Source organism: Drosophila biarmipes, chromosome 2L, assembly GCF_025231255.1.
Source record: "Drosophila biarmipes strain raj3 chromosome 2L, RU_DBia_V1.1, whole genome shotgun sequence".
NCBI classification, from domain to species: domain Eukaryota; kingdom Metazoa; phylum Arthropoda; class Insecta; order Diptera; family Drosophilidae; genus Drosophila; species Drosophila biarmipes.
In genome coordinates, this window is record NC_066612.1 from 11,743,287 (window position 1) to 11,846,242 (window position 102,956).

At 43.6% G+C, this 102,956-nt stretch overlaps 12 protein-coding genes across 28 annotated transcripts; 4 read left to right on the top strand and 8 right to left on the bottom strand.

The window, feature by feature from the left end:
• Positions 1-231: 231 nt before the first annotated feature.
• LOC108032772 (transcription factor glial cells missing) lies at positions 232-3,383 on the top strand. 3 transcript variants are annotated; one of them, XM_017106773.2, is made up of 4 exons: positions 232-776; positions 847-2,506; positions 2,567-2,927; positions 2,981-3,383. In XM_017106773.2, exons 1-2 carry the CDS (start codon positions 379-381, stop codon positions 1,982-1,984), a joined length of 1,536 nt encoding a protein of 511 aa, XP_016962262.2. In that variant the 5' UTR covers positions 232-378; the 3' UTR covers positions 1,985-2,506; positions 2,567-2,927; positions 2,981-3,383. The 3 variants fall into 3 exon arrangements, with proteins under 3 accessions (XP_016962262.2, XP_016962263.2, XP_016962264.2); XM_017106774.2 differs by having other exon boundaries at positions 2,984-3,383; XM_017106775.3 differs by having other exon boundaries at positions 2,570-2,927.
• A 2,539-nt stretch (positions 3,384-5,922) lies between these two features.
• On the top strand, positions 5,923-9,292 carry LOC108032632 (trifunctional enzyme subunit alpha, mitochondrial). The gene is made up of 5 exons (XM_017106573.3): positions 5,923-6,167; positions 6,461-7,194; positions 7,415-7,555; positions 7,611-8,380; positions 8,440-9,292. Exons 1-5 carry the CDS (start codon positions 6,092-6,094, stop codon positions 9,074-9,076), a joined length of 2,358 nt encoding a protein of 785 aa, XP_016962062.1. The 5' UTR covers positions 5,923-6,091; the 3' UTR covers positions 9,077-9,292.
• On the bottom strand, positions 9,281-14,705 carry LOC108032633 (uncharacterized). Of its 4 annotated transcripts, none has more exons than XM_017106574.3 (4): positions 14,359-14,705; positions 11,452-11,729; positions 10,940-10,992; positions 9,281-10,874 (listed from the first exon to the last, which is right to left on the bottom strand). In XM_017106574.3, the coding sequence occupies exons 2-4, from the start codon at positions 11,694-11,696 to the stop codon at positions 9,871-9,873; spliced, it is 1,302 nt and encodes a 433-aa protein (XP_016962063.1). In that variant the 5' UTR covers positions 11,697-11,729; positions 14,359-14,705; the 3' UTR covers positions 9,281-9,870. The 4 variants fall into 4 exon arrangements, with proteins under 4 accessions (XP_016962063.1, XP_016962065.1, XP_016962064.1 ...); XM_017106576.3 differs by lacking the exon at positions 14,359-14,705 and adding an exon at positions 12,600-12,728; XM_017106575.3 differs by lacking the exon at positions 14,359-14,705 and adding an exon at positions 11,798-12,265.
• A 2,944-nt stretch (positions 14,706-17,649) lies between these two features.
• LOC108032590 (junctophilin-1) lies at positions 17,650-39,576 on the top strand. 5 transcript variants are annotated; one of them, XM_017106500.3, is made up of 9 exons: positions 17,650-17,817; positions 29,876-30,657; positions 31,206-31,420; positions 32,420-32,688; positions 32,752-32,888; positions 32,962-33,102; positions 33,167-35,057; positions 36,661-36,861; positions 37,613-39,576. In XM_017106500.3, exons 2-9 carry the CDS (start codon positions 30,329-30,331, stop codon positions 37,697-37,699), a joined length of 3,270 nt encoding a protein of 1,089 aa, XP_016961989.1. In that variant the 5' UTR covers positions 17,650-17,817; positions 29,876-30,328; the 3' UTR covers positions 37,700-39,576. The 5 variants fall into 5 exon arrangements, with proteins under 5 accessions (XP_016961989.1, XP_016961986.1, XP_016961987.1 ...); XM_017106497.3 differs by lacking the exon at positions 17,650-17,817 and adding an exon at positions 18,762-19,222; XM_017106498.3 differs by lacking the exon at positions 17,650-17,817 and adding an exon at positions 25,288-25,343.
• A 288-nt stretch (positions 39,577-39,864) lies between these two features.
• LOC108032422 (adhesive plaque matrix protein) lies at positions 39,865-41,581 on the bottom strand. Its single transcript, XM_017106242.2, has 2 exons — positions 41,416-41,581; positions 39,865-41,348 (listed from the first exon to the last, which is right to left on the bottom strand). The coding sequence occupies exon 2, from the start codon at positions 41,346-41,348 to the stop codon at positions 39,993-39,995; it is 1,356 nt and encodes a 451-aa protein (XP_016961731.1). The 5' UTR covers positions 41,416-41,581; the 3' UTR covers positions 39,865-39,992.
• Positions 41,582-42,672: 1,091 nt separating this feature from the next.
• LOC108032359 (uncharacterized) lies at positions 42,673-43,397 on the bottom strand. Its single transcript, XM_017106171.2, has one exon. The coding sequence runs from the start codon at positions 43,377-43,379 to the stop codon at positions 42,789-42,791; it is 591 nt and encodes a 196-aa protein (XP_016961660.2). The 5' UTR covers positions 43,380-43,397; the 3' UTR covers positions 42,673-42,788.
• Positions 43,398-43,996: 599 nt separating this feature from the next.
• On the bottom strand, positions 43,997-44,622 carry LOC108032396 (cuticle protein 7). The gene is made up of 2 exons (XM_017106216.2): positions 44,571-44,622; positions 43,997-44,515 (listed from the first exon to the last, which is right to left on the bottom strand). The coding sequence occupies exons 1-2, from the start codon at positions 44,580-44,582 to the stop codon at positions 44,066-44,068; spliced, it is 462 nt and encodes a 153-aa protein (XP_016961705.1). The 5' UTR covers positions 44,583-44,622; the 3' UTR covers positions 43,997-44,065.
• Positions 44,623-45,179: 557 nt separating this feature from the next.
• Positions 45,180-47,146, bottom strand: LOC108032397 (protein Daple). Its single transcript, XM_017106217.3, has 5 exons — positions 46,999-47,146; positions 46,639-46,944; positions 46,437-46,582; positions 46,133-46,381; positions 45,180-46,078 (listed from the first exon to the last, which is right to left on the bottom strand). The coding sequence occupies exons 1-5, from the start codon at positions 47,051-47,053 to the stop codon at positions 45,965-45,967; spliced, it is 870 nt and encodes a 289-aa protein (XP_016961706.1). The 5' UTR covers positions 47,054-47,146; the 3' UTR covers positions 45,180-45,964.
• A 932-nt stretch (positions 47,147-48,078) lies between these two features.
• On the bottom strand, positions 48,079-68,615 carry LOC108032602 (solute carrier organic anion transporter family member 5A1). 3 transcript variants are annotated; one of them, XM_017106529.3, is made up of 9 exons: positions 68,391-68,615; positions 65,493-65,677; positions 54,586-54,793; positions 52,217-53,244; positions 51,035-51,883; positions 50,561-50,975; positions 50,349-50,500; positions 50,151-50,280; positions 48,079-50,090 (listed from the first exon to the last, which is right to left on the bottom strand). In XM_017106529.3, the coding sequence occupies exons 3-9, from the start codon at positions 54,738-54,740 to the stop codon at positions 49,229-49,231; spliced, it is 3,591 nt and encodes a 1,196-aa protein (XP_016962018.1). In that variant the 5' UTR covers positions 54,741-54,793; positions 65,493-65,677; positions 68,391-68,615; the 3' UTR covers positions 48,079-49,228. The 3 variants fall into 3 exon arrangements, with proteins under 3 accessions (XP_016962018.1, XP_043949910.1, XP_043949912.1); XM_044093975.2 differs by having other exon boundaries at positions 68,590-68,605; XM_044093977.2 differs by lacking the exons at positions 54,586-54,793; positions 65,493-65,677; positions 68,391-68,615 and adding an exon at positions 53,338-53,441.
• LOC127010609 (keratin, type I cytoskeletal 9) lies at positions 58,842-59,755 on the bottom strand. The gene is made up of 2 exons (XM_050884835.1): positions 59,471-59,755; positions 58,842-59,335 (listed from the first exon to the last, which is right to left on the bottom strand). The coding sequence occupies exons 1-2, from the start codon at positions 59,715-59,717 to the stop codon at positions 58,965-58,967; spliced, it is 618 nt and encodes a 205-aa protein (XP_050740792.1). The 5' UTR covers positions 59,718-59,755; the 3' UTR covers positions 58,842-58,964.
• A 1,810-nt stretch (positions 68,616-70,425) lies between the features above and the next one.
• Positions 70,426-96,775, bottom strand: LOC108032611 (phospholipid-transporting ATPase VD). Of its 6 annotated transcripts, none has more exons than XR_006368285.2 (16): positions 95,972-96,775; positions 86,724-87,967; positions 75,667-75,847; positions 75,412-75,591; positions 75,220-75,344; positions 74,083-75,147; positions 73,685-74,016; positions 73,245-73,617; positions 73,017-73,184; positions 72,617-72,956; positions 72,360-72,545; positions 72,063-72,263; positions 71,810-71,997; positions 71,609-71,749; positions 70,926-71,411; positions 70,426-70,868 (listed from the first exon to the last, which is right to left on the bottom strand). XR_006368285.2 is itself a non-coding variant. In XM_017106542.3 (16 exons), exons 3-16 carry the CDS (start codon positions 87,740-87,742, stop codon positions 71,363-71,365), a joined length of 4,548 nt encoding a protein of 1,515 aa, XP_016962031.1. In that variant the 5' UTR covers positions 87,743-87,967; positions 95,972-96,089; positions 96,530-96,775; the 3' UTR covers positions 70,426-71,362. The 6 variants fall into 6 exon arrangements, 5 of the variants coding, with proteins under 5 accessions (XP_016962031.1, XP_016962033.1, XP_016962034.1 ...); XM_017106542.3 differs by having other exon boundaries at positions 70,426-71,411; positions 95,972-96,089; positions 96,530-96,775; XM_017106544.3 differs by having other exon boundaries at positions 70,426-71,411; positions 95,972-96,089; positions 96,526-96,775.
• A 1,038-nt stretch (positions 96,776-97,813) lies between these two features.
• Positions 97,814-101,555, top strand: LOC108032725 (rab GDP dissociation inhibitor alpha). The gene is made up of 3 exons (XM_017106705.3): positions 97,814-98,382; positions 99,833-100,308; positions 100,564-101,555. Exons 1-3 carry the CDS (start codon positions 97,989-97,991, stop codon positions 101,023-101,025), a joined length of 1,332 nt encoding a protein of 443 aa, XP_016962194.1. The 5' UTR covers positions 97,814-97,988; the 3' UTR covers positions 101,026-101,555.
• The last annotated feature ends 1,401 nt before the right edge of the window (positions 101,556-102,956 follow it).

The window sequence follows — 102,956 nt, forward strand, 5'->3', positions numbered from 1 at the left end:
CGTCTCCAGCTGCCGGTACTACCAATCAAACCTGCTCGGGAGCTCTCCGCGCTGCCCAGCTCGAGTGCCTCGGATAAGGCGGATAAAACGCACACAAAGGCAGCCGCGAACTGGAAGTCGGCGAACCAATGGGCAGGCCGCTTGTGTCTCGAGCAACCCTCGTGCGCTTCGACCGCTGGCAACTTAACTGTGCTGCGCAGAGCGGGCCCAGTTAGTCAGCCTTGCGCAGTCGATGCGAACGGACGCGTCGCTCTAGAGATACAAAACAGAGTAGAGAAAAAGATACAAAGATACAAAACCCAGAGAAAGGGAAAACGTGTACTATACCAGACCGCGTGTGACAATCAGACGAAGAAAACATTTGAAAACAAATCCAACATGGTCTTGAACGGCATGCCCATCAATATGCCCGTGGCCATACCCGTGCCCATGCCCGTGCCCAGTCCTCCGGCCACCAAGTCTCGCGTGGCCCTCGACTGGGACATCAACGACTCCAAGATGCCGTCGGTGGGGGAGTTCGACGACTTCAGCGACTGGGCCAACGGCCACTGCCGGCTCATCTACTCCGTCCAGAGCGATGAGGCCAGAAAGCATGCCAGCGGCTGGGCCATGCGCAACACCAACAACCACAACGTGAACATCCTGAAGAAGAGCTGCCTGGGAGTGCTCCTCTGCAGTGCCAAGTGCAAGCTGCCCAACGGGGCCAGTGTTCACCTGAGGCCCGCCATCTGCGACAAGGCCAGGAGGAAGCAGCAGGGCAAACAGTGTCCCAATAGGTGGGTTGGCAACTTACAATTTAGGCGAGAGAATATCTCAAACTAACTCTGTATCTTATTTATCAAACAGAAACTGCAATGGGCGCCTGGAGATCCAGGCCTGCCGCGGCCACTGCGGCTATCCAGTCACACACTTCTGGCGAAGGGACGGCAATGGCATCTACTTCCAGGCCAAGGGAACCCATGATCACCCCAGACCCGAGGCCAAGGGATCAACGGAGGCCAGACGCCTCCTGGCCGGAGGAAGACGTGTGCGCAGCCTGGCCGTGATGCTGGCCAGGGAATCGGCTCTGAGCGATAAGCTGAGCAGCCTGCGACCCACCAAGCGACAGGCCAAGATGCAGCCCATGCAGGAGAGCAAGCGCAGGAGAATGGGTGACCCCGAGGTGACCCAAGCCAGCCAGGAGTTAATGGGATCAACCGGCTATCTGCCCACATCGACGCCCACACACAGCACCAGCTACAATCAGACTCAGGGATCATACGGCTCGACAGGATCGGGTTCAGGATCAGGATCGGTGCCCAGTCAGTGGAACGGCGAGATCTACTACGAACCGGAGGGAACGTCCTATGCCAATGGAATGTACGCCTACGACATGCTCCACTCGCCGCTCTCCGCGCACAGTTCCACAGGCAGCTACTACCAGGAGAACCTCCCGCAGCAGTTGCAACATCCTCATCCGCAGCAGCAGCAACTCTCCCCGCAGCAACATGTGCCGGCTGGCTACGATCAGACCATCCCCTCCAGCTTCCAGTGCGGTATGCCCCTGTACGAGAGCTGCGACGACACCTCCAGCTTGACCAGCAGTTCGGGCTACAGCTCCGAGGACTACAGCTACTTCAATGGATATCTGCCCAACTCGCTGGATGTGAGCAACGGCAGCCAGAGCCAAAATCCCAGCCAGGATGGGGGATTGTACACCACCAGCTCGGAGATCTTCAGTGTGTTCGAATCGACCCTGAACGGAGGCGGCGGTGCCAGCGCCATGGATCTCCTCTATGAGGGAGCCTCTGCCTACGGCCACAATCAGCAGCCCCAGGAACAGGCCAGCTTCCTGCCCCTCGCCAGCTACCAGCAGGATCAAGCGCAGGATCAGCTGCAGACCGCCGACTACTTCTACAGCAACTCGGGAGTGGACAACGGGTGGAACATCCAAATGGACGCGACATATCACCCGGCCACCAGCTCGGATCCCGTCTACTGCTAGGTGGGATCGGGACGAGGGGGCTGTGGCCCCCGCCCCCAAGGATCTCTCGTCGCAACCACTATTACTGAGCCACTCAAGCGTTGTTCTAGTCCCTAGTTGATTTCCACTCATGTTCCCATTGCTTGTTGGTCCTATTATTACGTATGAAATATTGTATTGAACGTTTCTAGTTTGTACTCCTGTACTTGTTTCCCAGCTATTCCAAAGTTTTAGCGCATGTAAGAACAATAATTGTAACTTTAAACTGTAAGCCCGTAGATTGTTAAGTCACATTTCCCACCTATTTATGCATTTTTGTGTAGTAATAAACATTTTTCAAAAAAAGAGGAAATCAAGTAGCCTTTGTCGATTGGTGTCAGACTTGGGAAAGGGAGACTGAAGTTTTAGCCAGTATATTTTCTGTAACGACACGAGAAACATCTAAAAATATTCGGAGCCAAAGAAAACACAGAGAAATTTGCTGGTCAACAAAACACTTTTAAAATGAACCGTAGAGGAGGCAGAAACAATATGCCTTGGATGGTAAGTGATGAATATAAGTTTATTTCCGAGCCCTTTAAAACGTGTACGTTTTTTGAGAAGCAGCGTCAGGCAGCAGCCATAATCAACAGTCGAGCCATGCGAAACTTTTTGAGCCGGCAGCGTTTTCAGATAGTTCCTCCGGGAAGATCTCGCAGCTCGAGGACACTGAGGTCCGGGGGAAGTTCGGCTAATGGTCGCCGCAGGGGGAATCCTTCTACTAATAGAAACGGGGGGAGTTCGCGTAGGAGGAGTGGTCGACGTCGACGGGCCCGTGGATCCCAGTTGGAGGCGGAACTGCCTGAACGAAACATTCGAGTTAATATTGATCCCATGCAAGTACTCTTCGCGTTCAATCAACTGCTTTCATGGTGCCGTGAGCCAACTCGCTTGGCGCTACAGGTCGCAACATCTGAGGAGAACTGTAAGATCCATTCAGTTTGCAAAGGGAAATACTTGTTAATCAATTTCATCCAGTAGTCTTTACGCTTACCCCAAATCCGGAAGCTCAGGAAGAGGAAGATGCCGAGGAAGAAGATGGCGAAGATCCAGATGACGGGGATCAAAACTCAAATGAATGTGCCGGTGGTCAGTGCACTAATGAAAGTGCCAATAACCAGAGTCCACAACAGGAGGTTCAGAGCTCCAATGAAAACACCAATGATCAAAGCACACGTCAGGATGTTCAAGGCTCCGTTGAAAATTCCACTGGTCAAGGGGAGCAGATAGCTGACCGAGTTGCCGATGATGAAAATCGGAAAAGTATCTAAGAGTACGATAACCAATGAAAAGAATCTCTATCTAGATTAACTCGGATTACAATAACCCATACATTGTACATTGTAAGCTTTTGTAAAAAATAAAGTTGTCTCCCCAAGCATTTGCCAAATTATCTCACTGAAAAGAAGCTAACAATAATACAATCTTTTTGAATTATTTTCTAATCTTGTTTAGTTTTTATTACACGGTTATCTTTTTTGGGTGAGTCGTACTAGGCCTGTGTAACCTAAAGAACTTACTATAGAATATTTAATTGTGCCTCTTTGGATTGTTATGTTACTCCAATAAAATATATTTTTACCTACCAAAGGGTGTATAAAATAAAATTTGAAATTCATTTTCCACCGGCAATCAAATCAAGGGTCGATTAAGGGGCTTACCTCCTGTCAGAGGCCACTCAAACATTTGGATATTGTTTCCGAATTTTTTAAGCCGATTATAAATAATTAAAAATATAAAAAAAGGTCGGTTCAGGGAAGGGGTTGCGCAAGAAGAACTCGACCCTAATGGGGGTTTGAGATCGACCATAAACAAAACGCCCATTAGTTGTCATGTCGGACGGGAAGTGTGCCGGTGACGCGTGCGACCTTCAAGGATATTCGCACACTGCAGAGCTGAACCAGAAGTGAGGAATGACTTTGTTTCAAGCGATATTTGCATACATAATTCGAGTGCGGCTGCGCCCAGCCCCTGCCCAAATGAAAACATTTAAAATGTTTTGATTTCATTTATGTTAATTTCCAGCCATAAATCACAGCCGAGCGTGTGCTTCCTGTCGCGCCAGCCTGCCTTCGTCCTGCAGCAATATTTGTCCTTGCTGTTTGATTAGCCCTCCACCCGATTCAGCAGAACCCTTGCATGCAAATGAGGACTCTTTGGAGTCGCTGACTCCGATGCTCATTTGGTGTTATCCTTGGGTGCCGCGGAAGCCGAGGGGAGGAAGCCGAGATCACAAAGGTATTATGCAAATTTACTGATGCTGATCCCATTGTTGCCGGTGTAATTCAATATACGCGTGAATAAATGTGCGAATCCTTTGGCCGAGGTTTCGCAAATTCACATTTGCGATTCCAGGGACTAATTTCAAATGCAAATACGATGCGGTGTCAATTTGTTAATGCAGATTTTCGCACACCAATGGAGCTATTAGAGGTCTCAATTCGGGGTTAGAGGCCGTATAATGGAAGATCCTTTCAGAAGTTGGTTTTAACGAAATAGTGATACCAATACATTTATCAAAGAAATGTTGAAAGAAAATAATTAAAAATAGGTATGCGGGTTATGCAATTTATTGCAATATCCCCTAAAAACTTCGGTATTACATCAAAATATAGGAAAAATTTTACAAAATATATAAAATATTATAAGATTTCAGACCTAATATAAATCCCATTTCAGAACTGCTAAGCAACTTGGTCGCCAAAGATTTAAATATTTAATAGACAGGACATGCTTTGAGCTAACTGTCGTGTCCTTTTATTTTATTTTGTAATAATGATTCTTTCGGATATTCTCCGCTTTTGACAAGCCCGCTGATACAAAAGGTCAGGACAGTCATTCAGTCACTCGGTCGTCTACCAGCATTTGACTGACAGACTTTTGCAGTTGACACTAACCGACGAACTCGAGTGTGACTTTTTTGACTCGTCACACATCAGAGGCGGATCAGCCTAGAAATCAAAACCGCAGCTGCAGCTTCGGGGAAAAACGATTAACTATTTATTTTATAGTACATGCCACCTAGGACGGCTGCGTCAAAGGCCACAAAGGCGTGTTGCCACAATAAAGCGCACGGCAATGTGGCGAAATCTCATCCGAACCTATTTAGGAGTGGCCACTTGAAAGGACAATGGTGGCAGGGCAAATGAGGCGCGCTTAATGCGGCTTCAATGACTCCTGGATACGAGGAAGCGACCTGAAAAATGCGATTGACATGCGTGTCCGCCAATTGTGCGGCCTGTTAATGGTCTAAACCAAGGCGGGGTGGGTCAGCGTGACAAATTCCCGAAAACAATGTCAGTGGAAGAGGCCTAGAAGTTGGCATTGGGATATTAAAAAAATGTAAAACAAGGTCCTTTTTTTATAAAATAAATCTACAACAGCTTCGTAGTTAGTTGCTCAAATATTATTAGTAATGTTATCCAAATATTTATCCTTGATAAATTAGCTAATCCACAGAAGAAGCTGTAAAATATATTTTACTTATCAACCTTACCTATTATTTGAAATTTTATGTTTTTTTTTATTAAGATTCTTATATTTCTGGTTAATTATTCGTTTGCAGTTGCCATGAGATACATTTTTGCATGATCATTAGTTTTGGTGCAGATCATATGCAAATATTTATATCTATCCCCTTGCCATTTCCCGAATAAAGATGGAATTTCTAAATTGTTATGAGCCTTAAGCTGGCCTAATTTTGCAAAACATTTGTGATAAACATAGAGCTTACTTACTTACAGGACTCATGAAATTAAATTACAATTTTTAGGATCAAGAACTTTATTGGCGCCATCTAGTTTTGAGGCCCTCTTCTGGGCGCCACCTAGTGGGTAAGTTTCAGTTTCTGCACCCCGGGCCTGGTATTTTTCGGTATTAAATTGCAGACCTGGTGGTATTTCCGACCGCTTTTCGTAAGGCCACACTGCCAATGTGCAACAAGTCGAATTGCCGCATCGTCTTTTATAGTTTTTTATAGCGATCGCGAACACATAACGGTGCAAGAGCAAAGTTCGATTCGTTAAATAAGTAAAAAGATAGCTAGTAAGCGAAAAGTGAAACCCCACTGAATCGAACTGAGAGCGTGCAATGTCGGCGTCGAGATTTCTGAGTGCCGTTGGCCAAATTTCGCGACAGCAGCTGCTGCACAATAAGTGCACGAGAGGTGGGTAATTTATATCTTCCCCAAGGAAAGGGAAAGTAAAGATTGCAGTAATCGGGCCAGACTGGAATTTGGCCCCCTGGAAGTGGGGCCCAGTACCGCTCTAGCGGCATCTCGCTCTCTCGCCAAATCTATTTGGTGAGCCTCCCCCGATGCCGCATAACTGGACTTTGCACTTTGTACTCTCTCTTGACGTACGGCCGCAGTCTCTCGCTTTCTGTTTTCTGATTTCCGATTTCGAGGGCCCTGAGATAATGACCACTAATCGCAACCAACGATCTCTGAACCCCACGCAGCCCTGCCCATTTCGGCGCATCTCCTCCAGAGCCGCCGCCTGATGTCCACCAACCCCGCCCCGGTGGCCAGTGCCAACAAGCACCTGCACACCAAGGTGGTCAATGGAGTGCTCGTGATCAAGATAGACTCCCCCAATGCCAAGGTCAACTCCCTGGGCACCGAGGTGAGCGATGAGTTCGAGCACGTTATCAAGGACCTGGAGACGAATCCTGCCATCAGCTCCGCCGTGCTGATCTCGGGTAAGCCGGGATGCTTTGTGGCCGGAGCCGATATCGGGATGCTGGAGGCCTGCCAAACGCCGGAGGAGGCCACCCTGCTCGCCCACGGCGCCCAGTTGATGTTCGACCGGATGGAGCGCAGCAAGAAGCCCATTGTGGCCGCCATCAGTGGCGTCTGTCTGGGCGGAGGACTGGAACTTGCCCTTGCCTGCCACTACCGCATTGCCACCAAGGACAGCAAGACCAAGCTGGGTCTGCCCGAGGTCATGCTGGGCCTCCTGCCCGGCGGTGGTGGCACTGTGCGCCTGCCCAAGCTCACTTCCCTGCCCACGGCTCTGGATCTCGAGCTGACCGGCAAACAGGTGCGCGCCGATCGCGCCAAGCGACTGGGCATTGTGGACCTGCTGGTGGAACCTCTGGGTCCTGGACTCCAGCCTGCCGAGCAGAACACCATCGAGTACCTGGAGAAGACCGCCGTGCAGGTGGCCAACGACCTGGTCAGCGGCAAACTTCGCGTGAGTCATATCAGATTATACCCACGAATATTTACATATTGCATTTAATTGCTGGGATTAAGTTCTAGCTCTTGTTTGTCCTGAACTCGATATGCATGCGTTAATGTTTATTCTTATGGTAAACAAATCAAGCATTTGGAATGCTCAAAAATTCTTATTCTAATCAATAGAATAATTAATTGACTTACTCATTAAAAACCTATTTTTATATTTCCCTTAGGTAAATCGTGAAAAAGGAGGTCTGGTCAACAAGATCCAGTCCTTCGTCATGGACACCGACTTTGTGAAGAACAAGATCTTCGACACTGCCAGGAAGCAAGTGCTGAAGGCCTCCAATGGCCTCTATCCCGCTCCCCTGAAGGTATATATTTGGCAAGTTTTCCCAAACATTATAGCTAACCCTTGTGTACCAACAGATTCTCGATGTGGTCCGTGCTGGCGTGGATAAGGGACCTGATGCAGGTTACGAGGCAGAACGCAAGGGCTTCGGCGAGCTGTCGGCCACTCCCGAGTCCAAGGGTCTGATTGCGCTCTTCCGTGGCCAAACGGAGTGCAAGAAGAACCGATTTGGCAAGCCAGAGCGTCCGGTTAAGACTGTGGGTGTTCTCGGAGCTGGTCTGATGGGCGCCGGCATCGTTCAGGTCTCTGTCGACAAGGGCTACCAGGTGGTGATGAAGGATGCCACCGATGCTGGTCTGGCTCGTGGTATTGGGCAGGTGCAGAAGGGACTGGAAACAGCGGTGAAGCGGAAGCGCATCTCTGGACTGGAGCGCGATCAGACTCTGGCCAACCTGCGCCCCACTCTGGATTACAATGACTTTAAGAACGCTGACATCATCATCGAAGCTGTGTTTGAGGACATCAAGGTCAAGCACCGCGTTATTAAGGAGTTGGAGGCAGTTGTTCCCGAGCACTGCGTCATTGCCACTAACACCAGCGCCATCCCCATCACCAAGATTGCCGCGGGTAGCTCGCGTCCGGAGAAGGTGGTCGGCATGCACTACTTCTCACCCGTGGACAAGATGCAGCTCCTGGAAATCATCACCCACCCAGGCACCTCCAAGGATACCATCGCTCAGGCTGTTGCCGTCGGTCTCAAGCAAGGCAAGGTCGTCATCACAGTGGGCGATGGACCCGGTTTCTATACCACCCGCATTCTCTCCACCCTGCTGTCGGAGGCCATAAGGTCGGTTCAGGTTTTGAGAACATAACAGCGATACGTTAATTCTTTTATTTCGTTTTTAGACTGCTGCAAGAAGGCGTGGACCCCAAAGATCTGGACCAATACACGAAGAAGTTCGGTTTCCCAGTCGGCGCTGCAACCCTTGCCGATGAGGTTGGCATTGATGTGGGTTCCCACATTGCCGTCGACCTGGCGAAGGCCTTCGGCGAGCGTTTCAGCGGTGGAAACTTGGAAGTGATGAACGATCTGGTGCTGGCCGGATTCCTCGGACGTAAATCCGGAAAGGGCATCTTCCTGTACGACGGCCAGAAGCGAGGCACTCGTCCCGTGAACAACGATGCCGTGGAGATCGTCAAGCAGAAGTACGGTCTGGTATCGAAGGGAGCCAATACGCCCGAGGACTTGACGCTGCGAATGGTGTCGCGTTTCATTAACGAAGCTGTGCTGTGTCTGGAGGAGAAGATCCTGGACAGTCCCCTGGAGGGCGATGTGGGCGCCGTTTTCGGGCTGGGCTTCCCGCCATTCTCCGGTGGACCCTTCCGTTGGGTGGACCAGTACGGAGCCGGCAAGCTGGTCAGCAAAATGCAGTCCTATGCCGATCTGTACGGTGCTCCCTTCAAGCCCGCTCAGACTCTGCTCGACATGGCCAAGGACCCGGCGAAGAAGTTCTACCCCAAGACTGGCTCCTCGAAGTTGTAGATCCGATCCAATCCGATCCCAATCTCCGATAGAGCCGCCAACGAAATTTAGCTTTTAGTGCGAAGACAGGGACAAGCTATGTCCTTGAGCATTTCTCTCAGAAAGGATGCCTTCTGTAGTGCACCCGCTCCTTTGAATGTGGGGCAAGGCCCTGCGAAACACCCTCTGTTGAAGTCGTCGAGATTTAAATTAAAGTTTACCATGTAATTTTCCATACTCTCACTTGATTATTATTTTACACAGCAATTTGATTTCCTTTCTTCGCTTTGTTTGACTTAAATGGGAACAGCTTTGTACATCGATTTTATAGTTTAGGCTTTAGCAGCAGCATATATACAGTTTTCTTAAATCTAGTTATTTTCGCTCTATACTAAGTTGTCAAGAATATCCAAATGGGATTAGTAGACTCCTTCGTATAGAGCATAATGGCTTATCAGGAGACCTTATTATTCCAAGTTCGTTGAAATGTGTTCGATTTCGATATGAACAGTGCGGTGATTTGTGGAAATTCTATTCAAATGAAACCCTGTACATTTTATTAACTATTTTAAGAAGCGAAATACCGACGACTTGTTCTTATCAATAAGGAACACAAATCGAGAATGTAAAACCATGTAAGGACATTTAGTTACTCATCTGATTGAGCACACACAACACATAAACAGTGAGCAGACTGAAGTTGGTTTGAATACCATCTGGTAACCACTCCAACTAAAGTTCCACCTTAGGCTTCTACTTAACATATCATATTTCTAGTTAAGGATTAGTGACTTTCCGCTCCTCTTCGCATGCCTTCATTGCTTTCGCCAATCCCGTCCGGAGCTGCGCCTTTGATGCTTCACGGATCCCCCATTGCTACTACTTCCTCCACTGCCATTGATCACGCCCGATACAGCTCCTCCGTTGCAGTGCTCCTGGGCGGGATAGCGGGTTACGACGTCGTCAATCAGCTCCAGGATGCCAATCTTGAACTTGCGACGCTGCTGGGGCGTCAGAGCAGCAAGATCTGGAAGGATGCTGCGAAAGAACTCCATGTCAGCCACCTCCGAGGAACTCAGTCCGCCGTAGAAACTTCCTGCATTCGTCATCGTGCTGGTGGCCTCGCATTCCGTCTTGATTCTCTTGCTGCCCGGCTCGAAGGAAGGATGATGCTCCATGGCCAGGGACAGAGGATGCGGATGCGGATGCGAGTGCGGGTGGTAGTGGAGGGGCGGTGGTGTGCCATGACCGCCATCATTATAGTTGAGTTGCGAGCCGGTCTCGGCCAGCTGCACATCCGGAATGAAGTTCTTCATGCTGTCCGCACTGGCCGTGTCGCTCCTGGCCGGCGAGTCGCCTCCGCCCCTTTGGTGGGCGGAATTGTGGGTAGGCGTGGACGGAGGACGCTTCAGACCCAGCGAGTTGGTCACCGCCGGATCGAAGGCATCGATGGTCTCCTCATCGTCCTTCTCGGATATCGAGTACTTAAGCTCCAGCACCTCCTCGCCGTTGTTGCCGATGCTGTTGTTGTTATTGATGTTGGTGCTGGCGCAGTACTTGTGCTCCTCGTGCGCATGGATGGCCGGGTGGAGGAGATACGGCTGGTGGTGCTGCAGGTGCTGCTGGGACATCTGGTACAACGTGGCCAGGCTATTGTTGCCCTCCAAGGAATTGCGACTGGACTTGAGGAAGGGCAGCAGGAAGGCCATGTGCTCGGTCAGGTAGTACGGCTTGTGCTGCGGCTCCGATCCGGATTGCTGCTTTATGTAGCGGGAGAGGCAGGCGCGCAGGTTCCGCCACCGCTCCTTGCAGTGGATTACTAGTATAGGGAAGGGTTATCTTTAATAAAAAGGGATTATGTTTTTGAGATCGATTTTAGCTTACCACTTTCACGCGTCTCCTTCGAAATAAGCACCCACGCTTTCTCTTGGTTGTCCCTGTAAACAGAGTTTAATATTGTTTAAAATATTTGTGATATAGTATTTTTATACATAAAAAAGCATACTTTAATCTTTGGGAAATCTTGAATGTCTATTTTTGTAACTGATTAGGGTGTCTATCTCTTAATTAATAGATGTACTTTGACTCCGATGTCTAGTAATGACGACTATGATTTTTTGTTATAAGGGATGATTATATTTTGAAATATATAGTATGGCTAAAGAATTCTCTATTCCATTTTTGATTAGAAGGAAAGAGCAGCAAAGCCAACAAAGGGAATTATCTTCAAGAATTGAGATATAAGTGGGATTTTTTTAAGTTGACTTTTTAAAAACACAAAGCAACAGCCATTCTTTAAACGAGTAATTATTTTAAATTGAATATTTAAACATGGACTTTAGAACATCTGTGGTTTTGTGACATTAACTACCATTTTCGGGGGACTCCCCACTCACCTGTTGCGGTACTCTGGCACCTTCTTGTCGTACAGACATTTGTGGGTGCGCACCAGGTTGACAAAGCGGATGTTGAAGTCCTCGTCCGCCTGCATCACTCGGTTGGTGGACGCAATGGTGGCTCCTGCGGTTCCGGATCCCGATCCTGTGGGACTGTGGTGATTGTAGGTGGTGCTGCTGCCGCTGTCGTTGCTGGGATTATTGTTGCTACTCGTGTTGTTACTGCTGCGCGTTGAGGTTGTCATATTCGCAGGAGGTGGTTTCGTCCCTCTCACAGCCTGCAAAAAGTAGATTTTAATTAGAATGGAATGCAAAGAAGAAATGGATAATCCCAGACCCAAGTTACATTGTATCTGCTGCCCTGTCTAGACCTTAAGAAATAGAAACCTGAAGTTTCGTGGGGCACTCCAATATTTGATTTTTAGACTTTCCTATCCATATTCCTATTTATTTACGAGCGGGCAAACAAAGAGCGTTCTCCGCGACTCTTTTTTTAGCTTTTTCGCTTTTTTATTTTTCTGGGGTTTTGTGTTCTGTCGTGTTGTTTGTTTGTGTTGGTTCTCAGTGCTGGGCTGTGCTGTGCTGTGCTGTGCTGCTTGCTGCCTCAGCAAACGACGAATAGAGCTTTTCGCTCATATATATTTCGTGAAACTTAATAAAACATTGCTGGCGACTTTGTTGTAGTCGTAGTTGCCATTATTTTCAGTACAGTTTTGCGAGCTGGAAAGCGGCGACATTGCGATGTTGCTGTTGTAAACACAACGGCGCAGCGGCGACAGCAACTTTGTTTGCTTTTCCTATTATTATAGCCACAGCAGCAGCAACAATGGCAGCGGCCGTAAAAACAACAGGCTGTCTTGCTGTCGCCGAAAGCTTTTGCCAGCCTCACTGATAACAGCAACAGCAACAGCAAAACAGCACAGCGGCAACACATTGCATTGCAATGCATCAGCAACATAGTGCAACTGCCAGCAATGCTGTGTTGCAATATCCGAAAACATGTTGGCCAAATGCTTTGGATAGTCACGAATGTGTGTGCGAGTACCCACCGCACTCACTCGCTCACTCACTCATTCGCCAAGCGATTCGCTCTCGCACCTGCGACTACCTGTTTCGATTCTAATCAGCCCACTCACCGCCTCACTCACCTGTCCACTCACTCGGCAGCCACCCCCTCCTACCTCGGCGACACTTTTGGCCCGCTCTTAAATCTCCAACAGTTTTCCCGCCACTTTCAGCACCTTGCTAGGCCCACCAGTTTGGCACAGCGAAAAACGTGCGCACAGTGGGCTGAGACTTGGGCAAAACATGAAATATGTTGTTCAATTTTAAACAACACCTCAATAATTTGAAAAACATTTTGCTGAGAATATTTATTTCAGCACAGTGGGCTGAGACTTGGGCAAAACATGAAATATGTTGTTCAATTTTAAACAACACCTCAATAATTTGAAAAACATTTTGCTGAGATTTTTTAACTATAGCCAGCAGGAAGATTACAAATTTATCTTTACATTTATCTCTCAAAGTTTCAATTACTTTAACATTTTTTTAATTATGTGCAATCCGTATTTTATTGTTTATTAAAATAGTATAAATGTATTCCGATTATTATTTATTTTACGTACGAATATATTAACATAATTTTGATTAAAAGGCATATGATGGTTCATGACGTCAGTGCGAAGCTTCTAAGCTTTTTGATTACAAAAGATAAGCGGTAATTCAGTTCGGGCTTATTCTTATCAGTAACATATTTTCATTGCATTGCTTCAAAACACAATTTTGAAATTTGGGGAAGTTTCAAAAAATTCATTTAATGGTTCTTACTTGAAAATTACTTGTTTTTAAAAACAACAAAATAGGAAGCTAGCTTAGACTATATCTTGCAAATAAAATCATACGTATATGACAACTATAATACATATAAAGTTTTCTAAATAAAATACAAATGACTGCAAAAAAATAATAGTTCGCGGAAAACGGACAAACGGACGGACAGACGGACATGGCTACAACGACTCGTCTAGTGATGCTGATCAAGAATATATTGGATCGGAAAAGGAATGATACCTTCATTACTAAGCTGACTTCTGACTGAACTCGTAATACCGCCTGCGAGGGTATAGATATGAAACATTTGCATAAGCAATTTCGAAGTTCTTTCGTCCCACTGTTCGTTGGCAGCATTGTTGTGTGTTGTTTGGACAGTCATCATTATTATCAACGTACATCATTATCAAGGCGAACGTTGTTCGCGTGCTGGCCCGATGTTGTTTTTGTTAATGTTATTGTTGAATTGTTAGGTACCCTGTGGGCGGGGAAATGGGAGGGGGGGGGGGGGGGGGGGGGGGGGGGGGCGCTGAAACCGAGCGGAAAAACAACTAACCTGGCTATGGCAATATTTATTGTATTACGTCTATTTAACATAAACATATCGGCCTGAGCGTTTCGATGTGTGTTTGTACTTATTCTTTGAGAAATGTTCATGTTTATATACTAGCAGCGGGGCACAAAAAGTACACCTACCGCCTCTGGGCAACGAACAAAATCGAAAAACACAAAAACAGCACAAAACTCAACAAAACCGAAAAACAAAAAAAAAGAATATATTTCTAAAGCCAACAAAACACAGAAAACTTGCAGAAATCCCCGGCGCGCTCTTTGTTTCCCCTTCCAACAAATATACATATATTGTATTTTGCTCCGTGGCCCAATGACAACAACAACAAAGGCAATAAGTTTGTTAGATAGACTACAGCAACAACTACAATAGACACACTCGCACACAGAGGCAATCGCACACAAGGAAACAATATGGCATATAGAATTTTTCTTGCTACTGCTTATCGGGGGTACTATTTGTTGTTGCCAACTTGTGATGTTGTGCGTAGAAGACTTCCTTACCTTTTCGGATTTTTGTGGTTGATTCGAAGGGCTGTTGATGGTACCGATTGCTCCTGGCTCGAACAGGCGATTTCAAAACGCAAAAAGTAGCCCGCTCCTGGCTGGCAGCTATGGCGACTCCAAAACGCAGCACACACGGCGCACAGATAAAACGGCGCCAAAAATATTTGTGTTGCTGCTGCTGCTGCAACTGACGTAACGTTCAAAAATGTTGAATTCGAAAAACTCGTGGTCGTCGGTGCACGGTGCTCGGGAATTGGCGGCGGACTGTTGGAATTGTTGGCAATGTCGTATGTTTCGCGTTCCAAGCGACGAAGGCGACTAAGCACACAGCGCTACAGGCACAGACACAGGCACGAATGCGACTGCCAGCCAGCAGATACGAGAGCGAGCGGTGCACTGAGAGAAAAGCGTGGAACAGCAGGCAAATAATTTAAAAAAATTTATACACAAATTTTTATTAAGTGTCTGTTTCTTGTTAATTAATAAAATATAAGAAAGTTCAAAACCATTTACAAAAATGTTAATAATTTTTATTTTTTTTAATTTTAATTTTTAAATTATGCATACGTGAAAATTGTGTGATAGCTAATTCAACACAGCACACAATTCAAATTTACCTACAATATGGGGTTTAAAATGAGTTCAAACGGCTACAACAAAGTAAAAAACTAGAAATTTTAAAAGAATTTAAAAAAAATGTATTAGTATTGTTAATTTTACTTTTACTTATAATTTAAAATTATAATTATAATTTAAAGTTCGGTAAAACATACCCTTTTCTTTGGTTTAAAATTGTTAAATTAACAGAAACCATGTTTTTAAGTGTGACTAATAAATATGTAATGCTGGCTTGATTCGAACTCAGCACATAACTTCTATTACGGCATTTAGCAAACAATACTTTCTATTTAAGCAACATATTTTTAACGGATTTTTGGTGTGACACCCTCTTTTATTGAATAATTGAATTTAAACATCGAACTATTTTTTTCCGTGTGCACCCAGTATCTATCGGCTACGTAGAACACTGAAGCAACAACACGGACGGCGAGCAAACAGAGAACAACGCACTGAACCCCGCTCTCCGCCGCTCACACAGATAGCCACACGGACACACACCAGCGCGACAATACAAACACATACAGCTGGCGTTGAGCAGCAGGCAACTTTTTATTGTTGTTGCTTCCAACGAACAACAAATAAGACAAACAATGCACACACACATGCCGAGTGTTTTTGAGTCAGAGAAACGGCAACTGCGCGGTACGAAATGCAAAGATACAGATACAAAGGGGGTGGGGTGAGGCGCGGAGGCCGGGTTGAGGGGGAGGGAAACAGCAACCAACAAAATTGTTGCACAGTGAGCCGAATGTTGCCTGCCGAATACGACGGCAAAGTCACCCCAAAAGGATCACCCTAAGGATATTTTCTAGGTACCCGCAGGTCATGCAGATCAAGTAGATCATTATACAAAAGCGAATGATTGTGTTTAAGTTTGAAATTTTTTAAAAACTATTTAACAAAGGAAAAGTAATGTTGAAAAATCTGTTTTGAAGAGTGTATTTCTTCAACATTTTCATTATTTCATCCTGAATATGATATTAAAAACTTTAAATTGTTAAAAAAAATTATTTCTTAAGCCTTAAAAATTTTAAAACCATTTTTTTAGGATCTTACAATTTGATTTAGAAAAATTCATTTTTTGATAGACTACTTGCCATCAAGTGAATTTTTTCTGGGCTCAAAAATGTAGATAAGATTAAACATTAATCTTTAAGATATATTTTTCGAACAGGGTGCTGTGTCAGCAGCAGTTTCATTAGTTTTCCAAATCTCTCTGTTTTATTTTTTCAACCAATAATCCCAGGACCGAAAAAACCAAATAGCAATACACCCGAAAACCGTTTTACCTGTAAATCTACCTGCGAATTTGCAGCGATCTTCGTCTCAGTGTGCGCCGCTTCTTCTTCTTCTCCGCTCTAACTCTCAGGAAACATTGAAACAACAACAGTTGCTTACTCAGCCACCTGCACACTTGCACATACCGCTCTCACAACAATACAACAGCTGCGCTCAAAAAGTTAAACGAATTCTCTGCCGACGTCGGTGAATTTGTTGCTGCTTCCCGTCGCTTCCAACAAGCTTTCCAACAACATTTGTTTACCTTTTAAATTTATTAGGCGAGCTTTTGTTAAATGTTGAAAACGCTCGTTTGAAAAAGTTTCGCTGGCTGAGCGCTAGAGGGCGCATGCTACTTCCGGTTTAGATTTGAAATATATAATACGAAGTTTATTTTCTAAGTTTTCGAGTTTTCAGCGTGTTTTTGTATACATGACCTTTAGTAAATTGAAAAATATCAAGTAAACTTTAAATTTTAACACTTAAATTGATAACACAACCCAAAATAATTCATTTAAAATCAAAGGTAATACAAATACTTCAAAAACAACATTTAAATTGGGCTTAAATGTGTTCAAATGTTTTTATTATTCAATAAAATATTTAAAAAAATGTAACATTTTTAAGAACTTTTTTAAAGTTAACAAATGTTTTTAAGTTTCAAGAATTTTACAAAAATATAACTTACAAAATGGTTGATTAAAAATTTTATTTTTTAATGTTAATGCCATCCCAAAAATCCGTCCTTTACTTAACAATATATCTTTAACAGTAAAGGTCTTCTTAAAAGGAATTATTCAAAGACATTGGTAAAAGCTCCTCGAAGCTCGTGGGGACCCACTCCGGAGGACGTGAATTTTCCGCCTGATAGCCGACTGTCCTGCCGCCCCAGGTTATTCCAGCACGTTAATGATTTGTTTACAACTTTGTTGGCCTGCAATTTACCGCCAGCATACGGACCTGCCAGCCCAGCTTTTCACCCCTTTGCCGCGCGCCTGGAAAAGCTTTCTCGCCGCTGCCAGGATGTCGTGTCCTGCGTGTGTGCTCAAAAATTCGATAAAAAGGAGGCTCGCTTCTGTTGTGGCCTACATGCCACCTCGCTTCGCCAGCCGAACGCGAGCCGAGGGAAACTTGGTCACCGGGTGGGAAATGGGAAATGGAAAAGGAAGAGTGGGGGAAAATGGGAGCCAAACAACGAGAGAGCTTCCAAGTGCAGTGGGGCTCAGTTGCCACAGGACAGTCGAGGCGAGGGCTCGTCCTTGGTCGCAACGGGCTCCAGGAAAAGCGTTTCTTCGGCCTTCGAGTGACAGGATTGTTTTGGTTACGCGACTGCCTCGGTGTTGGTGAACCTCTGTGAGTGTTCGAGTGTTTGTGTGCTCTTAAAAATATATTCGACATGAATTATTTACCCAAAACGAGTGCTGGAAAGTTTTGAAAAGTGGTCAGGAGCAACGGAGTTGTTGAGTCAGCGGAAAGTTTGGACTCGGCCAATTTGCAGCGGCATCAAGGATGCAGCCTCCTTCTCACTGGGATGTGGAATGCATTTCCCAAAGCGCAGTATGTCACTCTGTCTCTTTTCAGTCAGACCCCCATTCTCCGGCCCTCTCTTTCGCTCCGTGTCTCTCTCTCTCTCACTCGCTCCCCATTGTTTTCCCCGGCCGAGTGTAGAGTTTCGATTTCGTTAGAAAATCGAAACAAAAGCGGGTTGGTTGGTTAGGCTCTAGAGAAGTTGTGGGTGTCGTTGCTGCGGCTACCTGTAGATGCCACATAAACACACAGATACGCGCCACTGTGTGCGAGTCCTTGAACGGGGCTTTCGGTGAACCACTACCCACCCATCGCCCATTGTCCACCCACATCCACATCCACATCCGTATCCGTATCCGTGGCCATGGCTGCCTTTCACTGGCCGCTTCCGACTCTAATTAATTTATAATTCAAGGTCCAATGCGCCGCTGCCGCTGAAGGTTAAACATGACGAACTAGATATTTTCAGGCGCTCGCTGGCAGCTGTAATTGTGGGATTTCCCCAGAATCGTCAGGAGTCGAGTTTTCGCCGGGAAATCGTGTAATCCGATAACGGGGAAACTTAGACCGGGATCATCTGGTAGTCAGGCGCACACGAGCTGTAATTTAATGTGCCAGCCCGCGCCTCCCCAGAGACTCGTCGGCAATTAAGGCTGGCCAAACAATAGACCTCTGGGCGAAGAGCACTTGACGCTTCTAGAGTGGAAAACCCGCATTACGCATACGCCACATCGGCAGTCTGGCAACTTTGAGGTGCGACTCCTGCCCCTTTTTTTGGAGTGGGTTGGGGAGAAAAGCTCTTCACCGCTGACCACTGGCGGTGCCCATCATCCTCTCACCTCTCGGTTAAAAAGAAAAAAATATATTCCGCCCCAAAATGCAGCTGAGAGCGGCGACTGTCTAGCTCTTTTTTGGTTTTTTTTCGGTTCCTTGCCGAAAAAACATTTTCATTTCTTGGCTGAGCGGAAATTTCAATGATTTCCCTCGCTCAGTGTGAAACGAACCAACAACTCAAACGAAACGAACGCGAACGCGCGCGCGAGAAAAACAAAAACTAGAATAGAATAGAACAAATTAACCTCTCCCCCCAAAACACAAAGGAAAATATTAAACGCGAGGCGCTGTGGAAGAGGGACCCTAACCCAGAGCCAATCCTAACAATAAACAATAATCGAATAAACGAAATTTAAATTAACAGCGAGTGAGTAATACCTGAGCGATTTATTAATCCGACTGCACGACCACGTCAGAGGCCGAGCGAACCGCCAAGAATCCACAAGTAGCTGGCACACGGAAAGATAAATAACTGCACAGATAATTGCCAGTCCTCGGTACTGGGCTCTAAAAATAGCCCAACAATATACGCGCGGAGACAATTGCAGGGCACTGGTGCAAGAAGTGGCGGAGCTGCCGGGGGGCGGAGCCCCGAGGATCTGTGAGTAGATAGTATAAAATAAGCCCAACCTCGAATCCCGATCGGCTGGGTGGAAAATCGAAATAACAAACTTCAGCCACCCCACGGTCTGCGTCACACACTCGGATACTTGGACTCGGGGCAGGGGGGTCGTGTGGCATGTTAAGCCCTTGCCTGCTCCATCCTCGCACTTACAGTCAGGCCTCTATAAATCAGAAAGCCAAAAAACAAATCTTATTTGCAAATAAATGGCTTTTATACACTTATTTTTGTAAACAAAATGAAATAAGTTAAATATACAACACTTAGCTGTATTGTTTTGAAGAATTTCTGGTATTTCTTCTTAAAACAAAGAACTTACATAAGTACAATGATCTTTGCATCTTCATAAAAGGCAAATCATTTGTCTTAAGAGAATGTTTTCTTTGACTTAAAAAAAAAAAGTATTTTTACAAAAATAAGCATTTTAGTCATTAAAAGTCCATATATAATGATGAGTCAGTTTTTGCCTTAAAAGTTTTTAAATATTTCCATCTTTGGGAAGACTAAATTTGGCTTTAGTGATATTTTTACCTACAAATAATGTCTTAAGAGAACAATTCCCCTTACTTTTAAAAAACAAATGTATACAAAAGCGCACATATAATCACTCAGTTTTGGAACAGTTTTTTGTTTGTATTGAATGAGATTCTCGTAAGAGTGTTCTAAGGATTAAAGTCTATCCCATGTTTGATAGACTTAAATTTGCTTTAAAAAGACTATATATGTTTATTATGGGGTAATGGTATTTTCAAGAAAATCAACTACCTCTAGAGGGTAGGAGCTCCACTGTATTTGTCATTTGCCGTGTTATTACTGCTGCTACTGGTACCACACGGCGTATGTGGAATGGGAGGGCGGCCGGCGGATGGATGAGTGGTGCACACTTTTTATAGCCAGCAACAGTCACACAAGCCGCACAATCAAGCGCTCGTCTCGGTGTTTATGTCAATTTGAATTTTGCATGCGGCCACTAAACTTGAATGTGCTGATGTGTCCTTTGTGCCCCTGCCGTTGTCGCTGTTGTCTTCGTCCTGAGTGGGCTGGGAAACCGGAAGCCAGCTGAAACTGCGCTTCATTGCAAGTTTGTGTGCGACCTTTTGGTTTCGGGGTGGCGAAAAGTGGGCGGTGGGCGGGCACTTGTCGGGCGGAAACGGATATCCCGTGTGCTCTTTGCCTAGTTCGCCTTCGCCGCCAGGCGCGTCTCCTGTTTGTCATTTCATCAAGCTCTTCCTAGGCTCCTGGCTCCTAGCTCCTGTGAGCTCTTCCTTCGGTGTCCTTGCATCGGCTGCACAGGAAATTTTAAATTGAATGTGCGCCCACTGGCTGTCTGCTTGCCGCTTCTGCGGGTTTGTTGTTTGCTCCGCCTTCAGATTGTGTCCACTGGTTTTCCTCTGATTTGCCATCCTGTTTGGCCACCGCGTCACGTTTGTTGGTTCAGAGAAGTCACAACATATGCATGGCTACGGTATGTTCCTTGGATTCTTGAATTTATTTACCCGGAAATTCCCTATTTTTATTGAATACAAGTGTTCTTTACATAGCCAAAAGCATCACGAATCAAGAGTGTTTACATTATATATTTATTTTTTTATGATAGTAACTCAGAAATAATAATGGCTACCCACATTTTATAGTGCGTATGAACTTTATAAAAAGTAATGAGCTTATAAAAAATAAATAGTATTAAAACTAACATAAATAAAAATATTTAAAACTTCATAAACTCTGTAATGAAAAAAAAAACAAAATATAAGATTTCAATCCCTGCCGGCATACTTAAAAAGTTAAACTATTTTAAATGTGCTAAATAACAAAACCATTTTTCACAAATTTAAAATATAAAAATACTAAACACTGAGTGCTATTAAGTTCCAAAAAAGTCATTAAAATATGAGTTAGGATTGTGTCCGGTAACACCTTAGGCATCCTATTCTCTTTCAATTTTAAATTCAAAGAGCTTAGTTGGCGTGTGTTGTGTGTTGTATCTTCCTAGAAAGCAATACCCAAGAGGAATATAGTTCCAGAATGTAACAGGGGGCAGAGTCGGGGGATTGCTTCTCCGGTGGCTGGTCCACTCCTGTTGCATATCTTGTCTCCGGGCTCAACTTGCCACTCGGTGGCTCGTGCGTCCCCCTGCTGGGCTTAGCTGCTCTTTCTGGGCGGCACAACTTGCATATTTGCCAAGATTTATGTCTGCTGTCAGCCACACGCACACTCGGTCGCACAGGCCTTATGTAACAGCTCCCAGGAGCAACCTAATTTCCGCTGCTGTTGCTTTTGCTGTTGCTGCTGCTGGTTAAACAAATTTTCAGCCGCTCATTGCACATCCGCTGTGTCCTCGTGAGCTTGCCCCAGGACAGCCCGATTTCGAATTCCAAGAAGAATCTGTGAGTGCGCGTATCTGTGCCAAATGGCTGGCCTGACTGGCAGGATCCCTTGTTTTAGTGTTATTGTTATGACTAGTTGCTGTTGTAATCCTTCGGCCCTCACACACCCACGAACAGCCCCTCCCCCACATCCCATAAACACTTAACGTCGATGCCGATGTCGATTGCTGTTGTCTCCCTCGGCTTTCTGGCTTATCGCGGCAATCCAGAAGCACCGGGACATGGGATAGCCATAGTCATGGCCCTAGCCCCACTAAATATTCATCTCGGTGTGCCGCACACTTGAGGCTGAGATAACAATGATGGTGGGATTAGACACTACAAAAAAAATAGTCATAAAAAGGTATACAAATTTATATAACATCTCATAGTCGTACTTTTTAGGATGTAAATTCTGAAAGATATTATTAAAATACTTTTATACTAGGACTTTTTAATGACATTCCTTTTTCAAGTAACATTTTTTTAACACATCCAATTGATAAAAAATAAAAACTTAAGCAACAAAGGATAATGACTTTGTAGGGCCTATAAAATTATATGAGAAGTTTTGTAAGTTCTATATATACAATTATATAAGAAGTTTTGTAAGTTCTATAAGTGGTTTTCGCCCAACTATCCTATATAGCATCTTTTTAATTTACTAAACTTATGATAGCATATATCATCTTACGGTCGTTCAAGAAATCCTAAGCATGGGTCGTTAATAGGATCGTTTTAAATACTATACTTTTTTTAGATACCACCACTATTATTTGTACCGAAGCTGTAGATGTTTCTATAGCATGAGAAGAGGAGAAACTTTCCTTTCGCCCGAGTGTTGGTTGACTTCAAGCAGCCTCAAGTTGCTGTCGCTCGTTGTTCTCGTTATTCTTATTATGTCAGCCACCCGCCCACCAGCCACCCCCTCATAACTGCCATTTGCGTAAGTGTAAGTGCATATTCGCGTACGGGTGTGTGAGTGCATGTGTGTTGATTCGCAATCCTTTTGTATTTGGCACAACAATGAAAGTTGAGCATACGAGTGAAAGGGGGAACGGGGAGGGGGGAGGGGGGAAAGTGAAAGGGAGACTCGCCACATGTGTATGAATATTTCATTATGTATATCGGATTTCTAGCCCCCTGCCTCCTTCGATCTGGTTTCGCCATCAGGCAGCTCAAAGAACCCGTCAAGTCCTTTCCAAGAGCCTGTCGTTTGGCCTGATTTGAAGTGGATTTCTAGTGCAACGCATCAGAACGTTTTCTCTAATTACCGAAGGGGAATTAAAATATTAAAAAGAAAATAAAGGCCTTAAGACTATTGCAGTTTTTAGGGTTAAATATTTTAAATATCATGGATGTTAATATATGCGTTTTCATCTAAGGATTAAGTAAAAGATAGTTCTAAATTTCCGATTATTTATGTACCTGGAATTTGGATATTATAAAACTAATAAAAATTTAGTTTGTAGGATAGTCAATCTTATAATACATGTTTTAAGGACCTTTCCCATTCGATTCTCGTTTTCTCACCCATAATGGTACTTAAGCTTCCCATTAGCATGTCGGTATCCGCTCCACTGAAAGGCTCCTTCGGTGGGGGAAGTGTAATCAATCAAAGCCGGTCGTGATGTGCATCATTTGCCTATCAGTGTCCGAGTTTCCCAACAATTTTCCACCTTGCCCCCTCTGACCGCTGGAAGCCATCTCGGATTGTGACTGACTGAGGATTGTTTTCGGCCGGGGAAATGTTTTCATGTTTCGATTTCCGTCACTCGTCAAACTTCTAGCCGAGGTCAAGGAGGGTCTGTGACTCACGCGCGTATTTCTGATGCTGATTTCCGCCATCGTTCCATCTCCGATCTCTGGCCAGAACGGAGGAGCGATGGCTGGCCGTAAAACACGAAAGATGAAAACAAATTAAATGTCTACGAAATGGAGGAGATACCGTAAATAATGGCATTCCAAAAGCAAAAGCACAAATATGCTTGGCAATCAAAAGCAAATTAAAAAGAGCATTTTAAATTCATAATCTGCCAGCCAGGAAATGGAGATTGCTCTGGATCGGACAGCTGACGAGAGGGGCACGGAGATGATTGTATCGAATCGAATTGCTTTTAGTTGGGAATTTTGCTAAGATTCAATGGCAACCGTTTAGGACACATGAATCAGATTTCGTTGAATTTAATGCCACTTAAGGAATTCATATTTCTGCGATGGGCCAGGCGTCTGAATAATTTACCATATTTGCTTTGCAGTACTTGCTGTATTTTTCCTCTCTAGAAATGTCTATATTATGGGGAAAACCACCACCTCACGGGGTGTGCTTAGAAACAATGAAAATGTTTAAGCTAAAAGGGGAGGGATACATCCATCAGGCAGAGAGATGGATACCCTAACACCTTAAGTTGTAGGTAAATATAATAACATAATACATGCTGATATATAGTTTATTTATTCAATTCGAATCGCAAAATCGGTTCTAATAAAAAGAAAAGTAATAATTTAAGATTCGTATCTTAAAGATACATTTTATAAAATATACAAATAAAGAATATTACCTTTTTGGGTAAAAGGAAGGGGCATCGAGGTTACTTAAAATATTTTCTTTTGAGAGATACATTGAATTATGTTTGTCGCCATGTTGATGGTACTCAGCCCCCACTATATGATCATAATTAATTAAATTTATATGCTTTCCGAGTTGCATAGAGTGTGCTAACTGCTGCTTGCGGGTGACATGATGTTCCAGCCACTTGTTTGTTTTTTAATTTAGAAATTGTATAACCTGTTTACTTTGCAGCAGTCCCAAACACCCCGCCTGAAGGAGGGTGCGTGTCTATGTCTGTGTACTCCAGTTAATGGCCTGTGACGTGTACTGCAAATAGGGGAATGCAGCGTGGGGAGGGGCTCGAAAGGAGCTACTTTTGTGGCTGCGTTCGCCACATCCCTCGGGTCAGGGGAGGATTTCCCTAAGCTCCTTGCCAAAGGCAGTACAGGGAAAAGGGCCAGATGTGGGGTAATTGCATTTACAGGAAAGTGGGGCACATGTGACGGTCGACTGCATATTAAGTGGCCGCTGGCCGGGGCACTTTAGCCCGTTGGACACTGGCCATAAAGTGCAAGCCCTGCTATTAGCCTGGCTGGAATAGTCATGGCCGATATTATCCGCAAACCGTTGTCAATTATCACCTATAAGTACGGAACGCCCCCCTGTGAGATCTTTACAGAGGAGGTCGTCGTGAGTCAGCCGCAAATAACCGGCTGTCATTCAGCCAATTACCTGGCCCAAGGCAAACAAAAGCATACCATACACAATATTGCGATCTACGGCTGCGATGGATGGATGCATGGCAACCATCACGATCGTTCATTCATATTTCCTTATGCCCAAATATTGCTCATACTGAGGCTATAAGTATACTGGTAGCCGGGTGTTTTCCGCGTGTGTGTGTGGCATGCAACAGCTGTTTCTGCCAGAGAGCGGAAAGCGACAGATTCGGATACAGATTCATTGTGGCAACTTGCAGTTCTCTCGACTTGTCGCTTTCCAGTCTCTCGGATGAATTCAGCGAGGGATCCCTGAAATGGATGAATCCCAACGAATTCCGCCGGAGAGAGCGAGTAAATTGGCTTGAATGCGGTGGCGATGGCGGCGGGGATTTCTTTTCGCTTTGCAAGCGTTTGGCGTTTGGACGTGTCGCTCGAATGTCGCGTCGGACCCGCACAAGAAAGTTAGTTTAACTGGGCGTATACGCAACGGGGCACCCGATTCGCAGGGGTTTCTCATCCGCCCTGTGGCGCGGGAAAGCGAATTTCTTCCTCCGACTCTCCCGTCGTCGTGCGGCCGCTGGGTTGTCGTTACTACGCGATCCCCACATACCGATACCGATCTCGATCTCGGACGACCGCCAGTCGCTGCCCGCCGCTCGTGCGTTCCGTTCCGTTCCGTTCGCTTTTCAAATTCGCATCCGCATCCGGAGCGGACTGCGCTGCTCCTCCAAAAGATAGATAGAAAAACAGCTGACCGGATGAGCAGTCTTTTTGGAATAAGCTGTAACTTAAAGGCATGGAACTCGCAACTCAAAACTGAACTCTCGAACCTCTGTATTTTTTTTTGACTTTCTGCTATTTTTAACCTGTGTGTTTGTGCGGCCAAACACACACACAGTGGCACACACACTCTTTTCCCCATCTCACATATTTTTTTCCCAACAAATTTGCCCGAGTTTCGCTGGCTCTGTGCGTGTGTGAGTGGAAAATTTCGTTGCGTTAAATAAGTTATAAAACAATATGAATTAACGAAGAAAAGGCAATTGAGAATGGAATAAATTACCAGCGAGAGTGCCAAATATTCGCCCTGGGCTCAACAAATCGTGCCTTTTTGGAGTGTGTAAATCCCCAGAAAACACGGTCACCAAAACCGAAACTAAAATCAATAGGCCAAGGAGTCTTAGGCACGATGTCACTGGGCACTTTCAGCCTGCCACTTGCAATCTTCAGAGAAAATGGATTGACCACAAAACCAATTCGTGTCAAGAGAAAAACCCCAAAGTGCAAACTAACTAACTACAGTAGTCGGTTGCCTGTGGGGTGTTAATACTTAATTTATGTGAACCTATAAATAATTTCAATTTAGAGAATGTGCTGCTGTTGACTGCCTCGGCCATCTTCTATATAATATAGTGCGAGTTGTACGAAAAAATATGCTAAAAATACCGAAAACTGAACGCTGCGTGTTCGCTTTTCGAGTATCTGTGTGAGCGGCTGTCGGAGGGTGCCAGTGTGTGTGGCACTGGCAGTGTGTGCGTGAGAGAGTGCAGTGCGAATTGATTAAAGTGCAGGATGTCTAAACCAAAGTGAGGCGAAAGCACGATGCCACTAAAAGCCAAACGCATCCAACAAACAAACGCTCATCAACAACATCGACAACGTCAGTCAGTGGACTATTATTTAATTTTCTATCCATCTAGCCCAAGGCAGATTTGAGGAAAAGCAAAGAGACGCAAAGGAATGAAAAGAAACTATAGCCCAAAGAAAACGCGGGCGGGGACAGTTTTTGCCAGAAAATAAAATGAGAAAAGAAAAACAGGCAGCAAGCCGAGTGAAAATGAAATAGACTTTGGCAAGCACTAAAATACGGTTGAACAATATTACGAATATTTTCGTTGCTCGAGTTCGGCGAGCGAATTTCAGTTCAGTTGTTCTCGACTATATCCCATTTTGTTTGCCTTTTGGTTTTGGTTTTTGCTTTCGCCTCAGCTTTGTTCGAAAATCTTTTAAAATAACAATGATACATGCCGCCCCGTCTTCTGCAATGTGTTTTCTGGCCGCTGGCCTGGGTATAAATAAATGCTCATACGTAAATGTTCTTTATCAGAGAGTGATAATATGGCCTGGGAAATATTTACTGAGGCTGCTCGGGGCAGATTGCTCTATTTGTTGACCAGGCGAACGAGATTGAATCGATGGTTTGCACAGCATCGCAGTCCCCTATCAGATTGATTGCCATTTTTAATGGTGTGCTATATAGTTGCATCTGAAATAAATGTAGAAACCACTCTTAAACTAGAAAATTAGTTTACAGATTTATTGAATTGGCAGAGCAAAATAATTTAATGTATCTAACACAGATAGGTTAGTGATCTTCTCCATGGAAACATTCTTAAATATATGTACTTCTTTATCTTTGCCAATTGAAATTTATTGAGAATGATATTTAAATAACGGCAAACATATCTGTTAGATCCGTTTATAAGTTATGTGCAATATTCGAAAGTTCATTAACCCAGAGAAATGTATTTTTGTAATTTTATGAATTTATTTCATTAGAATATTAACAAATAATAATATATCTTGTATAGAGTTAGCAATTTTATTTTACCATTATTAAGCAACCCTGCTGCTACCGATTTAAATACCTTAAATATTAAAATATCTAACTCTTATTCGACATGAGTCCACTTTTTCTCATTCAAATAGTTTAATAATTTCGCCAAACACAGAAAGTTTTCCACATTATGTTCCGCATTATAAAGTATGGCCGAGTAGTTAGGAAAGTGTATGGCAGCGCCACCAGTGGCACTCTCCAGCAGGTGTGCAAACATAACTCACCTGGCCATAAACAGGCTCCGCCTGTTGCTGCAATCCTCTGGCCAAATCTCTCCGGCTCGGCATCAATTTTGTTTAAAGCAAGCCCCGGGAAGAGGGAAATTGTTGCCCTGGTTGCGTGTGTTTTCATCATCATTAATGTTTAAACAAAACAACATTGCCAGACTCCGAGAAGGAGGAAAGAAGAGAAAGACACCCTTCGTTGTCTCTGCCCCCGTTCGCCGAACTTTTTTCTCGATTTCGCTCGGTGTGTGTACGCTGTCTATTAATAACAAAGCTTCTGAAGAATTCGCCTCTCCTGGCGTCTTGTCTCGACTCATCTCGTTTCGAAAACCCAAATCGTTTTGGCGTCGACCGCAGAAGAACAATAAAACCGAGCAGCAGTCAGCAGCTAATGCCGACGCACAGACCAAAAAACCAAAGAATCCAGCATGAAGCTGAATGTTTGCCGAGTACGTCGTGTTGCAAGATGATTAAAGTAAACAAGACCGGAGAGTCCAATGGTTCCAAACAGCAGTGATTTAGCACTCTTCATTCCGGGGAATTGCAATTCGTATGAATTCTCGATTGAGTGGAGTGAATATTTGCCAGTTCTTGGCCCTTTGACCCTTTGCACTAGTGTGGAATGCTGCAACATGGCGTATACGCGATTTCTGGTTCTTTGTTAAAGGGATTTGTAGTTGAACTGTCCCGCGTTCCATACAAAACATACCGAAACTCACTTGAAAAAAACCAACAGCCATATAAAGCACCAAACCATATTTTTTTATATTCCCGAAAATTAACACAAAAAACGCTTTGGTAGTCGAACTGTCCTGCATTTTTTAAAAACACACCAAAATTCACTTGAAAAAATGAATATACAAAAAAATAATTCTATCATCCTTTTTTATCCCTGAAAATAAAGAGCGACCCGCCCCTTACCTCCTATAAAACATACCGAAATTCACTTGAAAAATAAGTAGGCAAAGAATTCTTTAAATCATACTCTTTTATGCCCCAAAATGAACGCAAAATTCTGTATTTCGTTTCGTTTAGTTAAGGCTCGTTAAAGCAGAAATTCCACAAAAAACTACAAAAATAATAATAAAATCTCTGGTGTACGGAGGGAGATTACTCATCACAGAAAATTCCTCCAGCTCCAGTTGAAAAACAGATGGCCCTGCCAGAAGATGGCAAAAACCCGAAATTAAATTCTAAGTGACAACTGCAAAGGAGCCAAAAACCATGAAGACACTGAAAGTGCTCTTCGTGGCATTCGCCTGCTACTATGCACTTTTCGTGATTTTCTACTACTGCTATCGGGCGTACCTCTAAGCACATACATTGGTGTATCTAGAACCATACGTATATGTGCCAGGGAAACAGCTGAGCGGGGCAGAGCAAACCACCAGCCACTCGAGAGGTGGTCTGCCATTGAGAATTTCGGCCTTTGACGTGGCTCGTGCACACACCGAAATCCCCATTTTCGAGTACACATGCACATCGGTCAGATATATATCTATATGTATTCGATAAATTCGGTCGCAGCCAGTGCCAGGCAAAATAAAAACGAAACTCGCTGAGAGCGGCCGTTAAAACCGCAATCGAATGCAATTACACCGCATCCATAATGCATCGTCACCTCACATCGTCATCCTCTCGCCCTCGTTTTTCTCCAAGGTATTTTCCAACCCTATCCCCCAACAGCCCCTCTGAATTCATCCCCCCAAACCATACAAATCGTAGAATTTAAGGGGGGTATCTTTCGCCAGATAAAAATCAATTAAACGCGCCTTATAAATCACCCTCAATATGCGCCATTTTCCCACTCCGATGGTTCCGTTTCGCTGATTTATTCACTGAAATCCAGTAAATGTTTATGCGTTTCACTTACAAGTGAGCAAAGCATTTTATGACCCCTGAATATGGGCTTAATTTCTTTGTAAACTCAATTGCATAATGCGATAAATTTCCTGGAAAATATCTTAAACCATCTATCTTATGCCATATTTCCCCACACTGATAGTTTCATTTTGTTGATTTATCCATAAAAATCTTGTAAATTTTGATGCATTTCACTTAAAGCAAAGTAAAGTATTTTATGATCCCTGAATATGTGCTTAATTTCTTAGTAGACTGTGCTTTTTTTCAAATTTCGTTTTTTGTTTTACAGATCACTTGCCGACTTATTTTTGGTGAATGACCAAGAATGGCCTACGACATTAGCATAGAGAAACATAGCCGCAACTGTCAGAGGACATTGACATCGGACGCTCGGTTAAAGCAACTTTGAAGTCGAGTCAAGGGAAAATCGAAGGAGAAGGCAACAAATTGCAACTTTCGCGTTTCAGTGAAAAACCCAACAATTTAACCACACCACACAGAATATATTAACTAGCCCTAAAGCACCACACTAGGTTAAGCAGAGCAAACGAACCCAAGCGAAACGAACGGCAACTATAGAAACTAGATCGCAACCAGGATCAGATGAGGCAACAGCCAGAGCAACAGTCGAGCGGGAAATCAATGAGCAGCAGGCGGAGGCACAAAAAGCCCAAGGCGAAGTCACCAGCAGTATCCACATCGACATTAAACCGCTCTCAGCTTTAGAACCCGAGCCTCTAGCATGCAACAGGCTGGCCAACTGACGCCGCAGCAGCAACAGCAACAGCAGCAGCAACAGCAACAGCTCCTGCAGCAGCAACAGCAGCAGCAGCAACTGCAGCAGAATGGCGGCGACCTTGCCGCCTACGCCGCCTCCCAGGCGTCCGGCGGTAGGCGTGGCCCCATAAACGGCGGTCGCTTCGACTTCGAGGACGGTGGCACCTACTGCGGCGGCTGGGACGAGGGCAAGGCCCACGGGCATGGCGTCTGCACGGGCCCCAAGCACCAGGGCGCCTACGCCGGCGCCTGGAACTACGGCTTCGAGGTGTCCGGATCGTACATCTGGCCCAGGTGAGTTAGAAGATATGATATGAATGCCAAAATGCCACGGAGATATCACAGATATCTCAGTTTTTCTAGCTTCGGCAGTGCATAGCATATCTAGGTTTAAGGTTATCGAGCTGAAGTATTTTAGGATAGGCAATTTAAAAATCATATTTTTATGTATGTATCTTCAATTGACAAAAAAACTTATAACATATGACATATGACACCCAAAATTAAAGATCTAAGCTTTAGAAGAAATCATTTTACCAAGAAGAAACGCTGTAGCTTAGTGCCGCGACTATCAGATACCCATTACTCCGTTTTATATAAAATAAAATGCATTTACTTATAGTGTCAGAATCGTTATCTTCTACCTGTTATATACTTTGATAAATTTGTATCCACATGTTTTTTTAATTGTCTGCCCTAAATTCAGTACAATGTTTTTTCTTTTCAATGGTAATGTCAGATTTGATAAACTGCCTTATAAAGTAATAAGTTGTTACCAATAATAAATTATGTTTTAAATTATTTTGCTAACTGAGACATTGACCTTCTCTACTCCCCCACAGCGGCTCACACTACGAGGGTCAGTGGCAGAACGGACGCCGCCACGGGCTGGGCGTGGAGCAGATCGGGCGGCAGATCTACCGCGGCGAGTGGTCGAAGGACGGGCACAAGGGGCGCTACGGCGTCCGCGAGAGCACCGTGTCGACGGCCAAGTACGAGGGCACCTGGAACGAGGGCTACCAGGACGGGTCCGGATGCGAGACTTATGCGGATGGCGGTAAGTGATGGACGGCTGACGGGACGTGGGGCGCCATGCGCTGCGTATACGTAATGTGCATGAGATCATTTTGCGTTTGGATTTTGGCTTTTGGCTCACTTTCAAAACGGCGGGGCTGACATGGGTTCGTTCTCTGGCCGTTGTTTTACTTTTTGACGCTTCTGTAATCATTTCTGGGAACGCAGGGACGTGTATGTGTGCCGGGCGCACACATCCTTACACCTCCACCGACCACACGACCCAGCCTGACGTCATATTTTATTTCCCCGCGCAGTTCAATGATATTTGGCTTTCCCGCTTCGGTTCTCATACATTTTTTCTGCATGAGTGCGGCTTTTTCTGCCTGAAATTCATAGTCAGGGGAAAACACATGGCCGGACAACCAAGTTCTGACCATATCCACCATTAGGGAATTGGTTGGCTGCGGTCGCAGTGCAAATGCAAATGTCGACCTTTACCCCAAAGGAATTGGCGCATAACTATCAATTAGCATTAACCGGGGCTAAGTAGCATTTCCTAATCAACTAACGTAAGTTCTAATTCCACAATTAACCTGGTGAACAGGAAAAGCAACACTGAAAAAATGGTATTGTGAATAGAAAATCGAAAAACCTAAAGTAATAAGTTTAGCTTTTTTCAAATATTCAGATTCAGTTAATAATTATTAATAACTGATAAATTCAGATGAATAATATTATTTTCTCAGCATTGCACGCTTTTGTGTAAATAAAATCGATAGTTGACTTAATTTTTCTCTGTATATAAATGTGCCGTATTACTTAAGACCCAATGGCTTTGGGCAGAAGGGAAATGGCACGTGGAGCCATTAATAGAAGCCCGTGGGAAAGGGCAAGTATTTCACTTGGCCCAACTCGGGGAAAAAGAGAGCGGAAAAGTGGAAAAGCTGGCACTGCGGTCTGCGGATGGGAGTTCCATTAGCATAACAATTGTTCGAGGTGGACTGCTGCAGTCGTTCTAATGCACTCCTTCGTTTTCCAGGCAAATACCAGGGTCAGTGGCAGGAGGGCAAGCGACACGGCTATGGCATCCGCACCTCGGCGCCCTTCGGGTTGGCCTCCCACCATCGGCGTAAGAACCTCCATGCCTCGCTCAGCTCCCTGCGGAGTGGCGAGAACGGGAATGCGGCCAAGATGGCGGAGAAGGCGGAGGAGATCCGGGGCGGCTTCGTCCTGACGGCCAAGTCCGATAAGCTGCCGGTGCGACGCAACAGCTTGACGGACAAGACCGGCAAGAAGGGATTCCTGATGGTGAGTTTGGGCGAGGGATTTGCATCTCATTTCATTTATTCACTTGCCAATATTTCCGAACAGGGTCTCAAGATGCGCAAACAGCGCAGCACGGGCGATCTGGAGAAGCGGGGCACTATCGCGTCCGGCAGCATTCGCTCCACCATGTCCTCGGCCTCCTGGATCAGCACCGGATCCGAGCAGTCCAACCTGACCACGAAGTGAGTATAGCATTTGGTATATAACGTAAGGCATTCGAAAGCGCAACTTTATCCCGATATCCTTCCTTTCCAGGTCCAACCACACGGAGTCCAATGCCAGCTTCACCATGGAGGACGAGCAGCTGGACCCCACGGTGGTGGAAACGTACATGGGCGAGTGGAAGAAGGACAAGCGCTGTGGTCACGGCGTGGCGGAGCGCAGCGATGGACTCAAGTGAGTGGTCAACTAATGGCTGTCCAAACTATACATTATTAACACTTTAAATCCCCTTAAAAAGGTACGAGGGCGAGTGGTACAACAACCGGAAGCACGGCTACGGGGTGACGACCTTCCGCGACGGAACCATGGAGGAGGGCAAGTACAAGAACAACATCCTGATCACCAGCCAGAAGAAGAAGCATTTGTTCCTGGCGCGTTCGCGCAAGCTACGCGACCGAATCGCGGCGGCCCTGACCTCCGCCCAGCGCGCCCTCAAGATGGCCATGCAGCGGTCCGACATGGCCATTTCCCGGATGGCCACCGCGGCGGCCAAGGCCCAGAATGCGGACGCGGCGGCGGAGCAGGCCCGTATGGACTGTGAGAACGCGGTGCGGATGGCAAGGGAATTTGCGCCCGACTTCAAGCCCTCCGTGCTGGAGCGTTTCGAGAAGCTGCGCTTCCGGGAACGGGAGCGATTCCGTCCGGGGCCAGCGGCTGCCGCCGACGCAGGTGTTAAGATGGGCGTGGGTGGAAGCATGCCCACGCCCCAGCAACAACAGCAGCAGCAGGGTCAGTTCTCCCCCACGAGCAGCAGCGGCTCGGATGCCTATGCCACGCAGGCCCAGCGGCAGCAGCAATATCTCAACATGCAGCAGCAACAGCAGCAGCAGCGCCGCATGTCGCAGCAGAAGTTGGACTCGGAGTGCCCCGTGCCGTCGTCGATGTACTCGCAACAGCTGCCCGTCTCCCCGCAGACGGATCTCTCAGGCATGGTGAGCCAGGGCCAGCCCAACCATGCCCAGGTCATCAGCGCCATCAATCAGATGTACCACCAGCAGCAGCACCAGCAGCAACACCAGCAGTTGAACCAGCAACAGAGCAACCCGCAAATGAATCCTGCATATCAGTTCCAGCAACAGCAGCCGCCCGGCCAGGCCAAGGTCAATCCCAATCTGAATGCGAATCCCAATCTCAAGCAGAACCAGGCAGCCAACCAGAACCAGACGCAGGTGCCCTTCGGCGCGGGCACCAATCAGCCACAGACGTTGCAGCAGCAACAGCAACAGCAGCAGCAACAGCAGCAACTATTGCATCAGCAGCAGCAACAGCAACTCTTGCAGCAGCAGCAACAGCAACTATTGCAGCAACAGCAGCTCCATCAGCAGCAGCAGCAGCATCAGCAACTCCAGCAGCAACCCTCGCTGCATGCCTCGCCCACCCACAATGCCTCCAACCTGCTGCGTCGCGCCTCCCAGATGCAACAACAGCAAATCCAGGAGACGGCCGCCGCTGCCGCAATGGCCGCCAATGCCGCCGCCATGGCAGCTGCCCAGCAGCAACAGCGCAGTGGCAGACCGCCCATGTTGGGCCAGATGGGCCAGCAGTCGTCCATCGACCACTTTGACCACTACAAGAGGCCGCCGAGTCGCGACTCCTCCATCGATCGATATGCCCGGGCGGCCAGCCGCTTGAGCGGAGCCTTCGCCGGATCGCGGCAGACATCCCTGGACCGCTCGGGCATCGCCGATCCGGTGACCAATGGCGGCGGTGGCACCAGCACTCCCGATGGACGCCCTCGGGCGGGCTCAGTATTCCGCGGATCCACCCCGCAACCTGGAGCCGGAGCCTCGTCGATGACTGGCAACGGATCGCTGCCCTCGGGAACGGGCGCAGGATCAGTTGGAGGAGCAGGAGGACGACTGTCGCGGGCTGGAACACCCAGCTTGGGCGCCGGAGGACGAGCGCCCAGCCTGGGCAAGACGGAGCCGCTCTTCTCGTCGCCCAACCAGCCGTTCGAGGACGTGCTGCTGCGCCAGCGGACCCTTGGCCAGGACATCATTCCCTCGCCCTTGCAGCCCAAGCGCACGGAGAGCCTCTACTTGCCGGCCAAGCCGGCCACGCCGGTGGGCATGGCCATGGGCGGAAAGGGAGGCGGAGGCGGCGGCGGTGGAGGCGGCAAGAAGATGAAGGTGAGTGGTTAACCCCCAGAAAAATCAATTTCAGCTCAATAGTTCAAATTTTGAACATAAGCAAAATATTGGTTAAGTTTTTTAATGCTGGATCTAGAAACAAAGAATTAGAGAAAAATAATTCATTTTCCAAAAGAGTTGAATACTACGTTAGATTATTCGACTTAAACAATCTTCTACAGTCTGTTATAATTGTTAATACTTCTGTGAAGAGTGAGAACGAAAAACAAAAAAAGATATTATTAGGTATTTGTTAGGTTATGTATACAAAAATATTAACTTTGTTTGTATAGGTATATCATACAATCTTCTATCTTCTAGGAACTGTCTTGAGGAAGATCATACATTTTTATAACCTATCTGTTTGTTTAAGATAGGATAATCATAATATTTAAAAAAAAAATTATAAGGCATTCTATGCTTTACTAGGGAAAACCCAAATATCTTTAAGTTACACTCGCCCCAAAACAAAAGGTCGAAGTAACAGACGGAACTCTCTTCTTGAGAGCCCCAAGAGTGTGTGAGAATCAGCTGAATTCCCGGGCCGGTGGTCCGAGATATTTCATAACACAGTTAATCCGAGCAATTAACTTAATTCGTACGCCATCGGTCTTGTGTGCGGGGGAGAAAGTGATTGTGGGAGCAAGTGAGAGTCGAATCGCCGGAGACTGGGTGTTCATTTTGAACCGTTTCTCGGCCATCTCATCTCGTCTCGGGGCGAACATGTGCCCATTCTGGCCTATTTATAGCCGGGCCCGAATGCACGCCAGCCGGATCAGCCAGGTCGGAATGCATGCGTGCCATACGGCTGAATCCGAGTGCGAAACCTCTCTGAATCTCAGAGTCTCGGCCGCGACTCTCTCCGGCGGAATGAAAATGAACGCTCCACAAGTGGCCGTTGGAAGGCCGGCGACATGGCAATAAATAAATCCTCTCGGGAAGTGTCGCTCGCTTTATTTTGTTCCGTTCTTTTTTTTGTGGCCCCCATTGGCGACTTTTTTCCGAAATGATTTTCCTGCCAGGCTAGTAGCAAACGACGCGTCGGCCCCAACGGATTACCAATTCGTTACAGAGAGATTCGAAAAAGCCCCTATATAATTATATATGTAGAAATATGTGCGCCATTCAAAACAAGAAAAATACATAGAAATTCTGAAAGCAATTTTGTGCGAAGAGTCAGCGACAATATCCGTTGTTGTTTTGGCTCATTGCCGTAGTGCCGCGGTTTTCGGGGACTATTTTTGGCTCCCCAACGGACACGGAGACGGATACGGAGACTCTCGGTGTTTAGTTAAGGCGGAACGCCATGTCCAACTCGTTTACAAGTTGGAAGCGCCTGTAGACCAAGAGATTACACACAGTTGTCCAACGTTATGCAAGCAGCTCTCTAGCTGAAGAGCTTTTCCCCCATTAAATCTTAAAGTTAAGAGCCGTGCGACATGGACTGGTATCCGGAGGAGGATGAGGAGGACCTTATGTTCTCGCCCGCCCTTTTGGCCAGAAGAGCCAGTGAAAGCTGGATTGTTGAGCCGCCCGTGGAGGTGGAATATCTATGGCTGACCACTCATATTTTCCGGATTACATCTCTAAACTATTTTTCCAGTCGGTGCCCATCAATGTGACGCTGCAGCGGAAGAAGTCCATGCCCGATTTCCAGGAGCTGCCGCGCGCCACGGAGGCCATGAGCCGCGAGGAGGTCTCCGCCCTGGGATCCGCCCGGCGGGAGGCAGTGCGTCGCCAGATCGAGGTCAACGAGCGCCTCAAGGCAAACCCCTTGCTGTATTTGGTCAGTCCACAGGTTAAGGTGAGTGATGGATCACTAATTGGCATGTACTATAGGTAGTTCGTTGGCCAAGTGCCTCGTTTGATTTGTTTCCCCGAAATGGTTTTACAATTGCTTCCCTGGCACAAACCACCTTCTGTGTGAACATATAGTATTGCCCAATATTTCGACGCTAATGGCGCACTCATCCATAGTTTATGAGGCTTTCTCTTAGCAATAATTTATGGTATTTTTCATAATGCTGAATACAACTAATTTTCCTTTTACCGAAGCATGGCTTGGTCCAGATATTAAAATAAAATGGGTTTCTTATTAAATATTGGAATGAATTACTTTCTTAAGAGATTTATTTTCCTTTTAGGATCAAAAGTATAGTTTCCTTTAAAGACGTGAAAGAAAATTTCTAAAGAACTATTAATTATATTATTGTCTTTTATTTTACCTTAATAAAAATATTTAATTATATATACTTTAAAAGAGTTACAATACAATTTCTAATCAATATAAGAATTTCTAAAATTTAATTAAAAAAAAACATTTTAAGGAAACCTTTTTTTTAATACATAAAAAGAATGTAAGAATATCAATATACCAAATATTTAAGGAAAACTAAAAAATGTGGGCTTTAAGATACATTATGTGACATAAGATACATTAGCTTGATGTGAGATTAGTACCACAAACATCGTGTACCTCAAATTTTGACTTATTGTAATAGACTTATATATAATATCATTATATTCTATACTGACTCATGTTGTTTCTTATCCAGGACTGGTTTGTGCGCCAGCAACTGATGCTGCTCGTCCTGATTTTCAACATCGCGCTGGCGCTGCTCTTTGTCTACATGCTCACCTAGCGCCGGAGGATGCACAGGACGACGCGGGACGACGGGGGCGGATTTGGGTTGGGCGATTCGGGGCAGGGACAGGGGCAGGGTCAGCGGATGGCTCTAAGACACTGTGGTCTTGGCTGCCACCGATAGTCCCAGAGTCGCAGAGTTTCGCGGACACTGCGGGGCCCAGAATGGCCCACAATTTGCGTTTTTGGGACGAGAGCTAATAGGTTTTTAGCATTTGCAGCAACCAGTTTATAAAGCAACTTAAGTATCTAAAGTACCATAAATGTATATCATATGTATAACATGAGGAAACACGCTAACAATGGGAAAAGGAAATCGAATTACAAGTCTAGACTGCAGCCAAATAATGGATAATTAAATTAACTCATAGCGCAGAACTGCAATGCACAAATCGTAGCAAACTAAATACATACTTAGACCGCGTGGCTGTGCAGCCAATCATTTAATTTGTCGAGCCAATTAAACTTTGTATTTGTGGCTAACCAGGAGCTGGAGGGGAGATCGAATAACTATATGCAAATCAATTTAACGAATTTTTCTACACATTTAATGTAAAGATAAAGGCAAACAACCAAAACAAAACACAACACTATAACCTAATCAATGTTTAATCATGATAAATAAACGCGTAATATATTTAAACTCTGGCTACTTAATATATAACTCATAATACGAACGCAAACCTAGGCATATGCAAGGCAACCAAAACAAAAAAACCAAGAAACTTTTCCTATTTGCAATTGAAAATGCATTAGTCAGCAACTTAATCAAAACAAAAGGCAACCGAATAATACAAGTACTCATATTTATATATTTAAAGTGTAACGATGTGACACCTATATTTGTATAATTAGCAAAATTTTGTGGGACCGAAAACAGCACCAACACAATGAGAAAGCAGCTACAAGATATCAAGTATCTTGGGCTCTGTTTTTGGTTAACCAGTTGAACATTTTCGAAACCAAATTGAATTCGAGAAGGTCTGAGGGGGGATTTACGGAATATGAAAATTGAAAAGGAAATTATATACTTTAAAGCAACGGAGCGCGGTTGTTAATGAATGAAGCTGTATATATACATTTTAAAATATTATCGTATAACTATAATTATTTTCTTCTCGATAATTTACGTTTAAATTCATAGCTGGGACGATGTCATTATTTCAAAGTGTTGCAATTTATCGTTTTTAGTTTCACTTCATTTACGATGTACGAATATGTTCTAAATATTATTATTTAATTTTTTATTTGTTATTTTATATGCATACATTATTGAAAATAAATAAAGCCGCACATTCGCATCCTTGCAAGTGTACCCTGCAATTTGTTCTTACTCTGTTTCTTAAATAAATACTATCAAGTGCAATTATAGAGAACTATTAAACCTAATGCTTTCCTCGGCTATTTTGTGTGTACCGATAGAGAGCTCATAGTGTATTTTCGCAGAATGATATGCTTTCTAGGCCGTTTCATTCAAAGGATGGACAAGATGAATCGAACAAGTGTAGAAACTTACGAAATGAAAGACTTAAACTGAAAATCGTTGGCTGGTGCATACATTTTGAGAAAGTAAACACATTTGAAATGAAAAGATTTGCATTCGACTGGATCAACGGTCATATAAGCGTTGTTTAAAAATATTCATAATACATACACATATATATTTGCATACGAAATTTAATGAATCTAATTTGTGTATATATCTGTGTTTATCAGATTGGCAAGCGTAACCAAAGAAACAAGCTGGCAAAAAGAAACATAAGATTCAATCTTATTCAATGTTACAAACAACAAGAAAGTATATCAAAAATGAATGCATATGAAAGCAACTTTTTAAATACAAATAATAAAATGCGTCAACGCCGAACCTTGAAATGCTGTTTAATTATTTTCAATGGGTTTACAATCTTTCGATTGTTATATAGGAAATATTGAGCTAAGAGGGGAAAATCTGAATTGGTTTTGGTTTATCAAAAAGTAACTATTTTTTATTTTTTTTTAACATTTTGCAAGGTTTTAGAATTAATTTTTTATGTTTCTGAAGTCGAATTTTATAACCAATTCTTTTCGCTACCTAAAAATGTATATTAAAATCTTCACTAGCTTAGCCTAAAATTCGGCAATAATTTCTGATTACCTCCAAATGTTCCAGTAAAACAAGAATTTTTTGTCAATAGTTTAATCATTATTAAGTCAACAGGAAGGGAGAAAGTGCATAAATAAATAAGAGGACACCTAGAAAACATTTCTAGCCTAGAGATACGCCTAAACCTAGCAACAATGCATGGAACTTAGTAGTCCGCGTAGCCCCTTCCCTGGTTGCCATAGCCAAAGTCCTTCAGGTAGTTATCAATGGCCAGGTCGAAGGTGGAGGATGGCTTATCGGGACCCGATTCGGGGCCACCATATGGCTTGACCTGCGGCTGTGGCTCCGGCACAGGGTAGGCCTCCGTGCGGGGTTGATAGGACTCGGTTTGGCTGGGATATGACTCCGTGATGCTGGGATAAGAGTCCTTGTGGCTGGGATACGACTCCGTGGGACTCGGATAGATGGGGCTGGGATACGATTCCGTCTGACTCTGCACCACGGGGTAGAGCTCCGTTGCAGGTGCTGAGTACTCCTTGGGGGCAGAGTACTCCTTGGGGGCGGAGTACTCCTGGGGTGCTGAGTACTCCTTGGGTGCCTCAACAATGGGATAGGAGGTGGTCCTGTCGTAAACTGGAGGCGGGGTGGCCACCACAATCTTCTCCTCGTAGGGCGTCTTTATCTTGGCCACCGAAACGCCCGATGAAGAGGAAACCGCCGCGGCGGCATACTTAACGCCGGAGGAGATCTTGGGTGCGGGAGCCACTTTGCTGACGAGGGGAATCGGAGGCACCTGCTGCTTTCTATACACTGGAACGGGGGAGTAGTAGACAGAGGGTGCTGGCGCAGCCACTGGAGCTGGCTGGAGCTGCCGTGGCTGAGCTGGCTCACTGGCGGGATAACCCTTCTTGGTGCCATAGGCGGTGCTCAGGAGTTGGGCCAACTCCTCCAGCGTGTAGTTGGGAGCAGCTATGTTGGCCACCGCCGGCGAGGAGGCCACCGAGGATATGGATGCGGGCGAGGCAGCTGCCGCCTGTTCGTAGACCAGGGGATATGGCTTGTAGGCCTTGGGTCCGCCCACGGGTCCCACCAATCCCCCATAGCCATCGCCGCCGTACTTGGGGAAGTACTTGCGCTGATGCACATGCGTGTACTCCACCTGGCCGCCTGGGGCGTACTCCCCGATGGAGGAGATCTGGGTGAGTGGCTGCTTGGCACCGGAGGAGACCACCTTGCGGCAGAACTCCTTGCAGCCCAGCTTGCACTCGCAGTAGCACTTCTTGTACGGCGATGCCGGGGTGGTGTACTCCGTGGGCGGGGGTGGGGCACTTGTGCTGGTTGGATACACATGCTCCGTGGTGCTGTATACAGTGGTGGGTGCATTGGTGGTGGATCCACCCGTAGTGGTTGTGGGTGCTGCCGTTGTGGGCACCTCGCTGCACGGCACCTGCTCCCACACCTCCTCCTCGCACTCAGCACAATATTCCGGGAAATGAGCGCGGGTCAACAGTGCCGAAGCCATCACAATGGCCATAAATAATAAAGTGCAGCGTTCGAACATCTGGAAGGGGGGGGATTGCTTATATGGGTTAAAAATCGTTCCCAATCGATTGGCCCACTTTTTTTACCTTTCCACTGAATTTCTCCCTTGCTGGCGATCACTTTCCCTCTACTATTGATGGAATTTCTGTCCCGGATCGATGGCACTTGTTAACTGCTGGTCGGTCGCGTGCGAAACTCTTTCATGCTATTTGCTGAATAGCTCTTAAATACGCTGCGCTGGCCGAGAGCTGTTTCTGCTTCTTCCACCATAGCACTTACAACGCCGAACAAATGGGTCGCGGAAGCGTTGACCGCATCACGTTCCAAATGGATCGGATAGGAGCGGAGAGGGGCGGTGCGGAGCGGGGTCCGGAATGGGCCCGGGGGCCCCGCAATCGCCAGATTCCGCCGCTTCCGTAATACACATTCAAGCATTTCTACCCGCACTCGTCGATAGCATCAGCTGCTCGACAACAGTCGTCCAATCGAAGCATGAACATACACATGGCTAACAAACGTATCTTCTTATGACCTCTGGTTCATGGCTTTACGGGCTTTATGGCACGACTTTATGGGAAGATCCCAGAGGATCATTCAGGACAAATAACATAGTATTATTATTGGAACTACTTCATCATGACGTATTTCCTGTGGTGTATATCCTCCCAGCTATAGTTTATTTCATCCCAGATCCTATTTATTTTTATTGAGTGGTTCCCAGCTGTGCCCATTCCGATCTCGCCGACCTTTTTTTGGTTCTGCGCCATATTTGCCCGCAGTTTGGGGATTTATAATTTCTGGGTCTCGGCCCTGATCAGATATCATCGTCTGCGCTCGATTAACTTATCAATTTTTGGCTGTTATTTCGCGAGCTACACGTACGCAACGGATAAACACTTGTTGTAAGCGATAATGCTGTATACGCATATGTATGTATCTGTTTACCTTTACAGATTTTCACAGATTTAAAATGCAGTTACATAAATAAACATTGGGATATCCATAAAGAATAAGACAGAACGCCCTCGACGGCCTCGAATATCAGATACCAGTCACTCAGCCAAGGGGAGTGCGAGAGAGATGGAGATATGCACGCAAAAAGCGACTCTTTCCATTTTTTGGCATTTATATGGGTATTCAGAAGAATATCCATCTACTTTTTTTCTAAAATAGTCAAAAAAGAGGGCTACACCTTGTGGTATTTATTTTAGGGAATTTTTCGTTAATAAATTTAATAAGTTATGATTACTTATAAAGGTTTCTCGAAATAGGTATATTGTTTGCAATTTATGTGGGAAGTAAAATTCGGCACGCATAAGCCACAAAAAAGGAAAACAAATTAATGAACTGTCAGCTATTTATTCATAGAATAATGTTTTAAATTTAATTTAAAACCGAAATAATGAACAAATATTTAAAAAAGCAAAGTGAGTTTCGGATATCGTTCACCAATATTTTCTTAATTGAGATTGGCCACGCGACTTTGGAAGGGTCTGGCTCCGGAGTAAACCCGAATATCCGGAATGAAACTTTGCTCATCCCTTGCATCTGGCTCCGCGGTTTCCTGGTAATCACGCCTCCTTTGCATGGAGCTGCGCTTCTTGAGTTTTTCCCAGCGGTTGGGTTCGAGCTGTGATTTTGGTTTAACTTGTTTTTGGATTTTAGAAAATTTCTGGGTGGGACTCTGTTTGGGAACCTCCCGAACGGTTTCCCTTCGACTTGCCATTTCGACATCGATGGTATCCGATCCACTTTGAGCACTGGTCAGTCGCTTGAGCATCTCCTGGTAGTGCGGCTGGTCTGCAGTAATGTACTCCGGTTCGTCGTCCGGGTTAAGGATCCGGTAGTTGGGGGTGCCCAACTCGAAGGTGGTGAATTCACCGTGCTCCACCTTGTTCTTCAGTTGTTTGGCTGTGTATCCATACTGTTTGAGCGGAGCCATCCACTTGGCATCCGCTTCCACATCCGCATCCTTTGAGCCTCCCAGGCAAAAGCCAAGGGCCAGCAGAAGTATGACCAGTAGTCGCCGTGTCTCCAGGCAGCCAACCATTTTCGCACTGATGCTCCATTGATCTTTGGCCAGAAGCGTTAGCCAAACCCAATAGAATCGCCATCGGCGACGCCGACTGCGCCGGTAATTGGACGCCCCCAAGTGACGGCAGGTACGTGAGATTAGAGTCATCCATGGGACCATGTCGCGTCTGGCGGAGATAGCATTAGTTGGTGCTTATCAAAAATTCGGAGCCACCTGGGCCATGACACATCTTCTTGTGAGACATCAATCGGCAAATTTAACCACACTCAGACTGTCGCATTCTAGTTAAAGTTAGTCAAGCATTTCCCATTCATGTTTCAGTCAGCAGTTTTTTTTTCACTATTTAGATCTACAGCTTTTTTGTGATGTTCTTCTGAGTTTTCTTAAGGTGATTAATCTGTGGTGAGCGATTTTTTCTACACTGTTCTACAACGTTATACTTTCTTTTGTTTAAAAGTTTTAGAGCCATTTTACGTATTAAAAATAATAAACTTCCCAATTATAAAATTCCTTTTTTTTGTGTTCCTCTGCGAACAGTTTGAATGTGATGCATCTTTATATTTACAATTAATGTGTGCTGTATGTACAATTAATGGCCTAGCGAAATTAACTTATGATGTATGTATGGCAGTGAGGCTTTCCCGGGTCGAGACGGGCATCCTAATGGGCTTGTGATGCTGAAGTCAATGGCTAGATCCTTTTCAGTACTTGTACTGAGCAGTGGGTCCGGAAACAGAGACGTAGTTACCGGAGGACAGCTCCTGCTTGATGACAGCCTTGGGGGCGGAGTAGTGGACGAGTGGAGCCACCGGGAGCACGGGAGCCAGGATCTTGGCGGCCAGGAGCTTCTTGGGCGGCTCAGGCAGCGGAATCTTGATGTCCGTGGGCTCACGCTGGACAATCGCCTCGAAGCCGTTGTGATCATCGGCCTTGTACTGGACAATGCGACGATAGCCATCGGAGTCAATCAGCTCGTAGACACCCTCGACCTTGTCGTCCTTGCGCGTCTCCTTCTGGCTCTTGATGTCGCCGGTGTGGGGATCGTTCACCGACCACTGGAACTCGTAGGCCACTGGTCCGTAGTCCGGCTCCGGCTGCAATTCAATGGCCCACACGGCGCTGGCCAGGCACAGGCACAACAGATAGGTAGCCTAGAGGGAATATTATATTAAGTCCTTTAGCTTACACACTTCCTGTGCCACTCACTTTTCCAATCATTTTGGTTTTTCTTTTGGCGTTCTCAGAACTCTTTGGGGTATTGAAATGCACTCGACAAAGATCGGAATCGAAGTAATTAATCTGGGTAGTCCTAGGCTGCTTATATACGAGCACTCCACGCAGCCACCCGACTCAGATGTGGCAATCCACCTAAGGTGTCGTGTCGCTTTTCGGCACGCGCCTCCCAAACAAGATCGCCGCCGCAAGTGGAGCGCGCTCATTAACTGAGCCCCGAAAAATTATAATTAAGCAAGAAATATGCAAAGTGTGGTTCGCACAAGTCTGAGGAAAATGCACAGAAAAAAATAATTTTAAATTAAGTCCTTGGGTTATAAAGAAATAAGGCCTTAGATCAAAGTAAATTCATCGCTATAAGATACTATAGTTTTGAATTTGCTAGGATATATAGATTTAAATCATTGTTCAATTGATGTGACATTCGTTTTTACCTATAATTTTTAATTTAAAATGATATAGTTTTTCGACAAAAATTAAATATTTTTATTATTATATACTTACAATATTTTTTATTTATTGCCAATAGCAAATACTAACAATTTGGTTAGGAAACTAAGTATGTTTAATCGTTTTAAAATCTGTAAGAAAGGAGTGTTTATTTTCAAGAAACAGGACAATTTTTTAAATTCCTTAAGTTCTATGATAGAAATAATTAAAAATGAAAATTATACAATAAGCTCAGAGTAGCCAATTTAATTTTTTTCCAACTGCACCCCATTCGCATTGCCATTAGGCAGCCGAACGAATATGCCGCAAGTGGGAGAGCTTAGTGATCTTAGAGGTGTCGCGCTAGTTTGTCTGGTCTAACCAACAAATGTGCAGATTAATTTACTTTGTCAATAATTTGCAACATTAGGCATTGGGCAACAAGGCCTCTGGACTGCATTAAGTCATAAAAATAATTGTCATGTTTTAATGGATGGCGCGCCGAAGACAGATTGCAGATGGGATGGGGGCAAGTGTTGGGGGTTGGAACCTTCACGGCTCGCGGCTCAGAGGCCAGATCCTTTGGCAAGTGATCTGGCCACAACTCGTTTGATGCCATTAACAAATATTTTAATTAATCGCCATTAGACGTGTTTCCTTTGAACGCCGAAAACCAGGTGAGTCTATCTCAAGAGTTTTGACTTAACGCAGCCGCAGAGCGTGTTTGTCGAACCTTAAAAGCAATCTCTGGTATGTGCACTTGTTAGGCGGAGTTGGCTCCGAATCTGGGTCAACTACTTAACTAGGTCTTTGATTAAGTAGCTCGGTGCGTAAGTTTGGTGATCAGTTTCATCAGCTCAAGAAGGGGGCTATTCCTTATGATCTATTGTTTGTATTTTTTGCGTTGGGGTTTTTGTTTGGGGTCACCATAAATTTTCCTAATCAGCATCCTCGCTTTCCTTTGCCAACTTGGCACGTATTGTTCTCTGGCAACGAGACCTTAGCAGTTCCCGTCGAAGGGCATTGCTCTCCGTTTCCACAGTTTGAATAAGCTACAAATCAAGACTGTTAAGATAGTAAGAGAGCTAAGATATATTATAGCATACGCTATGGGTCAGGGCAGCTCTTTCCATGGTTTCCGCATCGGCATCGTCATCCTTGGGATCCGATTCACTGCTTGAGGAGCAGCGACGAGCCTTGGAATCAGCTCCAGGATAGTCCTCTTCATATTTTGGAGGAGGATCATCATCGTTGGGTGCCGAGGCTGCAACACTGATCGCTCCTGCTTCTGAGTTCAGCTTGAGAGCAGCCAACTCATCTCGCAAACTTTGATTTTGCATTTCCAGTAAATCCACCTTTAAATGGGACACTTTTGGTTAAACTCCGAGATACTTCGTAACTTCATCTTACGCTCTCCAGCTCAAAGTCCATTTCATCGATAATGTCGTATGACTCATCCAGGGCTCTTTGGAGCTTCTCCACTTTGGCCCTCAGCTCCTGCAATTCATTGAGATCGCTTTGGGCGGATTGCCGCTTCTCTTTCATTATTTGTTGCTCTAGAGAAGAGTATGTGTGGAGTACATCTGTGTCGAAATCCCCATAAGAAACCCACCTGCATTTCTTTGATCTAGGGAGGATTTCATCACCAAGCCTGTGAGTGTCTTCTGCCGCTTGAACATCTCCTCCAGGGCACGACAGCGTTTCACCTTCTCCAGGTAGGCGTCGTGTAGCTTGTTGTACTTCTTCTTGTGCTGCTGAACTGTCTCCACCAGGCGGTCTCGCTCCTCCTCCAACTGAAAGGCCATGATCTTGGCCTCAACATTTATGGCCGCATTTGTGCTGTGGTTGGCAGAGGCGCGATTGAGGCGATGGCGCAGCAGAATGTTCTCCTCTTCCAGCTGGGCGTTTCGAGATTTGGCTATAAAGGAGTTAAGATACATTAAGTATACGTAGTTGCATTGCTTATACGCACCGGCTGCCAGTTCTGCATAGAGCACCTGCATGGTGGAGGTGGAACGCTTCTCCATTAGAACGATTTTTTCCTAATTCTTAGTTTTGTAAGTGAAACAATTACTCAGCCACTGAAGAACCTTTTGTTGCTGAAAACACTAAAGATAAGCTATCTGCGCGGTGAACTGAATGGTTATCGCTGTCAGAGTTACTTGGCTACAGTATTCGATTACTTTAAGTATAAAAACTAGATCCCTCAAATTCGCTATATTAATCCTTAATAACCATATAACTACAGTGATACTTCCGTAACAACACCGCAATCAAAAAAATTTTGTAGCCATATAGCGACTAAGTTTTTAAAAGAATTGGCCTGTAAATAAAAATAGTGATAAAAAGGTTTTGTTTTTTTATTTTATTTTGACTTACTATTTTTTAAAATATTGAGCTCGATTAAAAAAAGTGTGAAGTTAACACATAGTAAATAAAATTTTACTTTATATCTGGTAGGTAAGAAATAAGGAAGAAATAACAACAAAGGTATTTTCAATGTTCTGAACTATCTTTTTTATTTTTAATTTAGGCCAAATAAATAAAAGTTATTTTTATTCTATTATAATTATTTAAGTACAATTTTTTTCTACATTTCAAAAGTAAAATGAGTCAGGTTCAAGTCTTGGCTATAAAAACTGACATGGTCACACCATTTTCACATTTTCGGAATCGAAAACCGATTTGTGTTGGCGCTTCCGAACCAACATTTCAAACCTCTTTAAAAATCATTTTTCCACAGTTTTTCTTATAATACAAACAACTTTTCATTTGTCTATTATAATATTGTTTTTATTTTCTTTCTGTTTTCAGGAGTCTCATTGTTTTCATTTCATACATGTTCTCTTTTAGTTTATTTGCAATATTTTCTCTAAGTAAAAATATGTATTTCTTAACCATAATTTTCGCATATACATATTTATACGTATATGATTTTTGCACCTAAGGGCCACAATTCGTGTTGTGGTCTGTATTAAAATCGCTCTTCAATAATGTATAAGTTATGTTGTACAAACACATATCCCGATACGAATTCTTAGCTACGCATAGGTACTTATTAACGTACAATTGTATACATATATTTATTTATATGGATGTATCTATTTAGTGCTCGGGGAGCCCATCTCTGCCTCCGTTCCTACTGTATGTGGCTGGCTGGTGTAAACATAGAATTAGTTGGTACTATTAACCTAGATTGCATCACTTAGGACTACTGGGGTCTTGCACTCGGGCAGTGCGTAGGAAAACAACCGGATGAAGCGGTCGAATTCCCATTTCAGTTGTGTCACTGATCTAATCCGCGTGTATAATTAATTGATATTTTTTAAGGCATTATCGCATTTAAAGTACATCATTCGGTTTTAAAATCTAGGCTAAACTTGCTCTTCTCGCTACGCTTAAAACAGGGAATTTAGGATTTTTGTTAAAACTAGTCCAGACCTATTCTTCATTCGAACCCTTCTATTGGATGCACAATGTGTGGGCGCTTGTCCACAAAGATTCTCTAAATAATGTATTGCATAAGAATTACATTCAGCGTAGTTCCCTTCCATCCGACGTTTTCGTTAATTTTTTGTTTTCTATACTCACACATTGTTTCACAGCACAATTTCCATTGACAATTGTTTACATGTTCGAATTATTAAAACATTGTAATTTGCTATTCGCCTCTCCTCCATTTCGCCAACACTGGTTCTCAGTCAATCGCCTCACTTCGAAACCGAGATTGCCCAAAGTCGAGCTAAAGCGAAACATTTCGAGCAGTTCGAACGCTTAATCGACTTTTCACGGGTCTACATTCCACTAAAAATACAATACAAAATATTCCTATCACAACGATCTACTCCTACCCTAAAATATGCTAGTCGCTTACTAGGATTTATATTCTACCGCCTGGTTTTATAAATATTATCTGCAAGTATTCGTAATCGTATCGCACTCGGAATCGGATTCGAATTCTCATTGAATGTTGCATATATCAAAAGATTTCTATTTTCAGATGCCTTCTACTAGGAAAGTAGATTTGAACACTCGGTTGTAAGTACAATGAGCAGCTGAGGGTTGAGTCACTTCGTCGGGAAACGGGCGATGACCACACACACACTCAAAACACGAGATGCGATTGCCGCCAGGAATGGAGCCGTTGCGGTTACTGCTTCCGGAAAACCAATAATCCTAGCTTAAAGCTACTTGACATAACACTAAGCACAATTGGAGCGCTCTTCCTCGTCGTCATCGTTGTCGTTGATGAGCTCGTTTCGATCGTCATCGATCTGAATCTTGTGGTGCGACGTGTTCCTTGTGTGCTGTGGATGCGGGTGTCCGGCCAAGGAGCTGGAGGTGGCAGCCTCCGGCAGCACTTGATAGTTAAGATCCTTGGAATTCGTACGCCGATGCCGCAGCACACTGAGACCCGCGGTGCTGGTATCCGATGCCACCTGCCCAGCGGCGATGTTCGCGGGTGTTCCACTGGAAATTTTGGTGTTCAAGTCCTTCGAGTTGTTGCGGGAATGACCACGAGATCCAGCTCCGCCGGCTTCCACTTCGTTTGAGTTCTTTAGCTTGCCGACATCCGTAACCACGTTCTTCAGTACATTCACATTCTTCTTGGGATTATGGTGCGGATGGGGATGCCGAAGGAAGTCCGCATCGAAGCGTATGTTGTTGGGCATGTAGATTTGGTCGTAGCTGTGGTTCCGCGAATGCTTCTTGACAAAGTGCCCACAGCCAGTGGTCAGCTCGTCGTCATCATCCTCTTCGGCACAGTCCTGCGGTCGCAGCTGATTCTGAATATATCGAATGGGTTGGCTGGGGTTGTTCAGATCTGTCGAATGATTGCGCGTGTGCGCCTGGAACTTTTTGAGATTCTTGTATTTGCTGCTGGTACCACCACTCGCATCCTGACCAGCTGCGTCCGCCGGCCCGCTGGAAGAGTTGTGATCCCGGGCAAAGCTTTTGATCATCTTCACGTCACACGAGGCGCTTCGGAAGTGTTTCTTCGACTTCGTCTGCGGCTGGTTGCACGTGTTTGCAGGAGTCACCACATGGCCGCACTTGTCGTAACTGCAAAGAAGAAAATTGGTTAGGCTACAATCAAAGATTTTAATGGACAAATAGACTCACCAGTAGTCCATCTGCATGGTTCGCGAATCATTCCGAGAATGACGGAGTATCTCTGTGGGTATGATCAGCTCTCCACCGCCGCCAACAAATGCAGTTGCCGGTTCAGCGCCCGAAAGTTTTTCTTCAAATACTGTAGTATGGGAAAAACAGAGTATATAATGGAGAATTAAATATATGTTTGCGTAAGACAAAACTTACATTTGTCCAGGCTAATGATGGAACCGATGATTGGATCGCTTGCGTTTAGGGGCTTCATTTTCTCAAGCTGCTTGCGCCTTCGCACCAACCACCAATCCACCATAAAGATAAACAAAGCAACGAGCTTAACAGACGCACAGAGACCAACATATCTAAGAAATTAAAATATCATATTAATAAAGTTGTATATAGATTCGTTATAATATTCATACTTGTATCGGAACTTTTCAATGTCGTAGATGAGACAACGACCGCCCTTCTCGCCGCAGGACGACTTCCAGAGCAGGCAAGTAGAATCGATGAGGTTGCCAAAGAGGATGGGAGCCGGTATGTAACCAAAGAGTCGAAAGATCACAAACTGCATGCCCAGCGCAAAGGAGCGCTCCTCCTCGGACACCGATCGCAGGACGATCATGAGCAGCGGCATCTGAGTGGAGGCCACCACGAAGGTCATGAAGAACAGTAGTATGAGGAACGGAAAGATGGTGCGGCAAGGTGTGGCACAGGGACCAGCGGTGGCCACCGGCACCACCGTCACCTCGGCGAAGTTCTCGTTGGCACTGAGCGCCTGAGCCTGGCTGCCTCCAGCGCCACGATAAATGCTGCTCGAGATGTTGGCGTGAACACCTGCGAATAGTATTTATTATTAGTAAAATGCCTGCCTCTGGGAGTCTAAGGTTACTTACATGCACAGTTGGTGTAGTTGGTGCTGGATGTGGATGAGAAGGCCGTGCAGCCGGCGTGGCAGGGACTGAAGTAGGTGAGTCCATTGTTGCCGCACACGGGTTCCACCTCGCTGGTCAGGCACTCGCAGCCAAAGTTGCATGCGGCCGTGAGGTTCACCTGGAAGGGCTGCTCCAGGGTAGAACCATGTTTGTTGCTCGTGTAATACGGAATCGTGGTGCCAGCCATCTTCAGGTTGTCGCAACCGAGGAAGAACAGCATCGCATAGCAGGCCAGGCAGATGACATTGGTGATCAGGACGAATTGGACGGCGCCCTTTGGCTTCAGTTGGAACCGTTTCAGGATGCAACCACCGAGGAAGATGCCAATGCAGGCACCGGGCACGGCGATTGATCCGGTGAAGATGTTGGCCTGACTCTTGCCCAAGCTGAACTGCGTCTCCAGGTACTTCGGCAGGAAGACCACGAAGCCGGAGACGATCATCAGCTCCATGCAGGCTCCCAGGCAGGTCACGATGTAAACGGGATTCTTCACCAGGCGCAGCATCGACTGCGGAATATCCTTGATGTCCTTCCCGTAGCCCGTGTCCACCTTGGGCGGCGACTGGTCCTCCTTGCTGGTCACGGCCACTATCTCCAGTTTCTTCACCTTGCCCATCTCATCCGTGGTGGCAGTGGCTCCCGAGTTGTTGGGCAGCACTGGCTGCACTACGCTGCTCTTCCGGATTTTCTTCTTCTCGCGGGCCAGAACCTTGGGGAAGGAAAAGAAGGGCACGGCCACCACCAGCAGGATGACTCCGCACAGCAGGAACCCGCCCCACCACATGCCCACCCAACGTCTGTCGCCGGGAGCTGCAAGAAATCAATATGTTTAAATTAAAGCTAAGCTTTCAATTGTTTTAAACATTTCTTTGAAATTTAAAGATACTTTTTAAAACTTTAGGAACTCTTAAAAAATCTTTACGACTGTCAGTTCCCAGAAAAACAAAATCAAAAATATTAAAATAATTATTTTATGCTTTACTTATATGTTTCCCTTAAAATGTTTTCATGAATAGAAAACAATTTTTAATGTGGAGTTCTTTCGAAATGTAAAATAAATATTTATATTATTAAAAACTATTAGATTTTCAAACAATCTCGATATTTCTAATGTTATTTGATCTCAAAAGACATATTACTCACTGATCGATATGGTGGTGGAGGACAGCGAGTCCATGTGGAAGGACAGCAGATAGGCGCCGAGCAGGAATCCCACCACGGGTCCAAACGCACCCATGCTGTACATGCAGCCGATGTACATCGAGGAGCTCTCCGTGCGCACGTGGTCGTCTATGTAGGTGGTGCCCAGGGTGAAAAGCGGACTGCCGCCGCAGCCGAGGAGCAGCTGGGCGAGCACGAAGAGCAGCACGGGCCCCGTGGTGGAGGCCTTGCCCTCCAGGCAGTTGTCCTCGCGCAGCGTGTGCGGCGCCAGTGGTTGGTTGGACAGCCCGCTGGACAGACGACCCAGGTCCATGTCCTGATTCCTAACCAGGGCACTCTTGCAAATGTTGTCGCTGGTTTTGTTGACGATCGCAATGCCGGGATTGGGCTCGCCCGTGAAATGCGGCACCATGAACACCAGCGAACCAATGCCCATGATCACCGCGCCGATTCCGATCCACACGGGAATGTGCCGCCTGCTACCCAGGTAGCTGACGAAGATCACCGTGATCACGTTGCCGATCTCATAGCTGGAGGCTATCAGTCCCGAGTAGCTGGAGGGGATTTCGAAGCGCTTCTCGATCGTCGTGATCACCGAGTTGATGTAGCCCGAGCTGAGGGCCTGCTGCATCATCACCAGCAGCGAGAGCAGCAGCACGAAGATCTTGATGCGGGCGAAACGCTGGATCCCGTAGGGTCGGCAGTTGAGGATGCCGCAATCGCCCGATCGGAACTGCTCCTCGTCGAAGTCCTCGTCCGGATCCGGAGCCGGGCATTTGCCCGCCGATGCCTGCCGACTGTGGCACTTGACCGTCACACTGTCCACGCCCACTGACGCACCTGCAGCCCCACCTCCACCGCCGCCCGCCGCCGGCGGCAGCTGATCCCCGGCCAAATAGGACGTGGCATGGGGTTGGATGTCCTGGTCAAGGGCCGCATCTATACTGCTGTCGTCGCCGCTATTCGTCTCCGAGTAGAGGCCGGTCATCTGGTACATCGATTCCTGCCGCCTGCAAGTGAGATTGTTTCTGTGGTCAGATCAACAAGAAGGATTTGACAATAGGCGCTGAATTTTTGCATTTTTTATTGGGTTTTTGCCATACCCCAAGCCAAAACTCGTTCAAAACGTTAAATTTTAACCTAATTTCCAAACATTTTATGACAAGCGACCAATTGGGATATTGTTGGGTAGGATTGGATCGATTGGTGCATTAAGATGACCATCCTAGGGCTGTAAGAAGATACGAATTTAGGTTGGCAACTTGCCTTTTCGCTAGAGCCTCCTATGCTCTCTATGATACCAACTTTCTATTCGATTTTTAAGACTTTTAATTATTTATATTATCCAGAAAATTAATTCATTTTAAAACAATGAAGGATTTGAAAGAGAAAAGTCTTTTTTGAGAGTATATTTATTGTTATTAAATAACGTTAAACGCTTTCATTCTATTATTTGCCAGAACGAATAGATGTAGTTGCAAAAGATACTTTCACGGTTACGTCCCTTTAATGTTATATAAAAAATGGATTTAGCCCGCCCTTAGCCAGGGTATTCAGAGTTTCAACCTTGCCTGGGCATTCGGTGTCTTTTTTGCCAGCCCGTCTAAAGGCGGCCTAGAACTTGGCGATGGACGGTCCAAGGACGCCCGAGGGCGAGGTTACCCGTGGCCCACCCAATGTCAGGCTCTTTGGGCTGTTGGCCAACACACTGCCCATCCATCAGGCCACTTTCCATCCCGCCTCTTCCCCGCTCGGCTTACTTGGCTTGGCGGCTGCAACCACAAATGCTCCACTGGCGCTCCCTCTGGGCGCCTTTGCTGCGACTTCAGGACTTCCCGTTCGACTCGGCTCTTCCGGAGTTCCTTCGACTGGCAGTGCACGCGGATGACTGCTGGGGCTGGCGAATCGAGCCAGTCGCTAGGCGAGCCTTCAAGCTCACGTGCTCACCCTGGACTTGTTTGTCACGCTTTCCTTTTCCTGCTCTGTGGGGGCCTTTGAATATTTCAAACTTGACCGACTCATCGTAATCGTCTGTTATCGATTGGCTTTGACGGGACCAAGGCGCTGCAGTCTTATGAATTATTAAACCAAACAACACCCTACCTACCGCCCACGTGCCACCAAACGTGCCCAGCAGTTCGGTTTCCCCAACCCGAAGCTAATTATTGATATGGTGCCACAGTATCGGCAAATAAAATAATAATATTTTGTTTGTTTGCCCAAGGCAAGTGTCAATTTATCCAAATAGGATACCCATTTGCTTGGAACAAGGGGGAGGACTAATGTCTCCGAAATAAAATGAAATCAGGAAGCTAGAAAGCCGAAACTGGCAACTGCAGCGATTTCCTCACCTGTGACCTTTGCGATTCGCCATGCCGGCATCGTTGCTGTTGCCACCGCTGGTGGTGCCTGCTCCCACATCTGCCACGCCCCCGGGGGGAGGCGGTGGGTCGGATTCCAGCTCGAAGGAGGGATTCGTATACTGCTCGATGTGCTTGGCTGACATTATGTAGCAGCGCAATCGTTCATGCGGTCAATCGATCAGCTTTGAGGCATATCCTGGAAAAACAGGAGAGAAATGTACTTTAGCACTGGAGTTGACTTTCAGGAGTTCAGAGGTGGTGGAGGTTCCACGCAACTGTCATTAGGGAGCTCCACACCCCCACTCACACTCACACCCACAGTCCCCCATGGAGAAACAAGTCCCCAGCTGATGACGCCGACAATTACTTCCTGAAATGCTCGCCCCATTGCCACACTAATTGAGCCCAAACAGAAGAGTCGTCGCTGCAACATGCGACCAAGATGGAGTGAAAAAGGAAAAAAAATGGGGAAAAAGATAATTACGGAAGGCGGTAACCCTGCCACCACCCACCGAGTACCTCCCCCATCCCCACCACCCATTAAGCTTTCCCAGACTTCCGCAGGACATGAATGATGCTCGCTGTCGCCGTCTTCTATTAAAAAGCTTGCTCTACACTCAGCCACTTGTCCATGTGAGGATGTTGGCCATACATATGTGCCCCTCGTTGGGTTGGCACAGGACGGCCTCATTCGAGATGCAATCGTGACACCATCCTGACATTTTAAAGCTCAAGGAAACTAGCTCATTCACAAGAATAAGGAATAAAGTCGTCGCATGCGGCTTTTGATGGGAAATATAGTATATATACTTTGGTTTCAAATGGCTCATTCAAAAGGAAAAGAAACAAAATCGTCACATATTATACATATTATACATATACAATATATCTGTAATATTAAAGGTTTGTATGTTGCAGTGGCAAATTATACATTTTATATCCTTAAAATATAACCATAGATATAGACATAGGTTTGAAAGGAATCAAAGATCCTAAATATGTTTGCTTCTACGACGGCTTTTTATAACTTTAATCGACTTATGTATATTCCAAAATATTTATAAAACAAAGCTTTAATTTGTGGTACTAGTCTGTGCCCCAAAAATGTTCGATATATCTTTGCTTTTTCCTGCTAATTTATGGCCCATTGCCCTCTGAGATAAGCGCGTGACAAGACCACACAAGCACAGCCCGCTCAAGGAAGGGCTAATGAAACCGCCATTCCCTCGTCAAGATACAAAAAAGATTCCAATGGCATCGTCATCGCCATTGTCATCGCCATAACCATCGGGAGGGGGTGAGAGCTGACAGTTGCTCACTTCAGCGGGCGCTTTTCCTTTCATTAATATGCGATACTGCCAAAGACCAGCAGCTATAACAACAATCGAGGCGACGCCACTTGAGCACGCCCCCTCGCACGCATTTCCAGGGGTTGAGTTAGGAGGAAACCTATCGATTGCCTCGTCGGCCCTCAAAAGAAATATGAAAATCAGCAAAAAGCTAATGCTGCCGCTATCCAGCTCCTCCACAAGCCCAACTCTTCGTCGGTCGCCAAGCTGGCAGCCCATGCAAATGGCCACTAATTGAGGATTTACTTGGGAGCTCAGCCTTATGGCTGGATGTATGACCGCTTAAGTGTGATTTAGGGCTTCCATTAGTACTAGGTGCTGCACTTCTGGCTGCACTGCTTCACCCACTGACCAGTTAATCAATTATCCCCATCCCCCAATCGAATTTCCCGCCCGGTGACCCACAACTGCCGGCTCTTATTGCTGCCATGTTCCACATTTTGAATTTTCGTTTCTTCTCAGCTTTTCCAGGGGGCTTGTAGCGGGTTTTGGTGTCACAGAGGCTGCAGCTGTGCCCGGCTGAAAAGTATGACGAAAGAGGAGCAAACTTTTGGCTCACTTTTATCCGCTCCCCTCTTGGCCAATTGCCAAACACAAATTTTACCCTGTTCTAGTTGAGGTAGTCGGCGAATGTAGCAGGAAATGTTTACTCTAGAGATCAGCAAATCGAACAAGCTTTAATGCAGCCCGCTGCTGAAAATCATCTCTAATTGGAGCACAATCGGAAATGTTTTCATTAATCACTTGTATCACGGCAAATAAAATCATCTAGTAAAATATTACCTCTTTCCACAGTAATTTGTATGGCAGAGGATGAGTTGCACAATGTGAGTTAATTAAAGGGCGACATGGCAGGGCTCATGAAGGGTATTACATAAATTGAGTTGGTAGCCGAATATTGACATCATTTATGAAATGTCAGGAGAGAATGTCCAGGGTTCGCGCGGTGAAAGTGGCCCCAGAAAACCGTCAAATTGAGTTGAGTTCGCATTTTTCGAATATTAAACATGGTGCAGGACAGCAGATTGGCAGGGACAGGTGGATTATTGCATAAGCCTCACCAAGGGGCGTATGGAAAAGGCTTTTAGGGCCTCCTTTTCCTCGTTCAATCGAAAAGTTACCACATTTAAGCTTCATACGCAAGGCAAACAAGTTCATTTTTATTCACCTGACGTTGCTGATTTAAAGCCATTGTTTTTTATAGAGCACCTGATGGGCTGATCTTGATCATTTGGCATTAGTTCCGTGCTCATGCCCTTTGTCAGTCCGGGTTATTCCGGCGACTATTCACCGCCCATGAAGATGCGAATCACGCACGGGTTCTGCCGCTCTCTTTCTAATTATTCCCCCAGAATTTTCTATACCTTTGTGTCTGGGCTAGGGACATTGAACCCCCGAAACACTGCCCAGCGATGGCTAATGTAATTAAATAAGACAACAAGTGAGTCCGCCGACGACATTCAACAAGTGCGAAAAAGAGGAAGATCGAGCCAGTGCAAACTGAAAGACACATTTATTTCGTGCGATTCTTGGCCAAAATGGTAAAGGTCAGACGGGCCGAAAGCCCGTCATAGCCAAATAAAGAAACTTGCTCAAGACGGGGAGATTCGGCTTTGGCTGAGTCACATATCACTTTTTTCGCCTGCTGTTTAATTGTTCATTCATTGAGTTCATTTTTAGAATCTTAATGGCTTTTTTAAAGAACAATCAAAAGTAAATGGAAAGTGAACACAATTGCATTGCCATACTCGATTCCCAAACTGCATTCATCTGTATGCACAAACAACTCACAGATACAGATACGGATACATAAGCGATCTTATGCGATTCGCATACAGGAAGTTGAGTTTACAAAACAAGTTTTTTGAGCGCGGTTTCTTCTCTTGTTTTGTCTCGCGTTGTTTTAATGTTTTTCTGCTGTTTTTTACCTTGCCATTTTCTGTGTTAGTAGATAAAAAGATACAAAGATACTTTCACGTGGAGCTATATTCTCTACAGTACAGAAGGCACAAAAACACTTCAATCGTTAGTTACTAATTACGGAAAATTATTTCTTTGCTGATACGAGTGCATAGGGATGTCGTTCAGTTGTCGTACATATATGGCTTCCCCGATAAGAGTCTCTATATACTTTTGAAAATTTCCTTCGCAGAAATGGAACAAAGACAAGAGGCGAAAAAGAGACAAATGGGCATTTGCGCTTTTTTAGTCTGAAGTAATTGTGTAGAAACACTATAAACACAGTGCGATAAGACTGCGGACATCTATCTCGGAGCAAACAATTAGATTTCCCATGCCCGCCACCACAAAAACATCTTAAGGTTGATAAATACGATCTTTGAGGCTCCAAGTGTATTTACGCAGCTGTTTTGGGTATAATTCTACTCAAATTACTTTCAAGGCCAATCAGCACTTCAGGCTCATGGAATTAGAGCCATAAACATAAAGTTTCAGAGCAAATATAGGTGAGAGCAACATTTGGTTGTTTAAATTTTAAAACCACAGGCTTTAAAATAAAATTTGAATACTCAAACAACTCAATTAACCACTGTCAGAGAGATAACAAATCCTAATACTGAGCGAAGGCCTCTGTTCAGAGCAGAAGCTGTTAGAGATAAGCGGTCTTTAATTGCAATACATTGCTCGGGGCTTTTGGATGCGAGATTATACATTTTCTGACCCTCCGACCTACATTTATACGTTTTACGCAATAAACTTTTGTTTACTATTCTCATTTTATAGCGATCAACATTTTGACGTATTTGCCGAATGAGGAATTGTATTGCAAAATAATTGGGAATTGCCCATTCCATTTCCCTTATGTCATTTCCCTTATGTTCATCTTATGTTCGTTGTCAGTTAACTTAAATTATCTACCATTTTTAGCTACAAATATTTAAAGTTGATCATTTAATTCGCTTGCTCTTTGCTCTTATATGTTTATACAACATTTTATTTTACTTTTCCTTCGACATTTACCTTCGACTTTGCCGTAAGATATGTTAACCAGGATCAATTCTAAAGTCCTATCTGAATATGGTTCATATTTGTGTTCTCGGAGCCTCCAGTTCCGGATTCCTCCTTAGAGACTCCTCCAGTTGTTCCTGTAGAGCCTCCTCCAGGACTGCCTCCAGGTCTACCTCCAGAATCTCCAGGCCCTCCAGCGATGTTTCCATTGGAGCCTCCTCCAGAAGACCCTCCAGAACTTTCTCCAGTGCTTCCTTCAGATCCTTCGGAGCTTCCTATACCATTACCAACAGAGCTGCCCCCAGAACCGCCACCAGTACTTCCTACAGGCTTTTTAACAGGACGTCCCCCTGAACTTCCGAATGCTCCTCCAGGTCCTCCTCCATATCCTCCGCCAGAGGGTTTTTCTTCTCCAGGTCTACCTCCAGGACGTGCCCCAGAAATGCCACCAGTACCTCCTACAGGCTTTTTAACAGGACGTCCCCCTGAACTTCCGAATGCTCCTCCAGGTCCTCCTCCATATCCTCTGCCAGAGGGTTTTCCTTCTCCAGGTCTACCTCCAGGACGTGCCCCAGAAATGCCACCTCCTACAGGCTTTTCAACAGGACGTCCTTCTCCTCCATATCCTCCTCTAGGTCTACCTTCAGGACGTTCCCCACCTACACCTGGTATTTGCAGTCCTCCCAGATACGGAATGGTGGGATACAAATTATTATCAGTCGGGAGACAAACACGCGCCACAGGGTGAAATTGGAAATTTGGTCCACAAGACGGCAAAAGTCCAGAAACTGGTTGTATACTCATTATATATATATCTCTTGTCTTTAATAACGACTGGTTTAAGTTGGTTCTTTCATTGCTTTATATCCCTCGTCAAGTGGAACAATTCGATTAGTTTTCGGTTTCGGAAATAATTATAGCAGAACTTTGTAACGGTGGAAATGTCATACTACAAATTATATAAACCAAAAATTCTTCGCTACAGACAAAAAAAATGAAAAGGTACAAACATAAATAGAAAAGTCCAAATGGGATTCGGTTCTTATGATTCTAAATTCTTCACTAGAGACAAAAAAAATTAAAAGGTATAAATGTAAATGTAGAAGTGCAATTTTTTATTCAAATAAGAATCAATAGTTAGCAAAATAAGATTCTGAGATTGCAGTCCACACTAACAGAAAGAGATGGAGATATTCATGCAGCAAATAATATGAATAAACGCTAGGTGGCGTCTTAGTGCATTTGCTGCATGCATATCTCCATCTCTCACGCACTCCCTTCAGATCGCTTTCTATTTAAAGCAGTTGGGTTTTAAGTACAAAATCAAACCTTTAAAAATTCCAACGAAAAGGCTTTTTCTGAGAGTCATATAACTCCAAATTTTTCTTTGTTCCCGACACTCCCAAGCGCTATTCAACGAGTTCATTTGGGCCACTGGAAAGCAGCTCTCACGTTTCCTAAGCTCCACAGGCTTAGCTTCGTGTCGCCCCTTTTTGAGCACTCGTCGGTGCAACTCGAATGCGTTTCGTGTAATTATTTGGCTTTTGGAATTCGACAAACTCGTTTTAAGCTTTTTGTTTTAAATTACTTCGCATTGGGTTTGGCACGGATCGGTTTGCTGGTGTTTGGCTGGGTTTGAACCAACTGAAAGGGGCTTCCGCGAAGCATTCGAGCCACCCACCCAGTTGACTTGCCAAGCACAACAAAACACCCAACACCCAAATCGGTGTGAGTTAGATGGCGTGGATCGGATTACAGGCCAGCCCCAGAGATTCAACAGTAACGGAGTGGCAAATAATCCTCTTAGTCAGCTCGCTTCACTTGGGTTTTGGCACGGCGAGTGAGTTTCAATGGAATAGGGCACTGCATCGCACTCTGAAATACAGAGCTTCAGCTCGCTATTGTTGCTGCCGCTCTTAATTGCACAAGTCGCCAAAAGTCACATGTCACCGAGCGAGATGTACCAAGAGTGGCGGGAAATTGTGCATTAATTTATTGCCCAAGATCTCATCCCAGGGCGAGTGCCTCATAAGGTGGCCCCAGCTGAATCATCGCCACGGCCCCTACTCCACAAGTTCGCTGATCTTGCCGCTTTGTCCCATACGGAAAGCACTGGCCTCGATTATCAGCCAGAGTACAGTTTGGCCTCTCGCACAGTAATTGATCGATTCGCGATCCGGTCAAGACCCAGACTCCGGCTTCAACAAAGACCGATTCTTTTTTATAATTACGCTCCGCCCATTTACTGTATGGAAAAAAATCTCAATTAAAAAGATGAATAATTAAAATATATTTAAGATTCTAATAATTTAATTGATTGTTTTATTAACTGTTTTTGACAAAAGCGAAAGAAGAGTAGGGGGTTGTTGTGACCCCATCTTAGTCATCAATTAATAAAAATATAGGGACACTATCTACTCATCAATTAGAAGAAATATTGAGACACAACAAGAAATAAATCATTTCTCAGAAAATAATAGAAAATGCACGCTTCAAATCGTTGATAATTTCTCTATGTGCTTCTTGTCTTGGACATTTCAGCACTGAATGACAGCATTTCAAGTGGGTGTGTTTCTGCAAACCGGTATCTGAATCTTTGGGTACACAAACGTATCTGCATCGCATTGGCCATTGGCAGCCGTTCGACCGGCAGCGAAGGCCGTACCAAGAAAAGCGCCACCAACTCAAGCAGAGTGACACAGATAAATCCGAAGAATTAACTAAGCCAGATAAGAATGTTACTCAATTGCTTCTTGACATTACAGTAGCCGAAAAGGGGTAACCTTGGGCCAGCCAAAGCATAATGAATTCAAGAACTGCCTTGAATTTCCGGTCTATAAATGATATATACCCACTGCAGTTTACGTCACAGGCGCTGGGTTGGGTAATAATTCAAATTCGCAACAAAACACAATATTCGAGACGGGAAAAGGTTCACTTGTTTGTTCAGCTAAACTTTCTGCAGCTGATAAAACAAAAGACACTTGCCTGGGAAGCGGGAAACTGCGCTGGGAAAAGGGCGGTGTGCGGCGAAGGGAAATGAATATATGGCTCTCTGGGAAGCCAGAAGCAAACAAAAACAGTTATTAAGCCAACATTTGGCTGAAATCATTTCACGTACCCCGTTCCCAAAGCCTGGCCATATTCCTTTATTGTCGTATTTCAGCCTGTGTTTGCATCTCGGGGGCATTTGACGCATGTTTGGGAATTATAAAGATGCGGAATAATTAAAACGGAAACAATGGGGAGCCACAACAGAAGCCATGCGTCAATTTAGCAGAGATAAACTAGCTGCATTGCTTGAATAAAATATGCCCATCCTCGTTTATATATTATAAGCCAGCAAAACAGGAACAGTGATTTAGATAATACTTGAAATGATCTGAGCAGAGGTCATTTAAAAGTAGCAATTACTATTAAGACTTGAACAAAACAAAAATGTAGAAGCAGCAACTAAATTCTTTGCTCTAGGATCCCAATTAATTTTGAATGATTTCATTGATTTTTCGCCACCAATTGTAGCACAATCTTAAACCACTGTGCATTACTGTCAAAATATGATAAAAGTGTGCTTTTGGGTATCTAAGTTTATTGGCGAGGAGGCGGCTGTGGGGCTGTCAAAAGCATTCATAAAATGTACTAAACGCCCCGATCGACTTGAACGCATCGAACAAACGAAAATAACTCATACGCCGTGGTGGTTTCCGGGGGGACCAGAAAACGCCTTGGGATGAGCGACTTGGCAACGCGCTGTGTGTACTCGGAGATTAAAAATAAGTTTTACCACAGAAAAGCAAACACTACAAACAATCACGGCCACGTCGTCTGCTCCGTGTTTGCTTGAGAATCAGAAGCAAACAGTCAACGAGCTGATAATGAAGACAAATCAACAGGGCACACACAACACACCAGCCCCACAGATGGGATAGATCGGATTGTATTATCGGATTATATCATCCTACTCCGCGCCCCAGCATCCCACTTGCCCCAAAAGAGCTTTAGATTCGCTTGTTTGTTTGCTTCCCAGCCTGTTTGTTTAACTTCTTCGCGGCGGCACTTAATCTAGGGGCGGTATTAGCTGGAGGCCAACAGCCGACCAAAGAAAATGTGAAAAGAGCGAATTCTTTAGAAATGGGAACAGCATACCTTTTGATCTCTGAATATGTATGGCTTTTGAGGCGTTTGCTTAACTCCCCAAGAAGCTATCACCACGCAGGGTATCGAATTTATAATAATAAAATAGAAAGTAAAGCCCAACATTAAAATTCAACTCACCTAGGCAGAAGCACCAAAATCAAAACTCTAAAAGCCATTGTTTAAAAGTGAAAAAAAAGGGAAAAACAAATCAGGAAAAGTGGAGAGGCGTATATTCGGGGTAAACTTTAATTTGCGTGTGCAGGCAGGGTAAAAACACAGATTGGAGGTGACCCAAAAACGCCAACATGCGACACAGTCAGACTAATCAAAAGAAATTACAACAGGAAAAGTTGAAAAACACACACGAAAAATTAAATAAATAGGTGAATGGGTGAACAAGTGAACGAGTGAGTGAATGAATGAACGGATGGGTGGCCGAATGAATGGATGGGTGGCCCTAAATCGCTGTTTAAAGCGATTTGTGCTCAGACGGGGAAGCAAAACTAAAGTAAACAAAAAGAAGCCGTCTTTTCTCCTACCGACTTTTGGTGAATTTACTAAATGGTTATCATTGTTGTCACTGTGTTCGCCGGCGCTCACAGCCAAAATGTGTATAATTTCAGACAGTTGTAGCTGGCGTTTTTGTTTTAAAATCGCGCTTTCTCCGCCTGAGAATGAGAAATGAAAACAAAAGTCAGCGACGAATTTGGGAAATTTCGTGCGTTTTTGCTTTGTCTAGTAGCCCTAAAACCGGAATGGATTGCCGTGACTCTTTGTCCGAAACGGAGCAGTTCCCAAAATAGGGAACAATCATAACATTAAACCATTTTAACACATCTGGCCACAATCGAAGTAGCTGGGTCGTAAACATTTTGCCAACTTATTTGTTCAGCACTTTGTGTGTTCGTTTTTTATCACTTTTTAATTGCTACTTTGAGATGGAAATTTTAAGTGCTTCCAGTAAACAATAATGGGCGTATTGGGGGGAAGTTTCCACTCTGAAAAGTCCGTCTAAACAAACATCCCTCCGCAGGGGAAGGTCTAGTGGGGCTATTATTAAGCTAGAACCTCGTCTTCAAGTTTTCTGCCGACGTTGTGGAAAAGTTAATTAATATTTTCGTTTTCTTTGATCGCAGAACCAGCCGTTCCCCGTTCCACACAAACTTAATCAATTTTCAAGTACCTCAATGATGTAACAACGCACAACGCGACTGCCAGATTATGAAAACATTTCCGCCGATGACTTTTAAATGAAATTTTATTCAATGCTTGCCCAAAGACGTAATTAGACAATATGTGAAAACTCACTCGGCGCTTGCACAAACGACCAAGCAAAAGCAGAGCTAAAGGTTGAGATAAATAAAATATAGCCATAAAACCCAACTGCATATCGAATTGAAAAGGGGCAATAAACGAATAACACCAAACAGACAGGATTGAAAAGAAAATTACAAGTTTTAACGACTTTGGAAAACAATACACCAGAGAGCAGCTGTAAAAGCGATTGTAAATGCTACTTTGACGCTGGCAAATTCAAATAAAATTATAACAAACCTTTGAAATAGTATTAATTAAAACAAAATTAATAGAAAAACATGTTTTTCTTACAGGGTTTGGCATGAGAAAGCAAAGAAATCAATAAAGTGAAACGCGAATTCTTCAGATCCACACATTCAGGAACAGCTTATGATACTTTGTATTTATTTCTACCATTAATTCGTAGTATTAAAGGTGTGCCATTTAGTATAAAACTTAGATGTAATGTCAATAAAAAATTAGAACAAAACTTAGATGTATTAGCAATTAAAAAGAGACGCGAATTCTTCAGATCCATACGAAGTTCTCTTGTGAGATCTTAAGCTCTGTAAGAATCTTGGTACATGGTTAGGCCTAGCAAAAGTCCTAACCAAACTTAACATTTCTAGAAAGGGCATATAAATCTTGTGGCAAATCGAATGGAATGGGATCGCAGGTCCTGATTTTCGGCAGAGGTTGAATGCCCTCGTGGACAAAGTTTGACTACAAGGAAGTCCTTAAGTCGTACCAATCGCTGACGTTGAAATCGATTTTCCCACATTTTCAGGCAGTCGGGAAAGTTATCCCTTCGCCGCGCCTCGAATTCCCCCGAATCGAACTGCAATTCCAGCTGTTGGAGCTTTGTTTCTGGCAACTTTGATTGATATTGTGTGACACACTGTGTGCGATTCGATTTCAATTTTCGTCACCGAGGCAGTTACATTTCAGGGGTTTTTCGGTGAAAAAGAAGTCACGTAATATCCCACCATCTGGCCATCACAGCCATAATACTAGCAACTCGATGGCGCAGGCCATGTGTGTTTCTGTGTGTGGGAAGTTCGCAGGGCGGCTGGCAAGGCCCGTTGACAAGTTTGCCTGGCGATATCAATCGCAAAATCAAAACAAATCATTTCGCTGAGCACTCACCTTCAACTTTCTGCTTTCCTGGCGTTTTCCTCCGCTGCTTTCAATTTTCACTGCGACTTTTCAAACTATTTGACTGTTCATTGAGATTCCTTCGCACATTCATTTGCCGATTTGTTTGTACACACACAAATCAAAGAGATTCCTCTAATTATTTGGCAGCATTAAAATTGCACATTTTTGTTTGGCTGAAAATAATTCAATAGATTCTTTTACTTATTGAACAATAACAAACGCGGATTGTCTCTCTCCCGGGAGAGCAGGAAGAGAGCGTAAGTCTAGCGGGACGAATTGAAGAGAGCGGGCTGTGTTTTGGCTAACCGGTTTGGGGCTTTCTTAATCAGGCGAGAGAGAGAGAGGGGACAGCGGCACAAACACCGTTAGAAAGAGAGCGCAACGTGATCACTCGATTATGCTCAAGCCCCCATGTTGTTATTGCTTTTTACCCGACTCTTTTCGTTACGTGCGAAGATTTGGCAAGAAAACCCAGCTAATTGGGGCTACCCGCAGCAAGAGGGAACGAAAGAGAGAGGAGAGAGCGCCAGCCAAGCGCATGAAATGGAACAAGACATACGAATATTGGTGTTACACATCAAGGTGTGAATGCGGGGTAAAACGGTTCAAAACAAATCTGTGTGAACATTTCAAATGCGAAACAAGAACAGATACTTTCTTGAACTTCAGAATGACTTGCATGAGTCCAATCTTTAAGATAGCAGATTAAATCAGAGCTAAAGAACAAGCATTTCCAAGTCTTCCTTTTTGAAAACAGTATTTAAAGCCTCATGAGTTCCAAAAATATTGCAATTTCAGTTTAATTGCTTGAAAAATAGTAATTTCTACGCTTTTTACCATATTTAAAGTGTATTTTACTTGATAACAAATAGCAAGTTCCACTCGGATTTTTGTTAGAATAACAATTTCTAGAAATTTTTAACCATAAAGATTAGAATTACTGTTAAAAACTCGTAGAAATAAACCATAAGTGGCTTTTAGCAATCTGCTTTTCTTAGATTCTCATAAAAAATTCTTCTTAGCAACACATTATTCCAAACCTTTGAAAATACATTTAATCTGATGCAATAACATTTCCAAGATATATTTTTAAATAAATGTAGTATTTGGGCAAACAGGCTTCACATAAATAAGAAAAGAACGTGAGCTGCCCTTAGCAATCTGTTTTAATGTATCTTCGTTGTACCAATGTGAACTGGTAGATAAAAGTTAACTGCAAAAAGATTGTAAAATATAAGTTTCCCTTAGCTGTAACCGATACACACTTACAGTGTCTAATTAAAACTTTATTGGTAGTAAAACACCTGTATATATCAAGGCTTTTCTGTAGTGCAATACTACCGACAGAAAGTTGAACTTCGTTGTTGAACTAATTTTGTTCCACATTTGTCACACTCTCTTTTAGAATAGCTCTGATAAACCCGCTGAGCTGGGGCACAAAAACCAGTTTTGATTTAATTTTCGGGTACCAACAGTTGAATTTGATCGGGTCTGAATCACTCTCGAGAAGTCGAAGCACTAAAACGTACAGAATGCCATTGATCGATTATCGACAACCAATAGGAATATGATTTTTCCATTAGCAACGGTCTGAAAATTATTCGTCTTTTGTCAAAAATCACACAACCTATAGATGTAGAAGAAATGTAAGCATTTGTGGGCACTGCACATATGGTGTATACCTACTAAAGTACACATGTGTCAATTGTACTTAGCGTGCGTTTTTATTTTTCCTTGCTTATGAGTTGCTTTGGTCTGGCACTGAACGATTATGCAAAAATAAATCAATTGAAAAGCAACAACGAAGAAAACGCAAGAAAACGCCACAAAGGAAAACTCAGTGGGGGAGCGAGGGAAAGCGGAGAGTGGATGGGGGGAGGGACGAAGGAATCTGTAACAAGTGCCTTTAAAAAAAACAGGGTGTCTCCTTATAAAGGACGCCAATCCATCACCTTGGCAATTCTCTTATAATGTTCTTTGGCATTGGAATGTGATTTCCAATTGCAACTTTGTCGTTTTCATTGTAAAATTTAAGAAAATGAATGAATGTTCTTGGAGCCCTAGCTTGTCGGAAATAATAAATTTAATACACAACGAATAGAATCGGAATTTGTTATAAATATGTTTATCAAAAATCAAAAACCTTATCGTATAGTATAATTCGGTGTAAAAAAAAAATATCAAAGCATATTATTCAGTTTTTTGGAAGAAAGAAATTTCAATATTTTATTACTCAAATCTTACAAAGGTTTAGATTCCCAAAACATTTTTTTTATAAATCCAATTTCATTCCGGATTCAAAAAAGATTTTTCTTTAAAAAGCAGAAGAGATTTTCCAGTATGAAAAAAGAAAACATCCTAAACTTGTATCTAACACTTTGGATTCAACTTTACTCCTAATTCCAATACTGGCAGATAAACATTTCACTACAAATTACTATTTTAGCACTACAAATGGTTTCTCCGCACATTTGAATCGTTTATTTGTTGCATTATGAAAGAACAACAAATAGTTTACCACACACAAAGAGAGAGAGAGAAAGAGAGCGCAACCCTGTAAGACCCCCACACACACACACCTTTACCTGGTGGTTATGTAGAGCGAGACGAGACGAGTCTGGGCCGCAGGAGGGCGAAAAGGGACGGAGGAGGTTGGGGAGACAAAGAGACGCACGGACGGATGGACGGCAGCATAAGAAGACGAGACGGAACAGATGTCCGCACGCACACACACAGGCACAGGTAAGGAGCAAAACAGCAGCGCACCCACACACTCGCACGGGGGGCGGAGGGGGGGGACTTCAGAGCAGACTTATCACTCTTTTCAAACTCGTATTCGCCAAGGACCCTCCGCACTCTTATCACTTCTTTGTTTGGGTTACTGACCCGTAATTGCACGCTATTTATGTTTGGGCACATCCACACACACGCACGCACGCCGCCGCAGCGATGCTTTTCGCGAAAGTATAGCAAAATCAATTCAACACTCTTTCGTTTGGCTGCCACACAAGAAACAAAAAAGGTGGCTCAGCTAATCCGACGCGAATCCGTTCAGTTCAATCTTAACCGTCCGTCAAAACTTTACCATCCGTCGAATTTGGATTTCAAAAGGCGAATGGTGATAAAACGAATGGGAAAAGACAGAGCGAGTGTGCGTCTCTCCCGCTCTCTTTCCAGGGATGGCACAAATACCGATATATCGGTCATAGCCTGAACCTCCGGCTTAAATATATTTCAATTTACCACAAATAAATTAATTTGTTTAGTAATTAAATTATTAAACAATTTTATAACAAAAGGTACAAGTAAGTATTTACGAAGGTTGTCAAGCGAACTATTTTTATTTTCCTAACTTGCATCACTATCTCAGCTTTAGCTCTGACTCAAACCCAACTGTAAGTGCGCTACTTTAGTGAGGACACCAACCTCGCGGATACGGCGGACTAATAGACAGATTCCACTGGCACCTGTTTTCAAATTAAACCAGGGCTTCGTACAATATCAAGTATCCGTTAATAATTTCCTTTTGAATACAAATAGGATTTATCTTATTTATCTTACTTATCTACTATCTTAATTTTACGAAGAAATCGAACAGTTAATGGCCTGAACAAAGCTAGGAATGTAGAGCAATATTAGCATATTATCGACTATAAGATAGCAAACCAGACTGACCTACAAATAATTATTATATTAATTAAGTTATATCTCTTCCCACTAACCCACCTTGAAAACGTCGTGAGCACGGACCGTGAAGAATGGCTCCTCCAGGATAGATAAGGAGACCAAGATTGCCCCCCAAAACGACTTGTTCCTTAAATCCAGAATACGGATCAATGAACTCCAAGTTGTCCAATTTCTGCAGCCTGAACTGGGTGTGCAGCCTCAAAGCCTTCAGATGAGTAGTAATGAGAAATCATCTCCAGGTTGAGATTAGCATAGAAATCGGTTAAGAAGCGACGATAGCCTTAGTTAGCCTAATAGTTATGGAATTCAGGATCTTCTGCAGGGAAGATATCGTTGATGTCGTTAAATTTAAACGGTTCGCCTGTAATCTGTTCTCAAATTGTTTTCTAACACCATTGAACACCTTCTGAACTTCCGTTTCGCACTCGGACTAGGCATGCTCTTCGTAGAGCAGCTAGCTGGCCGGCTTCATAAAATAATTTGCAACAATAACGGATACGATATCATAGTCTCTATAGGTGTGTACGTATCGTGACGTTTTCGTAAAATCGAAGAAGAGTTTCATCATACAGATAGCTACAGTTTCCTTGTCGTAGGAGCTCATTAGTTGTTCAGGTAGCTAGTGAACTACCTATTACGTAATTTGAAGGAAATGGGCGACCAAAGAAGATCTCGACGTATTTTCCGATGGATCGCCATGTTCACCTTCTAGCTTATAAAAAGTCATACGCCTTCTTATGTGTTTTTCAAAATCTGGCAAGCTCAAAAAATTCCTTCGTATACGGTGCATATCTCCAAGGACCAGGGACTCAGAACGGCTCCTGCTGAACCCTAGATCCCTTAACCAATTTTCAGCACCCTTGCAGAATACTCATGAAGTATAAATTCAGAAGGCTCAAAATTATTATCATGTACTGGCTGTCCTCTTGATGATCTAACTCGAGATACATCCGGAGGAACAGGTTCGCCCCGTCGCTATTTAATCTGGGTCACCAACCGTTCGAATTTCTCCTTGGCCAAGTGAGATTTAAGCCCGGCTGCACCAGTTCCAAATAATTTAAATCTGGCTCATTCTGCATAGCCATATCGCAAAAATTGTAGAACTTAAGAACTTTCTCCTCCAGACATCCCTTTTCGAAATTTCTGTACTTGAGCTGCTCAAACAACACCAGGAACATGAGAAAGATATTCGCCCTTTTCCTTCACCAACTTTATAAAATACACACCTTTAACGTTTTAGGTAAATATACATTTATCATTTATCATTTAATGATTTCTTGCTTTTCAACAATGTAAATATTCAGCTAACGATTTTTGCTCTCTGGTATTCATTCTGTTAACGTACCAAGTTAATTTCGAATTGCGTTTAGAGTTTGTCTTATTGTATTCTTTTTGAAATGGACTACGAGTAGATTAAATGGTTTAGTACAACTAATGGATTACAACAATCGATTATTACCACTTGTCATTGCATGGTCTCAATAAAAAAGTAAAAAACTCACTGTTCACACAACAAACTAATAAACAGAAGGTGAGAAACAATTCTGTCAATACTTGAATCTATAGGTATGTGTATAATATATCTTATGTTTAGTTATATCCTTCATGAGTGTAGAATCACAGCCTTTTCATCGAACTCGCAGCGGAGTCCTGTTGTGTTTGAATTGTCAAGTATTTCTGTTAGGGTGATACATATATTAGTCGCTAGTTTAAATTATCGTACATTGTACCCACATGAATTAGCATTGTATTTTCGGTTCTGTTTAACAATAATCGGTTAGGTTGGGTTCGGTCCTAGAGCTCTAGCTCTCCTACTTATATACAAATAAATATGTAATCTATGACATAAGTGCAATTGTGCAATTGCTTTCTTTGCCTTAACATTTTAACTAAAACTCGGAACGATAACTCGGAAATCTGAGCGCGTCTGCAACAAATCATTCGCTAAACAAATTATTACAATTGATCACTAAGTACATTAAGGCTAAATGCTTTCGGGACCTACGGAACAAAGTGGATCAACTAAACTAAAGCAATGTTATTAATAATCGGTGTCGAAGGCCACATATTGAGAGTGAAAGCACATGTGTACAAGTTTGTGGGGTTGCTAGTCGCGTTTTCTTATTCTAGTTGCTGCTGAGATAGCCGAGGAATTGCATTTTGGCGCTCCATCAGGTAATCGTTGTTATAATCTGATTCTTAGACCCATAATCGGTGATTCTGAAACATTAAAAACGCTTATTTAAGTAAAATACGCTAATAGATAGTGGATTTTCAAAGCAATGTACAAATAAAAAGACACAAAATCATAAAAATATACGATAGCAAATTTGCATGCTCAAAAGGGTGTAGTAATCAAATCGTGCAAAGAAAAATTGCAGCTTGCAGGTCAAGTCAAGTATTTTGTGCCTTTTTACCTATAGATTGATGAGGCTGACGTGGAGCGCGACCAAGTAACTAACAAACCCTCACCTCTGCTGCGCTCACGTTTGCTTTGCAGGATAACTTTGGTGCTGTCGTCGGGACACAGCGAGATGCGCACGGTGGTAAGGAGTAGGCTGCAATGATGGTAAACGTTAATAAAAATCTGCAGATAGGCCTGCATATCCCATACTAACCGTGGCAGAACAGCCACCACTGTGGAGAGCAATATCACCAGCCAGTGGACAGCAGAGGCGAAGCACACAAAGATCACCCAGTATGAGGAGCGCACTCCGAAGCAGTTCAAGCACATCGAATCGTACACAATCGAAAAGAGGTAGAAGGAACCTAGGCTAATCACTATGGATAAGACATGCAGCACAGTCTGTAAAAGAAATATAATTTTTAATTTAATATTATAGACATTAACTTGACTGCTAACAAACTCACCCAGGAACGTATTTCAATGGCACAGTGGACGAGATTGGCGAACAGGCAGGACGCCGTTATCGTCGTGCCGAACTCCCAGATCCCCACATCACTCTCCGCATAGGCGCACAGCGCCACGAAGAATATGACCAGGCTCTGATAGAGGGAATCCAGTAATATCAGCCAGAAGTCGTGCGGTCTATAAGCTACGCCCAGTCGACCCTGAAATGACAAATGGTAATGGGTTTGACATTTAGTAATCACTTAGCCGGGTGAACAGGTCTCATTTAGATTAATACAACTGGCTTGGCAACTCACATTTTTATAGAGGTATGGATTTTTTAGCAGGAGATCTTCGGGCACACGCTTATCGTACACTCCAATGGCCAGGGGCGGCAGCGAGGTGAATATCAAATTGTACAGCATCAGGTACATCTGATCCATCATCACTTGACCGGAGAATCCGCAATACAGCTGGTACCAGAATATCAGAAAGACAAAGGCCTGCAATAAGGGATGTTGTTATATTTATAAGTATTTTAATCATTACTTTTTGTAAATGTTTTAAGTCTTACCGCATTCTTATAGAAGAAATACAAGATCATGCGGGACAATCGATCGTAGCACCAATAGCCATGTGCCAGCAGTAGGCGCTCCAGGTAACGAAAGCGGGGCAGGGTGAAATCGGCGGCCATCACGGCCTGCATGCCCTCCTGACCTGAGATTCCAACGCCCACGTCTGCCATCTGGATCATGGACACATCGTTGGCTCCATCCCCGATGGCCAGTGTGCGCAGGTTAAGCTCCTCTTTGACCACTTTGACTAGGTAGGCCTTCTGCAGCGGCGTGGAGCGGCAACAGAGTACAGAAGCGCACCGCTTGGACAACCGCAGGAACGGCATAATCAGTTTGGACCTGGTAGAAATAAAAATGGTTATCAGGAGATTAAGAAATAAAAACATAATTAAAACTTACTTTTGATCTAGAATAAATGTTAGCGTCTTTCCATCCACCACCAATGCGCGTTGTTTTTTTCTCAACGTCTGGCCATAGCCCAATGAGGATGTGGCCTTGTCGTTCTCCATGTCAGTCAGATAGAAATTTATGGCTGTTTCCGCTGCATCGCGGGATCGTGCAGTTAACCTAGAACCATAAAGAAATCAAGTTAGAGATATAACATACAATTTTAGAGAAGTCACTTGCCTGATAAGCTCCATTTGCTGGGTGAATAGTTTTGCAGAGTAGGCAATATTTATGGCCGTTTCGGGTTTGTCGCCGGTCAGAACCCAAACTGAGATCCCAGCGGAGAGAAGCGATGCTATCGTCTCCGGCACTCCGTCCTGCAGGCGATCCTCGATTCCCGTTGCTCCCAACAGGGTCAGATTGCTTTCCAACTTCGCGAACGAGTCGCGCAGTCTTCGCTCGCGGTTCTCGAGCGACATCTCGATTTCCTGATGTCGTGCCCACCAATCCGTGTAATCGGCAGAGTTCAGTGTCCGCTTGGCCATTACCAAGATGCGGAGGCCCTCGCGGGCATATCGATCCAGCTGTTGTTGGGTCTGTTCCCGCAGAATGCCTGAAATCAAAATACGAGCAATTATTAATAGGGAACTCAACATTTTTTTGCGATTATCACCACTCACCCTCGGGACTGTTATGCGAGCAGGGCACCAAGACGGGCATGATACTGCTATCTGCACCCTTGGTGTATAGCACAATCTCCTGGGTGCCTATCTGCCGCACCACAATGGACATGCACTTGCGACTACTGTCGAAGGGCAGTACCTTGAGGATCTCATACTCCCTTGGGGCGCCCGTTGTGGGCATGCTGACCAAAATTTGGTTGGCACTGCGATTCAGCAGGCAGCAATCGTAGCTATAAGCTGCATTAACCAGGGCCAACTCATCGGGGCTCTCGGCTTCGTAAAGCGGTCGCCCATCGGCGGTTCTGTAAATCGTCTCCGTTTTGGATGATCTGCAAGAGAAAAAATCAAATGGGTAAATTATATAATTAAGATATTCATTAACTACACAGACTTACGGTAGCTTCAACCGCTTTCCCTGAGTTTTGGCATTCAGGAAGGTGGCTATGCTAGTGATCTTCGAGTTGATCACTGCCTTGGCCCTTCCTGTGGGCGAAATACTGTTGGAAAGCGCCTTGTTCTTCATCGGCGGTGAGGGTGATTCCGACTCGGAGTTCGGTGACGATTCCGCCGAGCTGCTGATGGGCGACAGAGTGGGCTGATGGCTCTGGGCTGGCAGCGCAAAGAGCAGATTGGGCGGCGGTGACGGAGTCACCGATCTTGATTCCGCCAGACGGATATAACGATCCGCTGGAATGGACACGGCCTGTTGCGGTGACGCAGGTCCATTTAATATGGTTGTCCTCGTAGTCGTTGTGCTGGTGGCCAACAGCTTCTGTCGCTGCTTGCCGTGCTTGAGGTTCGCGGGACTATTGCCAATTTGCTGCACCTCGATAATCCCACTGGCGTTCATCAAATCTCGATGGGGAGCGGCACCCACTATAACCGTGTTGCAAATGGCCAGCACCACCAGGAACTCCTGGATGCGTTGCGCATGTGGCGTGAGATAGACTCCTTGGCTGGATTGCGCCATGTCATTACTTAAGTTATCATTCGGAATCAGCGGCGGAGCCGGAGCTCCTGGCTTCGAGTATATCTTTTCCAGCTCCGACGGCGGATGATTGTAATCCGATCCGTTGACAACGCAGCGTCGAAAGATCATCTTGTTCTCAGTGAGAGTTCCTGTTTTGTCAGTAAATATATGCTGTATCTGCCCCAACTCCTCGGTAATGTTCATCGCACGACATTCCGTCTGCTTGTTAGTCTCCTGATCGTATAGATCGACATTGTTGTGGATGTGAAAGACCTGCAGGATCTTGCACAGCTCGATGGTCACGTAGAGGGAGAGCGGTATCATCACCTGCAGGATGACAATGTACGTCCAGAAAATCCACATGCTCTCCATATTGGCAGTCAGTTTATTCGGCGGCAGATATGGCACCGGGAATTGGGTAAACGAGCTCAGCCACATTCTGCATCCGACAGCGCCAACAACGCACAGTATCAACAATATTATCACACACCTGAAAGTAGTCAGATATAGATTTAATATGTGTCTATCTATGAAAAGCTAGATAATCATTTATCAAACTTACCATATCACATCAATATTCATTTGCTGTTCCACCTGGGATCGCTTGTACCTTGGACCACTATTATTCAGCATTGACTTCGTTTCATGTCCCGCATAGACCACGATACCCTCGATATAGTCCGTATTCTGAAAGAAAGAACATAGCAGGTTCAGATTGAAGAACTCACATTAGAACAGGGCCAAGTTCACCCACCTTCAGTCTGCTCTCTCTCAGCAAAAGGCACTCGGTCGATATGGGCACACGCTCCCCAGTTGGATGTATTAAGGCCCCATGGAATCTATATAGCTTCGTGGTCGGCGCATCCGCCTCCACGCGACTCACAAACTTGCTGGGCACAAAAATGCTCTGCATCTCCTCGAAGCCACGTACAACCTGCGAAGAAATGCCAAATATCTGTAGTATCACGTAGCGCTTCCGGGTTGGCCGGGCTAATTGTTGGGAACTCACCTCGCGACGCTTTAGATTCGTTTCCCCGTCCAAATCGCAGGTGTCTATGTAGCAGACCCCTTGTGGGTCGCTTGTCCGCAACAGCAGAATGTCCGCCGGCACCGTCTCGTTGTTGGACAGATGGACAATGTCCCCCACACGCAGGTCCTGCCATTTCACCTTCTTGTACCGCTCCGTCTCTCTGTAACGAAGAAACAATAGTATAAATTGTTATAGATGAACTGTCAGGGCTCAAATAATTTGCACTTAATCCTAGTCAGACTGGGGAAAACAAGACAAAAGCTGCTGCAGCCCCGACATCTTATTATATTTGATGACCTACATTAATAATAAATGACTGTATGAATAGAACAATAAATGTATAGAATGGTTATCTGTGCCTAACCTAGAGAATTTTGAAAGAATATCATGGAAAGTTATCTTTTTTTTCTATATGCTAGAGACTTTGAAAGAAGAAATTTCCGAAGAAAAAGAATATGGAATTATCTAAACCAGAATCCAACTTATATTAAAATGCAACTGTTTTTAAACAAATATCGGGAAATGTCAAAGAATCAAGCCCTGAAAGCCATCCTCTGGTCACGAAATGTCGCCCTGTCTGTCATTCCTATACAGATGTAAATTCCATGCCGTATTCACGAAACGCTCGTCATAACCGAAACTCAATTATTGTCAAATGAACACATTGATGGTCCGCCCGCCACGCAAGACAATTTACATGCGAGTTAAGTTGGACTGCTTTGGATTGCTTTGGACGGGTTTGGCTGGGCTATTTGGTTAGTGGTTTGGGGCGGGCTAAGGTCAGGGATTGGGATAAGTGCTTTGTTAATAGGGGGGATGTGCCAAGTGGGGAGCTGTGGGCTGTGGGCTGGCGGTCAGGGCTCGCATGTGGGTCGGTTATTAAAGTAACAAGTAAATTGCAAAATAATGTGCCACCACTTGGCCTCGACCTTGGCAAAAAGATGATGGCGATGAGCGGGAGGAGGAGGAGGAGGTAGTGAGTGGGTGCTGGAGTTTCCCCTGCGTCACTGTGAAAGTGCTCCGCTGTTATTTTCATGGTTTTCTGTAAAACTTCGTGCGTCGCATGTCTGTTTGGTCGGGAGCCATGTAATGGCGTCATCTTTGCCCTGCTTAGATATTTATGAAAGAGAGTGTGCCAGGGGAATGGGAACTGCAAGGACAGGGACAATTCCATTTCGTTCAAGTTCACTTGGTCCGGCGTGAAATTGTTATGGTTGGAAAATGTAATTTTTAACAGTCGCGTGTTCGACCCTCGACCGAAGTAATCCTCCTGCCGCCCCACCGCCTGTCCTTAACATTTTCTGTCATTTCTGTGGCCGGCAGGGTCCTTGCAGTGCCTGAATCCAGATTGTGGTTCTGACATGTCCTGTCAGCCTGGCCAGGCAGAAAAAAGTAAGGGAAAACAGGTCGGGCCGCGAGCAGTTGGGTGAAAGCTGTTTGGCCATCGCTCTAATTGGGTCATTAGCAGATTGCACACTCTAACGCAATTTGCAAGCGGCCCCTTTTAGCCCCTTTGTGGCCATATAATTATATTTGCTATTGTCGTTGTCGCTGTCTTCCGTTGCCATTTCTAGCGACCAACTCCAGTCTGTAACCTGGTAAATGCAATTCTCTAATTGACAGGTGCTTGCGTTGGCCTGTCGTACCTGTATCGCGTTCAAGCGCATGCCAACTCGACCAGGTTCTTCAAATGTAATCGCAATTTATTAAGGTTTTCTTCGATAAGATATTGATTCGCTCGCCATGAAGTGCCTTATTCCTGTACATGACGAAAGCGGGCAGTAAACCTTTATTGTTAAGGTCTGTTCTAGATCACCCCAACGGGCATATCTCTGATTTCTTGGCATTTCTTTAGGTTTCCTAGAACTACGTTTTGAAGTTAATTGAAAAGGTCGTGTCTTAATAAATCACTTACGATAAGGTATGAAAAGCAACGATTTCGTTTTAATTCTATGTTTCGCTAATCTTTTGATGGCAAATTTGTTTCGGGTTTGTGGTTCCCCGATATATTGACACACTTATCATTCCTAAGAAAGTAAATTGATAACAATAAAAACAATTTAGGTCGCAACGATCCCCAGTTTGCAACCGGAACCTGATCAATTGTTTATAATTATTTGATGTTCTTTTTATGCCCATGCTTATTTGTTTTGATTTTGCTTTCCCTCTCACTTTCCTTGCAACTCCAAGTTTGCCATATTTTTATGTGCTCACTTTCACTGGCAATATATATTTCTTATTTAGGTCAAGCGTTACTCACCCGCTGACCGAAGAGCCGACGTCATTAATCATATTCCTATGGATACAAATACGAAACAAAAACTTCAATAGCCGGATCGGGCGGAACAACAAGTGCAAGTTGTGGCGAGAAGGTGACAGCTGTTGGTCTTGTAATTATCATCATTATGGGCGTCGTCTTGCGGCGCGTGACCAACTGTTGGCCAAGTGTCAAGTCCATTAACAAGCCACCAAGTATACCCCAAGTGCACCCACCGTCGCGCCAGTCGCGGTGTCTTGTATCCCTCGGGGAGGACATGCAGCCAGGAGGAAGGAAGGCGTTGGTTTCACTCAGACAAGTTTTTGTGCCAGTCCCTGCTTTATCGCATGTCACCTAATTGGGCCCTCCCCACTTTAGTCGCGGATTCATATTTACCCCGAGGGCGTCTCGAGCTGTTGAATCTTTAATGGCCTTTTGGCGAAACGCAATTACCGGGCCTGACTCGATTTATTAGGCGGTCTCGAGAAATGCAAAATTAATGCGAGTTTAACTCGACGATGAGCACGTTGATTGCTGAATTATTGTTTGCCCAATACACGAAAAACGAAGACACTCTGAATAAAAGTGAAACTCACGCAACTTCGCAACCCAAATCCAAAGTGATGTTTTCGATTTCGGTTTGCTTTTGGTGGGAGAGAATGTGGGTCGAGTTGGTAACGCCCCCTAGCGGCAATTAATTCTTTCTCTCGCCTCTCTCCGCGCTTCTCACACGCCCCTCTTATAGAGTGCATTTGAAGTTGTTTCTCCCCTTCAGTGTGTCAATTAAAATAGTGATGGTATCGATCTAACTCAAAAACCAAATTACATATAGGTCAAATTTCATGGCATGTTCATTTGTGCTGACTCATATCAATTTACCCGTATAGTTTATTATCGATCTACCACCCTTTTTGTGTTCGATTTAATTAATGAAGTTATAATAATGACTATTGAGTATGCCAAAGACAGATATACTCGTATGATTGAATTTTACTAAGGTTGCATTTCAAAACATTATCTCGATCGTTTTCCTCAATCAATGACCAGCATTTGTAGTGATTATCAGCTTTGCCTTATAAAAAACCGAATGCAAAGATACCGATAAGATAAGTGCAACACCGATTTCAGACTTTTTATAAATCCAAAGAATCAGTGCACATGGTGTGCCTCACTTTATGTAGGTCAATTGCGTCATGGGTTGCGATATTAACTAGTCAAGAAGATCTTCGAGGGCCCTGAAAAAATTGTGTTCAGTGTATTGAACCGTGCATTTGATTATTTAGTGGTCCCATCTGCCCGAACTGCCTGCCTCCTTGCCGTCGTATGCATGGAAATTTATGTGGCCAAAGTGGGTCATGCATGTTCGTTTGAGGTAGTTACGGACCTGGGAGCAGTAGGGTAATTTTCCTAAAGTTCGCATAACTTGGACGGCCAATAGAAGTGGGCAAATGCGCATGCCTCCCCCGCCGTTAGTGGAGTCAATAAAACGTTCTAGCATAAACAGGAACAGGGGATGGGAATGGGGCTTGTAAGGGAGAATGGGCAGTCTGCTATCCGCTAATATGTAAGTTCATGTAGCGACAAGGCTGTTATTTAAAAGGCATTTCCCGTAGACCCAAAGTAAACATGCGTGGCTCGGCGATTAGACAACTTACAGACAGCTAAAGCTGGGGAACGGAGACGTAAATTGGGCAAAAGCCATCGAAGCATTAGCCAGGTTGTGTACACATAACCTGAAGGATTCTAACGGCAGGAACATTCCCCACACTCTGTTTTGTCATAAATTATTCAGCATTTAATAAGTCCATACCCCGGTAAATTCCATCCCCATCCTGATGAGCCCCTGTAGATAAAGTTGGTTTGGCAACAAACTGTATACTGGGTATTACACAGAAAGGTAGCTGTGATGATGGTGAACTTGGTTCAAGGTGAATTAACACGTATTTACTCGTTTCTGATATCCACAATATTGCTTGTACGTTTATTTAAGTGGTCTGATAGATATCTTATATTTGGATTACTCTCAACTCGCTAGGGAAAAGCTTGGAAATCATTAGGTTAATGCTTTCCCTTGAAATTTTGTATCTGAGTGGCTACGAAAGCACCCATTTTATATGGAAAAGTACACTTCAAGTGATTTTCATTAAGTTAAAAACCTTCCTAAACTGTGGGTGACATCAACGGCTTTCCTTAATGAAAACTTTAACCACAACTTGCGCTATCACCGCCCACACAGTAAAGTCTGACCACTTTGAAGGTCGTCCTTGCAATGTCCGTCATGCTGTGCTTGGTTTTTCCGAGCTTTATTGGTCTGAGCTAATGCACTTGGGGCGCACCCAAAAGACGACGTGGCGAACCCATTTCCTCAGCTGAGAACGAGCAAACAAACGCGAAGTAAACAGAGCACAAAAGTGATTTTTTAAAGTTAACCCATTCAAGCGGAGGAATCATGTGAGGTATTTTTCCTGGGGTGGTGCGGTGGGAGGTGGAAAAGTAACGCCCACGCACACTGGCACTCGAACAGAAACAGTGCCCCATTAACTTGACTAAGAGCCATCGCGCATGAATCAATCATGTAAACATTATTAAAGCACAAGTTGTGGGCGGTGGGCGGTGGGCGGTACGTGGAGCGGTTCAATGGAGCCCAAACTACCGCTATGAGGGGTGTATACTTAACCCACCTTTGTGCCCACTCCGTCGCGAAGAAATGAAAAGACAGTTTGGTCATGTAATTAGCTCGTTGCACGCAAGCGAGGACTTGGAAATGAGAAGTTGGCTTAACCATATGTGTAGTCTGTCGGCCATCGCTCAATTGCCCGACTAAATTAATTATTAATAAAGCTCTTTTCCCCAGGGCGAAGGAATGTAGCCGCAGGCGGGCCTAGCTCATATGACAATTATCGGCCGGCACTGCAAGTAAGGTCAATTATTGGGAAAGGCCAAACAAAAGTCAGTTTATTTGTTCAGCTATCCAACCGAACTGATGGCAAATGAATGCCCAGTATCTCATTCTCATATTTCATCCGACTATCGGCGTTTTTGTGTCTGTGGAGCTATTCCAGTTCCCTTGGTAGATGGTAAATGTAAATGTTTGCCTCCTAACTACCCTGGTCTACTAGGAGCGTCATTTGATATCTGGGACCGGGCATATTTATCTCTGAGATTCCTCTTGTATCTCAACAACGTTTTGCACTTGGCAATCGTTTTTTGATGGAATTACAGCGGGAAATGTTAAATTAGAAGGCGGAGTTCAAGTGGAAGAAACATCTAGTCAAATCTTAAAGTAAATAATGTAGTGGGCATTCTCCCAGGTTGATTGCAAATTGTGTAACAGATACAAGGTAAATAAAGTCTTCCGCTTGGCCCTGTCAAATTGGGATCAAACAATCACATTCTCTGTTGGCCTGCTCTCAGCTAACAACTATTGCCATTCAAATAAAATGGTGGAATTTCAGGTAATGTTTGTTAAGGGCGTTTCCGGAAACTCAGACTCTTGATATTTGCAAACCAATCAAAGGAAGTTTGATGTAACCGAGTAAATAGCTTAAAAGAGAAGAAGATACATGACCTGAACAACTGAGTTAAACTTTCCCACTCTTCATAATCTCACAGTTCTTGTAAGTGAACTAAGTAGATATTAGTTTTCTATCTACGTATGTATGTCATTGGAACTGATCAAATATTATATCAAGTGTTTCGAGTGCTTTGCACAGAGTTGGCAGGGAATTTCTTTTGAAGGTTAACACCCGCTCCGTCTTTTGTTTTATATCAAGTTTTATAGTTCCTGCTTGTTCTGATATCAAACAAATGTCATTTACGTTAGTTGACACTTAACTATTAATTAGAGTTCGGTTGACAATTTATAGACAACTAAGGCTTCTGATAAGGTTGTTATCGAAGTTTCTGATAAAACACTTATACAACATTTTGTAAAGATTGGCAAAGACTAGACTTTTATCTATGTCTGAACCCAAAGCCATCACCTACCTGACCATAGTTTCCCCCTAACTTGTCCCTGGGCAAGACTCTACCCTGAGCTTTGGCTTCACTTGAACCCATCACAGTTGGAAACAAGCCACCGGATCAGTGACACTGCAAGAAAACCAGTGAAGACAACAAATATGAAGAAAACACATCGGAAAACTTGACCAACAGCAGACGGCAAACACAACTGACTGACAATTGCAGCATGGTGTTAATGGTCTCTGGGGTTTGTTAACATGGCCATTAGATGGTGGGCCTGGGCATGCAGGGGCATCAGGTTTGGCCACCACCAGAGGTTGGGAGTCCGGCGGAGATGAAGACGAAGACTCGACTCGGTGGTTCTTGCTAGACAAACGCCGCTGTACCAGCACACATGCGAGTCTCCCAGGCTGAGAGATTTGAGATTAAGACCGAGTCTGAGGCAGTAAACGATGATTGCCAACCGGTTTGCTTGAATGGGGTATGAAAAACCCGTTTGCCTGTTGCTGTATTTTAGCATTTTCAATGTCATGAGTTCGGGCCTTACATTGTGTGTGTGTTGCAGGCAAAAACTAAGCCTTTTACCAAACGAACAAACAACAAACTAACCATATGAACCAAAAAAAAGAGGAGATCACCGCAATGGCACAAGAACAGATACGCCCCAGTAGAGCATAACTATCAGGGGTCTGTCATATTTTCATTCCGGAGATCGTCACCATCATCATCATCAGCAGTATCTAACTGGCTTTAGAACCACATCCGACAGATACATTCGGTTATACAGTTCTGCGGTCGTATCGCGATTGCTTTTCAAGGTTGGCGTTCTCTCTTTTTCGAGCCCGCAACGTGCCCCACACAAATTCTTCCCACAACCTTGGCGGCCGTGTTTTATATTTAATGCAGAGACCTCAGAACCCGAACTAGAATCATAGAGCTCCAGTTGTGGTGTTGACCTAACATACGGAATATATTCATGCAGTTTCAATGAAAGTGCACACTTGACACCTGAGGGAACCAGCAGCTGATTCACGCCCATCTCAGACTGGCATTTATAAAAGGTTTCTCCGTCTGTCCTGGTTATAAAATTTTAATCAGTAACTTGAATTCAAAAAGACGATATTGATTATTTATAAAGTTAGTCTGTGACGCCAAGGTAAGTCAAGTTCAGAAAGTTAAAACAAAGTTTCTTTATACTTGGATTTGAGTTTGTTTAAACAGTTGGTGTAAGAAACTCAGAACTTACGTTAACATTAACCTTGATCCAAAATTATCATGAATCAACAATTTAATGGAATTCGTTTTGCATAGCAATTAGCCATCATAAAAACACTGATTTTATGGATCGCGTTTCCCGCTCATTAATAATTAGGCTACTGAAAAGTGGTGATTTCATCGAAATGCCGAAATGCAATTGCAATTCCGCCAATAAAGGGCTTTAATGTTTACAAAAGGTAATAAATAATCACGAAGAAACAGAAAGAAAATTGTAATATTTCATTTATTGGCCAGTTGCAGCCAGTTCACCGCTTCCGGCTGGCACTAGAAAAATCGCATATCGTTCAGATCGCCAGATGCGCCGAAGTGTTGCATAACGCCTTGCATAAGGCATTTTGTTCTGTAAGCGGAAAACTTTAACCATATAGCAGAAAATGCGGTGGAGTGACCTCGGCCCCTCTTCGATAAGCGTTGAGTAATTTCTTTTTTTCGCTGACCACTGCATCTTTCGATTGTCGCCATGGGGCTCGAGTAACTTGATTGCAAATGTATTGCACTGTTTCAGAGAAGACTCTCGGCTGGGCATATCAATAAGAAAATAACTGAAACCGGCCTTAAATCACCGAGAATTGACTCAAGTCAACATAATAAAGTGGAGCCCCGATTGAATCATCGGATGCTCAGGCTGTTGACTTAAATTATTTTTGAGTCATCCTAGATTTTTACATAAGTTTTGTACATTTTCTCCAGTTTGATAAAATGAATATTGAGTATGTAATAAAGCATTCATGACTCACACCATTCAGACTCACTGCAAATCATTGATATAATTTGCGCTTAAGAAATTTAGTGAACCATACCTTTAAATATCACCCTGGGCTTCCTTATTACGTATCTGTGACTAATTTGGTTTGGAATTCTTTGTGTGAATTTAATTTCGAAATAATTAAATCCGCAGACTTTTCACACTTCAATTTGGGCTTAATCACCCGGTTAGCACATCACAAACGATTCGATTGGGCTGCAATTAACACGGCATTTAAAGAGAAATTGTTGCGAAAAAAGAGGAGAAACCTCTTAAATAAAATCTGAGTAAATCTAAATGTGAAGTATTTTCAGTTCACCTTGATCCAATAACTTGTTCATTCGTAATCGCAATGATAGTGAAAGATGGAGCGCAAAAGCCTCGAGCAGTTCGCACCGCCACTCGAGTTCGCAATCATGATTCACTCGGCGATCACTGCACATGGTCTTGAATTCGATTCGTGGACAAAAATCGGACAAGCGTGAGATGGTCAGGGCCGTTAAACTGGAAACGCTGCCCCCACCGGTAGGCGTACGAGATCTGGTAGGCCTGTTTCGCAGACCCGCTGCCTCAGTGTGCCGAGCTCAGGGGTTTTCAGCCCCAACCGCCTGTGAGTCAGTTGACCAGTTGGCCGGCTGCGAATGCCATATTTAGTGGGCCTCGTATGCGTGTCATTTGCATGTAACGTGCGGCCACTTGGAAGAGGACGGATGGTGAGCTCGAGGCTCGAAACTATTGTCTGCCTATCTGTTTAGGGCTTAAATAATCCCCTAAAATAATGTTGTACAAATTACTGAAGAAGAAAACCCATTTTAAACGTTGGAATATTTTACTAAAAAAACATTTTTTTTTTAAAATAGTTCGATTTTTTTTACCCTATATGGAAACCAATTGATGCATTTACTTCTTCTTCTTGAAAAGTAATATAATAAGTCACGTTTATTTATAAAATACAAACATATTTTTGTTTATTTTCTTCTAAACAAAAAATATAATAAATTGTTGTGTACAAGAAACCCTACATTTTATTAAAAAAGAAAAGAATTAAACATTTTGTTTTGAAAAAAATTATTTTAAAATATTTGCAAAGAAAATGAGGACTTTGCTTATACAAAATGACCTTCATTTTCGAACACTTTTATAACTCCTATGAACCTCCTAGGGAACCACAGTTTTTAACCACTGTGCAGCCACGTTTTCGAACAACAAAATCGCTTTGGTTTATGACAATTGTGCAAAGAGCGACAAAGAGAATAGGGAAATGCAAATATAATTAGCAACAACAATGTGTAAGTTTATTGGTCAGCACATAGAGCAAAAAAATGGGTTTGCATGGATTGATACGGAGAGTCAACGTTTTATTGTTTAGTTTTCTTGGGGCCATTGTCTTTTTGTCTTCGGTGGGTTTTTTTTGGCTACAAACGGGAAACCAACTCAACAATTGAATAACTAGTTGAGATAAAGTTAGGAAAAAAGGTTGTCTATGAAGGAAAACAATTGAGGTTGAAGCACTTCAATGAAAGCTAAATTCCCTTGTGATTTGCATTAAATCTTGAGACTTATATACGTACATTACAAAAACATAATGGAAAAACCTAAAGGTTTAATGACAGCGGTAAATCTTGTATCTTTAAAATTATTTTCTTAGGAAGTTGATCAAATAACCAAAAAATGTATTTTTTTTTCAAAGTTTGGATTGTACAAACAATCATTTGGGGGACCCCCAAAAAAGTTATTGGATTTCTTTCTGTGTATGTCCACGTGCAGTGCAAGTAAATTGTCGCCTGGTTGGAAAGTCTGGCCATCGAAAGGTGAGGGCAGGTAACAAGGTAGGTAAAAAGTGTGCGTCAACCACGCGCAAATGTGGGACAAAAGCCCAAACCCCAAGATACGGCAGAAAAGAGCTGAAGTGAAATGAAAAGAAAGGGGGGGGGGGCCGGGGAAACGTTTAGTTCAAACAGCGAGGGAAAGTTTAGCCAGCGTTATTGTTGTCGTGCTCGCTTCTGCTCTCCTGGCGGTTTATCGATTTCTAGATCACGTTTTGAAATATGTATACAAATCGCAGACGGGACAAACAGTTTGCATCAGCAACCAGTGGTCGACGGTGTGGGATGGGGGCAACCACCCAAGGCAGACGTACATAAACCAAAGCCAAGTGGCTCGTTAAAATCGTTAAAATCTGTCTGGCCCGGAGGGTTCGAAATCTGGCAGCCGGAGTCATGTTTTTGCTTTGGTTTACTGTTCACAAAAAGACTTCTGGAAAGTTTTCCTAACGGGAAATTGACAAATTGCCGGGGAGATTGTGTGCACAATGGGCAAGTGCCGGGTTTTTCTGATACTTGTCCCATTATTGACAATATTATTTGTGGGTTTACACTGGTTCTGTGAATGAATTGCACGCATCTTACAATTTATTTAAATTTTCGTTGGTTCAAACTAGTTCTGTGAATGAAGTCTTTATTGGAAAGTGCATTGTCTGTTTGTTTAGCCTTTTGAAGCACTACGTTATCTAGAATTTCTTTCAATAAGAATTAATATAACCATTTCCAATCAACTTTAGGGGTTTAGGGATTCCATTATCTTTTATCGCATTTTTGATAGTGGCAGAACGCCAACCTTTTCTTTGTTTATTTTACTGAATCAATCGATGAATCAAGATTGATAAATATTTACTTGTGCGAATTAATATTCCTAAATACTGCTAAATACATTAATGCCCTGGCTAGGGTCATTCATTTTAGTACAAAAAACAATTTATAATTTTCGACTTTTTTTACAAAACCATGTACTCACCCATCGTACACCCGACAGGTGGTGTTGTTTATCCTCTTGTCGGACGCCCTCCGTCTCCGATCCTCGAACAGATCCTTTACAGCCGTCACGCCCAGCACGAAGAGCACCGGTATCATGGCCACCTCCTTGCCGAAGGCGCTGATTTCCGGCACCCAGTTGAGCAGGACGATGAAGATGAAGTACAAGTTGGCCACTCGATGGAACTGCTCCAGCAGGTTCTTCGGTATGAACGAGAGCAGCGTGTACTTCGTCGTCCGTATCTTGTTGCCCACAAACTGCCCGTTGGGATGGTCCCTCTTGGGTGTCTTCGGTGGCACCGTGTGATTCGGCACCACCATGCGATAGCTCCGCTCCTCCAGCTTATCGGCGGTGTTGTAATTGCACAGGCTGAGGCGTTTCCACCAGGGCGGTGCTTCCGTCCGCCGGAGTGTGTATATCGATTCGGATCGCGAGGCTTGCCGCGAATGGCCACGCCCCCCGGCCGCTGAGGTGGGCGCCGAGGGTTCCCTCGCCGGTTCCTCCTTGTGACCCGGTGGCAGGATGAAATCCGTTTTGGATCCCACGCGACTGTGACCTCTGCCCGCGGGCGCAGCACTGCCAGGTGGTGAGTCTGTGATTTGACCCTGCGAGAAGGCCCGCTGGTGGCCCTTCATGGCCGACTTTATGGGTCGTCCATTGGCCCCGACGATGGCGCCGCCGCCATGGCTAATGGAGCGGGCATGACCCCTCGAGGGAGCCGCCATGGCCACGCCGGGAATGCCCTGTCCTCCGCCAGGCGCGCTACCTACTACCGGATTGCCGCCTGGAAAGACATAGGTGCGCTCCGGCTCTCCGGCGCCCATTGACACTCCGCCCAGACCCGTGGACGTCGTCATCATCAGGCTGGTGGTCGCGGAGTTGACGCCGGCATTGGGAATCGCCGAGGGCAGATTGTCGCCTGCCAGATTGGGCGGTGCCGAGCGCTGCTGCTGCACTACTAGAAACTTTCGCCGCAAGTCTTCCGTGTTCGCTGAAGGCATCTTCGCAAGCCACAACCATCAGATTAAATTCTTCGGCCTGGCCACGATGTACCTAGGATATGTGTGAATTATCTGCGCTCTATCTCAGTGTGGTGGTGGGAGTTTGTATCCCGGTAAGTTCCTCCAATAGCTACTCTTAAAGCGATGCAAAAGTCGATCCTAGCACCTGGGCACAAAAGTTGGGGCCTTCATCACTGACCCCTGAGTTGCAGAAGCCATGACCGTCTGAAAATGAAAAAACAAAAGTCGCATTTAGGAAATGAAATTTACTTAGGTCTTATAAAATATATGATACAGTTTAGTATTATACATATTTTTTATTTCGAAAAGCCTGAAGCCTATAAACGTTGTTTCTAGGTACTTATATAAATATTTTGGAAGTGTCACCTTGAGTATGAAATAAAATGTTTTGAGTTTTTATGAGTATGTATATTTATATTCACTATGCTTTTTATGACTTTTTTTTTAGGAAGTTATTAGAATAAGCTTTCTGATAAGGAATGTTTTACATAAAAATGTATTGCATCATTAATTAGTCACACACGCTGTGTCAGCTTTAGCACTAATGCTGGTGCTGGTGGTAAAGAGTACTAAAAGTCGATTTTGGTAAAAGTTTAACAGATGCAAGCATATAAAAATAAAATAAAATAATTAACTAGCAAAGTAAGTGGGGGGAAAAAAAAGATGGAGAGGTGGAAACAGATCACTCCGAAATTACAAATTACATTCGGAGCTATAAAAACATAACGTGGCTGTTTAATTGCTGCCCGCAAGTTTATCGAACCCGTCCGGCTCACTCAACCACCAAAAATATATAAAAACGAAAAATATAATAATAACGACGCGCGCTTTTAAGGCGTGCCCTTGATTCGAGACTTGGGGCTTCCGATAAGCCAAAGAGCCGACCCGAAAACACCACGGAAAGAGCAGAAGCGGGCCCAAAGACCCACAAGGTCAAGCGTAACGCGGGTGCAGGGAATGGGGGCGTTCGCTGCTCCAAAACCTGCATGTGGGTTTCACAGCTGCTCTCAAGATTTTTCAACTCAATCGATTGCCGCAGTGACAGAAAAAAAGTTCAAGGTGTCTGAAAAATAAAAAACAATTTTCACATTGGGCTTGAACTTTGATTTTTGAGCTGTCAAAAGTGTCAAAAGCGAGGTCAAATCTTATTGGAACCTTCTTGCAAATTGGCGAATGGCTGTGAGCCTAAGCTGTGCAGGAAATCTGGTATCTGAAGTTCAGAAATTCAATTCACTTCCTGTTTGAAAAAAAATTCTTTGCATTTTTGATTCGAGAATGAAGCAGATTTTGGAATGGTTGTTCTATATATGAGGCCTATCTGACTTCCGGTTGGAGAAATACTTAATAATTGTAAGCTTTCTGTGCGATTCTGTTGATTCGAGAACGTTCAACATCTTAGGAGAACAGTATAATTCATTCATCATTCCATTTAATAAGCAGATGCCACATAAAGAGGGGCCTTCTATTGTTCAAAACTCTTCACATCAAACGCGATCCGAAAAGATAATAAAAATGCATGGCGAAGTGTTTACATCCAAATGCACCACTCTTAGTTTTCCAAGTGAGAAAAAACGTATTTCACATTTTCACTTACATGCGCGGAAATTTACTAACAATAAATTATGTATCTTCAACTCTCCACGCTTTGCACTACTAAAAGATACATTTCTAGTATGAATAATATTTGAACAAATTAAAATGTTTACTTTTGAAAGGTTTACGAAATATTACTTTATTCGTCTCATTCTTTAATTAAAGCAAGTAATTTTCGCCACTTTTATCAATGGAATACAAATTAACAACGTTCAATTTGTGTTTAATTTTATATTTCAATGGGCGATGAACTAATTTGGGAAGCCATTCCGAAGAGCAAACTTGCGCCATGGCGTAATATAATTGCCAAATATATACATGTGCATATATGTACATCCGAATGCGGTTTCTATATATGTACGTTATACTTACGAACACCCAAAGAATCTTCGGTGGGCACAAAAAGCTAAAAATGAATTTGGCACACGACCGAGTTTAGCTATACATTTTCTTTCTTATTTCCTTGGTTTTATATGATTTAAATTAGTAAAATCATTTTGGCCAAATCATAAATCACACTGTGCATATAAGACTTTCTTTGCTGAAATATGATATGATTTTCTCGCCTTTTTTGTAGTTCTGCTAGTAGCCTGCTTAGTCATTTAGCTTTCATTGGGTTTTTGACATTGTCATGGCTAAGAACCATAAAAATACCATACAGACAAGAATGGAAAAAAATCATAAAGTAAAAAAGAAAAGTGCAATAGAGAAAAGAACGAAACTTTTACCAAGTCTGGCTGCGACTTTTAATTTTCCTTTCTTTCCGTTTTACGAGCTACATGAAAAGACTTTCGAGTGCCAAAACTTGATTTATTTCGCTTGCCCCGATGGGTTAAACGACCTCAAGAAGGCGGCCAGACTGATAAGTTCGCTCCTGCCCCGGCTAATTAGTGGAAGCCCCTTCAATGGCCGACTTCAAAGTGCCTTTGTATCTGTATCTATGTGTGTGGAGGTATCCGTATCTGGCTTTCAGCTTTTGCGGTTGTCGATACTTTCAGCAGCAGCAGCAGCAGCAGAGGCGGCGGCAGCAGCAATAACAAAATTGAAATTATTTTTAGCCACGCACATGCGAAATAAAACCGTGGAGATAAACATTTCCATCAGGCCAAGCCCAAAACCGGGTGCGATTACCACCGTCGGTATCGGAATAAGCCAAAAAAGCCAAAGAGAAACGGGAGCGGGCCACAGATAAAAATAAATGGCGATTGCGCTGTAAAGTTCATTGCATTTTCAATAGCAACAAACAAAACAGAACACAGGCCAGATGTCCAAGATGCTCATTTGTCATTGTTATTGAACCCGGGGAAAAACGCTTGAATCAGCTATTGACGAGGTGAAAAACTCACATTCGAATCGCCTCAGCCTTAATATTTAAAAACGCTTGGGCAATATTTTTCGTTTAAGTGCTCACTTCGCTTTAACAAATGCCCGACCTTGCATTGAAAACGCATTTATGGTCAGGCCAATTATAAATTAATTATATATACATATAAAGCAAACAATATGTTTAGTAATTATTATAATTTGAGGCGCATATCTCTTTGAAAACAATGCTAGCTGGAAACCTTTCAAAAATTCAATATGCAATTAAAATGGTATAATCTAAAGTTCAGTGGGTATAAATATCTGAACTACAACCCCTTACCTCTTTCAGTGCGCAATTTCAAATTGTTTACCAATTGTTTTCGCTTTGTGCAATTATAGAAATGTATCAAAATTTGAACTCAACCATTTGGTCGAAAGGTGAATTCCAGGCCATTGTTTACAAATATTTCAGAAATTTATTTATTTAAGGAACGATTCATCTATTGAAGATCTAGGGCAATAAATAATTTCGTAAAACAACAAAAATGGGAACTTCTACGTAATTAATTGCAATTAAATAGTTAAATGAAATATAAATTGTATCATTACATCCACTTCCACATTTATTGTTCTTTTCCGTCATGAACTTGAAAGCTGAACAATTTATCTGTTTCGAGAGCACTCGCTGCCAGCTGCTGTGCCATTTTTCCAGTCGAGATATTAATGCCCATTTAACGGGGCGTATAATTGATATTGCAATCTGAGTGATGAATAACCATTTTGCAGTTCTGTGGGTAATTCAATTCGCCAGAAGTATAAATCTTACCCCGTCAACGAGCAAGACAAATAGCATACAAATCTCTACCTATACTCTCCATAAAATCGTTCGTATGCTAATTCTGTGGGCTGCTTAATTAAGGCATCTTCGTGAGTCTGAACAATGGAGTTCGAAAGTTACGATGCTCTGCCATTTGACATGGGAAAACTTCCGACGCTCTGAGAATATTCGCGGCGACGAGACAAATTTCAGACTAGCAAAAAGAAAACACCCATCCCCACCACAATGGGCGGCGAAGGGGCCCCAAAGTTTCACAACTAATTAGAAACTGTTGACGGGGGCGCCTCCACTCGCTGCTGCTATCTATTCAATTACATCGTCACCACAGTTGACAGACAGGGCCAAGTTTTGTGCTGGAGAAGAGCTCGTGACAAGGAATCGAACTCTGGTATCAAAAAGGTTTTTATTAAGGTCGTTTCTAACTTATTATTATTACTCACCTATTAAAAGTTGAAAATAGGACAGTATTATGAAGATGTGTACCTTTTTTGGCTACTATTTTATTACTATAACATTTTTTATAACTGAATCGTTAAAATGCTGTAATATAAGTAAAGTATAGTGGGAGACTTTAAAAAAAAAATTTCTTCAAATATAAAAAAAAAATTAATCTAAAAAGAACTCTTGCAAAGCTTACGGGATCGACAATTTATTACTTATGATTATAATGATATTCTTTTATTTTTTTATATTTTCTATTATTAAAAAAAATTTTCTTAAACTCAATAAAAAAAAATGAACTGATATTTAAAAAAAAAATTCTTGCAACATGCTAAACATTTCAATTCAAGAAATCTGGAATAATTCCAAAAAGGAACTAATCTTAAAGAAATATTTTTTATGTTTCGAGTGAAAGATCCTTCGGTCACGACTCACGAGGCGACCCGAACTCATCGCCAACTATTCCACAGCTGTGCACCTACACTTAGTATACGTCTGATTGAAGCTTTGACCTGAGTAAAGCGCGCGAAGCCAAATTAACATACTAATGTATTCAATTATTCGCATTCCTTCTTAATTTGCAACGGTGCCAGAGATCGATTGGCTTTCGATACGAACTAAGTAAGTAATATAACAATAGGTGCCTAGCATCTGCCCCCTTTACTTACACCTGCTCAATTGCAAGTCATTAAAATTAATGGCAAAAAGGTGGGCATACACCGAGGGGAGTTAAAAGAAAACAAGCAAAAGTATTTTATTTCCTATGAACCAGAAAGTGTAGGGCAGTAAAACAGCAAAACAGTTTTAGCTTGGACTTGGCTTGTTTTAACAAGGCAAAACAACTGAAAAACAAACACATTTTATTTCATCTTTGAAGTAAAAAGTTGCCTAAAATAATATGATAATTTTAAAAAATACTTATACAAAAACAAGTCAAAAATGGGACCATAAATTAGGAAACCAGAATAAAACCTTCTAAATTGCACAGGAAGCGATAAGGCAGGCAACAGAGCTAAAATAAAAATTTAATCAAAATTAGGATGGTATAGATTCTTTGTTTGTGTTCTGCAGAAATGCACAGAATTATTTGAACGATTTGACTTTGATCTTGCTTTGTGAACACATGAGATTTTCCCTTAGATTATTTTTAGAATTTGTCAGCTGGTGTTGCGCAAAAAACAAACTAAACTACATGTTTACATAAGAAAGTAATGCAACTTATTTCTAAAATGGTACACCCAAACATTTAAAAATACTGAAAAGAGACACGAGCTTTTCTTGTCACAGTGAAAAGACAAAGAAACTTTGGAAAGATAAGAGCGACCTTATAAATGAAGCGATAACCGAACGTGAGGCACAAATCATAATGACAGAAGGGAGTTTTATGAGGCCTATCCATGCGATTTGCCTATCCGCAATCGCATAGTTTATTATCCAATCCCATAAACGAAAGCGAACACCGAATCGCCACAGAACCGTGAGAACGCAATGTTTAATCAATTAAGTTAGGCCAGGAATAAATCGAAAGCATTTGGCTGGAGGGCCAGCGATTGCTTTAAATAAACCAAAAGTGTGACTGTGCCACTTGAATGCGTATATATACTAGGTTGTTTATACTGAAGAAAGGAACATACATATTTATATAGCCGACAGCTGACGTAGTGATAAGAGCGCGTAGCTGAAAGCCACGCGATGTGTCGAAGCCACGTACGCGTACACCCAGATACAAGTGGCATTTTCCCCGGAATTCGCTTATCGTTTTACACGCCTTGCGACACAATAGTTAAGGCTATAACATTTTTCGAACTTCCAGGAACTTTCTGCAAAAATTAGGCATCTGCAGTCTGAATTAGAAGTTCATTACTTTTAGTCATGGAAATTCCCTAAAAAAATTTTTGGAATTCCCCTGGGATCCAAGAATGAGGTACACTTATAATATTTATTTTTAAATTCTTGACAATTGAAATAATTATACATTGTAAAATGCAAAAAAAAAGTATTCGATTTTAATAAACTTTAATAATGGGATATAAACATAATGTAGTGTCTAGCGTTTAGACCTAACAACCATACATTAGTGGATCTTATTATTTGATAGTTTGGGTAGTTGGAAAACACCTTGAATAAGGCAATAACATTAACAGTTTGGAAAATAAATTCAGTTTACGTTTAGGGAAAATATTATATAAATGTTATAAATATTTATTTTACAATTTTTCTTTATGGTTGAAAAATATATTACAGGTTTTTACAATTCTATTTTACCCCTAGGAGAACGTGCAACTTCATAATTTTGCCCCATGAGGACAGTAAAATATTAACATCTTTCCATTTTAGAGATAAATGAATCTTGTATTCTTGAAATATAATATTAATGCTGACTTGAGTGAGTATATAGTTCTATTCTACTGGCGTTGAGTGTAGCTCGTTCATGAGACACGTCGCATACAGTGGGCATATTTTGGCTATAAACATTAAATAAGCACTAAGCAAACCATAATCGGCGGCGTTAAACTGTAAAAACAGGAGATAAGTCGGCTGCTTCCGTTGTTGGCCTCTCTTTCTGTCTCTGCTTCGTCTTTTGCTGTTTTCGCTTCCACTGCATCGCGAACTGTGGATTGCGAATCGGAGTCAATTGCCTCCGAGCTCTGTCTTAACGGTACCTGGAGCAAACGAGAGCGACAGAGAGAGGCAGCGTGGGGGTGGCGGTGGGGCTGTGGCTGTGCGAGGGAGAGCGACTAATAGATTGCATGGAGCAGAGACAAACGAGCAAACAACGCATCAAGTAACAGTTAAAAGTTGTTGTTTGCTCTCTTTCTTTCTTGCTCTTTCTTTCTCGACTGCAATTAGCAAGCGAGTAACGTCAACTACCGTTGAACTCAATTGAATAGAAGATGAAAGGGGGAGGGAGCCAGATGGAGAAATGCCCAAAGACATCGCACAGTGGTGGGCAAGAAAATAAAACATAAAGGGGCCTAACAAATTTCCATTTTCTAGCGGAATTCAAGTAACCCCCTTTGCTTTTAACAGCATACGAAAATAGAGCAATAAAAAGTACGCATTGATGGAATTTTAATCATGTCACAGGTAGAAAGGGCTTTAGTTTGTTTTTCCGCTCAGGTAAATAAAGGAAAATTTTAACAGCTGCTATTTGTGTTAACTGAAGTGTTGATCGGAAACAGTGGTTCTGTTTAAATTTCGGTTTTAATGTTATAAGAAAGCTAACGAAATAAGAAATTAAATATTGGGACAGAATTCTATCTATTCTTGTTTTTTTCACATTCCAATTGAAGCCAGAAAAAAAATCCTAACGATCGGTGCACAATACTTAAAAAATAATTATAATAATAATTATAATTAATAATTGGCAATGTAAAACTTTCAAATATTGATGCACAAAAAAAACGATGATTTCTGTGGTAACCCAAAATAAGGGGTCTTGAAAACGATTTAGTATATTTTAGTTGATTCTTTTTTTATTTTTTCGTAAATAGATCAGAACTAAATTAATTTGTTGACCTCCTTAAATCAAGAGTAAAATTAGATTTTCGCCCTAACAGCCTTAACAATGTGGGAGGTCGGTTTCTCCCCATCTCCACTGCACATTTCCCACTCTAATCCCACTGTGCACCGTGGGCCAAGCATCCCAAGTGCAGTGCTTGTGCAAAGAAATCCGAAGCCGCATAAAAGAAGCAAAGCTAAACCGCGACTGTTTGAATCTGTTTGCCTTTTATTAAATGCCGGCGAGACAAAGATGGCCAGAGAGGGAGCGAGAGGGCGAAGCCAGAACGATCGGAGGCTGTGTGCTCGGGCGGGAGCGGGAGCGAGAGGGGCGATGCGGGCAGGTAAAAACCCGTCGTCGGTTTGGGGGGCGGAGGGCGCGGGGCGGGGCAGTTGGTCTGCAACGCTTAACTGGTTCTTGGCAACCAACTTGTTTTTTCTGTAGATTGCCGCCGCCTGTGGTTTATTATGTTTTTTTCCCTCTGCAATTTTTAATATGGCAACTTGGCTCAGGCCAAAAAATAACTTACCCAATAAAACAAAGGCAATAAAAGCGTAGACGTGGATTTATCTGCTCCTTGGCTCGATTGGCTGGGGGAACCTTTATCTTCCCTCCTTGGGCGGTTTTTTTACAATATATGTTTGAAACTATTTTTACGCAGGGATGAAAACAATTTTCAGCATGGCAACAAAACAAAATGTTGCAGCGCATTCAGAGCAACAACAAGAACAGTGAAACATATGATGACCGAGGTCAGGCAGAGAGTGCGAGGGAGACGAACGAAGTGAATTTATTTTCGTTACTATTCCGCAAAGCCGAATTTCCGATTAATATTTACTCAATTAAGACCTTTTCCACTTGGCCAACACAGAAAAATCGCACCGCCGCTCACTTTTCCACTTCTTTGCCTGCTTCTGTTTTGTTCGGTTCTTCTTTTCCTTTTCTTTGAATTTTGTTTTTTGCCACCAATTCGAGGTGTTGTTTTGTTGTTGCTTAGAATTTCAATACAATTATGGCCCAAATAGCCTTTTCACTTTTCCACACAAACACGCAGCCAGCGCACACACACACACACACACTCACTTACACAGTTGTTTGGCTCCGTTTTAAATGAAAATAATCAAACATTTACATTGCCGTGTGTGTTTTCGCCACGAAAATGTATGATTATGTATGATTAGTTTGGCCTGCGCGCCTGCACACGCGAAAACCCGACGAAACAAAGAAACAAGAAACGAGCGCGGAGAACGTAACAACCCAAATAATAACCCGATACAAAATCGCGTCCGAAGTCGCGTCCGAACCGCTCGCTGTTTCGACCGAAAATCATGAAAACAGTGGCTTCGTCGCTCAGTGTGGGGAAACCATCAGCTGTTCGGCGGTGTGCGAGCGACCAGCAAGAGGACGCAGGCGCCGTAAGAGCTGCGTGCGAGGGAAGAGTGCAGGTAGCGGGGTTACACTTTGAACTTCTTGGCGGGTTTCTGTGCTATTTTCCTATTTTGCTTTTTTGAACAACTTTTATCACTTAAACAAACCCTAGATTCATTTTTATTAGTGTGTTGTGGAAAAACTTAAGATGTGCCGGTAAAAAGTCGGGTGATATTGTAACATACAGGGTGGCAACGCTTGCACTCTTGGCGGAATTGTGAGTACTATCGATAACATGGCGATGCATACATACATCGAAAATCAAAAAATTATTTATCTTAATAAAACTATTATACATATTAATTTGTCAAACAGGTATACAGAAAAATATTAGTATTGCGGCCCACATATTAGGTATATTTTAGTATGTACGCAAATATCAATAAAGTTTTTCCTAAATTTCATCCTATAATTTTTAAAAATTATGATTATATACTAATTTTTAATTTAAAAAAATATGTTCTTTCGTCAAATTGTTTGATTTTAATTTTCGAAGAGATTAAAATTAAATCTAATATTGTCTTTAATCTATTTACATACGTTTAACGAAGAAAATATTTTTTATATGCGATAGCAATTTTCTTGTCAGGTTCATCAAAAAACGGCACCCAATTTAAATTAATGAAAAACAAGTCTGTCACAATATTTTCCTAGTGATCCCGAGAAAAATCTTAAGTTTTATTTTTATGCTTCTGGCTTCTTAACGTTGTAACATTACCAATTCTCAAATTTGGCGCTCAAAATGCTTGAAATTTATGCCTTTTCACTCAGTAACATTTCCGTTCTTTGTGCAAATGAAATGTAGTCTCCTTGCGTTGTTTAATTTTCCATTTTCGAGCAGAAATAACCGCCGATACTACAGCAATGCAGCCCTGGGTCCGCCGGGAGCGCCGTAACGTAACGTGACGTGACCAGCAAATGACGTGGACGTGACGGCGAACGGGCGACGCAAAGCGGACGAGCGAGAGGCGAGCGAGTAGAGAAAAATTATTGAGCGCAGAGAAAAGTCCAGCCGAACCGAACGTCGCAGCAAGTGAAAAAGGAGAAAAAGCCCGGATAGAAACTACAGAGACCCCGATTGCCAGCAGCCAAGTGTGTTAGCCCGAGCCTGAGCCAGAATGAATGAGGAATACGACGCGATCGTGCTCGGAACGGGCCTGAAGGAGTGCATCCTCAGCGGGATGCTGTCCGTTTCCGGCAAGAAGGTGCTGCATATTGATCGAAACAAGTACTATGGCGGCGAGTCGGCCTCCATAACGCCGCTGGAGGAGCTCTTCCAGCGCTACGGCCTGGAGCCGCCGGGCGAGCGCTTCGGGCGTGGCCGCGACTGGAACGTGGACCTGATCCCCAAGTTCCTGATGGCCAACGGACAGCTGGTCAAGCTGCTGATCCACACGGGCGTCACCCGCTACCTGGAGTTCAAGTCCATCGAGGGCAGCTACGTCTACAAGGGCGGCAAGATAGCCAAGGTGCCGGTGGACCAGAAGGAGGCCCTGGCATCCGATCTCATGGGTGAGTCTTGCCATTACAATTTCACTGGAAAATTCCCCCTTTTTTGCCACTCTCTTTTCCAAAAATCGTGCAAATTACCAGCTGTGCGTGTGTGTGTGTGTATGTACTCGACTGTTATCTGCGCCCCCCTTTGCCGCCCTCTCCTTCTCTTCTCTTCTTTGTCTCGGCTTTTTCACTCGCTGGCTACCTTCTTGTTGTTGTTGACTTTTTTTAACTGTGACACGTATGTGTGAGCCGAAAAACGGTTGTTTTCCTCTTCTTGGCCAAGAACTTCTTTAAATTTCCCCACGCATTTCCCCACACCTTGTTTGTTTTTTATTTGCCCAACTATTAACGCCCTACTGCGTTTGGGGGTCTCAATTCAAATGGCTGTGCGGTGATTCATACACCTGCCGCTAATTGCTCGCTTCCACTTTACACCTGAATTTCGCTTTGCTTGAAATCTAAGTTTTCTTCTCTTCGCCCGGCAGCAGCAAGCAATTGCAATTAGTCAAACACGCTCTATTTACTTACGATTGGGTCTTGAATTGTTTCCATTTCGAATTTAGTAGTTTTTGCAACCAACTTTTTGGCCAGGCGCATTGAACCCCTTCACTTTACAGTGGAGCCTGGCAGTCAAAGACTTTCAACCGCCATTCGCCATGTAGGAAAAAAATGTTTATTTAGCAATTCTGGTATTTACTTTTATCATATTTGAATTTAATCCTATTCTAGTCCATAAAAGAAAAACAATTTAATAGTTATTTAATAACATCTTTTTGGAGAGTCGAGCCTAACCCCTTCACTTTACATTGGAGCTTATCAAGAAAACATTTTTATTAGTCATTCATCATTTATCATATGAAAAAAATAGTACTATTAAAAAAAAAAACGAACAAAGAAAAATTATACAATTTTTTTGGAGACGAGAATTTTATTTTATTCATTCATCATTTAAAATTAAAAAATGGGTTTAAATAAATACCACAATTTGCTATTTTTATCGTATTTAAAACAAAAAATATATTGAAAAAAATATTATTCTTTGTTTATTTAAATTGTTTTTCTAAAAAAAACGTGAATTTAGATTTCAAAATGAGAAAACGAACCATACACCTTTGTTTTTATGATTACAATTCCAAATTTCAAATAATGAAGGTTTGAATTTGAAAATAAATATGTTATCAGCCCAGGCTTTACTGTGTCCGCATTACACATCAGCTCAGCATGACGTCACAGGGTGGCCAAGTGGTTTCTGATTGTCGGTGGTGGCTCGCCCGCCCCCAAAATGAATGGTTTCAAACCGTAGTTGCGTGCGGATGTCCGAATGTGTGTGCCTTTGTGGCATGCAAATGAAAATGAAACGGGAAACTTGAAACCCCTGAACTCGCGCACTCCCTCCTGTGCAGATCCTATTCCCACAACTGACCAATATGGTACACAAAATATGTAAATATACGTCTATTTGCAGGTATGTTCGAGAAGCGTCGCTTCCGGAACTTCCTCATCTACGTGCAGGACTTCCGGGAAGATGACCCCAAGACCTGGAAGGACTTTGACCCCACCAAGGCCAACATGCAGGGTCTGTACGATAAGTTCGGCCTGGACAGGAACACGCAGGACTTCACCGGCCACGCCCTGGCCCTTTTCCGCGACGACGAGTATCTGAACGAGCCGGCCGTGAACACCATCCGCCGCATTAAGCTCTACTCCGACTCGCTGGCCCGGTACGGCAAGTCGCCCTACCTCTACCCCATGTACGGCCTGGGCGAGCTGCCCCAGGGATTCGCCCGCCTGTCGGCCATCTACGGCGGCACCTACATGCTGGACAAGCCCATCGACGAGATCGTCCTCGGCGAGGGCGGCAAGGTGGTGGGCGTGCGCTCCGGCGACGAGGTCGCCAAGTGCAAGCAGGTCTATTGCGATCCCAGCTACGTGCCCGAAAAGGTGAGGCATTCTTTTTTTTCTAATAAGGCTATCAAACAGATACTTTTAAAATGGTAATTTAAAGTATAAAGATGCGTTTTTGCCAGATTCCTTATTTTCATGGTTTCAAAAGCCAAAGACAACAGTCATTATTTGCAAACTATATTTGTTTTATTTTCTTCAATTTGCAATAATGAGCAGTTGGTCAATATTATGTCGATGAACATCGCTGGATAAATATTAACAGAGTACTTTTTCTTTCTCTCCGCCTGGCAGGTGCGCAAGCGTGGCAAGGTGATTCGCTGCATTTGCATTCTGGACCATCCGGTGGCCAGCACCAAGGATGGTCTCTCCACGCAGATAATCATTCCACAGAAGCAGGTGGGCCGCAAGTCGGACATCTACGTGTCGCTGGTGAGCTCCACTCACCAGGTGGCCGCCAAGGGCTGGTTCGTGGGCATGGTCTCGACCACCGTTGAGACCGAGAACCCGGAGGTGGAGATCAAGCCCGGCTTGGACTTGCTGGAGCCGATCGCACAAAAGTTTGTGACCATTTCGGACTACTTGGAGCCGATCGACGACGGATCCGAGTCGCAGATCTTCATTTCGGAGTCGTACGATGCGACCACGCACTTCGAGACCACTTGCCTGGATGTGTTGAACATATTCAAGCGCGGCACTGGCGAGACGTTCGACTTCTCCAAGATCAAGCACGAGCTGGGCGATGAGGAGCAGTAAGCGGGGAGCAAGGCCTCATCTGGTTATGGTGCATTTGGACAGCTCAACATCAGCCACAAACATCGTAGATCGTCTCAGCGTCGTGGCCAAACCTTAAAGAAATACCCAAGATAAAAAACACAAAATAAAGCCCAAAAAAACTAAAGAAAAACGAAAATCCCGAAATTGTACTACCAAAATGCTTTTCCATCGAGAGATGAAGTTTTAGATGTGAAACGAATTGCTTGCTTCGCGCAATATTGGATATGCCTAGAAAATATATATATATATATACCAATATAACATAAACTATACAACATGCAGTCGCGTATATATGTACGTCTATATATATGTGAAACACTGAGTGAATGTTAGGCAACTAAATCAAATCACGCAGATTCAGCTTGTTGTGGCTCGAGCGACGGTGCAAGACTCGACGTATACTCTCTACTCTTTCACCACCCGATCAGACAGTCAGTCACGCGATTATGCTTGGACTTTAGTTGTACGAGTATATAATAAAGTATATATATATAAAATATGACATCGTATATATATATTGTCTATGTATATTGCCCTTTTGCTTGGTTTTCCTTTTTTTGTGATCGACACACTTTGTGAGCCCCCCGAAGGCACCGAAAATGCATAATACATAGCTATAAACACGACACACTCTCCACATGCATAGTGCAGCATTATAATTGTAATTGTAATCCCCAACAAATTGAAAGGAGGAAATCGATGGTATTGAAAATGTAAACAGTCGAAAAGGTCATCGCAGCATACGAGATATGGCAATTGACCAGAGCGCGGCAGACAAAACGAAAACCTTAACAGATTGTCAATGGTATAGAGAACTATGGTATTCCGCATTTTCAGAATTTACATTTTTAATAAAAGTAAAAATCAAAAAATGGTTTTTGATATTTTTGGGTATATTTTACGGGCAAAAAAGGATACAAAATGTATTTCTTTCACAAGATTTAAAAAAATCAAAAACATTTACTGGTATTTGACATGTGCTGAAAAAGGGACATACTTGTAACTTCGACTTCTGGTAGTTTCCCCTTACTAACCGAAAGCCTCATATATTATTTTGAATTCAGGAATGTGTCCTGGAGCTTTTCACCTCCACACTGACTCATTTAATTCGAGTTCTGAGGTTCATGGTTCCGTTCTCAGCGTGAACCGAGTTTTAACGTCCTTAGCTTTTGCCAGGTCGCAATAGGCGGTTTATTTGAAATTTTTACAACCTTAAAGGAGGAGAAATAAAAAAAAGGAATCTGAAAGGCGATTTTCAATATTTTTTTAAAAATCGTGGCAGTTAATAACATAGTTATTGGTGAAGACTATAATGATGATTATAATTTAAACAACCCCTTTTGCGTTATTTCAGAATGTTTAAAAGGTAAGAAAAAACTTATTAAATTTTAAGAATTATGGTACAAAAAAGATATTTAAACTAATTAAGTATTTCTTGTCATCGTATTCTTATAAATTAACAAATTCTTTAAGCATTGAACATTTTTATTGTCTAAAGGCTGCTGTCACATCTGAACAATTGCCCACAAAAGCACAACTCACACCTTTTGCAAACTGATGTAGGTGTAGCCACATGCTAAGTGCCCCGAGGCATAAGTGATATTTCACGAACCCCCAACCAAGGAGGCAGAGTTGTAAATGAAAATCTGTCCGGATTCTGCATCCATAACTGACAGTCTAGCCGTTTTCGGGTTTGTTAGCTTTTCGCCGGATTTGAATCACGTAGCCAGAGGGTTATAGTTATGGCCAGGACTCCTCGTTGGCTTTATGTGACACAATTACGAATTCCGCAGCAAGTGTTTGGGATGCATTTGGAATGGCTGCCCCCTCCGCCCGCCCTCGCCCCGCTCCGAGCGTCTAAATCACCCCTCGCATTGGTGGTAAGTGGGAAATTCTTATTGAATTGCATG

Excerpts from the sequence above, each read along its gene's own strand:
- LOC108032772 (XM_017106773.2), top strand. The coding sequence starts at position 379 with ATGGTCTTGAACGGCATGCCCATCAATATGCCCGTGGCCATACCCGTG. Across the intron at positions 777-846 it reads GGCAAACAGTGTCCCAATAG|AAACTGCAATGGGCGCCTGG; the intron begins GTGGGTTGGCAA and ends TTTATCAAACAG.
- LOC108032632 (XM_017106573.3), top strand. The coding sequence starts at position 6,092 with ATGTCGGCGTCGAGATTTCTGAGTGCCGTTGGCCAAATTTCGCGACAG. Across the intron at positions 7,556-7,610 it reads TCTATCCCGCTCCCCTGAAG|ATTCTCGATGTGGTCCGTGC; the intron begins GTATATATTTGG and ends GTGTACCAACAG. Across the intron at positions 8,381-8,439 it reads CTGCTGTCGGAGGCCATAAG|ACTGCTGCAAGAAGGCGTGG; the intron begins GTCGGTTCAGGT and ends TTTCGTTTTTAG.
- LOC108032633 (XM_017106574.3), bottom strand. The coding sequence starts at position 11,696 with ATGACAACCTCAACGCGCAGCAGTAACAACACGAGTAGCAACAATAAT. Across the intron at positions 10,993-11,451 it reads GTGCCAGAGTACCGCAACAG|GGACAACCAAGAGAAAGCGT; the intron begins GTGAGTGGGGAG and ends CTCTGTTTACAG. Across the intron at positions 10,875-10,939 it reads GAAGGAGACGCGTGAAAGTG|TAATCCACTGCAAGGAGCGG; the intron begins GTAAGCTAAAAT and ends TCCCTATACTAG.
- LOC108032590 (XM_017106500.3), top strand. The coding sequence starts at position 30,329 with ATGCAACAGGCTGGCCAACTGACGCCGCAGCAGCAACAGCAACAGCAG. Across the intron at positions 30,658-31,205 it reads GGATCGTACATCTGGCCCAG|CGGCTCACACTACGAGGGTC; the intron begins GTGAGTTAGAAG and ends ACTCCCCCACAG. Across the intron at positions 35,058-36,660 it reads GAGGCGGCAAGAAGATGAAG|TCGGTGCCCATCAATGTGAC; the intron begins GTGAGTGGTTAA and ends CTATTTTTCCAG.
- LOC108032422 (XM_017106242.2), bottom strand. The coding sequence starts at position 41,348 with ATGTTCGAACGCTGCACTTTATTATTTATGGCCATTGTGATGGCTTCG.
- LOC108032359 (XM_017106171.2), bottom strand. The coding sequence starts at position 43,379 with ATGGTTGGCTGCCTGGAGACACGGCGACTACTGGTCATACTTCTGCTG.
- LOC108032397 (XM_017106217.3), bottom strand. The coding sequence starts at position 47,053 with ATGGAGAAGCGTTCCACCTCCACCATGCAGGTGCTCTATGCAGAACTG. Across the intron at positions 46,583-46,638 it reads CCTAGATCAAAGAAATGCAG|AGCAACAAATAATGAAAGAG; the intron begins GTGGGTTTCTTA and ends ACTCTTCTCTAG. Across the intron at positions 46,079-46,132 it reads GAGCTGCCCTGACCCATAGC|CTTATTCAAACTGTGGAAAC; the intron begins GTATGCTATAAT and ends CTTGATTTGTAG.
- LOC108032602 (XM_017106529.3), bottom strand. The coding sequence starts at position 54,740 with ATGTCAGCCAAGCACATCGAGCAGTATACGAATCCCTCCTTCGAGCTG. Across the intron at positions 50,976-51,034 it reads CAACTACACCAACTGTGCAT|GTGTTCACGCCAACATCTCG; the intron begins GTAAGTAACCTT and ends TACTATTCGCAG. Across the intron at positions 50,091-50,150 it reads ACCATGCAGATGGACTACTG|TTACGACAAGTGCGGCCATG; the intron begins GTGAGTCTATTT and ends TCTTCTTTGCAG.
- LOC127010609 (XM_050884835.1), bottom strand. The coding sequence starts at position 59,717 with ATGAGTATACAACCAGTTTCTGGACTTTTGCCGTCTTGTGGACCAAAT. Across the intron at positions 59,336-59,470 it reads TTCTGGGGCACGTCCTGGAG|GTAGACCTGGAGAAGAAAAA; the intron begins GTAGACCTGGAG and ends CACGTCCTGGAG.
- LOC108032611 (XM_017106545.3), bottom strand. The coding sequence starts at position 87,742 with ATGCCTTCAGCGAACACGGAAGACTTGCGGCGAAAGTTTCTAGTAGTG. Across the intron at positions 73,618-73,684 it reads CTCGCATAACAGTCCCGAGG|GCATTCTGCGGGAACAGACC; the intron begins GTGAGTGGTGAT and ends TTTTGATTTCAG. Across the intron at positions 72,264-72,359 it reads ATCCATACCTCTATAAAAAT|GGTCGACTGGGCGTAGCTTA; the intron begins GTGAGTTGCCAA and ends TTGTCATTTCAG.
- LOC108032725 (XM_017106705.3), top strand. The coding sequence starts at position 97,989 with ATGAATGAGGAATACGACGCGATCGTGCTCGGAACGGGCCTGAAGGAG. Across the intron at positions 98,383-99,832 it reads CCTGGCATCCGATCTCATGG|GTATGTTCGAGAAGCGTCGC; the intron begins GTGAGTCTTGCC and ends GTCTATTTGCAG. Across the intron at positions 100,309-100,563 it reads CCAGCTACGTGCCCGAAAAG|GTGCGCAAGCGTGGCAAGGT; the intron begins GTGAGGCATTCT and ends TCCGCCTGGCAG.